The sequence below is a fragment of the Macrosteles quadrilineatus genome, unplaced genomic scaffold (assembly GCF_028750875.1).
Source record: "Macrosteles quadrilineatus isolate MER2022 unplaced genomic scaffold, UCM_ALF_1.0 Scaffold_8__2_contigs__length_117827958, whole genome shotgun sequence".
In the NCBI taxonomy this organism is placed as follows: Eukaryota; Metazoa; Arthropoda; class Insecta; order Hemiptera; family Cicadellidae; genus Macrosteles; species Macrosteles quadrilineatus.
Window position 1 is genome coordinate 57015836 of NW_026542601.1, and position 134074 is coordinate 57149909.

At 32.1% G+C, this 134074-nt stretch overlaps 3 protein-coding genes across 4 annotated transcripts; all 3 read right to left on the reverse strand.

Moving 5' to 3' along the window:
• Positions 1-2625: 2625 nt before the first annotated feature.
• LOC129000403 (adenylate cyclase type 3-like) lies at positions 2626-72446 on the reverse strand. The gene is made up of 7 exons (XM_054427367.1): positions 71757-72446; positions 20814-20963; positions 19071-19189; positions 18500-18611; positions 11383-11510; positions 4163-4321; positions 2626-2677 (listed from the first exon to the last, which is right to left on the reverse strand). Exons 1-7 carry the CDS (start codon positions 72249-72251, stop codon positions 2626-2628), a joined length of 1215 nt encoding a protein of 404 aa, XP_054283342.1. The 5' UTR covers positions 72252-72446.
• Positions 72447-78285: 5839 nt separating this feature from the next.
• On the reverse strand, positions 78286-96338 carry LOC129001434 (clavesin-2-like). 2 transcript variants are annotated; one of them, XM_054428693.1, is made up of 9 exons: positions 96263-96338; positions 91745-91891; positions 90067-90158; positions 89357-89507; positions 87736-87825; positions 85595-85791; positions 83195-83305; positions 82152-82296; positions 78286-78934 (listed from the first exon to the last, which is right to left on the reverse strand). In XM_054428693.1, exons 2-9 carry the CDS (start codon positions 91887-91889, stop codon positions 78867-78869), a joined length of 999 nt encoding a protein of 332 aa, XP_054284668.1. In that variant the 5' UTR covers positions 91890-91891; positions 96263-96338; the 3' UTR covers positions 78286-78866. The 2 variants fall into 2 exon arrangements, with proteins under 2 accessions (XP_054284668.1, XP_054284669.1); XM_054428694.1 differs by lacking the exon at positions 87736-87825.
• Positions 96339-98542: 2204 nt separating this feature from the next.
• Positions 98543-130459, reverse strand: LOC129001396 (clavesin-2-like). Its single transcript, XM_054428650.1, has 8 exons — positions 130359-130459; positions 113071-113235; positions 109443-109534; positions 109007-109157; positions 101710-101906; positions 101001-101111; positions 99448-99592; positions 98543-98662 (listed from the first exon to the last, which is right to left on the reverse strand). Exons 1-8 carry the CDS (start codon positions 130414-130416, stop codon positions 98625-98627), a joined length of 957 nt encoding a protein of 318 aa, XP_054284625.1. The 5' UTR covers positions 130417-130459; the 3' UTR covers positions 98543-98624.
• Positions 130460-134074: the final 3615 nt, after the last annotated feature.

The following is a 134074-nucleotide window of genomic DNA, read 5'->3' on the forward strand; positions in this document are numbered from 1 at the left end:
AAGAAAATCGTATAAAAAACAACCAATTTAATCGAGCTATATTTTAATAAAGTCAGCAACTGACTATGAGAAGTACCTTGATTAATATTATAATTTAAGAGCATAACAAAAAGTGAAACAATTCATGTACGTGAGAAAGCAATTTGAGATAAAAGAACAAAGAATAATTTAATATAAATACTATTAACTAAAATATATTTAGTTGTACATGTATTTTTTAAGGAAAGATTACAAAGAGATAGAAACCATCTGAACTATGCGTAAACTAAGATTTTTCAAATAATTACCTGTAGTAAATCAGGAATACTCCGTGTTTCAAGTAAAGCTGCGTTAGTTAACTCTAGAAGAAAAAAAAACACATTAAGCAATTAAGTATTAGAACCATTTTATATGTTTATTTTGAGAAGAACAAATCATATGTTAAGAAAATCGTATAAAAAACAACCAATTTAATCGAGCTATATTTTAATAAAGTCAGCAACTGACTATGAGAAGTACCTTGATTAATATTATAATTTAAGAGCGTAACAAAAAGTGAAACAATTCATGTACGTGAGAAAGCAATTTGAGATAAAAGAACAAAGAATAATTTAATATAAATACTATTAACTAAAATATATTTAGTTGTACATGTATTTTTTAAGGAAAGATTACAAAGAGATAGAAACCATCTGAACTATGCGTAAACTAAGATTTTTCAAATAATTACCTGTAGTAAATCAGGAATACTCCGTGTTTCAAGTAAAGCTGCGTTAGTTAACTCTAGAAGAAAAAAAAACACATTAAGCAATTAAGTATTAGAACCATTTTATATGTTTATTTTGAGAAGAACAAGTCATATGTTAAGAAAATCGTATAAAAAACAACCAATTTAATCGAGCTATATTTTAATAAAGTCGCCAACTGACTATGAGAAGTACCTTGATTAATATTATAATTTAAGAGCGTAACAAAAAGTGAGTCAATTCATGTACGTGAGAAAGCAATTTGAGATAAAAGAACAAAGAATAATTTAATATAAAAATTGTTAAGTAAAATATATAGTTTTCTATTATGATTATTAGAATGTGAAGAAATTTTTACGTATGTCAATAAAGCAATCCTCAATAAAAAACAAAGTATAATTTTAGGCAATCACATTTTACCTTTTATAATCCAAACAAGTTAATAATTAATGTATTAGAGTCATATTTAGATATCTCGTTTTGTGAAGAACAATTTATACGTTTATACATTGTTAGTTAAGGAAATCGGTAAACATTTTTTCAATCTTAAAAATGTTTAGTTATTCAGTTTAATCAGTCCATATTTTAACAAATACAAAAACAACAAAAGGTAATTAATATTATCATTAGGACTACAACAAAATATGAGGTGAACTTGAATAAACATACATTTATTTTGGCAAGGACAATGTACATTATAAGATATTTTTTTATCCTAAATCATTTATTTTTTATTATAATATAATGATTTGAGGTAAATGATATAGTTTTTTGTTTGTATATATCACAAGAAAGATTATTTGCGGTTTACATAACATCTGTTACAAAATGTGAGACATTAAATACGTATAGTGATTTAGCGATATTGGAATACCAATTTTCTTAAAAACATAAAACCATTGACTATACACAGAATAGACTTCCCAAGTAATGTAAAAATTTGAAGCAAAAAAGAAACGTAGTGCAATCTGTTAAGTGATAAATCAATCAGCTGTTTGCTATGTACTGCATTAGTTTTAATTAATAGTCAACAAAATACACTAGTAAACTCTAGTGAGATTGGCCTCAAATTTTTATATCACGTGAAAAGACTAAAAACTCACTGCCAATACCTAAACTATTTCTAATCGAAAGCCGTTTTATTCTGTAGAAAATTATTATAAAATAGGCGGTAAAAATGGTTGTAACGTATATTGTTGTATTCATACAGCAAAAGAATTTTTGAGTTAAGATAAGTGTTTTGTAAGTGCAGATTTACCGAAATATTTATTTATAGTCTTGTAAAGTTTTCATATAATTAGGATTATATTTGAAAGATAAGTTAGTTTCGTTTTTATACTATGAGAAAGGTTGTATTTAAATGATTAGACAAAATAGTGGTAGGATCTTTTATACAAATAGTTGAGCTAATTTAAGTAATGATTAAGGAATGAGCTTCTTATAAATAAATAGTAAAAGCTAATATATATTAGGATACTATATGTATATGACAAGAAAAATTAATTACCTGTATATTTAGGGAATATTCCACAAATCACAATGGGACGACGTGTATCACAAACTGGAAACACTTAAACTTAAAATACAACAGGGAAATATAATTAAAACTCTGGAAATTACAAAATGTGACAGGATAAAATTGCTTGACACAAAGCAGTACGCAATACGAATGAAGCGTGTCTAGTTTGCGCGACAAACAACAATCTTGAACACAATGCAGAAACAATAATAGGTTAACTTACCTCCTACATAGATAAAATAATCCATTAACAAAAAGCCGTAACACCGCTAAGCGTAATCAGTGACGCTAGAAAAAGTAAAGCAATAACAGTTAATCACATGTCGGTCCCCCGCGAGAACGAGTAGGCCTAGTTATTTATAGGCACACACATGCGAACACTCACATCTGTTGTCGTTCCGTGAGAATCATCTCTCGGAAGATTGAAACGTCTCTGTGCAAACATTTAGAATTTCTGTAAACACTATATAAGTGTTAACAGAGTAAACTACAGATCATTTGACTCTTAGCTACCGTCAGGAAAACATGTCTGCAAGAAATTCAGCTCCTATTCAAGACCCCAAAATATCTTCAACATCGAATATCTCAAATAATAATATTCAAGAACAAAACACTCAAGAACAAAACACTCAAGAACAAAACGCAGTAGACGTAACTATGTCACCGATACAGAACTCACAAGTATCTAGTACCTCGTACTTTCTCCGCCCAGAGTTCGAAGATTATATGAGACAGCTAGTTGATGGATAGTTAAATGGAACAATACATATTTTTACAATCCAGTACATGGTATATTTGAAACATTAAAGCTGAACATTTAAAAAAACACATTCAGACAACCTTGACCTAATAACAATACCAACCAATCCACAACATACATCGCCAGAGTCGCTGCGTAATTCACGCTGCTCCACAATCACAAAATACTTACCAATTACCTAATTATGACGTCACGGGATCACCCCCGTGTTTTATACTACTGATGATCATCAGTAAATATGTTTGATTTAAATATGTTTGATTGATACATCAGTAAATACGTTTGATTATATTACGAAGGTACGGTATTAAAAGTAATTAGAGTTTTAAGGATATTTAAAATTTATCATTTTATCAATCAATTTTTAAGTTTCACATGATTAAGGGATTTATTAGATTATAATATTTTTTTAGGATGAATGATCAGTATACATGATACCTATTCAATTAAAAGTCAATGAATCTTAACACCTGCAATAATAAAGTTCAGTAAGGGGGATTTCAAAAATAAGTAAGGGTTTAATAAAGACATTTGATCCATTGAGTAAATTTGTCTTTACACCACACCATGTTTAAGCTCACCAATTCACAAAACAGATATGCGTACCTTCTTATAAATCTGTACCAAAAACGATTCCACTGGGATTTGCTAGACTTGCTCGTAAGAACAGCCAAGGATGTAATTATTTATTTACTCTACCCACCCCTCGCCTCTGGATATTGAAATCCTAGTCGCCCGTCCCGTATACACGACCATCCGTGTTATTCTTGTGTCAATCATCTAGTCCTATTTGAAGTAGACGAATCACTCGCTTGATCGAGGTGATTACAATATAACAACCCGTTCCAATCAATAACCACTCTCGATACATAAGATTATTGGCAATCGAAGATATCAAGTACAAATAGCTCGTTTTCTTGGCCCAATCAGATTGTTGTGTAGTCTAGGATTTAAAAAAACCCCGCTTAAGTTCCGTAACCCATGACAAAAAGTACTTCAAACCTGCCTTGTGGCTTTTGTTGTTTCGTAAGTGTGGGGATTAGTTAGGACTTCGCTGATGGAAAGCTGTGGTATGAATAACACTCACATTAATCAGACTCATGATTGAATAGACTACATATGTTCTATCATGTGCAATAATCAATCTACAGTATTTACCCTGGGAGTCCACTACTCTCCATCTTGTTGGCTAGCTCGACATCCTTGGAGTATACGTCGAACTGCCACTGTCTCTGACCAAGCACGCCTGCTAGGACTGCCCCAGTGTGGATACCGACCCGCATGTCCACCGGGGAATTGGTCGTCTGCTGAACATACCTGCGCAGAGGAAAACGTAGTATAGATGGATGATTATTGTATACAATAGGATGGTTATACATTAACTACATTGTTTAACCGGCTAGCGCATTACTGGGGTAGCTAAGCAGGTAAAGCTATAAGATGGTGGCTGCTCCAATTTGCGTGGCTTTTCAGCTGTTCTTAGTAATTAGGATTTTAATAAATGGTCGTGGCCAAAGAATCTGATGGTCTTAGTCAATAATGAAGCCCCACAAGTCATCTAAGTCAATGTTCTTGATTAAATTTTCTAAACTATTACATACCTCGTCTTGCAGTTCAAATATAGTGTTTGAAGTCCACTACATATGTTTCGCCATATATGGCATTCTCAAGTAGTTACAGAAACATCTTATCCAATTTGGACTCGTCAACATGTTACTTCAAATACAAAAATATTTACATTATGACACCAAAATAAATAAACGAATAAAAAACATTTAAACCTGTAGGCCTACAACACATAACTTGACCAACGGCACTGACTGAGACAGACTATATTTGAACTGTAAGACGAGGTATGTAATAGTTTAGTCTATACTACGCAGTTCAGGGGCTAAAAAATTGAATTGAAATTTTCTGGCTTTAAACGCAACTCTAGGAGGCTTATTGTAATTATAATGATAGGGAGGGTTTTAACAGTTATTTTAGCTTTTAATATAGGTTTCCCTTTAAACTTCATAAAAACACGCGTCAAACAAAACTACTAGATTTATTTAATCACGTATACTTGCAATTATGTACAATTCATTCCAAACATTAATTGCTGGACATTTCATCGTCATCTTAAGTATCTTGTGATGTGTTTCAAGTGCTGATAAAGCGATATCGTTTTGATTGAAAATTTTTTGCATTTGCCCTTTCTTGCTTATATATTCTTTCAAGTGGAGATACCATTCTTGTATCTTTTTACGAAATTACTGTTTGTCCAAATAGGTTGTTCAAATCTTTACAGACAATTGGGTACGAACAGTTGGTTGGTAGTGGTAATGTTAGATTTTTATACCATTATGCACTATTTCGTGGTTAATATAAATTATTATTACACGGCACATTGATGATATGAGAAATTACCATATAAGCCTATGTTAAGCCTATCAAATATTTAACTTCCTAACAATGAAAGTTAATTTAATATTCCATTCGAAAAATAAAATGTAAAACATCAATAATTGTTATCACCCTCTAACAATTTAGTTTTTTAAGAAGCCTGAAACTTACAAAGGATAATAGAAAGATATTCTAGTTCCAATGCTGATGATACGTTTTTTCATAATATTCTCAAATCATTCTGATCTCATTTTATACGGCAAGCTCATAAACAGATAGGAATATTTCCATGGTCTTCAGGTACTATATTAAGGAATAACCATAAGTAAACAACATTTACAAAATAACGATAAATTATCCAATTCAAAATTTCCTATTGCAATATTCAGACATGCATAGTATGGACTAATTCACCAAACATAGAATGACACCATGTAAAACCAGCGATATAAGGAATTGCACAATACTGTACATGTTTGTTGTTTTAGAGTGCAGTGCGAGACAGTGTTCTACAGTGTAATGAGGCTAGAGTCCTTCTTTGAAGGCGTCCTAATCAGCAGAGGCAACATAGCTCCAGGGCTGCTTATGTAAGTGTTCTCTCTGTATTTTTACTCAATTTCACCCAAAAGTTCTGTTATATTATTGTTTGAAATAGTTTTTCAAACATCTAATACGAACATATTTCCATTGAAGTTGTGATTGTTTTATAAATAGTATAGATCAATACTCGTAGTATAATAATATCTAGGACAGGAGTGCGATCTATTATTTTATTTATGTGTTTTTAAATGTTATTGGCCGTGTCACTATCTAACGTAGACATTTCGTCTCAATATCTGATAGTTGAATGACTAAATGTCACCACAATCAAATGTAATAAAAGTGTAAAATAACTACATAAAATGGTAAAATAGTGATATTGCTAGTGTGATAAGTATGTGACATGAGTTAGTGTATGTTTTAGATGCTTTTAAAAAACCCCTTTTCCATCTGAGTCTTTTTTTCACTCAAAAATAATATGGTAAAAAGAACTTCGATGTTAACTCTGGTCTAGAAATACATAGGAAAGGATTCATTACACTTAAAAATCATGATGTTAGGATAATTTTGGTTAAATTAAGATTTTCAAAGCTTATATAAAAAAAGTATCAAAAGAGTATCAACGTGGAGTTGAGTTTAAGAATTGATGGTGACTCATTATAATACAAAAAAACGTTGATTAGTATGGTGTTTACTGTTGAGTGGAAATGTGAAAATGTGGGCAACAGCCAAGAAACTGTTTATTGGTACCCAAACCCATTTATCTGGCAATTCAATCAGAATATCTTTAAATTTGAACGAATGTTGTTTACGTCTTTTTTTAACCCTTAACGGAATATTACTACTTATTAACAAAGATCTGGTGAAATAAATAACGGGAATGTAAACCAGGCAATTAATTTAAGTTACACTCAATGTATACAGCTGTATAGCTCACAATGCACCACCATGATTTGTATGGCAAATAAGGAATTCAAATATTCCGATTGTCGATGTCGCTACGTTTTGAAGTAAACGAGACATTGTTAAGCGGTAAAGCATAAAAGGCTCTGACTGCAACCGGATCTTTGAATATCGTGTTTTATGTAGAAATTTCCATAAAATCACCTACGTCACCTTTGTCAATTAAAACGTACTTAATTTAAAGGTATAAATCATATAAAACCGTGTAATTTGTTACCCATTTAATATTTAAAACCATATTAAACAATATTTTTTCCAACGAAAAATTGTTTCGTAATAACATTATTATTACGGTTAGTTTATTTATCAAATTGAAAATACAATTAGGTTTAGCGAACCATAAACATTATGATACATTTTCTTACATTGCTCGCTGATTTAATTCACCCTAGCAACAGTCATCAATCATACATATTTCATGAAACTAATTAGTGTTAAATGATTTCACTCTATATATTTCTATTATTATAATTATTTAAGGATAATAAATTGAACTAACCAAATTAATAAAGAACACCATTGTTAAACTCAAGTTAGTTTATATAGTTTCAAACATTTTCTGAATTAAAGGAATCAACAAAGATTACTATATGAACCATTACAACATTGTTACATCTTACAACATTAGTTGTAAGAAAGATAGGAATATAATATAACCTTGTATGTTTATAATCAAGTGTATTACAATCTAAGTCTGTATAACTACTAAAAAAGAAACAAAATTCCAAAATTATTTAAAGTTTTAGGTTTAGTGTGGAATTTTATAAAAGCCCCTAAGCTGTTTGGATTACATAAAATAGCATAATCTGGAGTTACAAAATTAAAAATATATGCACTAAATATTATATAGCTAATGGATTTGAAAGTAATCTAGAAAGTATCGATGGAGTTATTATTGAATTGCTTTGGGGAGTCAATGTTAAGCATATACATTTTTTGGGTTTATAAAATAAACACCTCTAGTTTTGTCTTTTGGTGGAAACTTTTACATAAATATTACATTATCAAGTTAAAGATTCTGATGTTTTATCCCCTAAAACAGTTAGCTCATTTGAGTCACCGACGGAACATTTCCGCAAAACAATACTACAACACAATATTTATGTGTTACATAGTACTTATTCGTCCGTAATAAATTAAAAAAAGATTTGACGTACTAAACTTAAATGACACCTAATTGTAATATACCCCATATTGTATGAACTGATCAACTTGTAAAGGATGATAGAACAAAAAAATAATATAAAATCACAATTCCAGCACATTCTATGTGACAAGGTTATTTAATATATCCACATCATGTAGGAATATTCACGACACGTATACACGAGTTAAGACGAAAACTTTTTGGGTATACATGAGTGTGGTAGAAACTGTTGACTACAATAAATTTATAAACGTTATATCCCCATTGTAAAAATTGGCATCACCACATTTATTAAAATGAGTATTTTACCACCACTCAGTAGTTACATTTTTTGTAATCTTATTGAAAGAAACAAAGCTCAGGAAATTACACAGATGGCACCCGGAAATTAAGATTTCTGACTGTGCATGTTTCCCTATGTTTTATTACTGATGAAAAACTGAAGGACCTTCTTTCACTCCGTTAAAATACGTACACTTTTACTATGATTTAAATAGTCACTATTTAAATACATAACTTAGCTTATAATACAACAATTATCAAAAGACAGTAACTGAGTGAATTGTAGTTTTGGATGAAATTAACTAATTAAATGTTGTAATTGTTTGTTGGGTTTTACATCGGATGACTTAAGAATATTTTTGGAAAATTCAAATTTCACGATTATATTTAAACTTTAATGAGACAAACTTTCATTTTCTCTTGCTTAATTTATTAATGACATAGGTTGTAATGGTTTGAAACAGTATACTAAAGATGTTGGTGAGGGGTGCCATTAGAAGTGAGGCAGCAACAAGATTGGTAGGAAGCAATTCACTTCCCCTCTGACAACTAACATTATATCCTACAAATTGGACGCTGCTATTGGTCCATTCTGCTTTAAAACTGGTACTTGTTAGCTCTCATTGGTCAATCACTTTTGATTGACGTCACGACAAGCTAGCTTTCGTAACGAACAAAGTGTTTTTTTATTATTACTTGTGTAATTTAATACAACTTAACAAGTATTTTCAACATACATATTTATGTTGTGAAAATAATGCCTTGTCTAGAGTAAATAACAAAGTTCTAGGAAAGCTAAATGGTATAGTAAACTATTGAAAATAATATATTCATTACAAACGTAAAGCTAATGTCAATTTCTAATTGTTTGTGATTGTTAAGTTATTAACTTATCGCAACACGACAAAATAACATTTGGCGTGTCCAAAAAAAGATAACATGTTAAAAACCCTCCCCTAAAATGTTTGCCAGGTTCTAAAAAAAAAACGTTCGTGTTTTAAGCGTTGCACATTCGTTTTTTTCATAGGCGTTAAGTTTTTACTATTCAACAAAGAGATGAAATTTGTGGTTGAAAATGAACTAAAGTTGACTTTTACTTTTTATACGATGACAAACCGCACTTATTAAGTTTGCTGGTGTGTTTTTTTTCTTATTAACATTAAATGTGGGATGCTGTCATCTTCTTTTATCACTATTAAATTAACTAAGTTAAATAAAACTAATAAACTAAGTTAAATTGAAACCATGAAATTAATATGTACCGATATTACAGGTCCATTATGAAGTAAATAGGTTTTTCAGCACCCTTGGAAACCCACTTTAATGCTACCGGTACACAAGCATATAATATTTATCGACTATTAATCACAACTATATTCTATAACTTATTAAATTAGGGTCTATATTATACAGAGTAATTTACAAATAAATGCATCACATTCAAGAGCAATTCTCTGTTTGGTGAAAATAAATAATAAGATAAGTAACACTGCCCACTGTGTTGTATAATAACACATATTTCACATTAAAGAACACTGTTGTTATGAAGAAGCATGCTGCAATTTGGCACCGCTACTGCCCATTGTTTTGATATTGTAATGTACGTAGGTTTAGGTTCATACATATCATTTTATACTGTTAAATATTTTGTTGCAGATACTATTCCTACCACGAATCATTGCGTGACATAATGCTATCACATTTTCTGTTTATCAGTTAATGTAAACAACTGTTGCCAAACACCAAAGTGGCACGTCACTGAAAACAAATCTGGTTTTTACTAAATTGGTTTTACAACTGATGTTTGCACTGACCAGTGTGGTTTAAAATTACCCAAAATAGTACAATACCCAAATGTGACACAAATACAGAAATTAAAAAATCTAAACTACACACTCACTCAAAGAAAAATGATTTAGATTATTTTGAAAACCCATTGGGGTTCATGTAGCAAAAAGAACCCCAAATTTAGAGTTTTTTTGCTTAATACATTTATTTTATAATAGAAATAATTGCTCTTTGAGTAAGTGCGAGATTTCAAATGTTTCAAATTGTGTATTTGAGCAACATTTGGGTTGGTGACCCGAAAGATTTTCACACTAGCTTAAGACCACCCTGTAAACACCGATAAATAGCTTTTATTTGGATAATATAAATACTTAATACTGTACTTAAAATGAGTCCCTATATGAGATAACTATCATTACATGAATGCACATTGCTCCCCTCCTGGTTGTGTTTTAAATTTTAAAACCACAGTATTTTATATATGGTTATGTCCCTAAGACTTTCTTTAATGTAATCTCTCCTCCCATAATGTGTAACATAATATTTTTTTAAAGGTATATACATGTAAATAGGAAAGGGAAATACAATTTATATCACTATATATTGTACGACGGCCCTAAAGGGACATTCAGTTTCTTTTTGTTTTTAATTTATTTCGACTTTTATCTCGAAGTAAGTCGACTTTATTCTCGAATTACTTCGACTTTAATTACTCGACACACAAACTGAATTTCCCTTCAAGGCCGTCGTATATCGTCGTTTGTTATAACTTTACGGAAACTGCAACCACAACTATTAACTGTTTATATAGGGGTGCTTCTGTAGACATATTTTTAATCAAAATTGGCAGATAGAAAGTGTTTTTAGCACACATCATGGAATATGACATTGATGAACTGATTGAATAATATTTTAATTTATGCCTTCAACAGCCTGAAATACTTGCAATGCTTTAATTGAAGCATGACATTTGCATAAGTGAGTAGACACTTAAGACAATGACAGAAACAGAGAGAAGTTGTGTGTGTTGAAACTAGACTAGAAATAATATCGAAGTACTTCGAGAACAAAGTCGAACTACTTCGAGATAAAAATTCGAAGTAAATTTAAACAAAATGAATGTCCCTTCAGGGCCGTCGTACTATTTATAAACATCATGTTTCCAACACTTTCTTAATAAAAAAATTTAATGTCATTGCATATTAAATAATATAAAATGGTTTTTATTTTAAGTACGGACACATAAAAATATGATAAAGTTCTTATAACTCACTTGATGGCCTTCACCATAGACAACCCCATGTGAACGCTGAGCACCGCGTGGTCCGGGCGTTCCCTCGGGGCACCACTGATACAGTAGTAACAGTCACCCAGGATCTTGATCCTCAATTGGTTGTATCTCTGAAATAAAATTAATCTTGTGGTATAGTCAGGATTACTTTGTGTTTGAGTAAAAAAATACTGTACTACACTTCTAATAACCTTAGTAAAATCATACAAATCTTTATTAATCATCAAACAACATAGGCTACAATAGATTTAGTCTAAATGTGTCCGTATTTATTGTGACTCAAAACTAAGAAGAGGCCTGCTGCATTTATAATACTCATTATGCCAATTAAATACAATTTTAAAATTAGATGTGTAAAGCTATTTTACTATGGGACTGTATTTATTATGATTTACATCACACTAAAATGCTTTTTCTAAAACCTATTGTCCTAATTTGTTTAGAAATAAATTTTAAAAGTTATATTAGAAACAATCTATTTCCCTGATTTAAAACAAAAGCTTTTTATAAAAAAAAATATGAATGGGTGTTTCAATTATATAGAATTCATTTATCCCATATTAATGTTCTTGAAATACTTCAATAGGCCAATGTAACAAAAGTAGGATAACGCTTGCATATTTATGTTTTTGTTTTACTTAATTTTTTATTACAACTAATTAAGATGTATAAAAAGTTACATTTTGGGTATAATTTAAAATCAAAATATTACTCATCATCGACATATAATATATCAATCATTTGTAAAAGTAGTAATAAATCTAAGTTAGTGTAAGCAATAACTGTAATAAAAAAGAAATTAATTTTAGAAAATTTTAAAAACCTATGATTATTTCTTTTCATAAAAATTGAAGATACAATATGTTTTATTTTGTTTAAAACTAATAAAAATACAATCTACTTTCTTTTGATACTGGGAATCAACAATTCATTTAACAGAGATTAGCATTCTCTCGGTTAAGGGGATTCACCACTGAAAATAGGCAAAAATCATAAAAAATTAAAAAAATTTTTTTTTTCATTTCTTTGTACATTGGACCCTATTACATCCAAAAAGTATGATATAAGTCATGTCTGAATGTTATTTTCATTAAAAAATATATATTTTTTGTGTTATTGCACGTTCACGAATTTTTAAAGTTTAATGTATTACGGTATTACGTAATGTTTCAGCTTAGGTTTTATATATCATATGATTTTGTGTAATATATGCCTTTATTTACAAATAATCATAGCTATAAAAGCCTAAAATAAAATCACACCTTCATAAATTTACTTACTTTTATATTCTTTGTAATGCACAAAAAACCATATGACATCAACTGTGGAGTCAGATGATCAGCTGATCCTTAGTCCAGTTGTGCAATGTCAACAAACAACTGAACTGAATTTATTTTGTCTGATGTTTTGGTTTTTGTGTATTTGCTAGTGATAATTTTATAAGCTAAAATACTAAATATGGGTAGAGTGAAAAAAAGTAAAGTAAATACTGCAGTGCGAAACAAGAGAAACATTTTGAAAAGGTATGAAGTGAAGCCCATAGAATTAGTAAGTGTTGAAATGGACATAAGTGATGAAAGTGAGGTTATACTTCCAGAAACTGATATTTCTAGGCCTAGTACTTCTGAGTCAGGTAGGAATAAGCCTACTGGTGTTTTTGAACAACCAACGGGTTTCGCTCTTTACGAAAGCTACAACATCAAAGTGGATGTAGATGAAAATGCACCTAAATATGTGTTGGTAGATGGAAACAAGCTGACATCATTTTTACAAAACTTCAAATGTCCTCAATGTGTGGGTAACTTACAGGTAAACCAGTTGCCAGCTAAAGGCTATGCAAATTTTTTCAATGTAAAGTGCAGTGACTGTGAATACGAAGATACTCTCAACACGTCTACAACAACCAACAACTGTGATGAAAATTCGACTCGACAGTCGTTTGACGTAAACCGTAGAATGGTTCAAGGATTTTTAAGTATTGGTAAAGGACACAGGGGTATGGAAGCTTTCAGTATGATAATGAATATGAAAGCAATGAACAATTTTGCATACAACAAACACATCAAGCAGATACATGCCAAATACGATAGCGTAGCAAAGGAATCATTGGAGAAAGCTAGACAAGAGGTAAGAAAAGCCTATTCAGTAATAGATAATATATCTTTGGATGAACCAGAGCCCATAAACATTGCAGTCAGTTTCGATGGAAGTTGGCAGAAGCGGGGGTTTACCTCGAAAAACGGAGTGGGTTGCTGTATCGATGTAGTAACTGGCCTTGTAATCGACTACGAAGTCCTATCTAAATATTGTAGGCTTTGTGAACAGAAGAAAAAAGAGCTTGGTAATGACTCTATCCGTTTTAGGGACTGGTATGCCCATCACAAACCCAATTGTCAACAGAATTACCATGGATCTTCACCAGCAATGGAGACAGAGGCAGCTGCGCGAATTTGGATGCGCTCGGAGAACCACGGCTTCCGCTACACCACTATTGTATCTGATGGTGACTCTAAAACATTCAGCCACTTGACTAATATGAATATTTACAAAGATCATACAATTGAAAAGGTGGAATGTCTGAATCATGTGGCAAAGCGCCTTGGCACTGGTCTCAGAAACATTGTAAAAGACAACTCCGGCAAGGGCGAGCCTCTGGGTGGGAAGTCGTATGGTAGCTTGAAGGGAAGCACAATTGACAAATTAACTACCTACTATAGGAATGCCATTCAAGGCAATTTAGGTGATGTAAAAAAAATGAAAGCAGCAATTTTTGCTACTCTATCCCATTGCTCGTCAACCGATGAAAAACCTATGCATGGTAAATGCCCACAAGGATCAGAATCATGGTGTTTTTACAACAGGGCTATTGCTAAGGGTGAAACACCAGAGGCACACCAAGTAAAAATAAAAACACCTTTGACAGAAAGAGTTGTATCTAAGATCCTCCCCTTATACCAACGGCTCTCAAGCGATGCATTGCTCCAGAGGTGCATTTCAGGAAAAACGCAAAACGCGAATGAGGCACTCCATGGAGTAATTTGGACAAAATGTCCTAAGACTTCTTTCTCTTCTAAAACAAGACTGGGAATCGGTGTTAGTGAAGCCATATGCCAGTACAACACTGGATACAACCAAAGCATGCTTGATCTGCAGCGATCAGTTGGTATAAGTCCTGGAAGATCGACCGCAAGAATCGCGAAGAGTTTTGACAAAAAGAGGCTGAAACTGGCTCAAACCAGAAAGAAGATGAAATTTAGTGAGTACAGAAGAAAACTGAGACAGGCACAAATGGAAGAAGAACAGAGGAAGATACAAGAAGAGGGCCAAACTTATGGTGCAGGAGAATTTTAAAATGCCCATAACGGCGAGTGATTCAAACTTTCCGATGGATTAAATTTGGCTTAGGCCTAAGACTTATATATTTTTAAATGTTTCTCTGAAGTAGGCCTGTTTGATATTTACCTATTTTGTGAAACAATAAGATAATGTAACAATAAAATAAGTTTTTTCCTTATTTATCAGTTTATTTTAATTTATATCATTGATTACAGTACACCTTCTTATTCAAATGCGGTTTTCCGCAACATTGAAATTCCACGTTTTTCAAGACAAAATTTGATATATCTTGAGAGCCACTAAAGGTACATTGTTGAAATTTTTACTACTTATTCTAGACAATATTAGGCAAATATTTAGGTAGAATTAGGTATCTAAGGTAATTAGTTACTGAAAAATATTTTTTTTTGTTTAATAATTCTTTTTTCTCAAGAAAAATTATATTTAATGTGTCACAGCAAAAAAAGTATCCGAGATATTATTATGAATCTACCTAAATATTAAGTTTAGATAATTATCTTTAAAAAAACACCAAATTTATCAAAATCCATAAAGTGCTCTCTTCAGAATATCGATTTTTTAAAACCCTTACAAATTGACCGAAAAATCTCTATTTTATTTTTTTTTCCACCTATAATTTGAATTTAGAAGTAAACCACAATTTTTCTATTTTTTTTTACATTATACCCTACTAGAAAAAAAATAGTTTCACCACTTTCCTCATTAAATAAAAAAAATCACCCTTTTCAGTGGTGAATCCCCTTAAGCAAAGAGCCCAATGATTGCCCTGTTTCCATGGAAACGGTTTATTTTATACATGATTGACTTTTAATTGGCCGACTCCGCCTGGTTGATTGCTTACTGGCCTTGGGTTGGTGAGCTTCCTATCCTCGGAACATCCTATTTTTGTATTGTACTCCTAATGAAGATACAACCATCTCCATTTTTCTTATTTTAGAAAAATAAGATCGTATAGTAATACTCACTGTATATTTTCGTTTGGAAGATAAATCTTTAAAATTAATCTTTAAATCCTGATTGTGATATTTTTTTGCTTAGAAAACTTCCCATAAATGAGTGAGTAGCCTAAGTAATAAAAAAAATCGAAATCAACCTAATACTTCTTTACATAAGAATAATATGATGAGAATATGATAGAATATGATGAGTATGTAGCATGGGGATTTGTTTCACTGTTTCGGGATTTTCGCAATCTCGAAAGAAGCTATAATCTTTTTTGTAATGTACTTATAATAAGAGGTTTTGTACGTTGTATCGTTGTTCTTTTCATACGATTACTTGCATTAAATTATATATTAGGATTGGATTGATTAAATTGATTTTCCTCATGTAGTATAATGAGTATTGCATACAAACTCCCTCGTAAATGGTACTAACAATTACCTTTTTCTCAAAGAAACTGAGTTTTATTGCAAAAATGTATTTTGCAATGGTACAATATTTCGATAAAGTTCTTTTACACCAATAAATTAATTATTACAATATCTTTATACAACCAATTTCTATTTTCATCTTCCAATACAATACAACGATGTTTTAATGAAAATATAAACTACACAGTGTGAAACTACTCTCCGGTATAGCTGCATCGAGACAATAACTTTCAATATGAAATTCGACAACACACTGCTAACACCAGCTGTTGCAGTGATCCTCTATCTATACTGGTTTTATAAACGACGTCCCAAAGTGGTGCTTTTGAATGTGGAAGGGCGATGAATAAATCAGATGTATCCTCCAGAGTGGAGCATGCATCATTATTGGATAGGTTTCATATCACATCTACTCTGGGGTGTTCTGTGGTTAGGCCGACTGCATCACTGCGAGTATACATAATAACTAGCGATTTGTCTGCCAATGGATATCCAGCCTATTTATTGGTTCTGTGTTAATTACAATTGGACGGTAATTAAATACAAGTTGTGAAATCATTTAATGTGGACTAAGTAATTCTTTAAACACATGTGTAACTATAATAAAACTATAATAAGTTTAAACACAGCCTGACGATGGAAACATAGTTTCTGAAAGCGCGTGTGGATTAAAAGAATTTATTATATATTGGCCTTGTTGAACTTTTAAATTTAATTATACATTTCACATGTGTGACTGTCTACAAATGCTTATTACAGGGTGGGGCAGGGAAATATTCCTACTTTTAAGATGGTACTGTGAGTAGTGGGGGTGTGCTGGAGGAATGGGGTTAGGCTCAAATGAAGCTTTTGTTTTGGGAATTTCTAAAAATATCACTATCAGTAGTAGATATGGCTTGTTCGAGTGACCAATGTGCTTTTTCACTCGAGATGTATTTTTTTCAAAAATCTGTCTATTGTTGCTGTGCAGCTACCATTGGCTGTCGGGTTATCGGGTGGCCTGTCGCAAAGCTGTTACAATTTGGTGTGGGTGAATTACTTTCGTGTATGTGGTGGTGTATTTATTGCGAAGGATATTATTGGAACTCAAAGAACGGTCCGGAGTCCTGAAAACATTGACCTTGTCAGAAGATCGATTTTGAAGTCTCCTCAAAGTTCTCCTTGTAAGCATGCATCCGCGCTGGCGTTGTCTAATCGTACTGTGCCTCGTATTCTCCATGAGGACTTACACCTCCATCTATACAAGAGGGTAGTTGCTCATGAACTCACACAAAGGGACTGGCAACAACGAATGCAGGCATGTGAAATCTTAATTGCGGGACTACCTCATGCTGCTCGGGTTTTGTTTAGTAACGAGGCACACTTCCATTTTCCTGGAGCGGGTAAATAAGCAGAATGTGCTCTATTGGAGTGATGCTAAGCCTAGGATAGTTCAAGGGAAGACCCTAGATGCCTTGAAGGATGCAATTCACCTTGAATGTTGCCTCTTTCCACAACAAATGCTTCACAAAGTTATAATGAACTCCATAACCAGAATACAGTAATGCATTTAAGATTAGGGACACAACTTGCAGGATATGCTGTTTAAAACCAAGTAAAGTTATATTAAAATAAACTCCCAGATGTACCTTTTAATCTCAATAAAAATTTTGGCTCTAACATTTTTGGTTGTCTTTTAATTTACCTTTAAAATTAGGGATACTTCCCTGCCCCACCCTGTATATGTGATTTTGCACAAACTTGTAACAATTTGTGTACCTTAGCACTGATTATGTTTTGTGGCCTGTTGTGCGATTAAGTACTGATGTGTAATTTTAGGTAGCAATCGTCTTTTTATGGCCATTTGGTATGTAAGTAGTTGAGTAAATGTGTAAAATAATCAGTTTTATTAGGCAATGCGTGGAAGGAATTGTTTATTAAAGAGTATCTGTTTGGAAGCATATATTGTTAAATTCTAGTCAAATATTAAATATTATATAAATTGCTATATAATTGTCTCGACTAAATGGGTTTAATTAACACTGTAGTCCTAAACCCTATTCAGAATTTACCTACACAACCAGAACTAAAAGCAGCCAACACACAAGCCAGATGGAAAAATCAGAAAATAAAAAAATATATTAACAAGTTTAAATTTTTAGTTTGGTTTATTTTAATGCTACCTATTACTACAAGTAAATAGCCTGCTCTATAGTTGTGGAGTTCGTAAAGTGTTAGTAGAAGTTTTTGGTAAATATTCTATACAACTTGTTAAACACATTTGACGAATAAATATATACTCACACTTTGAATGTTTAACTGTTTGATTTCCGTTACGAAGCTAACAAATGTCAATTTAAGATAAATCATAGTAAATTTCAATATTTTACCTCAGAGAGTCTGTCAAATCTGGCAAACAGCTCGTTGAGTATCTTGACGAGTTCAGAGGCTGAGTATGTTGACGAGATGGCAGTAAATCCTACGATATCTGCGTAAAGTATACTGAAAAGTAGGAAAGGAAATTTCGTTATAACCCAACTATCATTATAGGTACTGTATATTATTGTTGAACAAACTTATTGATCGATTTGTGTAGTTAATTAATTCGATTCCCGTTCAACCAGGGGTGACAAAGCAAAACTATCATAATTTAGTTACTTCGATAATCCAGAACGTGTTGCCATCATAGTACAACATACTGTTTATATTTCTATGATTGTTATGTGTATATCTGTTTACCTACCTGAGCCTGAAATATTCTCCATTTCATAATTATTTATTCTAGCATATGGAATCAAGTTTGTAATTTAATTTTTTCATTTAACCTAAGAAAATAGTGTTAATGTTTTTAGGATTAATAAATCAAGAAACGCTTTTAAACGGGATTTAAATTTAATTTTAACATTAACTTTATATATTTTGTTTAAATTCATATAATTGTATAACACTTGTTAAGCCTACCTGACGTTTTCGTGTCTGCTCATGTAGATCTTCTTAAATTGAGAGTCGAGTGCCGAACCCAGATCTTGTCTCATTTTGACGGCGACGTGTTCAGGTAATACCGAGAGAAGTAGTCGTTCCTAGAAATGGAAAACATGGTCAAACTTAGGTAAAATCCGTAATTTACTGATTGTGTCACCCACCTGGTTAACAAAGGTTGTCAGTTGTTTCCTGAGGAATGTCGGTAGATTTTTACGGTTCAAAACTGGACCAAGCTGTACTTGAATTGGTAGATCTGGCTCAATGAAAAGTTCATTTTAATCAGTAACAAAGCATCAAAGGTATATCTTTCTTTCTCGTCAGATTTACTACTAGTTCCGCCATCCACAGGGTCACGGTGTTACCTACTAATGTGATTTAAACTCTAGTAACCAAGACAAAAGGCTCTACTCCTACATCCCTACTTAAGTACATAAATAAGTAGTGGAACTGATCAAGTTCGAAGTAAAATTGTTACGAACTATAAACCCATGTAAAGTCTTACATTTTAAAACGATGATGTGCTTGCTTTTTAGTGAAATATATTGTTTCCACGAATTGAAAACCTATTTCGATAAGTAATGTGTTCAGAGATGTTTTTTTCCATTCTTGTTTAGCACTTGGAATACATAGTCATTGGTATAAACAATATAAGTCACGAGTTTTATTATCTTAAAGTGTTATATTGATATTTTTCTTAATTTCAATTAAGGTGGTTAGTCAAATAATTTGAGTTGCTGATTTCAAAAAGGTTTATTAGTTTTAACAATTTGATTAATCAAAAAATAAATTTTAAGCAGAGGCAGAGATGACTTTGGTTATAAAACTCGTTTTCCTTTCAAGATATAGGCACGTGCGCATTATATAAAAATATTTTAAAAGTATTAACACATTTAAATATCCATTAGAATATCTTACACAAAGATCCCTATGGTTAATCAAGGTGACATACTTATCTTTTACGTTAAATCCAAACATACGATATTTGTTGTAATATTGTTAGAATTATGACTCATCAAAGTTGTTGTAAATATAACCAGTCAAAGGTTATATTTATGCATAAATATACTATTACAAGTACTTTGAAATATATACACACATTTCAGGAAGGCTCAATTGTCTGCTGTGAAATGTTTTCATTGGTTGGAAGATCAAGGGTCAAAAGGGGACGCAATGAACTTGATTGTGAATTATTGTCACTAGTTTCGTGTAACTTGAGCAGTTGGGACACTTAAGCTCTTGGCTGTTAGTTGATTAAAAGTGTCCCTGATAATTAAATTGCATTTTAATCACAAAACAGACCTAGTACTCCTCTGATTGTTGGTTTTATTTTTGATAGTATAAAAAATGCCCATACAAATCGTAAAAAAATAGTAAAGATTATCAAAACATTATTGATTATTTACTAGAATTCATTTGGCATAATCTTGAGAAGAGGCTGTGTTAATCCCTCGTCTATCAAAATAGGTACTCAATTAGGGTATAGATGTTCCTAAGAAAATTGAGACATTTTAAAAATTGATAACACCACAGTGTAAATTAGTGCAAAAAATGGAGGTATAAATACCCTATTGGCCGCAGATAGCATAAACGATAAACACTCAAAATCGTATCATTTGTGGTTCTTGACGAGAACAATTTAGTTCAAACCTTTCCTAGTTTTAGATGTATGTAATGTTTTTTACTAAGGGGTTTGATACAATGAACCCCTGGGAAGAGTGCTACCTGCTCTGCCGATTGTTCTTCTATCACAAGTTTCATCTCCAAACACTGCCGAGTCTCCAAGAAGGCAGTCCTCTGTTGCCGGTCCTCTATGTAGAAGGAGGTGAGCCCTAGAAGATTCGCAGTGACTAGAAGGAGAATGTTCGTAACAGTCTGAAACATAACAGACACTTATATAGATCTGACATTTCCAATGCAATCAATATCATAAAAAACAGTAACCCTCATATCCGAGACGTTTTCAAAACTGATGCTCCTGAGTGGGGTAGATTTTTCATATTTGAAATAAAACACAGACAGGATTCGAATATTTTATGTCCAATAGTAAGTTAGATTGTAAGAAGGAAGAATTAAATGCTCCCCATCTACAACTCAATTAACCTGGAAACGTTTTACAAGAACGTACATTGTATACAAAACTAATACAACATTAAGTGGGATTCTCAGAGTGATATGATTTGTAAAAAAGTTGCCAAGGGTACATTTATGATTAGAAAACTTAGACCTTTCGTTAGTATAGATGTGTTGAAATCCATTTATTTTGCTCACATTCAAAGTCATTTGTCTTATAGTATTGTTGTGTGGGGCCATTCTGGTAGTATTAAAAAGCTGAAACTGTTGCAAAAGAAAGCTGTTAGGGCAATATTCAATGTTGACAGTGAAACACATTGTAAGCCATTATTCAAGAAACTTGGAATTTTAACTGTCACTTCTCTGTACATTTTAGATTGTTTACTGTATGTTAAAAATAATATTAGAGATTTCCCTACAAATGATTCAGTTCATAACCATTTTACCAGACAAAACACTTTTCTCCGTCCAAACCAATGTAATTTTATGACCACAATTAATAACTTTAGTGAATTTGGCAAAAGGTTGTATAATATGTTACCTGCTCACATTAAATGTCTTGAAATACGACAATTTAAATTTACTATTAGAAAGATTTTGTGTGATTTATGTGTGTATAAGGTCAAAGAATTTGTAGAACATATTAAGTAGGTTAATGCATATACTGTGATGTAATTGTATGACGTTGCTATACATGTATTTTAGTGTTGATGGCAATAAATGGATTTGATTTGATTTGATTTGATTAATGCTAGGTCGTAGCCATTATCAAGGCATTTTAAAAGTGAAGGTTAGCCAATAACAGGTCTAACTGCAACAACATGTAAATATAAGCAAGATATAGTGATAAACACGTATTTCCAGAGACGTTTGAACCGATGCCGTCAACTGCGCGTGCTGTCACCAAATATCTCTGGATTAACTTGCAATTTGTGTCTCCGTTGTGTTTATTCCGTCACGAACTGTTATAGGTGTTCACTTTTACTCTACGTATGCTTATGTCTCATACAAATCCTGACAAAACGATCGAACCTGTTTTTATTTAAATAATATACTTAAGTGTGAACTTTATGTATCTGAAAATATCTACACAAAAACTAATAAGTGGCAAGATGGGTTTTTTATGGCTTGTGAATTTTTTAACATTCGAAATATACCCCGGATTAATGAATGGGTCCAGTAACTAATTATTGTTTTTGGTGTTCATAATGGTCTATTTATTCTACATACACAATACACATATCTCAAAATGTCATATAGGTACTCCTAATGTAGGTAAACTGCAGATTCGTGATAATCAATTTTGAATTCTTTTTTTTATCATATATGCAAAATGTCTTTTGGTAGCCTACATCAATGTTATTTTTTTAATGTATGTTTTTTTATGTAGTAACGCTAACGCATAAATATTCACATTGTATCGTCAACGGTGATTTGTTGTTATCATCGGGAAGAGATTCTTCTTATTTATGAATTCTTAAGACGTATAACAACACCATTTTACTAATGCTTCATGAGAAGGAGGAAAACAAATATAAATGTGCTCCCGTTTTTAAAAGAGGATTTTTTTTCTTTTTCTGTAACACATCTAATGTGCTTGAGGCACATTTTAGTGTTGAAAGGGTAATTTAAGTAATACAAACTTTAGTTTTCATTATTTTTTTACATAAATATGCATTCCCTATTTTTTTCTTTTTTTTCATTACTGGACGCTCTACAAAACGCATTAATATGTATGTACCAGATAACTGATCATACATATAAATATTTTCTTTAAAAAAATGTTTAGAAAGCTTCAAACTCTATCTAGAATATTGAATTATAAAAGAAACCTTCCTCTCAGATTGTCGGATACATTTACACACAATAAAACTTTTATTACAAATTTTTATAAGGCATTATATGTATCTTGGTGCAGGATAAAATAAGGAAAAGCTTGATTGTGTAAATAACAAGCAGCCAAACGCGGTGAAGAGTATTCACAACTTTATCGGAAGGAAAAATACAAGAGCTTTTAGTAGAGTAACCAATGTGATAAAAGCAGTTAGCAGTAGCCTTGGGCACTCCGTCGAGACCTTTGTCCATCATTATCATTCTCAACTGTTACCGACATGTGTAGGTACAGCTATTGTATATCCTCAGTAACCAATTTGAAGATTTCTTAGTCTTTATGTAAAACAAAAACTGAATCGTAGATGAGTTTACTATTTTCAATTTGTATATGCATTTTTCTTATAGATTTTGTGGTATTACAAACATTAGGATATATTTACAAACTCACGATGCAAATTTTGGTTCATAGAAAGGATTTTTTTGATTTAAAATACAAAAATAGTATTGAAAAATACACAAACAACTCAAATTACATCAATAAATGCACGTTTAAATTTAATTCTTGTGCATATGATACAAATTCATTAAAAAAACTACAATTTCAATATTACAGTAAAATAATAAAGTGTATGTAAAAATATTAATAAGTAATCCAGTTTAGCGGATAAACTTTTTAAAGATGACCAGAAAAACTTTATATTCAGAAGTGCAGAATATAAAACATGTTCCAAGCTAATACAAATTTGAAAACTTCAAGACTAAAAAGCTAGCAAGATAACAACTTTCATGATGATTGGAATTATACATAAGTAATTAATTTACACAAAAGTCTTACATTACAATCATGACAAACCAAAGACATGCATGATAATATAAATAGAGCTAACAATTAATGTCTAAAACGTCTATAACTAAAGTTATATTAAATTAACATTTCTTTATTGGTTTGTTGATCATCTTACAAAATACATAAGACTGATATCTAGGCTGTATTGGGTGGTAGGAGAAGGGAGTTTCCTTTTGTGAAATTATATTACGCCTAAGTGCAGAGAGTTGTAGTCCACCTGGCCTATCTCTCTCCTTTTCTCTCACTCCTTTTATCTTTCTCTCTTCCACCTTATCCGTTACATATTTAAGTTGAAGTAAGATGATTATTTAATGCCTTGATAAAAGAGATTAGGGTTTTTTTTTTCAAATAAAGGGGAATTATATTTTTGGGCTCAATTTTCATTGATCAAAATACGCGTAACCTGAACATTTAATAGTTGAACTCCGTACAATGCCAACTAATATATACCCCCGCCACAGCAAACCTGCCGTCTAAGCGAATTTCCATTTGGCTGAATTAATTTTCAATCCATCTATTTAAATAACATTAGGTTTAACGAGTACCTAGGTTTGCTGCTACAAGGAAACTAATAAAGTGTGTGTTTTAAGTAAAATAATTATTGCTTAGTAGAAAATGAATATATTTGCCAAGTTTGATCAAAAGATATCCATAAACAAGCAAACTACAACATTTTACAATATTCTCCATAAGAATAACATGGGAATTTTAAATTTACAATTTTTTTAGTTTTCTCCGTAACTAATAACTGTACAAACTCATTCAAGTCTATCCCGCCTTACACCTTCAAACCAAATTTCATCAAAATCAGATAAAAATTACTCAAGTTATCGTGTTCACGGACACATATATACATAAATCTATATATATATATATATATATATATATATACATATATAAAAATTTGAACGAATGGTGTTTTTGTCCTCTGGGGACATCAAAATGAAAAAGTAAATCGGTCCCGGGCCTAAGTCTTACCATGAGACCTACGGTAATAGCTACTTCCCTATAGGGAAATTCGCTAACAATGTCACATAGAAGGGTGATCGATTTAGACATGAAATCCTACAGGTTCTTGTCCATGGAACTCAAACATATACCGACTAATCCATTCCTTTACTCTCAATTTCATTATATGAGTGTTAAACACAGTTTAGAGAAGAAATTGATGTATAACCTGTTTTAGGGCACGCTGCTATCGTTTTTAATTATAGTAAACCTTTAAACTATTATAAAATCGAGGAGCTAAAAGTATTTCTCGTTTTACATTTTTAGCAGGGAATTTAAAAATTGTTTTTGGTCTTGTGTGTGAACAAATGTAAAAATTTGTGAGCCATGCCTGGTGGAGTAGTTGGACCTTAAGCCAATGCAGGGTCAATAAAGAAATCGTCAAAAATGTAAAAATAGAAATAAGTTGATTAATGAACAAGTACATTTTGATTCCAGTTGTACTTATAAAAATGTATTGGCCGGTGCTTCCGGTAGCCAATCAATAGGGTATATGTAGGGACGCCATTCAAGATTCTTGTTATTCGCCTATTGGGTCTGATGGTGATTGGAGTGTTCAATCGAAATCGACTACCACTTACCATCTATTTTGTATATTTACCGTCTTGTGAATAACAGTAATTTGAATCAAAAGAAAAATATTTCCTCGCCTAAAAAAGTACCACCATATTCAATCATAATACATTGTAACACTTAATACGTATATCCCCAATTTGACGAACCAACCCTTAACCTGTATACTGTGGAGTAAGTAAAAATTTAAATACACTCTTACTTTATTTACGTGTTATGTCAGAAAACATAACCTTTTTTAAGAATGTTTTTGGTCTGTATCCAACGTATTGACAGGGGTTTTGGGGTGGATTGGATTTAAACTAATTGAAAATATGACTTAAATGAGGCACTGAAAAATTGAATGACGTGCTTATCTGGAATTTTTTTTAAGAGGTTGTCGGCCTCTTTTAACCTTGCATTTGCCCGTCAACATAGACTACAGATCTGTGCGTGGAACGTATTCAGCAAAGCAAGGGGTGAGCCGGTACAGTACAAAGGTGAACTGTACTGATAAAAGTTAGTGGCAGTGACCGGGATCCGAACCCACTACACTACTGCCTTGGGCCCGAAGTCCGTGACGCTACCGACTGAGCCACCGACTCACCAAAAAAGTTTGATTTGAACAAATTGATTTGGAATTTAATACGTGTACATAATCGTCTAAAAACCCAAAGGAGCAGTTGAAAGCGAAATAACCAACTAATTGTCCTATTTGAAAAACTAAAAACGTTTTGACCTGATTCTATCTAAATCTTGCGACTAAAACTTAAACTACAAATTTAGAGACATCATGTATTGAACACACGTTTGAGCTATTGCCATGTACTGCGCGTGCTGTCACCAAATATTGCTGGATTAACTTGCAATTTGTGTCTCCGATCTGTTTATTCCGTCACGAACTGTTTTATTTGTCCACTTTCACTCTTCATGTAACATTATTTCCTTATTATTTTCTACGTACAACCCCATGATCTAGAATTGTTTGAATATTATCACACGATTACAATAAAATTGGGGTTCGACTTATTTAAATTATAAACTGAACTGGGTATATTTTGGGTTAAGAGTTATAAGCTTAGAATTTAGTAAAATTATATATTTGGCCTAGATACCCCTTCACAATATGATGAGCCAACCTAATTAGTATTGAGGGTTAATTTAAAACATGTTATATAATGTGCTCACTTGCTACACATATCTACAATTTAAATTTCAATCTTGAATGAATACGTGGTTACGTGAATGGCAGGTTGAAAAACTGATAACAACAAATTATACAAAATTGATTTGTCCAAGATGAAACATTTGCATCACACAACTAATCGATCGCTTTAGAACTTTAAAGCTGTTTAATTGCTTTGGTCCATGCCATATCGTTTGGTTTGGGCTACTATTCCTACTATCTATGATAACATGTAATTTAAATTAAAAATAAAGAAGACTCAATAACTGTTTTGTGAGACATTTATTTTTTTGGAAACTCAGATATAAGCTCAAAATCTTATTTTGCTATTTTGATTTTCGAGGTCAAGAACATATCTTGAAGTGACAAACAAAGTTGTGTGCTTTCTTTAGAAAGCTTTAAAAGTTTATTTTTTTTTCAATTTCACTGTGTTATGTTAGTCTTAATACTTGTAAAAGGCACTCTACAATGTACATGTAATATTCATTGCAGTTGGGAGGACGACTCCAAATTAAATTTTATACGTAACAATTTCTATTTAATTTACATGTTATATAAAACCAAGTCTCGAAAAACGATGGGTGAACAAACATGAGCACAATGTAAATAGTATTTCCGCTCTCTGCCTTGGGTACAGAGAACTGGGTTGTATCCAAGCAAACATTTGAATATGTGAACCTTTATAATGAAAAGCACACGAGGCAGTTATTCGAGTCAAAGATGGAAACTATCAGCCATGAAAAACATATTTCTATAACTTTACAACATATCAAATAACATTTGCTTTAAAATATACAGCAGTTAAATAATTAACTAAGAACTTTACAAGGTGTCAATTACAATCAGTTTTAATAGTTATTTTAACTACTAGAAATATTTATTGAAAGTTAAGTTAGTAGATTTTGTTTCAGTACTTAAAGTGAATATTGTAAGTAGCCAAGGCCATAGAGTTAATGCCAATTACTTTAGGAACATTTAATTATATAAACTACTAAGGGTTTAATAGCTAATAATTTTACGGTTAAAATATTTAAAAGTTTAACGTAAAAAACAAGAGGTTACTATTCAATTTATATATAACTATATTGATTTTGTCTATGTTACATATTTAATGTTCTAAAATAAAACAATCAACACAAAAATCAAGGTTATAGTTATAAATTGTAAGCTAACAGGCAACCATTACTTCTAAGACAAGTTAATGTAATTTTGAATTATGTTAATGAAATAATCATATAGTATCGTCGTGGGTTATATTTTAATGTTATTCCAGTGATTTTTGCCTTTACTGTAATTAAAGCGCTCAATATTATCATTCTAAAACTGCAGTAAAAGGTATTAAGCAAATATACGAGTATGTTTAATGACTTTTAATATAAATTTCATTTTTAGTGAATTTCCCATATAGGGAATAAGCTGTTAAGTAGTATCTGAGTGTATGTTTTAAAGTCCAAAAGATGTCTATTCTTAGGAAAAATTACAAAATTCATTCAGTATTACAAAATCATCTAAATCTTGAGGAAAATACTGAAAATTGTTAATTTCATTACTGAAACCAAGGTAGCCAAAATAATTATGGATTGGTATTAAATAATATTCCATCTTAAAATAGCCTCATTTTGTTTTTATCTCATTTAACTTAAAATGGGGTCTACCATTATAAAGTTATAATCGTGATTGTATGTGTTAAAACTCCACAATTTACTCGTAATATACGATCCTTCTTCATCTATATTTTTGAATCTGTATCGTTAATGTATATCTTACTTTCATAATTTATTATAAGATTTCCCAGGGATATGTGTAATCTCTAATGAGAATCATAATCAAAGATTGTATTAATTGCATTTGATTTATATTGAAGATGTTACATGAGTATTTTCAGAAATCTTAAAATAACTATCATATGTGAGCATTGTTGCATATATCGTTCTGAAAATATATACAAAAATAGGGTTTGTTTAGGAAATTTAAATTATATTGGATTTATTTTTGTATAAAACTAATTTGGATTCTTCCATCACTATGAACGTTGAGTATTTAGCTACATACTCAAAGTGTTATGAATAGAATAAAAATTCATTATCTAAGCGTTTAATTTATACAATTAAAGGTACTTGAGTATTAAACGGAGGCCACATTTTGTCAGCGCGCTGCGGCGGTTATGTTAGGTTGGGTTATAATAGAAAGTATAATTCGTCTGTTATCGTTCGATTCATAACGAAGCGAGGAAAGTTCTACACACATAATATTTACGATAACCCAACCTAACATAACCGCCGCAGCGCGCTGACAAAATGTGGCCTCCGTTTAATACTCAAGTACCCAATTAAAGTAGAGTTTTAAGTAAACTGACTAGCCCATAGTTAATATAAATTCCCTCAACGCCACAGAATGCTTGAAAACATTCCTTTTCCAATACTCTGAGCATTTATTGCAACACCTTTTACCAGCAAGCTACACAAGAATAGAAAAAGGTGAACTAGATTCTTTCTTGGGTAATAACAAGTGGTCAAACGCTTTTAAACTTTCGTGTTCACAATTTAAGATGAAAGCAAATACAAGAGCTTTTAGTAGAGTAACCAATGTGATAAAAGCAGTGGCTAGCCGCCTTGGGCATCCGTTGAGACCTTTGTCCATCCTTCCCATTCTCTTATTAGCGTGTGTAGCTACCGATATTATACTTTTCTAGTATTTATCTTTTCAGAAGATTGAATCATTAAAGTGACATAGTAACATAATTAATTGTTCATTATAGGCTAAGTGTTTAATATTGACAATTAGAGTAGATTTTTTGTAACTGGTTTGAATATTATATGGCTTTGATGATAAAGATAAACGACGGTAATGTTTAAAAGTTCAGTGAAAAAGAAAAATTTGTTAATACAAATTCGAAGTAAAATATGCTTTCAAATTAATGGTGCTAAAAGTCAATTAGGCCTCCTAGGTATCTCTTATTACTTACTTCGCAGTACTTCACCATTTTTTAAATGAATACTCTATTTTAGTATGTTTTAATGTAATAAGGATACCTCATACGAATAAAAACCCCCCTGACCAGCCTGCAATTTTTTTTATATTTTTAATGTTAAGTTTTAATTCTTAATAAATCAAAATCCTGCAAACGTAATTTACAAGGATATATTGGAAAAATAAAAAAATGCCCGTTGTGATAATTATTTTTTTTTTGTAGATCTACGGTTCCATAGGTTTCATTCACCCTTAAAAAATGATGGGATGAATGTAATACAGAAACTTCATATTTATAATATAATCTTTATCTTTCTGTAAAGGTGTGTGAATTAGCAGGAAACTAACTATAAAACTGAAATGAAAAAAAATAATTGAAAATTAATAGACTGGATTGTGCGAACGCAATAAAGAGACTTTATGGATTACACATGTGCTGTAATGGAGTGACCATGTTTCCAACTGCTCTCGACCATATCATCGGAAACTAAATTGATCGTTCAACTGTTAGGATGGACTTTGTACAATTTCATGCAAACTGATTGATCATATGGAGTATTCTTTTTATCACTTCACAAATTTGCAGAATGTTGTATGAAACAAACATTTTAGACGTGATTTTTACATTGGGATTTGTGACGACAGAAGTTTTCTTGCTCCTGACAGTTTAATATCCACCATTTATGCAAATAAATTGTAGAATGGCACTTTTTGACATTATTTTTTTTTATTAAGCACAGTAAATTGTATTAAAACAAAAATGTAACTAATAGAAAACAGTGAAACCGTTAAACTCCTAGAAACGTTATGACTTTGTTTGTTTACTGTGTTTGAAATAGTCGTAGTAATAAAAAAAGCTTTAAGAAGCCTGCGTTCTCTTCCACCAATAACACTTTGAAGCCAGTGATTTTGTAGAGTAAATCGTAAGCAAAATGTCAGTGAAAGTTAAAAATTGAACTAAAGTAATGTGACGAACACTTTGACTTTTTAAAAAGCATTTTGGTAAATAAAGGTTGCCATGGTAACTTAACATCAATAGACACTCGAGCCCTCGCCAACAAAAGACGTGCCGCTCTATTGGAAAGGGAAAATAATAACAACCTGCAGAACTTTAAAAGGTCTAGCTAAAATATAAGTAATATTCCCTACATGGTACATGTAGGGATATTACATATATTATTTTTTATAAACTCCATGCAATATTTGATACATTTGGTAGCTTAAATTAATTATTCCTGGTGATTTTGTTGGGGAAACGGTTAGTCACAATAGGGTATGAGGCATTAGCGTTTCATTATTTGTTCATCACAATTTGTACGTATCAAATAAAATTCGCACGGATCCATAACCGACACAAAGAGAAAGACTTTGTATAAGGGTCAATGTGCATTAGGGAAGCTACATTATTGAGGTAACTGATGGTAAACGTAAGTGTTTCTTTTTTAATACTTTTCACTCAGTGTGTTAGTTGCATATAACCACTTCGGAAATATGGAATGTAGTCACATTTAATATGAATCTCGATGGTAATAATGTGAAAGTATCTAATAAACTTCGATGTTAATTATGTAACAAAGTTTTACACAGTATCTTTAGTATCGGTACAACATTATTTTTAAAAAAAATTTAGATAATATGAATGGTTTAGTTTTGAAAATGTAATTAAACGTTTTCAACTCGCCTTAGAAGATACCGACTGTTGTTAAGCTTTACCAGGGGGTTTGAAGAGAGATAATACTTTTGAGACATTATATTACGCTTAAGTGCATAAAGTTGTAGTCTACCTGGCTCTCCTTCTCTTTTATCCTCGTTATTTAACTTGGGAAATCTATATTGGCTTATTAAGCGTATAATATTGTTGCAATCATAAAAAATTTGAATTTAAATTAATTCTTATGCATCGAAAACAAAAATTGTTCATGAGAAATTACTAACCATAGTGTCTCGTACGTTTAAGATATTTCAAGTTTGTTTAATTTATAAAGCTGTATGCCAATAATTAAGGTATTTTTACCCTTGTTTATTCTGTACATGTATACGTAACACGAATCACTGTAAGCGTTCCTGTATGCGATTACAACAGAGTTACGGAAGTCCTGGGGTGACATTGATTGTATGGCAGACAATTGTGACTTGATTAAAATCACTGCTGTGTCATCTGTCTATCCCTTTGGTGACTTGGATAGTTGGTAAAGCAGTTGTGCTATATGCGCATACTATTAGTAATTTTATAATTTATGATTTACTAAAAGGTATTTCGATTGGGCGTAAAAATTTTTAAATTATACAATAAAACTGGAGTGTGTTGAATATATTTTAAAACATTGCCTTAAGCAATTACTACAAAATAATTTATGTTATTATAAAACTATATTTTTATTCCAAAATAATTATTTATATAATATAGCATTTTGCGAATTTGATTGGTTACTAGATCGTATGTAAGAGTATATCAGTTATTCCGAAATAAATTATGGGTACTTTAGAATTAATAATAAACTGAATTAAAATGGTTTTAAACTGCCACTCAGTTTCGAGATGTTGTATGTTTGTAGAAATAGCATAAAACACAAGTTAAAAGAGATACTTCCAATCACACATGGAAATTGAAAGAACACAACCAACAATGTTTATACATGGCAAAGTAGACTGGGATTAAATGTTTTCCAATTGGAACTGGTGAGAAAAAGCCATCTGCGCTCGTATTGCTAAATACTCTTTATGAGGTCCTTAGCAGAATTCTTCAATCGCAATATAGTTGAAATATTTGAGATATTCTTTGATTACCCTCGTAACGTACATTTTCATTGGGCGAGACCCACAATTGCCGTCCTCGGTTTCGGGGTTTCAAGTGAGTTTTCCTTTATATGATTTTGTATGAATAACAAATTTACAAGATGAAGTATACGTTTTCACCCTCACATATTATTTAGGGATATGACAGTTAGTTTATATTATCGGAGCTTAGTACCATGGAAGGATACAATTGATGTCGAATTCCTACATAAGATAGGTCTCAATACCCTTGTCGAAAGTATGTCTAAATAGCCTTTTTCTAGTTTGTATTGAACTTTTTGTAATATATCATAATATATTATTTAGTTTTTCTTATGAACTTTTAAACGTTGTATACCTGTGATAAAATTAAAATAACACATTTATAATGTGTTTTTGTCTAAGCTGTTTTTAATTTTCGTAGTTTTTTTTGTTGTCTTGCTAGATAAATCGAATACGGATATAAAATAGATGCCCTCGTATCAATCATATTCCTTTAAAAAAGAAGTTCAAATTTATACTATTTTGTAGAATCTATTTACTTTTTTATATAGATTATAAAAAATATAAAGTCACTTCGCAATCTAACTAGTCCTCATATCCAACATTTTACAAGCAGCGTTAACCTTTTGCCATTAGTCTAAGGTTAATCGTACATGTTTATTTCAGGATATATTAACTCAATCCCAAATTATCTTATTGTCATTAATTACATTTGGAACTTTTTTGATGTGATAGACATTAAAAGTGTTTATATGAAATCTATTAAATTGTGTGTCTCATAAGTAATAACACCACGTTTACAGCACACTAATTAAACAAAAGTTGCCAAAAATACAAGGGACACTTTGGTTATGACAGCTAGTATTAACAACAGAACTTCTTTTTCGATTAAAATTGTAAATATTTAATACAGCACTTTTTTAAAGCAGTGTTGAAACAAAATGATGCCAACATTCGTTTTCAATACTGTCAACACATGATTTAAACATCGTGATGTTTACTTCGGTATAAATACTGCGGTATGAGATTTGGTAAGATATTATATATTTAAATAATTGATATTTGTATGTATGACACCAGTCCCCTTTCGGACAAAAATGCAATGGACGACATAAAAACAAAGTTTTTAGTTTATTTTACAAAGTAGACCAAAATTGTTGATGTATTTTTCATACTGTTAATTAAACTCAGGATTGTATATGTTCTACATCAGTAATTTATATGTTATTGCATATACTAAGTTATTTTTTCCGCTTTAAGTTTGCAACACATTTATAAGATAATAATGTATATAATAATAATGTACACTAAAAGCTTTAAATTAATGTCAATATGTTTGTTTTAAACCCTGGATTAAATTAAGTGACGTATTTATAGACACATTTGGAATATCTTATGGATTGTGCTTTAAAGTGAACTAATTTTGTTTTGCAAAACCATAGACCATATAAATCCAGGGCAACTATCTGGAAAGCAACTAAGATATGCAACTAGTGTGTTGCCGGGCCAGGGCCAAAGCTGGGATATCGATCGTGATGTCCTCTTTGACAATGACACAGAATTCCCCCGTTTTTGCCTCAGTTTTTCACAAAATCTAGGAATCTTTTAAACCTAATAGAATGTTTTTGTCATTACAACTGTTAAGCGTAATTATTTTTATGTATTTTATAAGAACACAGGGGAGTTTGAATAAGTTTTAGCTAAATTAGCTTTAAAGTGAAAATTTTGTAGCTCGGTATGAAACTGTACTTATTATGTATTCAAATGTATTTATTAAGTAGGTAAAATTATTCTGGTCCATTATTTTTACATATAAGATATTAAAATCAGAGTTTTAGTTCCCAAAGAATAATTTATGCATGAGTAATTTACGGAAGAATAATTATTCGTGGCTGTGATAATTTATGCATGTATTTGTCTATGTTCAACGCTATCATGCCTGGCTTAAGGCAATATTAATTTACAATAATTTAATAATTTGATACATATAACTATAACTGTTCGTTTAAGAGGTCCACTAATAAGGTTGAATCTCCACTAAGATTAAAACTAACAAATTTTCTTATGATTCTGATGTCAATTATCTCAAAAAAGGGGCCATAACATACGTAGCTGTCCAGTGAGGTAGGATACTATTGCCAATACTTCTTCAAGAACTTTTTTATTTTACAATTTAAAAGAAAATGAATTAAACTTTGTAACAAGTTACCTTTTACTATTTCAATTTTGTGATTATAAATCTTTCCTTCAGTTAAGATGAAATTTTCACATTGTATGCAACTTTAATAATAGATACAATATTATATTACCAATTGAGATGTGGACGTAAGATTTTGTTTCTTCGCCTGAAGTATAATATGAAACCAATAATTACTTTTTAATCACTTGACGTGTGTTGTTTAAACCTTAAAATTATATAATTGAAGAAAAAGTAATTATATGAACGAAAGTTCCAATTTGTTCTTCTAAAAATACCCATACTTATTCTTGTCACCACAGAAAACTACTAATGTAGCCAAATAAAAGAGTGTGTTTACTTAGTTCAAGAAGAAACATGGATTCTACTTGGACCAGATCCAAAGAGACAGCTGTTCGTTAATTTGGCATACTTTACTTTCTCATTTATTTTCTCTTGTAGCTTTTCAAGGCATGTGATTACGAACGTTGTAATTCACATGAGGCTAAAATGAAGCGCTAAATCCTATTTACACGTGGTAGTACTATTAGATTTCAAAACCTTTTGTGTAGAGCCGTTTAGGGTTCTATGTTTATTTTCTTAAATTATATAGATTGGTCACAGAAGTAGAGGTAATTGCTGTTGGAAGCATATTGATATAATGTTATTGAGTTTTTAAAAAATTGTAAAATTCTATTTGTTTGTTTATCAACTTATACTAATGTGCAGGGTTTCAGGGGAGTACAGGGTTTCTTAAAAATATCTCCACGAGTCTTCATACAACCAATTTATTGCAGGTACTCAACACTGATATACCAGATCATGAGCCATACTATTCTCAAACAGTTTGGTAAGCAATTGTATACAAATATACACCGATAATATTTTTCTATTTTTTACCTTTGCTCAAAACCAGTTATGCACAGGTCTGGTTCCCCACTATTTGCACGGATTAAGATTGCAAAGTATACATGCATATTGGCAGTAGCTGAACCAGTGTATTGTTTGATTTCGAACATATATATTTTAAATTTATTTGTTCTGACTAGTTTAAGAATATTATTTGTCCGATACATGTTGCTCGAATTCGACATAATCAACATTTCCTGTAAATATTTTATCTCATTTCATAAGCTGATATTGCCTTTTTTTAGTGTTTTCTACAAATATTTCCTGGCTTATAGCAGCATAAGGTTGGCCATATTTATCTTCGTTATTTTTAATGTAGCCTCCATGGTACTACCATTGTCACCTGCAATATGTTTACAAATTTATTTTTTTGTAATAGCTATAAAATTTGTAATCATTACCTAGGGGACTTCCTGCATAACCTGTATGTCACAATTTTATTTGTTCAATCGGTGTTCTTTTGGTTAGTTGCTGTAATAACACTAATTATATTTGACTATGAAAATGCAGAGTAAAAGGTCTGATGTTGTTCTGGTGGGGTTTTGTTTCCCTTAACTGTGAATAATAATTAAATCATTCAATGAAAATGTTGGTAAGGTTTCTTAGATATAGTCATATTCTTATAAAAATCACTTGACTTTTATGGAAACATAGATTAAATGTCCTTGACGTACCAGATTTATTTAGCCTTAAGAGGGTTTTCATCTGCAATTATCGCAAAGTTAAGTCCATGTGTCCTAATAAAAGTTGTAGCATATCGGCTAACATCCTCGTTCATCGTTTGTAGGAATCTTCATCTTGTAGGAGTTCTTCATTATATAGGCTAATAACGATAATACATTCTTAAAAACATTATCTCTATTTCTTCTACTTCGTGGTGTTCTAAGACTTTTTATGTTTCCATACAGATGCAAATCGGTTCTTTTAATGATTGCCAGGAAATACAGTACTGTGCCAATTCAGTGTTCTTATTTGGTTAAATATATCAAATTACCCAGGCATTCTCAGTTTTTCTATTGTAATATGTTCTCAAACCCAAATTCAAAGAGTAAATAATTAATTTCAACCAAGTCAGTAAAATTTTATTTTTGTAGGATGCATTTCATTGAATCGCTACTTAAATATTAACAGCAATTAAATCATCCAGTTGATCATAATGTAAACAAATATTTTCTTAATAAGGATAACATAGGAACTTTAAAAGCCACTGGGGCAGAGCCCAAGAGACTTTTTCAAAAATGTAAGGCCAGTTTGCAAATCTACGTGACACGCTCTTTCCAACTAGACGTCAATGGTCACAATCGAGATATGGTAGAGGAGTTCAAAAGACAAATTTTGTGTTGGCGTATTAATTATATAGATAAGAGTTTCCCCATTGTATAGCAGTTAAGTTTTCCATTTTGAGTGCTTGCTCTCATAATTTTTTGTTGTTGTACCAGAGTACAGCAACAAAGTAATCCTTTTTCTAATATCATGGTGTTACCCTTTATCTAGTGTCAAAGTACGACCCCTGTGTCTAGTACCAAAGTACTCATCCTTCATCTAATACTTAAGTACTTTTCTCAGACAAGTGTTAAGCTGTACGAAAGTACTCCTCTTTTCGCTGATTACTAAAACATTTAACATAGATTGTGTAGGTTTTTTTTAAACGATCATATAAAATTATTCCCCTCTTAACTTTATATCAAGTATACTAAATTACCTTGAATCTTCTAGAAGTAAAAGCATAACATAGGGATGAAATCCGCTCACAATCTAAAGAGAATATTAAAGCAAATTTCCTAGTTCGTCTCGCTACAGTGATCAAAGGATTGTATCATCGTTTAGCTCACATTAAACCATTGACCTGGAAGCCATCTGAATTGAAACTCTTTATGCTACAATGTTAACGTGGGTAGAAATATTAAGATCCATTACCTGTTAGATGAGTGCCAGTATTCAATTTGTCTATGAATTATTGAATTCGAACAATTTCACAAACATTGAATGTTAAGCGTGTTAAAATCAGTTCTCTATCTGATTCACTATTCTATTTCATTAATTATTCAAACATAAAAATAATTAACAGGCAATGAGTACTTTAGAAAAAGCTTCTGTTTGAATAAGACTTCTTATTGTGATACTCGCAAAGAATGTCAAATGCCTTCTTTGTACAATGTCTTGTTATTTTTTTTTTTTTAGGAGGCTAAATTAAAAATATATTGTCAGTATTAGTTTTCTTTTCTCTTGGCAAGGTATAACCAATGAGGAATGTGGTAGACCAACGTTCAAGCAAAACACAATTATTTACAAAATAGATGATAAACATATTATGGACGATTTGGAATGTACAATGTTTTTAGAGAGTTGTGAAATTTTGATAACAAACAACAACAAAAATACCAGTATAAAAATCTAAGTATTATGTTTCTTTTAAATTACTAATATTATGTTAAAACTGTACAGTATGCCTGGTATATTTCAATCGAGCGACATCATCATTGTCCCAGTTTAAGACGAGTGCACAATTTTTTGGCTGCAAGCCACTTGGGAACAATGGTCAATTTGTTCCCAAGACAACTTTGTCTGCATTACTATCTGAGCTTGCTTTAAACAGATTGCTTTTATTTTACGTGGCTATGAACTTAAAACATCTATGTTAAGGGAAGATTGTATTACTGTTTAGTTAATGTTGTTTGCGTGTTGTATTAATGTTTTGTTTGTGTTCTTAGGTAATGTTGACGAGGTTATGGATCGTTAACACTCAACTATTCGGAGCTCACTGACCTTTCCGTGTAATCAAAACAGTCTGTGGCCGTCAGTTCATACCTGTGTTTAAACTTTACCTATATATATATATATATATATATATATATATATATATATGTTAATATCGAAAAACCCTGTAATGTGTGAGATAAATGTGCAAAGGAATTCTTGGAATTTATTTGTTATTCTTTCTATTCAATTACAACACATTTTCATATCATTTCCACATAAGCATATTACACAGCCTTCTTCACGGAGCTAGAAATACAACTAGAGGCATAACTGGCATAGCAACTACGGTTTTAATCCAAATAAATACCCTTAAGATGGTCATTATTGGGCCACCGTATAAAAAATACATTATGATTTTATAGGGTTTTAATTCATAATTCGTGAACATCTATATATTAAATAGATAATAATTCTCAACCTAAAGCTGTGCAACGCTGGACTCACATTTTGGACGATTCATTTAATTTTAAGGTCAATATTCTATGTAATATAAAAGTGACTCGTAGAACGTTTAGAACCTTTGGTTTTTAAGGGGAAATGAAACTCGACACCATTCGAAACGGGACTGATAAGAATTAAATCAAATGGGACTCAAAATTAAAATAATAGAAGGGTAATAAGTAAGGGTTTGAGGGACGTGTTGGTCTGGAGGGGGGGGGGGTAGCAAGATCAATCGTCGCACCGATATATAGCTTTGATATGCATCAGTTTATAACTCTGTCACACGTAGTATTCAAAAACACAGCACTTAACACGTTTAAATAACCCGATTTTTAAGTTGTATGACTTAAAGGAATTATGTATTGAAATGTATGGTTGTTATCATTTATTTATGGTCCCTGTTGCGTTTAATATTACTATTTAATAATCAACAATACAAATTTAAACCTCTCCTGTTGTCCTAATCAACCCCTCTTTTACCTATAATTAATTCCTAAAAATGTATTATTTATAGGTTAAATATATTTTTATAAGTTTCAAATCCTGTTGCGACATGATAGGCAAAATACTATAAAATGTATACACATCCTATCTGTTAAGGACTATAAAAAAGTTAAATACACGTGTTTAACATCAACGTTCTAACTCACCGTGTTATAATTACCGATCTAACTCAACATTATAAAATTACTATATTGAAAAATATTTAGGTATGAGTAGATAGCAGATACGTTTTGGGTAGTGACTGTAAAATTAAGAAGCCCGTTTTCTAGTCTCAAATTTCAATAGTACGTTAGACTATAGTTTTAAAATCAAAAAAGTTATTTTTTCGTATGCCTTTTAGTGAAGGGATGGTTTCAAATGTACAATGAAAGCTCTCAGCTTGGAATGAAAGTCCCGGATCCAAGGATATTACAAGTCTATAGAACAAGAGTAATTTAAACTTAAGGAACTGAAAAGCTGTTAATATGTAAAAAATAAGTCGATCAACCTATGAACTCATACATGTTGTGAAAGTCACTCCAATATCTCACATTACGATAATACATACATCAAAAGAAGAACATAAAAATAGATTATACCACCTAGTTAGTTAAATTATAGCCCAGAGTTTAGAGTTTACAAAATATATAAATATTGAATGAAATCTAACATTCAGTAAAATTACATTCCCTGCCAGCTTATAAGATATGTTCAATAAGATTTTTTTTATTATATCCTGAGGGAACTGAATATAACTTATATGCTTGAAAATACCCAAATAGAGAATACAAAACCTATTCTAACATGAATAATAAATTTTGTAAACGCCATTGCATAGGGATCACCTCCACCTAAATTCCTCTGAACAATCAAACCTTACATGAATTACTCTGCACATACAAGGATAACTGAACAGACCGGTGCTACTGTGATGGTATAACAATCGAGTTATACTCTGTGTGGCCAGTAGCATTGTAATTATATTATGACGTCAAGTACCCTCAGGTGTGGCTTTACACAAACAGTTAAACCTATATGTAGCTGTAACTTTGTTATGGAATTTGACATAACCATTTCTTTTGTGGTGTATTTTAAATTCATATCCGTGTAGACGTTTCATTTTATTTGTGTGGTTGTTTTACTCGTGTTATTCAAAAGAGTGAGAGCCTAGATATTCAAGTCTTTTAAAGCTGTTTGTAAATCAGTTTTTATCACTAAAACTACAGAATTGTATACATTGATTGTCCATTATTGAAGTATCGTCACTAAGGAGTTATCCACCAGTATATTTTACTAAATTCTTTATCATTCTACAAGTAAATATTTCAAATATTTAAAATATCAGCATTTGAAAATACGAAGGAATGTCAAGCATTTGCACCATTCCTTCCTCTTCCATGGATCAAACAATAGAATTATAACGTGGTATATTTTAAAACCGGGGGACTTGTGGAAAGCGTGAGGTTCTTACGTCTTAAATTTCCAAATACGGTGTACGCTAATTTTAGCGACTATTTTGCTGAAACAATGAGTTGTTTCGAACGACAAGATAACCATTATGTCTCAATAAAACGTTGGGTTTCGAATACAATTTTGCTGAAGAAACTACAGCCTGGGTCCATGATAACGAAGTAATAGCAGTAGCGGTCTAACTCTAGATAACCAGTTGACTATTGTGTTATGGAGAAAAAATAATTTCCCATTCTCCATGCTGTATACCACTGAGCAATTCCTAAATGATTTTTAACTGTACAGTTTTCAAGCTGTTTGTTTATTACATATATACTAGTGGTCGTCCTGTGGTCGAAACTCGACCAAAAATAATTAATGTACATACTTCTCTATTTTCTCACCACACTGTAAATAAAACATGTGATTGGGATTTCTTCCATTTGTTTTGATTTTCTGTTTACATTTTGTTGTTATTTCGTCACCATCATGGCAACCCAGTTAGTCCATGTTAATTTTTTGAAGTTTTCAAATTCGTTTTTCGTGCTTATTTTTTAGCCTATTTTAATTTATAAAGGGATTCTGCACATCTACAGGCAAATATATTTCTAACAGTATGCGTAGATTTCCCCAGCGATGCACACGAGCTGAGAAAAAAGGTTTTAAAGAAACATGCTTGCCTATTAATATATAGATAGATTCCAAATATTCATTTTTGAAACGGGCTATGGTAGTAAAATGTTTTCAATTGGGTACGCTTGTTTATGATAGGAATATTTCAAACAACCGAAAATGTATTTATTTAATACATTTGTTATCATTTATTTTATTTATAAAATCCCTGTAATACGAACCTACAGAATGGCTTAAAACCCACAAAAAATGTTTAATTTCTAAACTTATTTAGTAGTTACTCCCCCTATTATATAGTATATAGAGAAAAAATGTTTTCGTCAGAACTTTTACTTATTAAAACCGCAAGCTATAAAAATCGTTTGTCCGTTTGGATGAAAATTACACATGATTATGTTAAGCGAGAAAATATCCCAGATTAGAAATGTTTTTCTCATTACGTTCTTTAAAGGTGTGCCATTTTTCTTTTACTTTTATATACTATGTTCATACTCCACTTACTAGACAAAGTATAATACAAATTAAATTGTATAAACTACCTGTTATCACGACAGATCACCAATAATGGTTTACCTGAAACACAAATAAAAGGTTGTTTTAATTTGAAATTTGCTAGGTTGTACTATCACAACATCAAAATTAGTATTTGTTTTCAACTTTACGTCGATGATGCTTTGTTATCAGTGCAGTCGTCAAAATAGTTATATATTTTTAGGAAGGAACTTTTTGTAAGAAACTGTACAAAACCATAATCTTAAAGAAAATTCCTTTTTAATAATTTTTAAATCACAGAAACTATTGGTTTCACACTATTTAACTAGGAAATGCTTGTGAGCAAATACCCTGCGGTTTAAACATTCAGGCTAGCAAACATATCCAAACACATCGGACTCTCCACGCTCATTGAAAGGCAAGCACTATGATGGTTTCAATAAAAATGTTATACAAAACGGTGTATTTAATTGATAAAGAGCATCAATCTCTGTAGAGTGTTTAACTGCTTTGGCACGGCTTTTGAAATACGCTACTTATTACCTTTAGTTGTCAGTCAACTTATTTAAACCAATGTTGCAATTCATAACAAGTTTCAATTATGGCGAGTAAGTAGCACCACGTATTTCAATCCCAAGACAGTAATGTCGTGGGTTCGGATCTTGGTAACTGTCACTACTTTTCATCAGTACAGTTCACACTTGTACTGTACCAGCTTCCCTCACTTTGCTGGACACGATCCACGCAGAGGCCTCTGAGGCGGACGGGGAAATGCAAGGTTAGAGACCGCTAAAAAATTGGGGCTTTATGCCCAAATGAGAGTATAAGATGCATGTTAGGTTAGAATAGAATAGTCGTTCCATTTTATGTAGATGGTATATATGTTTATTACAAATACAACACTTTTTACAAATTGCGAGTTTTAAATAACTGAGTAGAAAGTAGTAGAGTAAATTAAGGTAGTGTTGCAGGTGGATAATGAATTTTGAGAGTAAAATAAGACAGCATGTTATAACATGCTAAAAAAAAATGGCACTCACGGCAGTTTAAAAATTAAATCCAGACGTGGATAGAAACGCGTAGAGTAAAGCAATAAACGGAGAGTTGTGTGACCTGTTAACGCTGAGGTCTGGACAAGGGCCAAACACAAACAATACAAAGTGTTGTCGTTTGTAGCCCAGCTTCGGCTTACTGAGGTGGAGTAGGCCACAGCTCCACTCATTGACTAAAGGTTCAACTCTGCACTGTATACCTAAATGGTTGAAACTGTTTTGGTCTGCTTCCCGTTTTCGACAATGGCTTTTTGCTAATCCACTTAGAAACACTACTTAGATTAAACGGATTTGTTCAATGGTTGTTACCTACTTCAGATAAGTGAGTTTGCTTAGTATAGTAGATCTGCTCAAAACTAAATCTAAGTTATATATTTATTCAGGTTTGTAAAAGTTATACCATTTTGTTGCTTAGCACAATCCTATCAGTATTTTAAAATTGGCGGTTAAACAAATGTGAAACTTAAAAAATATAAAAAGTTCATAGATCAAACCATTTCTAATGTTTTAGGAGGATACGTTTTCGATTTTATTTATACTTTATATTTTCGAGATTTGCGAAATATTTATAGAATTTTTGCTATATTAACTATCTTTGACGTGTCAAGGAAAGCCTATAAAATGTTGAACACCTTTCGTGTTTATTATACTGTACTAAAGTATATAACTTGTTTAAATTCTTTGATCAAAATGTAACGTTGATAGTCGTTAGTTTGAAATAAGACAGGATATATTGGAAACTTTCTAGCTTGTGTAGTTGTGTGTTCAATTAATTTGTTTATTTTCTCTATCAAAGTGGAGTTAAGGTAAGCTTTTTATCACGCTCTTTCTACTATTTTCACTTCTAGCACTCATAGATTTCTGTGTTGTAGGTATTGTCTTAGCAGATTAATCAATACCTTTTAAACACTTCTTTTAGGCTATTAATGATGTTTGCAACGGTTCATTTTAATCTATTCGTCCTTTTCAGATTGAGTTGAAACCCCTTGGGAAACAAAAGCAAAGAAAGAAGGTGAGTTTAAAAACGTGTGGCTAACTAAACTCCTTCATCTTAAATGTAGCACAAGGCTCTCTGACCTTTGCCCTTTATATCACCTCAAGTGGTGTTCTGAGCCATCAAACACAGATCAAGTTCAGAACGCTCATCTTCAGATGTTGAATAGTTAATGACAAGAACCGTTGATTATTAAAATCCACAATTATGTCGTAGCATGTAAAATCGTGCATGTGATAAATAATAGACCTACTTCGTTGGATAGGTATTGGACCTATCCAAACAATTTCGTATCGTCTTGCCTTGGTAAATTGGGTTAAAATGAATTAAGGAAATATAGCTAAATATGATCTAGAATCAATAGCTAAAATCCTTAGAGACCACTTATCAAGGACACCTAAAGGCAGTTTTGAACCATCGAAGTGCTTCAAGCTTTTCTTAGTATCGAATCGAGAACCTTCGCTTTTGAGGCTAGTTAGAATAATGAACCAATAGAGTAGGTAGTTCGTGTTTTTCTTATTTTTAGAACCACTAATTATCCAATGAGCTTATAAACCAATGGTTTGAGTTATAACTTTAAAATTGTTAACTACTCGTTGCTATTATCGTAGACCAAGTAGGTAGCTAATTCCAGAGATTGTGCAGTTATTACAAAAGTTTGAGCTACGTAATAATGTATTGGTCCAATTTCAATATTTAATACACAGTTCAATGTTCCTAACTAAAGTCAAAACTAATAACCAATGTTTCCTAAAATGGCTGGAAATAAATTAACCCACATTGTACGATATACCCATTTGTAGGTATACCACTTGCTTATAAATAAATAATAAATAAATAAAATAAAAATGCCTTTATTTAGCAAGCGTTCCTCAGTACATACTGTTTTACAGGATAACTCTTGTCAATTTAATTACTAATACTAAATAAAACTAATAACAAAAAGTACATAATCTATTTACAAAATTTGAGGTCCATTCTATACATTTCTTTTAGCTTAGCTGGAACACCCAGCAATTTAAGATCACAGGGGAGGTCATTATACAACTTTGGCCCAAAGTATGAAAAGCCTCTCCTGCCAATCTCCAGTCTCACTCTCGGGAAGTGAAACAGCTTTTCCTGTCGGGTATTGCACCGAGACACCCGATCGCGGGAGACCAGTCTTTCCATCAGGTAAGCTGGTTCTTTTTTGACCAGTACCCGATGAACCAGAGTGCAGGTTTTCATCCTGCATACGGCTGCTGAGGGCAAAAGACCGGCAGTTTTTTTTCAAATTCAGATATATGATCGCGTTCCCGCAGACCATATATAAATCTTACTGCGGTGTTCTGAAGTTTTTGAATCCTTTCCATGCCCTCATTTGTGATGCTGTTGCCATATGCAGGAAAACAGTAGTAGAGCACTGACAAGACAATTGATTGAATCAGCTGAATCTTGGCTGACTCAGGTAGGATGGTTCGGCATTTGTACAGACCCCGCAATCTACCCAACGCCAGCTGGGAAACATGGGTGATATGATCAGAGAAGGTAAGACCACTGTCCAGTATTACGCCCAAAGTTCTGGCAGTGTGGCTCACCTTCAACTCCACGTCATCAAGTTTTACCTGCACGTCTCCATCAATGATCAATTGAACATAGTTGGGCGGAGCAATATGAAGAACAGTGCATTTCTCTCGGTTTAACTTGAGACCATGCTTTATGGACCACTCACTGACATTCGCCAAATCCAAGTTCATTCTCGCAACAGCTTGGTCAATTGAGTTGACATCATAGGATAAATGCATCTGACAGTCATCTGCATAGGCGTGCACATTGCAGAAGTGCACGCAATTGGATATGTCTGCAGTGTACAGGGTGAATAAAATGGGACCCAGACAGCTCCCCTGCGGCACTCCCCGGACTTTGTCAAGGGGAAGTGAAACATCAGCTCCCACTCTAGTCACCTGTTCTCTTTTTTCCAAGTACGACTGCATCCAAGCAATTGCATTATCCATAAAACCAAGATGTCCCAATTTAGCAAGAAGTAAACTGTGGCTTATAGAGTCAAACGCCTGTGAATAGTCAAGCATCACAACAGAGCTACACCTGCCCCGGTCCCTCGCCTCAAACAAGTCTGCAAACATATTCACTAATGCAGTGCAGGTACTGTGGTTTCTTCTAAACCCTGACTGTAATTTTGGAAGGATTTGTTCTTTTTCTAAATGTTCTAGAATTTGTTTTATTGCTAATTTTTCCAGTACTTTTGATATCGCAGGCAAGACTGATATAGGTCTAAGCTCACTGAAGTCAGTAGGATTAGATTTTTTTGGCAATGGGTGGACTATACTAGTTTTCCATGCCTGAGGAAATTTGCCTGATCCTAATGATTCATTCATCAAGTGAGTTAAGGCACCAATTGCGTAAGGACAAACTGCTTTAATCATTAAAATACTCAAGTCGTCAACTCCAACTGCTCTAGAGGTTATTTCATTTATTGCCGTTTTAACATCCTTCTCTGAGACTTTTTTAAAGTTAAATAAATTAGTTATTCCTTTCTTCCTTTCTTTGTTATAAGAACCAATTAAGCATGAGTCTGCATCAAAGAAACATCCCATTTTAACAAAGTAATCATTCATGTCATCAACTTTAAAAGTATTTGGGAGTTGTGTGTTACAGTTTTTTCCAATTAGATCACTCTGTTTTAAACATTTCCAAAATTTTCTCGAATCTTTACAGTCTGCAAGGTTATCAGTAAAATATTTCTTTTTTGCCTTCCATATTACACCATTTAGTCTATTCCTAATTTTCTTGAACTCCGTCCAATCCTTATCTTGTCTAGTTTTCTTATACTTAGTTCTAAGTTTATTTTTTAATTTCGTTAACATGATCACTTCCACATTTCTCCAAGGTGATTTCCTCTTCGTAACTCGTTTTGTTACTAGAGGTGCTAATGCGTCATAAATGTCTTTCACATTGCTTGTAATAAATTCATTTATACAATCTACTCCAGTCATGTCTTTTACTTTTTCCCACTGTACACTTGCCAGTCTGGTAATAGCATCATTAACGTTAAAGTGTTTAAAATCTCTATAAGTAATTAATTTCGCTGAACTTTTTTCTTGTTTGCATTTTAATTTACAGTAAATTAACTTATGGTCGGTGATTTTCTTTTTCCTATAATCTAAAATACTTGACGCATCAATTACGCCACACATACCCAGTTGAGTAGATTTATTAGTGATAATGTGATCAATTAGTGTGGCTGACTTGGAAGTGACTCTTGTGGGTTCAGTTATATGTTGAACAGTGTCATATATTTTCAGCAGACGACGGAAATGTTTTGCTTCATAACAGGAAGTTGATAGTAAATCAATGTTTGTATCACCTAAACATATGACGGAGTCAATTTCAGCTGCAATGTCTACAAACAATGCCCGAAACAAGGAACCAAGACAAGTATAGCTAATTTGCGGTGGTCTGTACACAATGGCTACGGCGAGTTTAGCACCTTTTGTTTGATGGACCACCGAGATAAATTCTATGCCTGGATTGCCAGCTTATACCACCAAAGGTTATGAAAATCTGCTGTTCATTTGACTTTGACACTATTAAATTAACATTTTAGATTAGAGAAAAAGAGTTAGGTCTTTGATGTGTCGACGAAAATATTACTGCATTTACAAGTGTAATAGATTTTCTTTTACCCTAACACAGATGTTTAAATGTCACTAATAAACAGGGGGTTTTGCATTTGTTGCTAGTTCCAACGAATTTAATAATACTAATACAAATTTATTTAAAGATTGATAGATATTGATAGATCATCAGAGTACGTAAACTTCTTACTTTTAATTACCTCTTAATTCCCTACCTTGAACACAAACATGGAATAAATCTTACTAAGTAAAGTCATTAAACAATGAAAACATCAAAACAAGATTATCACTAAGCGAGAGCCTCGACCAAATAGCACACAAAGGCGGTTTAGTGTTTAAAAGTTAATTAAAACCTAAGGTAAAGTCAATGGCTTAAGCTTTGCATCCTAACTAACATAATTGAAAACCTTTCTAACGTTTCAGGCTCTTTCACAAAAACTCGAAATAATATTTATTTACAGTCATTAAGACATTTAATCAAAAATCTATGATTACAATTCATTATAATACGATGTATTATGTTGCTTTTAATCAGATTTCCAATTATTTTCAGGAAAAAGAAGATTTCTAAATGCATTCATAATATTAATAATAATAATAATATCCATGCTACATATCATAATTTACTCCATAAATAAAATAAATAACTATCAGTACTTCTGATATTCTAGGTACTTGAGCTATGTTGTGTAACAAGGTAAGTTAAACAGGTATTAGTTATAAGTTTAGTAATAAGGTAAGTATAAGTTTAAAATACAATTGTATAGTATACAGTTTTGATAAATTACTAGAATAGTGAAAGTTTTATCTTATTACATTATGCACATTGCAATCGTACGTAGTGTAAACCACACATATTAATACTGTTATGTATGCAATATAATACAAAATATACATACATATGAATTGCATTTGGCATTACTTAAAACTTAAACTTAATTATCACACTGTTAAAAGTCGTTTTAACACTTTCAAAAGCTGTTAACTCAGTCATGCAGTAATTATTGCAAACATTATGTTAGCTTGGGTTAATTATGGCCCATTATCACCGGAAATGTTGCCAAAATGGGCCACGTTTATTTGAATAACTCTGTTAATGGACTTAACGAGTTCTGGCGTCCTTACAGCCCTTTAGATCATAAACACCTTCATCGTATTGAACACGTGTTATTCCTTCATACTTGTATATTAATGTACGTAGTTACATTGCCAGACCGTTGAGTTCATAGTATGAAAAGTAGAAAACTACATATTTTCATGTGTTAACCTTTAATTTCAGAAAATTATTTTTGAAGCTGTTTATTTTTTTATGTATGAGGTCATTTCAACAAATTAGATGAAATACATGACGGATAAATACATATAAAATAATTTCTTGATCACCATTGGACGTATTTTTTAAATTTAAAGAGAAACAAAAATGCGTTTAATAACACTTAAAAAATATATTAACACTTATACGGTTTACTCACAAGACGGTAAATATACATAAAAGATGGTAAGTGGTGATCGATTTCGATTGGACAATCCAATCATCATCAGACCCAATAGACGCATGACCTATTGGTTGGTCATAAAATGTTTAATTAATATGAACGGGTCCCTGTGTCTTTTAATTTTTAGTAACACTTTTTTAAATTGTGGCCAACTTTCAACTTTTTATAACTTACCAAGAAAATAATTTGCGTACTGTCACAAAACAGTTAACGTATATCTTATAAGAAGTTTTTTTATTAAAAATAAATTTTTTAATATAAACTACTCTTTATTTAACATTATTAATTTTGAATCTCATTGAATTGATTTATATGAACAATTCATAACGAATTACTGTCTAATTCAAAAACCTTTTATTATACAAGCGAAATTGTCAATTATTCATTTGTTATTTCGTTGTGTAATTGATAAACTTGTTTAGGGGTTTTACTACTAACTGTACTAACTGTAACTGTAAAATTGTATATTATTTATTGTGTCACTAAGTGTCTTTAGCAGTTTTATTTTTAAGGCAACAGTCTTAAAGATATTAATACTTAAGGATATGTTTAAGGATATTAGTACTTCCCTAATATTTAATAGGATTAACACGAATGTCAACTAGTTGTGGAAAACCGATCCTTCAACAAACAGCCTAATATTTTATTTATAAGTGGATCCTTGTTTAAATGTATATCTTGGAAAAATGTATTACTACTTTTAATTAACAACCATTACACTCATTGCAACTAAACTTCCATATTTTTTTAGAAATAATTCATACATTTCTTACCTTAAAACAAAGTTACACATAACAGCTTTATAATTTCTAGTGGAGAAGATAAGTCTGTTACCGGATAAAGTGTAAACACAGTTTGTTAATTATAAGCGGCGGCCTGTTCAAACATGTATACTGCCTCGCCGGCTTTTATCGTCCATTGATGTACAACAGCAGCCCCTGTTAACGTTATTCATTTTACAACTTAATGGAGCTTGTGGTGGCAGTTGATTGTCTACATTTACTTTTCGGACGATAAATCTTCTTGTTTGTATATAAAATATTTACTTCTTGAACAGTTAACCCAAAAATGTCAGATAGTGGATATTAACACATTAATTACCAACCGCCACACTCCTCTGTATCTAAGGGGTTAGTAGATAACGTTTTAATACTAGAGAGAATTTATTTTCACATGTTTTATAAACAGCTGTTGGCTAAACGTGGTTCTCTAATGTTAAGGTGGTTGATGGGGGGTTTATTAGGGTTTTTGAGATGTTTATTGGATTAAGTTACTGAGAGAACTTAATAAGTAGTGGTTTTTTTGTTTTTTTTATAATAGTGGGCTATTAAATTATTACAAATGATAATGTTATCGAGGATAGAAAAATGCGGGGTGTTACGTGCATTTTTAGGGAGGTTATTATTACTCAGCAATCGGTGACTTTTGATAGCAAGGTTTTTTTATAAGTATTATCTGGAGCTTTTTGATATTAATTCTACATGTGTTTGGTTGGATTGAAAGCGTTGTATTTTCTATTCATCAAACAACTAAATGTGATCATACATTTATTAGTTACAGCTATTTAAATATTTATTTTTGTGGTTATATTATAAAAAACCACTAATTTTACTTGTTTTTTTGTAATCCTAAAAAGTGTTAAATGTTTACTATTTAGTATATATGTACAAATAGCTGAACATATTTTATGATCAATAAAAAGATCATTCAAAAGATACTAAGCGGAAAGAGGTATGAGTTTTCATTAGGTTTTCCATTAGTAGCGAGCTTTTAATGACAACACAGCACGAGGATATGCCTGTACTGCCTCCTCAAGATTGGTAAGAGTCTCTTTCCGTTCATTCCGGAACAATTTTTAGTGTGGCTACTGTACAATGAAAGTATTAGTTATTATGAAAACCATATCACACGCCAAAATATAATTTACTGTTCATATCACAATATTACGTGATTGTAATATCTTCAAATTCATAAGCTTAGTAATATCATTAATAGCAATTTAAGTGGATTGAAAAGTATATGAAGAAATGCTTAGTTTGCAGAAGTTTTTATTAATCAATGTTTAATAATATTTCAATTGAATGTAGCTTTCTTAGCTATCTATGGTTTGATTAAACAGCATTACTATTATAACAGCATTTTATTAAAATAAAATAATAATGTGAGAGTTTTTCCAGCATGCAAAACCCGTACTTTTATTATTATATAAATTTAAAGCTTTATAGTATATAAATAGGAAACTTATCACACATTTGCTAACTATTCATACCTTTGCAAAACATAAATGAGAACTCTTATATGATCTAATTTTAGTGTAGCTCTTCCAGTTACTTCTTTTTTAGTTTGGAATAAAACTATAAAGTAGCCTTAGTGGCATCATAAACTTGTTCAAAAGTCTAAAACTATTTAAAATAACTTTTTTACGTAAAATATAACTAATGCTGCTACGGCTTTACGAAGGTTTCAATTAGTTTGAATATTTCTGACAACAGAATTGTATTAACTACAAAAACGGACCTACTTTACTTACTAATAAAGCTACAAATACTCGTAGTTTAATGTATTGTTTGTATTATTTTACACTTTATCAAAAAAGGAACTTTTGTTTAAATTTCTTCAAACTTGTTTACTGCGCTTTCTATACGAACTGTTTATAAAGTAAATTCTAGCTTTTAACTGAAATTAAATTATGAAGGGTTGTTTCGTAACTTAACATTTTTTAAATTATCATCATTATATGTTAACGTTATATTGATTAAACCCCATAAACCAAATCACACCTACAAACATTATTTTGGAAATCACATTAATTTTCTCTTGTGATTTGTAGGAAGGTTTTGTAAGCCTTCTCTTTGTCATTTCAAATGCATAAAGTTTTCGACAACAATACAGAACAGCTGTAGACTGTTCTGCCAAGTGGTATTGTATTAGCATCGATGACCAAACAAGGCCAGCTGTAAGGCATATCGACCACTAAGGCAGTCCCATTTGTAAACACTCCGAAGCATCAATTCACTTCCTTATCCGTCGTAAGATGAGAATTATCCTCGTCTCGTACTTTGTTACGAGTAGATTTTATTGATAGCCGTTTTGGTACATAAATATTGTATAATACAACAATGCTTAACTGATACATATGATTTGACGTTTAGCATATGATAAATTGTATTATTGGACGATGTACAGTGTTAGTAAGGTTGAGTGTAAACATAAACCAACTAGTGTTAGACTCTTTACTGATTTGTGCGCAATCCCTAAAGGATTTTGTTTTTCATTTCAACCATTTTGATCTATAAAATATTTTAATATCCATAGGCCTTTTTTCTTTACCTACACTAATTTTCTGCAATAATAGCTTGCCATTGATGCGATTATTGATTTTGTATTTTGTTTTGTTCACACCCTTAACATCAAATACGTTTTTCGAAGGCTGACGGTCCGAATCCTAGTCTTGATAGTATTTAACGTCGTTACCTTTTGTTGAGTAGCATAGATGTTAACACTACAAATATTTATAAATATGTTAAACAATTTCATATTCGATATTAAACTTATAGTTCATGTTTAAAATTGAATAACATTTTTTCTTACTTTATTATGAGTCCTATGGATAAAATTAAAATTATACTGGACGTACTATATTAATTTCCTTTAATAAAACATGCATCACACATAGTTGTTAAACTTCAAATTTAAATACTGTAATACATTAAAAAAATATATATTTTGCTCATACAATATGTTAGTAACTCAATACATTGTGACAGGTTAAACCATTTAAAGAAGTGTAAAATATGAAACTTTCATTAGGATTTTACGTTATGTTATTCTCAAACTGAAAAAAATCCTGAGCAAATTAGTAAAATGGGCTCTTTTAATTTGGGAAAAAGCTTTTAGATCAATGGTCAAAGAAACAAGAGAGAGGAAAAATAATGCGGACAGTCCCAAACCAGCTGACGATCGTCTGCCCGAATAACAATCATCAGGCTGTAACTACACCCCCTCCCCCCCCCCTCCAACACTACTATCCTCGGTCCAACGTTGTTTTACTATATGAAATTTTGTTGAATTACTCTCAACCAATTTTATCACTTAAGATATGTTCTCCCAAATTATCAACCAAAATATATTAATAATAACACAAAATGCAGATTCGAAAGTACTAATAATTTTTGAAATAATTATTCTTGTTTTTCACACCTACACTTACTTATTTCTAAATGCGTCAACTAATATTCCGAATTGCCAATTACGATAAGGACGACACCATTGACTATACACACGAAACATACCGTTTTCTAACCCAAATACGATACATGTGGTAAGAAGGAGAGTAGTTTCGTGTATTGTCATTGAGTTGTATGGCTTTAATCCTCACTAGTCTCAGCTGTTTTTTCAGCCAGGAACATCAATGATTAAGGACTTCCAGTTTTGGGCCATAAAAAGCTACTGACTCTATAATTATAAAATGGACATCCTGACTGTTAGAATAATTCGGAAGTCTATCTCTAAAACAAATTAAACCTAAATAATTCTCATATCCATAAAAAATTTAAGTTCTCACTAACATTTACGATAATCTTTTTATTATTATTATTGGTTTAAAATAATATTATTGTTAGAAACAAATTTCATTTGAAATATTTCTACGTAATTCAAAGTAAACGTGTGTTATATTGAGACACCAGAATATTGTTATCGAATAAATAAACAAGTGTAGTAATAAAGAGTCATAATTAAAACAGCAGTGTTAGTAAAATCGGCTCAAAACATACGAGTAAATTTTATTTGACTAATAATTAGTAATAAAGTTTACATAGAGGTAGAATATGGCAAATATTTTTATTACAAAATAACAAGGTTGATTAAAGATGTAAGTGGCAAATATCAATACTGAGTTTTGACAATATTCGTTAGGAAGAGATTAATTAATGTGATAACTTAATAAAATATAATAAATAAATAAATAAATAAATAAATAAAATAAAATAAAATGTGATTTTTGGTTGTCAACATGTTAGCAATTATTTAAGAATATATTTTTTCACGTAAAACTTAAAAATGCATCAAAATCAACTAAATGACAAATCATATATTTAAAAGATAAGTTATTTTAATTCACTTCCTCGGTTTATAAACTACCATCACACGATATGCCAATATTTGACATCTAATAAAATAGTTTATCTATTATTATCTAATAAATTAGTTTAGTATGATAACCATTAGCAGTGTATTTACATCTACCTTTAGTATACCTATGAATATTCTAACACAAAAGCGTTACTGTAACGTTTTACTGCAAGATTGTAAATAAATATTTTCATAAGGTCAACCATACGTATCACCTTTGAATAGTCTAGTTCTGACCTTCAGTAATTTAAAACTACGTAAATACATCCGTGGTGTTTCCCTGTAATTCTTTGATTACAGTTTATAAAATCAGCTGTAACCTGTTGAAAGATAAGCTACCATTGCAGATAACACATAACACTAACATCCCACATATCGATTTGTTATAACCATTAAGTACTATGCTGCTCTGATATTTTATTATAATGTTTGTAATTAGCCATTGTAAATAAAATATTTTTTCTTTGAATCTTCATTACGATTGCTAATTACTTCGTAATGGACATAATATTTTTGCATTACCTGCCTACACAGTATAACAATCTTACATATTTAAGTCTCTGATCAAATTATTGTAAAAAAAAACTGGCATTTCCATATGTTTCAAAACAACAAAAAATGGTGTTATCAAATTTAATTTGGTTTATGTGATGTATTTTATACCAAGCAAATCCCCATTTTAGACAACAATTAATTACATTAAATCATCACAATAGGTAGAGTACGGTAATTATACCAAAGGTACCGAAACTCAAAACAATTATAGTCTCTCATCTTATATCGTACGCATGACTTTTAGTGAAATATGGTTAAGTTATCTCATATCTAACATACTGTAAACCCTGCTGTTTCAACTTATATTCTAACAAAGGCATAACTCTAAAAGTACAAGAAATAAAACCTATTATCAAATGACGAACCATTTATATAACACTTATTCATAACCGAGATTAAATACTAGAGTGCAACCAGAACCAATATAATCTCTCTAAAATCCTGAACAAAGAGCTTGATCTATTTCTATCTCGGTTTGAATTTTACCTTAATGCAAATTAAATCAAATAAATCTCAATGCTGGTTTGTTTAAACAGAGTTTTGCCCTTATAACAAACTAAAGTAACCTGTTTTTATATACTTTTTTAGATATATTGTATGTTAAAACTTTTCTATTGGACATGTATCATCGAAACCTGTTGTATAATATACTAAGTAAGTGAACCACAAGAATTAAAATGCTATCTAAAAAAATATTCCTTGAAGCAGTATTACATTTCATATATCAATGAAAACTTCCAGCATGCAAGAAGGAAGGGGACTAAGAGAATCTTTAGGAAATGAGATGGTAATTTCACCATAACAGAAGCATTCTCTTCTTTGTAATAGGATTATGTTAATGAAAATGCTCTTTTATTCTCAATAAAGGCATACTTAAAGTTCTCTGTCTAATTTGTTTGCAAATAAGAACATTGTTTGATATGATTGGATTTCGATTTATTTCTTCAAGTGTTGTAAATATTTTACTCGGAACGAGCTATTTTTGAAGTAACATTTTATTTTTGTTCATGATGGATCATTATACAGATGCACTAGTAATATTATATTAATATTATATTATACCATTAATATTATATTAATATTATATTATACCATTAATATTATAATATATTATATTATATAATATATTATGTATAATATAATATATATTATAATAGTAATATTATATTTATACCATTGTAATTATTACACTTATATAATGATCCTGTGAATGTTACGTTCCTTTTTTACAATACCTATTCGATAACTATATCAATATATGTATATTACTACTTTTTTCTCAAATTATTTCTATGCAGTGTAAAATTCAATTTTCAAAATGCATTGATTTTCTAATCTTATCCATTGTATTGTTTTATTATCAGATCTTTCTACAAGGTATACCGTAGGCGGCACGGAAATACACAGACCCGGGGCCGGTTCACCTTTTCGTTTTGACGTCCTCAGAGATCAAAAACTCTATTCTTTCTAATTTTTATATATGTATGTACATATTTTTGTAACAAAATATTATCTGTTTGTTTTGAGGGATTTTTGGTTAAATGGTAAATCAAGTTATGTGGGGTGTAGTAACATGATATAAATATATGATGTTCCAATTGGTTTTTGACAGTTTGCATGTTAAATTTTCATGTACAATTTTAAAGATTTTATACAACCTTAAAATAAACTTTTTCACCAAACATTAATTCTTTGCTAATTTGATTTATTATTAGGTATGAAGAAAACTTTATTTGAATATTTCCGTTCTTTATTAAGTAATCTAAAGGTACATAGCTATTAGTTATCTGTTAATTATTCGTAAATTAATTATTCTTTGTTTTTCAGAATATTGAATTTATACTCGTATGTTCTTTTGAGTCGTAAGAGATGGTCTCTAATCTATGGTATTACATCATCGTCACTACAACGAAAAGTCAGTATATTGCAGTACTATGACACACCACGGATTGTATTAGGGTATGTCTTATTAATTTCCAAGATATTATCATAAACCCGGTTAGGACATACTTCTACGTTTACTTTTCTAAAAATACTTTGTATAACGAATGTCGGCGTGAAAGCGTAGGTGGCTATAAATGAGTCAATGTTTTGTCTGATCTTTCAACGTGGCACACAATGAGGTGGACAAACGGACATAAATAATAGGGTTTTATTTAAATACAAGGCCGCTGTTGGAACAGGTCCAAGCGGGATTCTGTTGCTGTCTTCGTTCAAACGTTGATTTAATAGCATATCAGGTCAGTAGGTTTACAAGTTACAGGATCCTCGAACTTTTTTTGTTTTAATCTAAGGATTAAATTCGCCTAAGTTTTATTTTAAAGTTATAATCTTGTACCAACCGTTTAATGCAAGTTGATTATTCATTACGTGATTGACATAAGCGTTATCTTCAATCGTTCATGAATTAATTGGTACTTGGCTAGTCCAGTGTACAAGACTTATCTTCTAGATGCTCGGGATCAGATCTGACAAATCACTAATAATCTTCGGCTATCTAACGATTTTGTAAATTGGTGATTCCTATCCGGCTAGAAAATTATTAATTTCATAATAACTACAATTCATACATGTTATTATTCAAGGAGCAATGATTTTTTAGTTATTTGTTTGTGTACGATGTGTTTTCGATAGGGTAAATATCTTTCGTCTATAACAAACTATGCTTAAGGTAATTAACAAATGAAGATGCATATAAAGTTGGTGAAAGCCGGTGAAAGCTGCTAAACATCGATTTTATGGTCAATCAGGTAATTGATTGTTAAATAACGCAACAGCTGATTTGACGAACGATCAGATGTGATTAATGAAGGGAGTGGTCAGACGGCTCGTATGATTACTAACTATTACTTCATTTTGTATCAAGAGGTAAAATTCAAAAGTGTTGAACTTAACGTTTCTCCTGGAAAAATGCAAAATAATCTAAAACTATTTTATAATTTAAAGAGTGATTTACTTTATTTTTTAAATTATTGTAATCATTATGTTTAGTAATTACGAATTTTACACTCGTAACTTTTGTATTAATGTTTTAGTAATTGTCTCCTGTATGATATGAACATTGAACATTGTTAACAAATTGCCATTAGGTTGTATACAATTTTATTTAAAGTAGTATGAACATAGTTTGGACATTGAGAAGACAACATACCATCACCTCGTTTACTACCAAATAATTTCTAAAGGCTTAACATTTTCAATTATTTTCCTCAATTATTCATTAAACGCAACATGTGTTTTATTACAAATGCCCTTCATTAAAACTAGTTCGAACTTGTTTAAGATATATTTTGGGGGGAATACATAGATGGATAATGGTTTTGATTTATTTATGCTTGCCACACAATGAACACACTCATTGTCCGTTGTCAATCAAATAATGCATTACTAATTTTGTTTGTCGTATTGATTTGTCGATTTCACAACACCCTTTCAGCTGGCATTAAAACAGCAGTTTAAAACAATGTATTGTTAAGACGTAAAAACGATGGCCATTGATTTTTTTTATTTTAAACATGTTTGAAAAAGGATGGTTTTTACAAACATGTGTTTAAAGGATGAGAAGTATCTACTGAATGAGGGTGACTTAGTCCAAATACCTCTCTCTCTCTCAGTGTTCGCTTCGTCCTCATACAGTAGGATTATCAAAGTAAAATAAATAGCACTAGAGATATACCGCAATATTTCATTCCAACCTTAAATCGTTGAACAGAGATTAAAATATGTTACTTAAATCTAAAGTAAGTATTACTGGCTAGGTAAATAGGAATCGTCAGGTTTTATTGTTCATGATTTTTCGTGAAAGATTTCATAATTTGTTAAACTTTACAATGAGTTCAGAAATTAAATATTTTTTCATTACATTTATTCTTAGATAATCCAGCTCATGAAAACATATTATTTTTAAAATTTATTGTATAGGCTATGCAGTTTATTTACAATTTCAAATGTCATATATATATTTAAGTATATAAATGTGTTTGCGTGAAAATAAGTATTCCGTCCTCATAAAAAGTTAAAGCCACAACATGGAATTTTATATTTAAACATATGAAAATTGTTTAAAGTTATTTAAATATTGGGAAGACGTTATAAACTTAAAACATGCATTAATAACTACTCTTAGTACATAAATGTAACACTTGCTAACAGTAGGAAGACCTAGTTAAAATTGTTTTACAAATAAAAATAACCTAGACAATCCTTAAAATATTTAACAGAGTTATATATATATATAACTAAAAATGCTTTTAATACGTAATTTAGTTTAACCTGGCCACAAAGTTTGAAGAACTCAACTATAGTGAGGTGATTGTCCTCAACGTTAACCCAAGACTTCCTTGAGTTGATTGTCTTGATGTCGAAGGGATTACCCAACGTTAAGCTTTACATTAGAGAATCGTATTCCTAGTAGACTTTGTTTGACTGAAATATAGACTAGGGTCTATATAATTTTGAAAAAAGTTGGTAACCATTTAAAACTAAAGAGTCTTTATCGCATTATAATCTGATGGTGCTATAAATTTCCAGCTCGAGCTTTAATCTACTATACTGATGCAATACAAAATTGTCATAGCAAACAGAGAAACTAAAAAAAATTCTTTAGAAAATTTATAATTATATATATTGAGCGATACATAATATATTATGTTTACGTACGATCGTTTATAAAAGTAGCCGTTTCAGTTTAGTTCTTAGAATTGATAATATTCAATTATCAATTCTAAGACATTGTTGTCTTACTTAACAACACGGATAACGGGCCAATTGAGGTTCAAGGATTGAGGGAAAAAAAGAAAATTTGTAAAGCTTCGAACGTCAACTAATCAGCTGTTTACACCTATTTAATTGTTGAGTGGTGCAATTAGTGTTTGGTGTAACGGTTCGTTGCATCACTGTCAGTGGCACTGAGAAGTTATAAACGAAAACATAACCTCTCTTAGAAGTTATGAGTATAGTGATTGTTAGTAACTAAAAGGCTGTCATAGGTAAAGTTATGTACGGAACCCGCGTAAATAGTCCTAACAACACTCGTAGCAGTTATAAAGGACTCGCCAAGGCTCGTACCTACTAACTAACCTCTTGTAACCTCCTGCAACAATTCTTTCTTCTCATAATCATATGTTAAAATATATATTTGTACTTAATAGTAGTTTATAGGTAGTTAGCATATGATTATGAGAACAAACAATTGTTGCAGGAAGGAAACTATAACAAATAACTCATCTAATTTCGAAATGTGTGAAAATATCTAGTTCTGGTCAAAACTGTGTTCTTTATTAATTTGATTAATTCCCATTGTAGGTTTTGCAAGCACGGGATGTTTTCCTGCTAATACAACAAATCTTTAAGATGATTCGTATATTGAAAATCAAATTCAATTGGTAGTTAAAATATTTACTTTGGGTAGTGACCAATACTCAACTACTATTTAAAACTACGTAGTCAACTTAATTATAAGGAACTTGAAGCGAATCAACACTACACACTTGATTTTTAAACATACTTAATTCTCCAAAGTGTTCAAAATAGCGTCTAAAACTCATCAAACAAACCAAATTATTCTCCTTTATCAGTGTAAATGGTATTTAAAACTTCTACCAGTTTTGAAGGTCGTCCATTCATCTTCTGAGAACCACCTCCAAGTTACGTATGATTCTCACATAAATTTACAGCGAAATTAACATACAACTTTAACTGCATCCAGCTGGTCAGGTGTGAATGGGCCATTAACAGTCGCCCACCCGCCATTGTGTTATAGGGACCGTTACTGTGTATAATATTGGCATTTGTTGACGTCACTCTGTACATATGATTTTGGATAATCTTTGGATGATTCCAATATATTAATCCTTAGATATACCGTTTCAGGTGAAACAGAATTTCTTGTATTCCTGTGTGTAAATAGCCATATAATGTTGTAAATGTTTTCAGCCAAAACAGTTTGTTTTTTACAGATATGCAAACAACATTTGTTCATAAACTAGGTAGGGTTTGTGCCACCGGGTGGTGAAAATGTTTGCAATAGTCAAGTCTGGTGCCAAGGTGATTTGGAAAACACTCAAATATCACCTTTTAATGTTAAACAAATTTTGTGGAATTGTAAATACATTTAAAATTTACATAGTTGTTTGTCAAGCCTATTATCTAGACTCATTGATTCAAAAATTCTGCCTTGCAAGTCTGCATTCAAATGCCGTTGATCACCATTGCCATTCAGTTGTGTAATGTTGCCTCAATTCGGTGGTTTAGGACCTATCTAATGCTATAGGCCCACATATTTGTGAAACAACAAAGGATGGGTCTCTGACTATATGAAAGCCTTCATTGCATCGCAGAACTACATGTAACAACAACCTTTTTTTAATTGTTAATCCTTCTTTCCAGATATTTCATATACATTTTAGCTACATTGCAATGTATGTCTTTCAAATCAAAGAATAAAAACAATTTAAAGTTAACTAATATATTGTTTGCTATAAAAGGTTTTTTATAGAAATGAAAGCTTGGCAAAAACTATCTTTTAGCGGTATTTACCTTTCAACCAATTCTAAATTAGGATTAGATAGTAATAAAAACAATGAGGATAGATTCCTTATCAACGGTTCAAAATCAATTTTAAGCTTGTTTCGTTGTAAACGTTTTTTATATAGCTTTACCTCATGATTCCAGAATGCTAACAATTTAACCAATGATCCAAACGTAATGGTTTTCATTTCCGAACATTCCATTGATCTAAATTCGTTCGTGTTTAAATGAAGACATAAACGTGATGGGTTTGTTTTGATCACGAGTCAACACATTGGCGGACGATCATTCAATGTTTGTTTGCAAATAAATCAATAAAAACTGCCTCGGTGGAGCTTACCCCATGACTGACTTGATTTAATCAAATAGAATAGGATTGAATATATTTTTAAATAATATAAAAAAATAATCTATCGTACTGCTTTTACAGAAATCATCTTTAGTAAAATAAAATATCTCCGACTTTGGCATGACAAAACTACTACTACTACCTCAAAACTACGTCAATTGTAATGGACGCTACAGAAACTTGTTTGGCTGTTAACAAAAATGAAAACAATATTTACATAGAGACTTGTCCTATATATCAATAGATAAGCATGTTTCTTGAAACGCTTTTAGTGAATTTCCCCTATAGGGAATAAGCTATTTTTCTCATCTCGTGTGCATTACAGGGAAAATCTACGCATACCGATAGAAATATATTTGCCTGTAGATGTGCAGAATCCCTTTATAAGTTTGAATATAAAAAAAGCACAAAAAATCTGTTTAAATTGGAAAAAAAATTACATTGGCATTATGGGTTGCTTCTTTGGGGTGACGAAATAACAACGAAATATAAACAAAAAATGAAAACAAATTGAAGGAATCCCAATCACATGTTTTATTTACAGCGTAGGATGAATATAGATAAGTATGCACAATACATATTTTTGGTCAAGTTTTCAACCACAGGGTGACCCCTAAAATTAGATAAAAAGCATTATTATATCCATACAGTAGACTAGTAAAACATAATTGCTCTGTGAGTTTACAAAAGATAAACAGATTTCAATAGTAACATGAAAAAGGGTGAGAAGAGGATAAATAGAATAATTAAAAGAATTAATTGTAAACCAAATAAGCACTAACGAATCACTAAGGTAAGGCTTCAGTTTATCCTAGCAAACATATAACTTTGTAGAATATTTTCCTGTCTCCAGCACAATCTGATATGACTGCACCTGTACACCAGCTGTCCGAAAGCGCGCGCCGTCACCCGCCAAATCTGTTTATATCTCTCATTAGTCGCGTTATGTTGGCAATGATACAAGAAGATAGTGATCAAAACGCGTGTATAAGCCGCCTACTCAGAAGTGAAGAAACTATTTGCGTGAAAAAGAGTATAAATATTTGGAATCGTTGGTTCTTTAAAACATGGAGGAATATCTTAGCTTTTCAGTCCCTCTTAACAAAGCCCACTGTCATGTTAAGTGGTTCATCAACATACAAATCTTTTTGGAACTAAGCTTATAATATATTAAAACATATTAAATATTCTATTTGTGAAAATACACCCTATTTGATTTAGCAATGATTTCTACGTCAATTCGACACACTATAGCAAATAAATGTGTATGATGTTCATATTGTTTAGATCTTATGCTATCATACTTCATGGATAATGTACATGAGCATTTTTAAGTTTGGGTAACTTCAAAGCCATTTCATCTGAAATGGCATCCAATCAGAAATCTGATCGGCAGAAATCCCAACATTTGATCGACTCAACCTTTACACTTCATTTTTCTTCAACAACATTTTCACAGCTACAATACAAATATGTTCTTTTGATACTATTTTTCTTACCCCTGTATAACATTACTCTCAATAAAAATACCAAAGTAAAACGAATTCATGTAAATATTAATCAAATACAGTACATCGAAAACAAATTATATTGAGATGAAATACAAAAACATTAAGTTTATTTGGTATGATGTTAATTACAAAAACCAGCACATGCCATAAATTACAATTAGAATGGCAATGTCCTCTTAACGCGAATTGTCAAAAATGGTTTTAAACTGTTGTTAACTTAAGTTAAACTACTGTTGAAAATTATGTATTTAAACTTGAATCAACAATTCAGCCTGATGATGAACTGATTATGCAAAGCTCCCGTTCATTAAAAGGTGATTAACTATCGTTATTGGCGAAGTTAAACACGGTTGGAATGTATTTCCACCGTCTTTGGTAATTAAACTTATTGTTTTTGACACTCCATAAAAACTAGAGTATAATGTATTATACTCCATGGAATCGTATAATGTATTTATTGTTAAGTATACAGGGTGTTTCAGAATTAATGTCGGATATTTTAGGGTATTATTCCTGGGTAAGAAACATATCCAAATATCATATTTAAACAGTCCGGAAGTCTTTATTTACTCAAACAGCCGCCATTTTGTTTTTTTCCTTTAATATTTTTTTAAAGAGAATGGTAAAACATACGGACTTGAAACTTTGCACAAACATTTCTGACTACTAGGCAAAGCTACAAAAAAATTATGAACATTTTCCAAAACTATAAAACAAAATGGCGACCATTTAAAGTTTTGTTTCTTAATGAACTCGAAAACCGTTGATTTTACGAAAATTTTACAAGAATAACTTTTTTTAGGTAATTTTATTAAAAATCGATTGACACCTTAAGTTTTACAATTGAACGTATATTAACTGAGATATTGCAGTTTTAGTGATACGTGACCACTGGAGGTTAGTTGTAGAGCATGCCATGCGGCTAAAGTCTGCCACAACAATGCATGGCTCCGCATGCTCTACAACTCACCTCCAGTGGTCACGTATCACTAAAACTGCAATATCTCTGTTAATATACGTTCAATTGTAAAACTTAAGGTGTCAATCGATTTGTAATAAAATTACCTAAAAAAAGTTATACGAAATGCGTTTTTGATATCTCCATCTGTATCTCTTACATTTTTAGATACAGAAATATTATCAGTTTATGTTTCCTTTTCTAATCTTAGCCATTCTACCATTTTTTATCAAACCATGCCTACTGCACACATAGATATATAAACACAATCGATACCTGCACATGGCAAACCAAAAATGAATACCCCCGCCGCAGCAAACCTGCTGACTAAGCGAATTTCCATTTGACTGATTGGATTTACACTGAAATGTCTACTTAAAAATATAACATTTATTCCCGATTTAAATAGAATTAGTTTAACAAGTACTTAGGTTTGCTGCATCAGGGAGGGTAAAACTGTTTTTTTTTTTTTTTTTTTTGTAAAATGTTAATAGTTAGTAAGAAATAAAAACATTTTCCAAATTTGATCAAAATATGTTCATAAACAAGCAAACTACAACAGTTTACTCATTCTCCATAAGAATAACATGGGAATTTTAAATTTACAATTTTTTTGAATTTTCTCCGTAACCATTAGGCGCATAATAACGCTTCAATATACTAAATTATTTGTTTTTTGAAGCTCTACAAAATGGTTTAGCCAAATATTTTACCAAATTTCATCAAAATCGGATCATTTTTGCTCGAGTTATCGTGCTGACGGACACACACACATATATATATATATATATATATATATATATATATATATGAATTTGAACGGATGGTGTTTTTGGCCTCTAGGGACCTCAAAACGAAAAAAAAATCGGTCCCGCGTCCAGGTCTTACCATGAGTACTACAGTAATAGCTTATTCCCTATGGGAAATTCGCTAAAATGGATATTTATTGTTTACAATTTAAGTATTTATAACAAAATGTGTCTAATTAAATCATGTAGCACTATTTTGTTATAAAACAGAAACATGGTACTTATAAATAGTTAACTACAAAGCAAAATCAAAGCATGACATCTAAATGGTGCTGGTAACATGAATAAATTAGGTACTTAAAATTGAACAGCATTTACACTTGTAATTTACAATTAGAAGATGAAACTTTACTATCGTAGTTGCTAGAATGTGTCAAATGTAGTCATTCCATGTTGTACATGTTTCAAGCTTAAGACAGCTTTTTTTAGCAGCATGTTATCTATCTATTTATTAATAGGCAAGCATGTTTCTTTAAAACCTTTTTTCTCAGCTCGCGTGCATCGCAGGGAAAATCTACGCATACTGTTGGAAAGATATTTTCCTGTAGATGTGCAGAATGCATTTAAAAATTAAAATAGGCTAACAAATAAGCACAAAAAATTAATTTAAAAACTTCAAAAAATTAACATGGACCATATGGGTTGCCGTGATGGTGACGAAATAACAACAAAATGTAAACAGAAAATCAAAACAAATTGAAGAAATTCCAATCACATGCTTAATTTACAGTGTGGGGAGAAAATAGAGAAGTCTGTACATTAATTATTTTTGGTCGAGTTTCGACCACAGGACGACCACTAGTTTATTTTAAATATGCGAATTTTACAGAACATGAGCTGTCATAAGCTTGAAAAATATACAGCATGAAATAACTATACAGTATTTGACTCCTGGCAACTACGTAAGTAGATTTTTGTCTCATGCAAATGGATATAGAAACAATTTTCGTATGAGATACGGTATTTCAATTTTCCTATGTTATTGCACTTCTTTTATTTTGACCTAAGAATTTCTGTTATAAAACGTCCTGATACCTCAGCAACGCCAACAATGTAGGACAACTCTGGTATTGACGTCACAGAAAACTCTCGTATTACGTAAACTACTTTCATCGTTCCAATCAGAATAATACTATTGTATTACGCACAAAACAAGCTCACTTTTCTACTTTTCTTTAATGCTTTTTAAATCATAAAACTTAAAAATACATTGCAATTAAAATAATTTTCATTCATACGTCCTTTGACAATTAATGTAACTCAACTATTTACTTAACACTTCAACCAGAGCTATTAAGCTGACAATAAATATTTTTAGTAGGTATAGATATTACGCATGGAATACATCAAACTAATATGCAGACGGTGCGAGTGAGCTTTTCCGTACAAAACTATTTTTATGTAGCCTAATTAGCCAAGGGATTTTTTGTGCTTATTTTTTGGTGGTCGACTGAACTTTTTCACATCATGTTTTTGAGCTTTTTAAGACACAGAGAGTGTTTGTAGAATTTTTACATGCGCTTATTTCAATGACTTACAACAAACCGTTTATGTCCAATTTTGGTCCTTGATTTTCGGTTCGTACGGTCAACTTTTTTACCGAAACACTTGGGATTATGCAGCAACGTAGTACTTCTCTTTTTAGCAGAAGATACTTTTGTTTCAAGATAAAACGTAATATTACATCGGTAGTTCCAAAAGATAAAGACCAATACAAGGTAAAATAATTACCGAACTTACCAATCCTTGCGATGTTTAAAAGATGAAGCTAAAAACTAATTTAGTTTTTTCAAACGCGTCAACAGTATATTCCAAAACAATTAGATTCCCAGTCCGGTTTTGATATCAAAGCAGCAGTGTAACAATTACAACAGCAGAAGTAGGCCAGTCGTATTTCTTACGGCTTAATGAACTTTCCGTATTTGACCAAAACCGGTCACCTTCCACCGCGTTGGTCATAAGGAACGAAGAAACTTGAACTGAAACGGCAAAACACTTTCATAATGTCTACAAACAGCAATATATGCTTTGGAGAACCATTCTGAAGAGTTAAGGTTGCCTAAGAATATTTATGATTTATTAGAAATGCACGGTGGAATACTGAAGCAAAAAGTATTTGGTAGATTAATATAGGCTTGTTAACCTTGTCTCGTATTTTCATTGTGTGATCGTTTGTGACATGTTTGTTGCATTATTTTAGTATCATAGACTGTTGGTAAACATTTACTCGCCCAATTTGAGTCCGGCAGTTATATTGAAAGAACACAATTCAGCTACAAACATTCAACACCTTTAACACCGTGTAGGCCTACCACACACGATGAATTTTTGCACTTAGTCATCTGATGATGCTACAATAGTGCATCCAGTATCGTGATTGATTACGTAAAGGAAATTTGAGACGATGCATATTAGTCATATTGTACAGTTCAGGGGCTATAGTAGATTTTACTGGTTGATATTGGTTTTGTTAGTGAGTGTAGTGTGTCTATGGAACATATTATTGGGGGGTTGATGAGGTTTAATCACTTTTCAGGTTTATATCATAAATGTTAATGTACAATTAATTATTATGTACATGAATGACTTGTAGTCAGTAAACTGTCAAAAGATTAGGAAAAGATTAACTTGAAAAACGTGAACTATGTTTTACAATACCCTGCAAAATTAAACAAATGCTTGCCTGTAACAACATAGATGAGACACTTACCAAACAATGTAATGCAATTCCTCAAATTGCTCATTCACTAATTTAGACTCAGAATAGTTTTACGATTATATTAAATTATTTGTTTTTTAAGATTTTCTTAATATTTATGAATATTTTTGTTTTCCAACAAATACGTAAGTCACTGATAGCGACTGAGCCTACGCACAGGCTTCCAGCCCATGTAGGCTTATTTCCTTAATGTATATGTCAACATAGCTTCTCTGAGACCTTACATCCTTTGTTGTTATTATTAAGTTTACATGTATTTTTATATTTAATTATTTTTATCTATGCAATAGCAATCTGTTTCACTGGAAGTTATGTTATAATTTGTATTCTGCAATATTTTTGGAAATAAAGTATATTTTGATTTGATTTTTGATTTGAATGAAATATGAGAAACCATTCAGAAAATGAGTAAAATATAATTAATTTTTCAAAATCGAAAAAGTTAAAAAACACATTTAGTTTCTGTTTGTTTATTTTATGAACCCCGAATAGCTGAAAAAAATTACCTGTTGCGTTATAAAACTTTTAAAGTTAGTACCTTGTGGTTGCAAATAAACCCAATAAAATGTGATGTTTTTGAGTAGCAATCACGAAAAAAGGGTTTTGAAGGATTTTTTATATTGTAATTGTATACAAATTTATCTATGTTTTCATAAGAGCCTAGTCGAAACCCTGGACTTTTTACTATCTAACATAGTAAGTTTTATCTATGCTACTATCAACCATTTGTTAGATAGCAGTACTGCAGTACCTATTAATTTATAACCCTGTAACAAGTGGCATCTGGATTTGGAATTGACTCCTCTTGTAATCAAACCAGATAAATTCATATTTTAATGCGAGGACAAAATTTTAATAGCGACATAACTAAAATGTAGCAAGCCTGTAATAAAATAATAAAAACATGTATCATTCCTCAGAATAATTTAGTAAACTGTTACCTAAACACCTTCACCAAAATAATACAGACACTCAAAATAATCCATAACAAACATTAGGTTCAAAATTAATCTATCATTTTAATAAAATCCATTATTTTGACAGTCATGAGAAAATGCAATTAGGTGAAGAAGAATTTGGAGCGGGGTGTTGAAATGGGGCATTTGGCTTGTTGGCGCGTAAACTAGCAAATGCCGACAGCTGAAGATGGAAGACCTTCATATCACTTGCCTCACCTGCTGCAAGGAGAACGCAACATTCTTGCGTAACGCTTATCACCGCAGACAAGTCAAGGTCATGACCTTCTGATAACGCGCACCTCAACTGATAACCTGCAGGTTGACTTAGACATATGAGAAGTCATTGTCAACGTTGGCGACAATTACTCTACTTCGTTAGTTCTGTTTATCTTCAGTTTGTTGAAAAGCTGTAAACAGCATAATTAAGAGGTTCTACGCCAATTTGTCAACCTTCATGGGCATTTGGATGTGAGAAGTCGAGGTGTTTAAGTTATAAAATAACCTTTGACGATTGAAAACTGTGGAAGCTAAAAATGTATCGTGAAAGCTGTTAATTTGGCATTCCTCAATAATGCTCTGAAAATTAAAAAAAAAATGGCTATCTCTTTCTACGGTGGATACTAGTTTCCTCTATTCGGGATGTTCGGAAGAGCATTAAAATCAATAATCTTTAAAAAGATAATTTTTTTATTTTTAGTTCAAGTTGGTTCAGTGGAACTAAACAATTTTAAAAACTTTACAAGATATGGATCATCCTTTTATATCATTAAAATTTTTCCAATCAAAATTTAAATTTATTTCAAAATAAAGTAGATTCCTACGACTTGGTTGTAATGTACAAAGTTTGATTTGTAATATGATTCTTCTCCAATTCCTTGATATTCTAGAAATACGTAATAATTTAAATAAGGTCATTCGGAAAAAGTAAACACTTTTTTCAATGTTTCCTAACCAGCACATTAGTGAATAAACAACATTATATTTACATACTAATATATGTTGATTCGGAATTCATTTAAAACTAATTCGTTTGACATTTATAGATGAAGTCATTTTATATCTATGATTGATTTTGGTAGTGAATTAAGAAAATTAGAAAAGATGCTTTGTGTGCGTTTGTTTTAATCTGCCATACACTCCCAGAGCAGACACATCGGAGTTTAATTGAACTTTGATGAAAGCTAAATATGATTTGTTTGTTTTTTTCTTTGTAATGAGTAAATTAAATTCTAAAAGTATGCTGAAAGTTCTAAAATTTAGTATTGAACTAAAGTATCATTGTTTGTTTAGCTAGTTAAATAGCCTAGCCAAATCAGCTCTGCTTAATAGTTTAGAGAAATTGTTTGTTTACATACTGATGTAGTCCTACTTCATAATTTAGGGTTAAGGACACAGAGAATCACAAATTTGTGCTTAAGCTTGCTATTATTGTGCAGAATTTGAATTGCTCTCTTTTTTACTTAAAAAGCACTTTACACACAAATATAATTCCCACTGTCTGCTTGGCCACTTTTGTTCCAAGAGATATTTTTAAGTGAATTAGTTATAATAATTACCTAACAAAAATTTAAGGTTTTATAATGGAATAAACTCAATATTTACAAAAGTGAATATTGAAAGTGAACAGAAATGAAAAATGTGTAAATTCAATTTGTTAATAGACAACTTCTTACTATTTATATAGAAATTGTCAACATAAGTAAATCGTAGACAAAGGACTTAAACTAATACAAAATATGATGAATACTATAATAATTCAGATAGGTAACAATACATTTCTATCAAGAACGGGTTTATTAAAGGCATATTTTCATTTCCTAATTCGAACATTACCTATATTTTAGGTTATCTTCATGAAATCCTTGTTTGTCATAATATTTTCTTAATTTCGAAAGTTGCTGGTTTATTTATTATTCTGTATTACATACAATCCATTTATGTCAATGCTACCAATATGATCCATGAATATGATTTATGGTAACAATCAATCCATAAACTGATGCTGCAAGGTTAATTCTACGAACACAAGAGACATCGTATGTTCACATCGTTACGAGGCTTTTCTAATTGGATCCCCAGTTTATGTGGCTGACCAATTAATTAGGTTCAGTATTTATGTGGTCCCCGTTTGTCTGTTCTTAATGGAGTGGATTGTAAATCGATTAAATGTATTAGATATGTTTATTTCATTAACTAATTAACTAAAGAGTGAAAATTTCATCACTTTGTATTGACGAAATACACAAGTTCTCCTGCTTTTTGTGGTTTTAATTGAATTATGTTATATTTATATGTTAAACGACATTGACTATATTTATTTTATTTTAAAGGGACGAAACAAACTCTGTTCTTATCACTACCTTACGTCAGAATTTTGTTAGATAGCTTCACTGATTGATAATTCAGTGCCAATAATGGACTTGGATCCAAAATTGACACCTCTTTGGATCGGAGCAGTAAACTTAAGATTTTAAGGCAAGCAATATTGCAACTTGATAGCGGTTTTTAGGTGAGTTTAGGATGTAATAACTGTTCTTGGATTATTTTCGTTCTCAAGGAATCTAAAACCCTAATAATCAACTCTACGTAGTTAAATTTATTACAGTAATATATATTTTCCAAACTTTAATTGCTGACTGTTGAACTTTGGACCAGACCACCAAGACCCAGCTAGAACCACCGAAACAGCTGATCGGAAGTGGAACACATCGATCACCTGGTTTATTTACGAGTCCTGTACCTCGTCGGCGGGAAAGTCATTAGATTCTGTTAAGCCAATTAGTTCACTGTTGGTCGAAGGCAAAAATCGCGGGAATAAGCATTGACATCTTTGTCATTCTAATTGAATGTTTCAGCAAACCAAGATGGATGGAGTTGTAATGCAACCCTTAAATGGCGTCTACCTTAAAAGGTAATTGAGGTTTTCAATTTTAATTGAGTGAAAAAATTGCCATTTCTTCTCTTTTAGTGAGTTTGGTAGTCCAATATTTTAACTCGTATTTTGCAATTCTTAACTTTCGTCAAGATATTTAAAGAAGCTAAGCTATAGGTGAAAGGTTTACTATGCCTTCAGTTTATTCCATTTAAATTATTGAACAGTGAACACACTAAATGCATGCCCCCTGTTTTTGATAAGAGCAAGATCTCATCATACGGTATCATGTGGTCCTTTATAGACTTATCTTCTGGTACTCCACTCAACTTTGGAATAATTCTGTTTGGAGTTTCACTTTTAGTTATTTGTTATTTTTAAGTTAATAGAGTTATAGAAACTTAAAGTCAATCACGAGTTGTATTAAGTCTTAATTTGAGAAAATACGTATTGATATTCAAGCAAGCAGCATTCTAGTTCATAGTAGACCAAGTATAAATGGGCATACCTGATGTATCAGGTGGATGTCCGACCGTAATGCCAATCCCTCCACTGCCACCAGGTATGAAGAGCAAGTGCCAAGAGACAGCATCACACAATAGCGAAGCCTCAGGGGCAACGAGACGAACAGGAGGTAATCCAACAAGAGCACCCATCCTAGACTGGTGCGTCCGGTAACCTCGTTCTTCTGCAGGAACAGATGCACAAGGATCTGGAGATTGGCGAGGTGCCAGGCTAGGTGGGGGAGAGCCGACCACAGCCGGGACAACGACCAGCGACACCACGCGAGGAGTCCGACGTTGAGCAGCAGGAAGACGAGAGTGACACCTCGCGAGGCGAGGTCCTGACTCTGCGGCACGACCAGCCAGTAGGCGTCGTAGAGGATCGCGGCCAACAGGAAGCACTGGAGCGCGGGTCGTTTCTGCTTCACGCTATAGGACTGGTACAGGTGCTCGAGCGAGGGGTCCGCGAAGCCGGAGCCGGAGACGTCGGCCCGCTCCATCCCGCTACTGAGACAGACCTGGCGACTGGTCGATAGCGTAGCGCCAGCGCACAGGGAACTGAGCGTCCCACCCGCGCCCGCTACACTCACATCACTCACTACTGACTGACTTACTCTCTACAGTACACACTGTAGTGAGGATCCCACCCGCGCCCTCCACACTCACATCACTCACTACTGACTGACTTATTCTTGAAACACTGTAGTGCGAGTGTCCCTACCGCACCCGCCACACTCACATCACTCACTACTGACTGACATACTCTCTACACACTGTAGTGAGGGTCCCTACCACGCCTTCTACACGCACAACACTCACTACTGACTGACTTACTTTTTACACACTGTAGAGAGCGTCCCTACCGCACCCGCCACACTCACATCGCTCACTACTGACTGACTTACTTACTCTCTACACACTGTTGTGAGGGTCCCTACCACGCCTTCTAAACGCACAACACTCACTACTGACTGACTTACTTTTTACACACTGTAGAGAGCGTCCCTACCGCGCCCGTCACAATCATGTCACTCACTACTGACTGACTTACTCTATACGCACTGTAGTGAAGGTCCCACCCACGCCCCCTACACTGACATCCCTCACTGACTTACTCTCTACACACTGTAGTGGGCGTCCCTACCGCACCCACCAAACTCACATCACTCACTACCGACTGACGTACTATCTACACGCTGTAGTGAGCGTCCTACCCAAGCCCACCACACTCACGTCACTCACTACTGTCTGACGTACTCTCTACACGCTGTAGTGAGCGTCCTACCCAAGCCCACCACATTCACGTCACTCACTACTGACTGACTTACCTTTTACACACTTTAGTGAGCGAATCTCCCGCGCCCTCGACCCTCGTACATCATTAAATGACTTAGTCTCTACATCTTGAACATTCTACAAAACACCTCATACGCTAACTGATTACTCACTGTAGTGAGCATCCCACTTGCCCTTTACACACCATACTGAGCGTATTACTTCTTGAACATTCTACACAGCACCTCATTGACCTAATGATTACTCACTGTACTGAGCATCCTAGTGTCTTAATTCCTACACATTGTACCAAGCACTCAATTGTCTTACCAATTACTTGCCTTACTGAGCATCCTACTGTCTTACTTCCTACACATTGTACCAAGCACTCAATTGTCTTACCAATTACTTGCCTTACTGAGCATCCTACTGTCTTACTTCCTAAACATTGTACCAAGCACTCAATTGTCTTACCAATTACTTGCCTTACTGAGCATCCTACTGTCTTACTTCCTACACATTGTACCAAGCACTCAATTGTCTTACCAATTACTTGCCTTACTGAGCATCCTACTGTCTTACTTCCTAAACATTGTACCAAGCGTCTCATTGAATTACTGATTACTCACTGTCCTAAGCGTCCCACTTCCCCTTTATACACCGAACTGAGCTAATTGTTCGTTGAGATAAAATTAGGTTGATTTTGAAATTCACGTTTTTTTTTTATTTATACAAACGGTTAGGTAGAACTCCGAACCACTGTGTCTCGGCATAATTGCTTAGGCGATAGTATAACCCATTAGAAAGGTTTTACCCTAAAATCACTAAATCAGCAGCACCCACGTCCTACAATAAGTTTATTCATAATCAATTTAGAATATCAACAAATAAACGTAAACTCAAACCAATATAAAAGACACAATAAAAAAGGCTAATGTCACTTGAAGAAACAACTAAATTTAATAATTAAATGTGAAGGCTTGAACAATTGAGAATGTCACAAATGTTGAATTTGGAAAACACGTAAATAGTTATTTAAAATATATAAATATTAAAGAAACTACCTGAAGTAGTTTTTTTTAGACAAAGATCAAGATTGGTGGTTTACGTCGATAAAACATTAAGACAACATAGAATTGTATACATGCAATAGCTACAGTGTGAAAAATAAGGGGTGAACTTTCCCAGTATTTATACCCCGTCACTTCACAAAACGATCCAGTAGAAAATTGAGTTAGCCGGGTGATGAGAATTTGTTACGCGAGAATTTCATCTTGTTTTTACGTTATGCAAAATCCGTGTAAGCCTAATCCTCTGGGTGCCGTATATAGTTAAAAGGTAAGTAATACAATTAGCCTATTAATTACTAGCCTATTATTTTCGTATAATTTTTTTTTTATATTTGATTTTGTAACTATTTTAGGACACGTCCTTGATAAATATTCTTAAATATTCTTAGTAACGTTTTGTGCATAGTTCAATATTTTTTATTTGTCATTTTAAATTTGTGGTATTTTCAATTGCTGTAATGTTTGACAATGAGATGTAATTTTTTACACAATGAATCATGGAGTTTAATTGTTTATTGTATTTTTGCATGGTACCTATTTATTTTTATGAATACTGTAATATGTCTTTTCATTTCATTGAATTATAGAACTGTTAAAACCAACTGTTCATAAACTTATCTTAAAATAATAAAGGTAGAAGTGAAATTTTGACAGGCCTTTTTATTATGGTGACAAAGTTATCCTCCAGAGTTTGCTGTTTACTGGGTCAAGTAGTAAAACTAATTTTTCCTTAAATCAATGTCACTTGAAATAGCGACGTTGACGGAAATTGAGTTATCTTCGTTCGAGCTCAAATCTGTGCTTGCTCTCGGAGCACCAAGCACCATCTCTTGAATATCTCGACGAAACTTTTCTTTTAGTATAATTTCATATTACCTTATTTATTTTATTCTTTTGACTAAGTTATTTGACAAAATTTTAGATTTGCTTCTTATAGTTTGCAACTGTTAAGAATGGTTTATTGTCCTTAATTCCTTTTAATATCCTGTTTCTGTTATGATATTAGGAGTAATTTAGGAACTTTTAAATTGTTTTATTTTTTATTTTTTAAATAGTAGTATGTTGTGGAATTTACATTTTAAATAGAATCTACAAAATTCAACCCCCGAATTTAGTTTAATATTTCATATTTTAAAGCCTTTGAAACCATGTCCCCGATGTTATCAAGAGGACAATGCATACTTCTTGATACCAGGTAAACATGAGATGAATTTTATATAGGACGAATTTAAATGGAATTCAAAATAATCTTCATGGATTATTGTTGAATTATACTAGGCAAACCCAAGAAAATGATATGCTTTTAATGTATCTTTTTCATCTAACAGCCTGATTGTGCCAGTCAATGGTGCGCTGTACATACGTGTAAAACGTGTAGCCAAGAAAAGTATGCAGGCAATCAATCTTTTGAAGCATCTTTTCAATGTTAATTATTATTTCCCTACATACAAACCTCAACATTTGAATTTTATTTACAATATTAACACTTTGAGTTACACATCAAAACTCTAACCAAACTTTTCTATTAAAAAAAGAAAACTTACAACAAAGTACATGATTTTGTATATTTTTTTTTATTAAGTTGGTTTATTTTATTCATTCTTTTCTTATGTACTATTGTTAACAACAAGTTATTAGTGTAGCTTTATGTATTTTACTTGATGAGTAAAGTTAGTGTTGACTGTATTATCCTAATTTAAGTCTCTTTGGCTGAAAAATGAAAATGAGTGTGCACATACACTGCTAGGGTACAATATTTATTCAAACACATTTAGGTTGCAGTTTTTTGTTGTTGATTCCTAAATTGGAGAAGGGTTTAGAACAATAACTCTAACAAAACTGGTGAAATTTGAATTATATTATTTTAGCGCAGCTTTTAAGGCTAACAATATTTTTAATGGGGTAATTTTTTCTCATAACAAATAATCCAACCTAATAAATTATCTCAGGATTGCTTTCTGTCGATGAATTTGTTTCTTTTAAATATGGTAATACTAAAACTTAGGTAAACTGATATTCAATAAGATTAAGTGCCAAATAATTCGATTAGAATACAGGTTGCTTCAATCAGAGTTCTTTTACGTTAACTAATTAACAAAAATAAAATGAAAATAAATAAAATATAGAAAGATTAATAAGGCTTGTAAAAAAACACTAAATTGGCTTTAATTTTGTCTCCTACATGTGAAAAGACTGAATTTTGAAGATCCAACCTATATACTGACATTATTTTTAACAAATTATCAAATCAAATTTTGAATAGTGTTTAAGTGTATATGTTACTTTTACGGATAATTTTTATAGTAAGTCTCCTGTCACTATATGGTATATTTGATTTCATACTGTAAACTTGTACAGCATTGTGAATGTGTTTAAAACATGTTACAATCACCCATTGGGTCTGACAATGACTCATGTGACAAGTTTTTTTACTATAACCTTATATTATACTGAACAAAGTATAGTACCCATTTACTGTTTATATTTCAGGCCATCTTCAAATCAAGCCTATATAATTTGTTATTACAGACGGCTTTATCAACTACACGATAAGTAAATACTATATACTAAAGATTTATGCCACTAACAAAGATTTAAAATACTAATTTTATGTGTACTTTGCTTTGGTTAAAGCGTAGCAAATATCCTAATTCAATTAAGTATATTTGTACATACGTCTGTTGGTAACGCATTGATGTCTTTATTTCTAGGTGTTTCAAGGAAAATACAAGAGCACATTTGTCAATTAAAATGTCAATCGGAGTAAAGCGTGCAATGGTGAGGTTGTCCGAATGACATTTAATTGCGAAGCATTTGTTTTGGCTTGAAACTGTTAGGTATTGTATTTGCGGAGGTTTATGTGTAATCCTATAATTGTTTTGCCTATATATCTGGAAAAATGCAAACGCAATATGCAAACCAAGTGCTGTACTGAATATAAGACGGTTTCAACTTACAATATCCCCGTCCGTAACACAGCTAGTTATATTATACATTTTGTTAACTCGATTGACATCAATTCAGAGTAAAACAATTAAATGCACACAATATATTGAATATTGTGATGACGAAATGTTTTAATATAACTCTAAATATCAAAGGGTTTGGTCAATAAAATGAGAGGCTTCATATTTTTAGACACATTTATTCAACTTGTATAACAGTATTATAATAAACTTACTTAATACATAAACTTAACATAAAATACAACACAATTAGCCTAAACATTTAAACTTAAAATATAATATAGACTAATCCAACACATTTAAACGTTCGATTCATCTAAACACTTTTTATACAATCATATTTTATAAAAAATATTGTGCGTATAAAATGATACTATTACTAAATTGTAATACTTTATACAAAAACATCCATATAAACTAAGTTGAACACTTGGAAAACTCCTGTACAGTAGTAACAGTAATGAATAAAATTACATCTTTCTTGTACAGTTTTCTTTTCTTGTTTACTTAAGTGATAATTAACATATTAACATAAAAATGTAATAAAGTTGCTTATAGTTAAAGAGTTTTTAGCTTTTTCCACGCCATTAAAATTATAGTTGAGTTTGTATTTATGAAGGGTGTATTTATTTAAATGATGCTTTGGTGTTTTTATGTTTTATTTTAGTACGTATTACTTTGATTGAATCACAGTACACTTGGGCATTTAAAGTAATTGTTTTATTGATTTCTGATTACTATTTAAATGGTAATTGTTATTTATTGCGATTACTCCATTCCTCATACCTAACACATAAGTCAGTAACTTTCTATATTTTCCAGCAAACTTTGGTTGTTTTTTGAGAACCCTGAGAGATTTATATGCATAAATAAATATTAAAAGGGAAATTTATAAAATATTTCCAAATCAAGTTTGTAAAGCATCATGTTTTTATTATTAGCTGGAAACCCCTAAAACAGCTACACATTAAGTATTTTGTAAAAGTCTACCACATAGTTTTAAGCATAAAACTTAGTTTAGTTATTTTTCTTTACGTTTATCATAATTAAACTTGAAATTGTTTACAAGGAATTTTTTTTATAATCAAAAATAAATTATTTTAGCTATAAATTTCAAAATTTAATTTTCAACTATTGTATTGAAAAAATTAGATTGAAATCATAATAACTTACTAACAAATTGTTTTATCTCAGATAAAAATAAAAGTAGGTAAATTAATTACGGTATGTTTGAAAATTATAACACATATAAATATATGTTCTTAAAACCAATGAATTCACAATCTATTTACGTAATTTATTTTCCAACAAAGAATTTACTTATGTACTTCAGCTCATATATAACGGATGTAAAACAATTAAATTAAATAAAAATATATATTAAAACAAGCAAGTTTACAAACTAAATGATTTATTAGCATAGGCAAACACTTTGTAATATTGCAATCCTACTGAACCCTATGTACATTAAGCCTAAGCCAAGCAAGTGTATAATTGACATAACCTATAAAGCGTGCGAATTCGTTGGCAAGTAACAATGTGAGACTCGGCATCAATATAACAGTTATTTACATAAGATAGACTACCCCCGTTGCGGGAATGGACAGATTATATATTTTAGTCATAGCAACAACACCTAAAAGATAAATCACATAACAACAGTAAAGTCTGCAAGCCTTCAGACTCTTGCGAATATAGATTCTGGTGGGATCTTTGTATACTTATACACTCAGTTGGATCTGCAGGTTTGCTAACTTATATGGGTTTCAGTACAATCTGCAGCCTTGTAGATCCTCAAACATTACTAGAGTAGGTCAATCTCTTCTTTGTCGTTTATTTCATCTTGATGCTTGTACCCGAACGTTTCCAGTTCTAAAAACAATATTTTTATTCTTAGTAATACAAAATTTCATTCATACGTAGTTTTTACCAATTTTATTTCTTTTAGGTTTACAAATCATCATTTGTTGTTTTGAGAACAGATTTAGACTAACCTGCATACCTTTTAAAGTCACGATTTGGTGAAATCAGTAAGTTACCTTAAGTAAGTACCTTTAGTAAGTTATCTTAATCAATACTTTATATTCTGCTTACATTTCAAACCAATCATTTAAATACGCTATCCGTTTTCATATTTTTTTTTTACACAATCTAAGACACAATATTGCCTTATTGCACAATTATTGCCTTTTTATACGTTATGGCAACTCCTACTTCTAACTTGAACTCATAAAAAACGACGTTGTAAATATTGAGCTAAAAAGGCATCATACACTTTTAAAACTACAACTACCTGTTTTCTGCTAGGCTAATGATTAAACATAAGCATTATAATGAATAACGGTTACTGTTTTTACAATAATTTGTAATTTTGACTCACATTTCACTGTGCTTTTTAAAAACACCAAGATGAATTTTTAGATAAAACGATTAACACAAAAATGTAATTCTTGTAAAATTTTCAAGTTTCCATTTAATGTTGATGCTGATGAAATATTGAAATACATTACTTATAAGGGCTCTAAATTAATTTTCGGGGAAATTTAGCTTCGAAAGTTAGCAGTGGCACAACTGAGTATGGAGACACACAGAAGGACCTCTCAGTAATAACACCAGGCTCAGAGAGGTGCTCCAGTAGAGTAGAGAGGGAGGAACAGAGTAGAAAAGGTCTTAAACAAGAATGTGTATGGCCTAAAATACCTGTTTGAAAACTACTTGAGAGTACCATGAGTAAATTTTTATATCTAAAGCTTCTTAAGGACGTTTCAAAGCCAAATATTTAAAACATACATTTTTGAAGTCGTCACAAGTCTTCAGCTTGTGTTATTGATAAATTTAGGCAGGTAAACACAAATTAGGCAAGTGGCTTTGGATATGTACGACCAAACACTTTTTAGCGCAAATAAACTGTATTAGCAATGTTACAGGTACCCCGTTAGCTTGTCAACAACCTTGATCATGGCTAAGCATTAAAGAGTAATAATTTTGATATTAACAAAAGGTTCACAAAGGTTGCAATAGCTTATGAACCGTGATTTTTACAACAATGGTGTATACTTTTGTACCTTTTGTCAAAGGTAAAGGTAGGTAGTAGTTAAAACTACTACAACATACTGACTTTAAATCGAAATCGGTCGAGCGTTTTTAAATACGATTTTTCCGTTTTTTTGTGTGTGGGGAGAATTACCAATAAGATTAAAAATTAAAAGGAATGTCCGAAAACTTTGACGAAAACAATACTTTCTCCATACACAGTACTAAGTATAGAGGGAGAAAGAAATAATAGTTGTATATATTCAACAATATTAAAATGTATTGGAAAAATACGTTTATAAATATTTTGTAAGCCATTAATGTTGGAAAATATGTATTCAATCGTCAAATAGAATAAAATTAATAAGGACTTTTAAATACTTCCCTAAAATTATACTGTATATTTTCATACATTTTTAAAGTTTTTTTTAGTATTGCAGTTAGTAAATGCATACACCAGACTCATCGGGATGATAATCCACAATGTAATTACTTACGAAAGTAAGTAATAATTGACGGTAAGTATAGTACATAACCATAGTTTATGTAATTACTGTGTAATTACTTAAATATTATTCGTGTAGAAGTAATATTTATTTCGTTCTATATTAGGACCATAGACAACTTAAATTGGGGTTTGATCCACCAGAAACGTAGCACCATGTACTCAAAAAGGAGTTATCTGTTTTGTGAACTTTTAACTATGGGTATTTTATTCGGTTAAGGTCATGTTTAAACCTAGAAGATGTTCTCTTGGAACTCATCCGTTGTTATCAGGATGCAGGAAAACTCTTAACAAGTGAGCAAAGTTTGTCTAGAGCCAAAGTGTCCTCCTAACTTCCCTTCAACTTTGCTCAACTCCTGTTGTTCTACTTATTGAAATATTTCAACTCTAAAGCTATCTTCACCCAAGCGTGTGGCTAATTGAATTAAGATTCTTTACTTATTTGGTGTTTCAGAAAGTATAAATAATATAGCATATCGTATATAAATCAAGCGTTTTGCTATCCTACTAATATTATAAATGAGAAAGTTTGGATGTATGGATGTATACAGTTTGTGACAAATAAACGCGAAAAATACTGGTCGGATTGGGCTGAAATTTCGTATGATGATAGCTCACATTCCCGATTAACATATAGCATTCTTATCTCAAAAGTCCTATCGGGTTCCGCCCCAGTGGCTCTGGAGTTTCCCATGTTAACCTTATGAGTAATCATATTTAAAAGAATAAAAGAATTTTGTCAGCTGTTTCAACTACACAAGTTGGTTCTATGATATTGATGAATAGCATTAAAAAGTTACAAGGTTTATCAACAGGGTGCAGTACTATTATTTTTTTCATTAATGACAACATCTATCCTATAAAGGCCATAAAGGTTAAATTATGTTTTTAAAAGGCTTATGTGTAACTATTTTATCAACAGATGTAAATATCAAAATGTTTCTATTTCGTGATCTCTTCCCGTTGCAAAGCACGGGTACAACAGCTAGTAGTTTAATACTACACCATTGTGATTAGTGAAACGTCAAATGTATCCAGAATACACACTAATCTTCATCCATTGCATGACGATTGATAGTATATATAGCGTGCCAGATTTTCTTTATAATTCTGATTATAATTATTTTTTTAATTCTATATAACACATTTTTTTTAATAGTACAGTAACAATTTTAATGGAGAATAAGTTTACTTTCTAGTGTGACCAGCCACCGAAGAAAATCACATTTTTCTCCCGTATATTAAGACTTCCCAGCTACAAAAGGAGGCTGAAGTTAACCTAAATTTACGCATCCTCCACTAAACCACATTCCTACAAACCCTCTAGAGATTCATTAATCGGTAACCTGTTAACATCTTTCCAATGTTTAGGTATCAACCATGCACTGAAATTTTAATAATGGCCTTTAACAACCCTACCTCAAACAATACTAATACTCTAATTATTTTCCAATTCAGTATGTCCCTGAAGCTTATTTTCTAATCCTATCATCAAAAGTAGCATGAGGCCAAAGACTGGGTTTTATGCATAAACTCCTTAACGATTCCTACCCATGAACTCCTGCTCCAACTCCAGAAGCTGTTGTCTCCAGCGAGTGTTATCGAACTCGCTCTGCAGACCACCGTACTCCACGGGAAGGATAGCCTGATCTACATATGAATGTAAAGAACTCAAGTCCTTCCCGTGCAGGTATATCTGGAATGAAATGAAAAAGTTACTTTCGTCACTAACAAAGATAATTTGAGTGCGCATATATTTTCCTTGATGCAAGGAAGAATATTAACTATTTCATACTGTCCTTGAAGTATAGTTTAAGGTATTTCGGGAGTGTTTTAAGCTGCAAATTGTTTCAGATAGCTAGCAAATTGAGTTAGAAACTCGTGCATCGTGCGTCTTCGTTGAAGTATAATTAGCAGGGGTATCTAAAACTTCCCATGTTACTTTAATGCTATACCATCAAAGATGAAGAATGTGGGACCTTAATACCTTAATACCTTTAAGTATTGTTGGTTGGTATCCCTACAATGTTTCTGATTACATTACATCAACAGTTCTTTTCTTAAAATATAGTTGGCAAGTACACCTGCCAACAACTTCCTGGAATACCTGGAATATACCAGGCTACCTTATTACGTCACCAAAGTTTAAACCCCTTTTAATAATATTCCAAATACTTTCAACACTAGTAGAGGCAAAGAAAATAATCTAAATTTCAGTAATATAATGTTAATCCATAAAGCATATACTTTAGACGGCAGTACATATGAATAAGTAGGGAGGTTTTTTTTTTGTGGGAGGAGGTAAAAATTCATTTACGCAAACTGAGATGATCAATTGTCTCTCAATAGTGCCAGACTCCCGCGGGCTCAATGACGTCGGACTACCAGTTAAAAAAACCCTCATCTCCTAGGGAGTGAAAAGGTTGAAACTAAAAAATAGGTATCTTACATTCACTAGAATTTTGAATAATTAGTTCAAACATGCTCTGGACTACATTCTACATTCTATGCATGAAAGTAAAGTTTACTTATACATATTTAGCCATTACACCTCTAAATTATTTATTGCAATAAATCTTGCTTTGTGAGCTTACCCTTTGTCTTATTTTCTCTTTCAGAAATGGTCTGAGAACTGCGAACACTGCGTCGAAGTAGAACGGTTGGTTGATTACGTGAAAGCCTTTAAAGCGGAGAGGGAACGTCTCCTACAAAACAATTTGATGTGGTTAAGGTACGGATTTCTTCAAATATTAAGAGTGTTCAGGTATAGAGGTACAATTATTATTCACCTTGGTAGAACACATTCTATTGGTACAAAAAAAATGAACAAAATCACTTTTCCATTGTGAATTACCGATTAGTAACCCACGTGTGTTTTCTTTCGAAATAAATTTCTCAATTTTGCATAGGTAGATTGCAGGTGGTGTTTTTCAACAGATTAAGAATTATACCCAAATAAAATATCAGTATATGGACTTGTGATAGTCCCAGCTTTACAATGATATGTAAGATGAGCCATTACGATTAAAATGAATCTTACACACAAATATTGTATCATTAAAATGTACAGATATGCATTTAATGTTAACCTTAAACAACTGTTTCTTCTTAAGTTTCTAAATATACATACATTTTCAAATTGTAATGTTGAAATTACTTTGATCACATTGCCAAATGTCTGTTTTAACTCTATAACAATTAATTATTACCCATATGATGATAGATAATGACATATGAACATTATACTGTCCATGCAATCATACATTTAAGCAGACGTTTTCAGTCAAATTGATAGCCAGTATAACAACGAAGATACCCGAAACAAAGACACTAAGTAATTAGACAATAACCACAGTCGAGATGATTCATTTGCGACAACCCCCATGGGGCCCCAATCCGAGCATTGTAGCTTATTGCTTATCTTCTTGGGGCTTGTCCTATTTTATTGCGACAGACAATTGGAAAAGCTTACCTCTGTAATATCCTAAGGATTTGTTCTGCCACTTGGGAATTCGACCGTTATTTGAAGCATTGTATATAAATTATGAGAAATTTAAATTATTACCTACATAGGCTATAATAATACACAATATTTACCAAACGGTTGTCCTATACTTAACAGTTTCTGGTCACATTAAAGATATAATTTTTTCACAATGCTTAATTTAGTATACATTTCTCAATTGTTGTTTAAATTTGGAATTTCAAATAAATGTATTATTATTTCTAATTGTAATCTTGTTCCAAACTTCATCCCCAGATAACTTTGTGTACCACTTTATTAACCCACTTATGCCTTTGTAAAAACTAATTAATATAATACTTTAGAAGCAGCTAAACGTGTTTACTTTTGAGCTTTGTTTTTACCGTGATTCCTTTGTTAAAATTATAGAATTTTTAATTTTTCAAAACAAAGTGTATACAAAAATTTGTTATCAGTTAACGTCATATGAAAATCTAATGCCTATATTAAGTTTCATAATGTAGGTATGATTAAAACCCTATCATATACGTGAAAGGAACAATATTAATTTGAAACAACTACTTTTAATAATTAATTATTGAAATCTTTCTGTATAATTGGATATCTGTGCAGCTACATTGATTTAAATAGAAAATCCTATCCTGTAGTGATTATTATAATCGAGTGTATCACTTAACCTCAGGGACTACAGGTACTGCAAATTTAATTAATTGCATTTTGATGTTGGTCACCAGATGTGGCTCCCTTCTATCGACCAGATTGCTCTTTTTGTTCCTTTGAGTATCACGGTTTGATTTAAAACTAGATCGTTCCTCTGAAATTAATGCCAGTTGTAATATTACTATCTATTTATAAATTACTTTTGCGTTTATTAATACATTAGTTACATGCTTTGCTGCGAGAAATGAGCCAAAAGTTACAAAAATAATATTTAACAGCAGCCTGTTGATTATTTTTTATATAAAACTGGCCACAACTTAATAAGAATGGACAGTCTACTTTACAGTAAGGCCTAATAATTTTACACACAGTAACCTAACCATTTATTAAGCCCTCTGTTTTGTCGGTGTAGTAGTAAAACAAACAATATACCTAATTGAGCAATACATTTTTCATGTTTTAGCTATTTTATTTAAACTTATGTTGTGTGTTTTAACAGCATTGGCATGTTTCCATGTGTTTTTGTATGGACACGATCCAAGTCTTGTCTTGTTACTTTCTAGCATTGATCTTTACTTAGATCTCATCAATAATTGATTTAACAATGACAAATATTACCAGAATACACCCATTCACTCAAAATATTCTAAGGCGAAAGCTAAAACCACTTGTTTACCCAGAAGTAATTTAATATTGTCAACTACCCTTGTAATTTCATTTCCAAAACCTTGTTCGTACTCTGCTGTGGGTTAAATTGTTTTCAATGTTGAGTGCGTTTGAATACGATTAGTGTTTTACACATTTTAAGGGAAATGAACCATGGACATAACTTACTGTTTTAACGATTTACCTGGATGACTTCAACAGTGCGTCGGGCGTAGTAAGGCGACAGGAACTTGGCGTGCTGCTGAAGACCGAACCCCGTCATGTCCACGATGACAGTGATGCCCCCAACCTGGGTCTCCGGCTCTCTGACCACGTGTTCTAGCGCCAACACGTTCGTGCTGAACACGTCCTCTACCGTGACCAGGGACGTGTCGACCTTGGCTGCAACCAAACATCACAACGTGTCAGTCTGGAGTCAGGGATGGTTTCGTGAAATATTTCAGGGATTTTCTATTATCCTAAAAAGGTATGTTGAAGATGTGACCAAGGGAGCCTGGCCTTTGTGTTATGGGAATGGACGGAAATAGTATGAAGAGTGTATTATGAATCTGTTTTGGATGGGGTGATATCGTGGACATGATGGAAAATGGATTTGTTTGTGCAGAAGGTAAAAGTTGACGTACATAATGGGTTGAATAGCTTCATTCCTGGTTATAGAGTCAACCATAGCTAAAATAAGATATTGTGTATTACTGCCCATCCAATCAGAGCTACCAACAGTCACTACTTCTAATGTACATCCCAAAACATATATACTTAAAAAAAAGCTACCTGCGCAAACATTACTTAGCTTATATATTTGTACGGAAAATCTCCTGTCCTTAAAAAAAAAGATTTCAGACTTATCATGATACCGTACTTACTTCATAAGTACTTCACATTGGGCAGAGGACCCTGAAGCGAAATAAGCCATTAACAAAATTTACAATTGAAATTTTTTACAAGTAATTGTACTCAATTTTACATACAAGTTAATAACCAATACATATTGTTCCACAATTTTGATTCGTAACATATCAATAAACAATTCTATCAAATTTTAAGTTGTAGCATACTAAGTCAATTTGAATGTAAACTGTGTGTGTTTTTTAATGTTTCGATAAAGACCACTCAATACTTGTTTTCTGAAGATTCACATCAAAACGTTGTACGTTAGTAGCATGCACGTAATAGTACGAGTGGATTCAAGAATATGCACGAACAGACCTATACATTGGCAAGGTTCACAATCAATTTTAGTTCTTAAGTTCAGTCGGCTCATTGTGTTTATGTTCGTGTGAAACAGAAAGGGTGACGACGAAGAAACCAGGTCTATCATATAACGTTTTTAAAAGTAGTAGAGATGTGCATTTGGTTATATTGTTTTATATACAGACTGTCCCAAAAGTCCCGGACCGGTTTAATATTTTCTAAACGACACCAGATAAATCAATAAGATTTGGTACACCAACACCACACCTAAAAATCAACTTTTTTAAGGAAATATCAATTTTCTGTCACATCATGGGGACGTCCCGCATGGAGTCAGAAGGAAATCTTAAATAGAAGCCTAGGTTGACATGTACATCAAATTAAAGGTATTTACTAGCAGAATATAATGCCACAAATTTGAACTCAAACGGACAACCGAGCCAAGAATGACAGTGGTTCAAAGATTAATTTAATTTGCATTGCTATTATACGCTTACTCCTCAGGGGGCACAAGCCCTAGGAATCGAAAGAAAACTTTTAACGTAAGCATAGGTCGATATGCACATCAAATTAAAGGTCTTCTCTAGTAGATTACAATGCCGTAAATTCAAGCTCAAAAGAACGCCTGAGTAAAAAATGGCAGTCGTTCAAAGATTCAAAATGGCTGATTTAAGAAATCTTTGAACGGCTGTCATTTTTTACTCAGTTATCCGTTTGAGATCAAATTTGCGGCATTATATTCTGCTAGTAAAGTTCTTTAATTTGATGTACATGTCAACCTATGCTTCTATTTAAGATTTCCTTCTGACTCCTTGCTGGACGTCCCCATGATATGACAGAAAATTGATATTTCCTTAAAAAAGTTGATTTTTAGGTGTGGTGTTGGTGTACCAAATCTTATTGATTTATCTGTTGTCGTTTAGAAAATATTAAACCGGTCCGGGACTTTAGGGGCAGTCTGTATATTGATTGAGTTCTTTTCCTTAATTCCACCTTCTAATCTACTGTGCAGCCCTTAACTAAATGTTTTCATATGTATCATATATCAAACAACCATCTTTTCTATATCTATCAACCAGCAAAACATTGCATGAGCTACTGCCCTATTAAGCACTACGTACAAGTGAGCTTTACCTTCATCGTATGTTTCTGTTGGTGGCTGTTGATATGTCAAAGGCTGAGCTTTTTTGGCAGCAGCAAGAGTAGTGAATTTTTTAAACTGTCCTAGATAAAATGAATAAGTAAGTACCCAATCTCATGATGTGTTCTATTAATTGTTATTTTAAGGCCTTTTGTTATGCCCGTTATGTAATTTGACTCATTTGTTATGCATGTGAAGTCAATACGTGTAACGATATTCATTAAAATGTGTGTATTTTATATTAATTTAATTGTTAGTTTATGGAATGATTTTAGTTTTTACATCCTTTTAATTATTAATTTATATTACTGTTTCACATATGATATACTATATTTTTTTACAGAAAATGCGTAATATTAATATTTTCTACCTGAATGCAAAAAATACATATTTGTTCCTATTGTATAAAGAGTTACGTTATATTAAAACCTTTTAAATATTAAAATTTTAACAAATTAATTATTTAAAACTTAGTTAATTAATTAATTAATTAAAACTTTCTACATTTAATTTAATTTCATGTGGCAATATTATAACTACTGTCGAATAGTAATTAAAAAACTAATGGTGATTTTGTTTATAGCCCTATGTTATCTGACTTGAATATCTCACTATCACAAAACACATTGTCACATTTAAATTGTATTACATTAAAAAAATAATAATTAATCAACAATTCATTACTGTGAATAAACTCAAGTCAGGCATATTATATATTTTTATGTCTTTCTTTATGTGGTTTAGAGGGAAAAATTATATTTTAGAAGCTGATACATGCAAGTTCTATTTACAAATTACTATAAAATATACTAATGCAATACAATTTTCGACCAGCTCTGTACTAATTCAATCAAAACAAACTAATTAATGAATAATCTCTTTTTCACTGGAAGAAAGTAAATCTGCAATGACGTGTTTTCCATTTAATATGGACTTGGAGTAAATGAGTCGTATAATCCATAGATATTAACATCGTGCAGAACGTAGAAATGAATTTGTTAAGTAAAATAGTTTTCTTATCTCTTTACTTTTGATTTGCTTTTACAAGGAAGACGAGAAACAGAAAAAACCTGTATTAGTATGAAAACATTGGCTAAAAATCAATAATGTTTTATGAATGTGTGTACCTTTAATATTATTTAATTTTTGGTGACTTCGGGTTTCTTGTATATAATCATTCATTACAACATTCATTACTTGTATCATTCATTACAAATTCTGATTTGCTTACAATTAATTTTGGTGTTGTTAATAAAATCGTTATTCCATACGTAAGTTACTTTAAAATTCGATTTAAAAATATTGACACCCATTGTTACAGAAATTATATAAGAATATGGCACACTTACATTTTCATTACATATAATATAGGCTATATGACATGATAATATGGATGGTAAGAAGTAAAACTCATAACTATTTAACAATAAATTTATACATACATTATTAGTTAAACCATTACTATGTTTGTAGCATATTTTATAATTATTCAAATGAACCAAATCATCATAAGTTTCAACTAAGCTACTCTTTGTTCATTCACAAATAATTTCCACAAAATATTATTTTGAAATAAAACTAAATGCTATTAGTAGGTAGATAGCCAGACCATACCGACTCTAAAGATGTAGACTCTACTGCCGTTGTGATCTCTGTCGTCCAGGACACACTGAGCATTCATCTCCAGGATGTGAAGTCTTTCTGATGGACGAGGGATCCTGAACAGCTCAGGACTTTCCTCCTTCATACGGTAGTACCTCTGTAACTATCCAAACACATCAATGTTCTCTATGACTCTTGGTATACTGTATTTACAACTAGTTAAAATTATATTATTTTTATGTTAGTATTAAAAAGAAACAGTTCTGCTTGGACTGTTTGTTGGTGGTAAAAGCAACACTAAAATGGCAAAGAGTCAAGAACAAACAAGTATCAATGAACAAAAGTTTTATAAATGAAATATTTAAGGTCAGGTATATACATAGTTTACATTTTACTATGTATCATTCTTACTATACTTAACAGTGTTTCTTTTCTAAAACTTGTGTCCACAAGCAAAGGAAATTGCTACCAAGCACTACAGAACTATAAATAGTTTTACCAAATAATACGTTTTGGACTTATCTACCATACGATACCGTATAATTAATAATTAAACCATATAACTTAATATAATACCATATAATACCATAAGTACCATAATACCTTAACTTGGTTTTATAATACAGTACCATATAACTTTATTTTTTATTGTTATCTTGTTAAAGCGTTAACTCAAAGTACAAAGTAAAAACATAATGTACTTACCAATATAAAATACTTACCATTGTAAATGCTTTAGATATATTGAACTTTCGAGCTCTGAGAAATCTAAGCAGAAAGGCATCGTCAGTGCAGGCGTGCAGTTCAGTGTCATCTAGAAAATAAATAAACCTTTACTAAAATACTAATTCAATTCATATAGTTTAGTTATAATAATTTAACATGTCAAATCACAATTGATTTCTTTAACGTATTTTTTATAAATACTTTTTTTCACGTCATACTTAGTTTGTTTTACTCATATGTAGATAAAAGTCTCCCGATATATATGAATGTTCAATAAGTCAATAATTGGCCCAGCACATGACATAAAAAAACACCAAAAAGAACATAAAAATTAAACGTTTGCATAAAGTAAGCTCATTTACTAATTTTGATAATGTTACGGCATGTTGAAGTTTCTAATTTTATTTGTTAAGCCAATTCGATATTTGTGAACCACCATTCAGTGTAACCCTGTTTTAAAGTACCTGTTGTAGGAGTTCCTTAAGTAAGTATTGACATAGATAAAACATACTCCCCCAAGGTATTGATTGTATTTTTGGGATATAATGTTCGTGAATTTGAGTAATTACAGTTATGGTGTGACTGTTTTGAAATTTATTATTCGTTTTTTTCCTACTGTAGATACATTTCCTATTTTATTCTTTAACTTCGATCTTGTTGGGATATACAGTTGAAGATTAAAATTTGCAATAAAACGTGATCCGAGTGACAGACAGCTGGATATTTTTACACTTTATAAAAGATTCACTCGTTCGTGGTATGTAGTATGTGTGACCTCACTACGGACTCATAATCCATCAAGATTGGTAAACATGACCACAGTTTGACGTTTACGCCGCCGTTGACGTTTTGACTGATGACAAAGCTAATGGCAAACAACTTGCGTATCAATGGCAGTGAATGACAGTTGCACAGCTGCCAACCATTAGTTGATTGGGGGAAAATAACCTTAGAATAGTAATTATACATTTTAATTAACACATTAGTCCTTAAATATGCGTGTACAAAATAGGTACATTCAGCTCTCTTAACAGTAGACACCTAGTCTGCTTGACACCTAGTCAGGATGCGTGGTTACGCTATATACACAACCGATTAAAGATAAGAAGTTAGTATGTTCAATCTAACGTGTAAAATCGTCTTGCTTATGGGATTTTCATGTTTTGCATATTTCAATGTACGTCAACGAACTTAAACATCAGCAGGCCCACGTCCGAGGAGCATGAAGTTTATGAATTGTTAATAGTAGTCATAGACATATTTGCATTATACGAAACAATACAACGTGTTGCACAGATGTTGTCATGCAGTTAAACAGTAAGAGCTAAATACAGTTTATCTAAAACAATCAAAGAATGAAATAAAAACTACTATTTTTCTTAGGGCTATTTTCTTAGGAGGCTGCTCCATACAAAAAGGTATTCTAGGTGGGAAGATGTAGCCTAGCCTACACAGCCTTTGAGGCTGTTTAGTTCCTTTTTATTTTTTTGTATAATAAATGTAAAAAATACAACAGGTTGAGGAAAATACTTTCAAAACACATAGGCCTATTTTCCATTTCAAAAATAACGCCAAACCTACTTTACAGCATTTAGAGCTCGTTCAATTGTTTGGTGTAATTTGTTAAAATGAACAAGGAATGCGTTCTGCAAATGGTTGTATGATTGACATTACCTGCAATTCTGAGCTTGAGCTCGTGTAGAGCTTCTACCGCAGCTTCTGGTATCTCGTTGAGCTCGACGAAAGCTCGCTGGGCCCACTCCCCTGGCAGTACAGGGAGTGTAACTCCAGGAGCCGCTACTGCAATGTACTCTGGCATATCTGTATTCAAACAAATATAAATGTATCTAAACAGCTGATACTATATACAAACATAAAACATCATCAGCTGTTCCCGAAAAACTATTAACGGATTTAGCAAATTTCTTCTATATGGAAGAAGCAATTTTTTCTGTCGTAGGCTTCTAGTTTCGCTGGCGAATGGCCGGATTTAACGGGTATCCATCTTAGGCCTCATCCGGTTATGATATGTGGTTCCTGACCGGTTACAATGGGGTATTTTGACGGCTGCTAAATGTTTGCCTCGTAATCGGGTGAATTTCACAATGCCTGTTTTACCGTTTGGTTACAATATAAAACTACAAGGAATACTTCATAAATATTTTTGTGTGTTTTTTTTACTCAACCAGTTTCAATAAGTCAATATAACAAAAAAATCATAAAAACAATCAATGACTTCATGCACGATAGCATTACATTAACTAAATATTTCTTAAAATAAGATAAATACCTCTTGGTCACCTTAGTGTTGATTTTACCAGCACATGAACCATTCGAGTGAATATAACACAAAATACTAATATGACAAACATCTTATTAGCTCAAAAAAAGTGAAGGGGTTCCAAAAAAGAGTTTTGCTAGAATTATAGACACTATTCTATGATTTTCTTACATATAAATCTTTGTTTGGAAGTTCCATGAAACAGGGAAAGCTGAAATGAGGATTTACGTTGTTTCCTGCTTCAATATTGATGAAACGTAACGAGAATTTAAGGTAATGAGCATTTCGACAAACGAGTTGGCAGTCATTTGCAGAGGACTTGTTTGTCAATTTAGAATATGAATCCTAATAAATCAGATATTTATGTAGAATACTCAACTAATTGCCTGTCATTACTGTTTATTAAGTTTTCATTTCAATGTGTTCCATTCTAATATTCGTTTTTCCATGCGTTTTTTTTTATATTTAATTGTAGGCCTATTCAATATTTTCATTGCCCTATTTGGTGAAGTGGTTTCACATACAATGTTAATTCACGACAGTACTCCCTTAAAAATGTCAAATGATTTATTTTCTATTTAAATAACATAATGTGTTATGACTACCTCGGTTTGCTGCTACAGGGAAGGCATTAACGTATATTTATAGCAAAAAATAGTAGATTAGTATGAGATAAATAAGTTCGCCATATTTTATCAAAATATATCTACTGTATAACCAAGTAAACTACAACACATCATGTTTCCCCATAAGAATTAAAATACCATTATTTCCAGGTTTTCCCCATTTTCTACTTAACTATTAGATGTACAGTAATTCTTTAGCATACTACATCATAAGGTTTTTACAGCTATATAAAATAAGAGAGAAATTGCAAAAATTTTTTTTAGGGGTGAACATTATTAGTAATTCCTTTTTTATCTCACCTAGAATCTTTTCATAAAATCCTCCATTTTTTGTAATTTAGGCTATAAATATTAAAATGACCACCATTTTGAAAAATAAATTTTGGAGGTTATATATTTTTTAAATAGATTATTATTATTTGATAAACCAAGGGATAGTATTAATTTTAATTGCCGTCGTAATATATAAAGTACTTAAATATATAAAGCTTTTAATTATGAATGTGTATATTATATTACTATTTTTTATTAAAAAAACAACAACTTTTCATTCCAAGCATTTTTAATTTACAAATAAATTAAATGAAAGTTTCTAATGACTTTGATGCGACTGCATTTATAGTTTGGAACGAATTTACCGGAGTCCATTAAAAAGGAGAACTTTGTTCAGTAACACAAAACTTGTAATAGTCTTTGTGTTTTTCTTATGTCTGAGACGTGGTTTTTATCAGAGAAATTAAGAATAAATCAAACATAGTATTGCGAAATTGATAAATCAAATAGCGGAGATAAAAATTACAGAAAAATCTTAGTACGTGGTTAGTTGTTTGTAGACAAGAAAACTCTTCACGGCTGTTTAATGAAAATTTATACATTTGTACATATTTAGGCATTCCTTTATGTTTGAAAAACTGGTAATTAGTTTAATTTATTAAATAACTAAATAACTTATTAAAACTAATTAAATAACTTACTTTCGACATTTTAGACACCTATTAAATTTTCAATTGAAATTGATACTTATGTTAACTACCTCCAAAAACATTCACACCTTATATTTATTATGACAACTCAGTACACCATTAAAGTACTGTATCATATAAATGCATGAAAGCACTATAAAAAAATGTTAATGGATGTCAAGTTTAATAAAAGGCAGGGAAGCTAGGAATTGAACTATTCAGAACAATATTGTACACACAGCAACTTCCCTTGGGTCTTACTTATCATGCCAACAAATTCTGTGAAGCTCTGATTGTGTACCGTTTAAACACACAGGGGTGACTAATTTTTCACCCCTACTTTGCAAATACATAACATTATAGTGCTGAATAAAAAATATTTTATTTGAAAAGATTTTTCAAATTAATCTTAGAGCTGTAATTTTATCGTGATAAATTTACAGACGGTTTTGCTACAACAAATTCGTTTTTAAAGGTTAAAATAGTGTTTTACCTATTTGTAAATACTGTTTGGAATCTGGTATCGAATAGCTTTTGGCCCAAAATAACTTTTCAATTTGTATTCGTATCCATTGTTTCCAGGAATCATTTTGACCCTCTGATTGGTAACCAAACTGTTTCCATCCTTGTGTTTTCAAGATACGAGTTTTTTCCAGTACCTTATCGAACTAGACGGACCATACCAATCACATTTTACCAGGGTTGGTTGAATGACATTTAATTGGGACTAGAGACCCTTACTGAACGGGTCAGTTAATTGTTAGAGACTAGTTAACTACTCCTGATGGATCTTGTTGAGGCGTTTTTAAGAACGACACTTTAAATTCACTTTAATTTCTACATCACATTGTTTTATGCATACCCTTTTAAAAAGGAATGCCTTGTAGTTTTTAACAAAACAGATATTTTTAAAACGTCAAAAGGAACTTATAACTTTGTTTTAGTTTATGAGTAATGTAAAAGTACAGTTCCATTATTTTATTGGTTATCTTAGTTATCTGAATAATATAGAACTTGAGAAGATTGACATTAATTTCAATCAAACAGAATTAATATATTACGATTTATGTAACAAAAGGTATAAAGTAATCCGGAGATCACGCATATAAATGCATTGTGGCAATTTATAAAAATAACCAAGTTAAGTTTCAGCGTGAAATGAAGATGTATTTAACGTTAGCCTTCAAACTAATATTTTTAAGGCTCAAGAAAAAAATTTAATTGGTGTGTCAGTATTGAATAATTAATAGACCTATAATTAGGCCTATTTATCGCGATTCCCTTTTTTTATAAAAACATGTTTTTAAATATATTTTTACTTGTATTTTGTGCTTAAGATATATATTCAACACCCTGATATTTTATTAGTATACACCTATATTATGTGATAATTACAGTAATTGAAGAAATTATTTTTAGCTCAATATTGTATAACTACTAAACATATTATTACATTAACCATTCTTGTAATCCTAACTTGCTCCTCTTAAACGTATCATCCCTTACACAAACAGGCTAATAGGATCACTGGTAATATTGATTCACAAGTGACCCAGATATTCGGCAAACATAACCTTAAATACTCAACATGGCTGACATTTTACTACCTCCTGCAGTTTTATAATTGTATTCCTTCTTTAGAGCTGAGGTAATATAGTCGAATGTTACATTTTATGATATTAAACGAAAACTAATTTAATATATTTAAGATTTTTAATACACGCCCTATTAAGATTGTATTTAAGTTACAGTGCTACGATAGGGTACAATTTTGGTTGAAAATTTGACTAGTTTATTTTAAAATTTCATTATTTAAAAGTTACTTTGCTTCACTAACTTTAAGTCGTCAAAACGTTAATTCATTACAGTGAACCCATCGGGGTTGTTCATATTAATAAAACAAATTGTCTCCATCCTAACTTGATTGACGCTATAAAAGATAAAACAACAACAGTTCATTTACCTAGTTTAAAATTATTTCAATGCATTATTAAAACTTTAAACAAGAATTTTTTACATCGTTTTGAAATAAAAATCTAAAATGACCCTAGAAATGTTTAAACGTTATACATACTTGTTGCTGCTGTACAAATATAATGTCATAAAACTCTGCTACTTTATCCTAAGGTTTTGGTTAACTATAACATGTTTATTCAAATTTTAAATATTTTAAAATGTAATCAAATACATGTTTAATGTAGTAACTAACCTAATATACAATATTTTTTCAACGCCAGAATAAAACTCTCAGTATTTAGGGATTTATCTTTACTGCACAGGCAAAACTACTGCTTGTTTTAAACTTTTTAAAATATGTGGTTACCTAATTATGTCAAATCCATTGTATAAACAGGTGTCAAATACACGATGTTCTGCAGTCAATCGACTTTAGAACACTGAAGGCGCCATATTAGACTGGCTTGGTTGGATCAATAGACTCGGTGCTGCCAACTGTCGAAAGTTAGGAGAACTATGACGAAATTCTAGTATAAAGAGAATGTTGTTCTGTATTATTTTATCGTATTTACCAATAATGAAAAATGGATGTTATGATATATGATGTAAATGTATATGATTCTTATAATAGTGTACTGTATACACGTTTGGTGAAGGAAACAAAGCTTTAATTTAACTTAAAAGATATAACCCACTGAATTCATTGCGAATAGAGCCTAAGAACATTATATTCGAATTTCAATAATGTTATATCCATCCAAAATATGGACTAATGATAAGATTAAATGTCTTTCTGAACATAAGGAGAATAAGGAGTAATGATATATAATTTATTATTAATTTTTGTCTTCAGCTATTTTAATATTAATATTTATAATACGTGAAGCCGTTTTTTTTAACTACTCCAATTTCAGCGTTTGAGGTGTCAAAAACGTCGTCTCTATTTTTTGTAGTTTTGCAATAAGGTTTTTTAATTTTAAAATATTTACCTTTAATGGTGTGAGGTGCTCTCAACGGTCGATTTTTCGTACTATTCTTCTTGCCATCATAACGGCAAGGCTACGTTGCCAGCTCCACAAAGAATAAAATATCAATTGTATTGACTGGAATTCACCAACAGCCAAGACATTTCAAGTCAAAAACAAGAAGCTGCAACGACTCATTTGCTATTGTAAGTATTAGTGGCAATATTTGACCAAACACAAAAGAAGAACCTTATGAGGATGTATTAAACAGTCAAGCTCGTCACAGAATTGAAATAACACCTAACAGTCGCTATAGTCAAGTTTATTTTATGATTCAGAAGAGGAATGTAATTTAAATCAACATCTTTCTGGGTGTGGTAGTCTACATAGTTTTAAAATCCACGACTCCTTTTCCATCAAATTGGACCGTTAATAACCTCTAACATTGAACAAAGTATGCCCAACTTTATATATACGACGTCAACACAGTTTTTACTCACAGTATGGGTCAAAGATTCGTGAAATGCGACCAACTGCTGATGCGTGATTTACATGTAGGCTACTAAGTGACTATCTTTATTCCATACAACAAATGTAATGAAAAAAACGACGAATATAGGAATATACTTGAGCAAATTATCTAAATATCATAAATAGCTGCTTATTAGGTTATCAGCATTGCCCAGTTCGTATTCTATTTATTTTTCAAATGAAACTCGAATTAATATAAAACATTCATTTGGTTAAAATAATATATCGGTTTGATTAACATAAAATAGTTTATAAACAACCCCTAAATAAAATACAAAGATAAACAGTATTTGTTAATTATTATTTCTTTTATTGCTGACAATATTCCCGTGGTGGAGCACGGGCGGTTAACTAGTAATATATTATATGACCAACCTACGAACTGCAATAACATTGCAATAACTTGAATTAAATGATAAAGCCTCCTCTATAAGGATTAAAACACTGTGTGTGAAGTTTTATTAGTATCTGCTATGCAAAACGAAACAGGAGTTTACTCGATTATTTGTGGTAATTTAGAAGATATGACATTGGATCATAATAACAAAGTAGCTCGTACTACAATCAATAATCAATTATGTACCATTAGTGTGTTTCTTCCGGCTTAAAGGCGTTATTTTTTAGTTTCGGTCTACGTTTTCCGCTGGTAAGATGTATAATTATGAGATATAGTTACGAACTTACGACTTTGTATTGCAGTCGTAAATATTAGTCGTAACTAATATTTATTCACAATATTGTGTGTTGCACTTATTCGGCTTGCAGGAATGGCTGTTGCAAGTAAATTGAGTATTTACATCTTTTATGAGCTAAATAACTCACAGAAATCTTTCACATTGTTATGTGCTAGTAGAAATAGTTACTTATTATGTATAGAAAAACCTAAAAGTTATTATTGAAAACATTTTTAAAAAAATGATTTTTTCTTTACTGATGGTAAAATAAAAACAATTAATGATATGTGCAAATATAACAGTAAATAAAAAATGAGTAAGATATATATGGGTATTGTATTGTACATACGATGGGTGATCTGTAGGCTGGTTGGCCACCCTATATAATATTAAACTCATATCATAAAAAAATTATCGTGTTGCTAGAAGTGGACTAATTCAAAACATTTTATATTGGACATAAAAAATAGGCATAAGTAAAATATATAATATATTTACAAATAACGTAATAATATAAACATATAAAAGTCGTAGGTTTCTTCTCTTTTAAAACGAATGTCTAGTTGACTTCGCTTTTATATCCATACTGCTTCCATTCTGAAAAAATAAAAAAGGAGATTATTATTTTAAACAGTCTATGTAATTTTAGTACGAAAATTAAATTACTTTTCATATTAAGGTTTTTAATATTTGTCCAAAATATCTGTTACCACTATCTTACCATTTATTGCTCGACAATCAAACAATGTTATCCATGATAAACAGTAACTTAATATAAACTTTTGAAACTTCCATGTTATTTTTATCACTTTTTATAGAACTTGATCGAATTAATGATAAATAAAATAACTTTATAACACTATAACTACGAGACAACTATAAATGCGTATTATATGTTTTAACTTTGTGATATGAAACATCCCAAACAGGCTAGTAATAATTAATAGGTCACTTGAGTTTAATTTAAGTGTACTTAAACCCTTAAAACTGAGGGTTGACTACAATTTTCGGCTCTGTATCAAGTTTAGAGAGCTTAGCGATTTAAATACTATGCAATACTGTAACGTGACCAAGTGAAGTGTTTCCCGTTACACGACCACTAGTTTCAAACATAGGTAAATTTTCTAGCTTAAACAACACACATTTTCTATAATCTTCATATTTGGCCAGATTTATATTTTGTGCTATCGTGTGCGTATATTGGTGCTAGTTAATGCGTATTCATGACTTTAAAAACACAGGGATGAAAAGAATGTGTTAAATAACTTGGTGTTCGGCTTAAAAATGAACCTTTATGTTCAAAACAAGGGTCGCTTGATAAAAATAATAGTAATACAATATTATAGGTATTTCAACCTTCTATTTCTCAATAGTTAACCTACCTTTAAACTTGTGTTCGTTCATCCTAACGTAGGTCCTAGTTGCTCTGTTGTTAAATGTCGGTCGGGAACCACCCCACTCTACAGGTAAGTAGACGGGGTCTATGTGCTTGTGGAGCGACTGCATGTCTCTACCGTGTAGAAATATCTAGGAAGAGAATAGGTAATAAGACAGTAGAACAATAGTTGCAATACGACTTAAGTTTAGATAGTTATATACCAGAGTCATCCATTGTGTTAAAAATTGTTTTTTTTATATTTTTGCTATAATATACACAATACGAGCTATTATGTATTATCAAAGAGTAAAGTAGATATATTATGTATGTTTTCACTTCATCTTCCTGCCTCTAGATTGTATAGCTTTGGTATATACACAGGGTGACCCGTAAGTAAAAAGCTTAACTCCGGGAAATTGCTTTATGGGTCAAAATGAAAAGAACATCAAATTTGAATCTTTTTCCGTAATCACCTCGTTCACCAGAATGGCCCTTATTTGCGATCTTGTATTTTTTATAAAAAATTTGTTAATCCTTAGATTGTTTAACCGATCTTTATAAAACGTGGTATGTAGATTAAAACAAGCTTGGTCCAACGGAAGATTTCTAAATGGAGGCTATTTTAATTATTAGAATATAAATTACTAAAAACCGCTGCTTTCATGAAACAATTTCAAGGCCAAAACTTTTATTTAACATTGCAAATGTCCTATCAAACGAAACCAAGTTGAAAAAGATTTAATAAGAGGAATAATTAAAATAAATTTCACAATATTTAGCTGTAAAATGAGGTAGATAAGGGTAAGCTCAGGTCGCACCTCATTTCGCCTTACAATATAATCTAAAATTAATTATACATAATTTGATTGCATTATTTGAATGGCTCTAATTTGTGTTCTGGTCTTTATTTATTCAAGGAGTATGTAATTTAGTCCACAAGATATAACTTTTCCTCTATAATGCTAATTAGAGGATCGGTCCAAGGGCTTTAAAATTTCGAAAATAATAATTGGACTCTATGACAATGAAAAGAATAACTACAATGTTCATTTTGCTTCGTTAATATGTTTTAATTGATTTTTAATTTCACATTGTTGCACATCTAATTAAAATAAAGGAAACATCAAGTTTAATTCTACTTGTTCTATCGTTTAACTATTGTTCAAGGATGTACTCTAAGAGTTTTCAAAGTACTAAGGTGGTGATTTTGAAGGCACATAATGATTGGACACTATGACCACGGAAAAATAACTATTGAGTGTTAACTTACTTTCTTTACATGTATAAATACTTTTTCACATTGCCACAGAGCTAAATCGGATTATTTTTTTTTTTACTAAATTTCGAATTAAATTATTTAGGAACAATTTACCTTAAACATTCACAGTAAGATGATAACTTTATTCCAACTTTTTAAATTTACAATTAACAAGTGTACCTTAGTAGCTAAAACTATTATTAATTAAGTTTTAACTTATAAGTAACATTATTTTTATTCATATGACTGAACTTTTGAATGATTTGTATATAAATGTTTTTATTGTTCCAAACACTCACCCTCTTTCTGAGCTTCTTCTTTAAGAAAGGCCTAAATACAGCGTATATCGCATTGAAGTAGAAGGGTTGGTTGATGACGTGGACTGCCTTCACTCTCAGCGGGATTTTGTCCTGTTGAAACCAAGAATATTTTTTACTATATCTTTGATACAGTATATCGGATTTGAAGCTGACCTAGCTTTAAATATATTTTAAAACAATAATATGCTATAGTACAGTACGATAAATAGTTGGTAACTAATTATTATTTCAGAAATTCTGTTGAAATAAAAACATTATCTGGGTATCTAAAATTAAATAAGGGCTGCTAATAACAATGCATTTTTATAATTGTAAATTGTAATATTCTATAGGGTCTTATTGAAAGGGAATGACTTTAAAACATTCTATACAACTTTAAAAATTGAATCTTAAAATCCAAAAGTAGCCTAAATAAAAACAAATTAATATGAACTTGATTTTTCGTGTAGGTTTTATTCGGTGTGTCATCTAAATGGATGTAGACTAGAATATTTGGTAGAATAAATTGTGGACCTAGAAAAAATCCACTGTAAATGCGTTATACACTTTAAATTACTATTTCTTAATTACTTGTGATGTGATATTTTCTCCTTGATGGTGAGTACCATTCTAAAACTGTTCATAACTCTAATAATCCAGTTAGCCATTACTACTCGGACATACAGTTCTGTATTGTGATATTATTCACCTGTATGATATTAGTGAGGTGCCACGCTAGCGAGGGTGAGATGAGCCTAGCCTGTTGCATGATGGTGAGCTCAGCCAAGTCTATGATGACTATGGTCCCCATCACCTGGAGGGTGGGGTCCTCCATCATGATCTCGAAGATGGTCGTCCCCATGCGGAACGACTCATCCAGTGGCGACTTGTCCAGGTCTATTTTGGCTGCGGAAAAGAGAGTGGATTAAAAACTGTATTTTGTTGGGTTTCGTTTATGAAATACAAAATGGCGTGAAAATGCAATTTACATTGGATATAGAAAGTAGACTTTTGTATCATTAGGCCTATAAAATGGCTGCTTTATACACGTTTTATTTTGGTGACGTTTGAGAGTGCTGATGTTGACTAAATTTCGCTATTTTTTCTCTCTTTTTAGGGTAGATTTTATGATTATTACTTAACCTTTTGGTTATAATTCCAGACGACATACTATCAGTCTTGCTGTATTCTACCCTCAACCCCCGTCCCCCCCATTATATAGTAGTTTATGTATTAGTAGATTATGTAGTTGATTTTCCGTATAATGAAGACCGATCTTACCAATCTTATTAGGAAGAAGTTTATGGTTAAAGAAGTATTTTTGTATAAAGTAAAGTAAGTAAAGTAAATAATGACATAGATAACAATAACTCAGAACTAACTCCTAATAAACCTGCGAGGTTTTCAAACAAAATATTCATTCTTCATTTGTTATGGAAGAACTTAAGTATTCCAAATAAATATCTAAAATATGAACTAATATGAAATTAGATTAGATTTGACTGGCCCTTTTGTATACTTTGGTACTGTATTTATTTATTTGTGTGTAAAATTTAAATGACAGGGTTAGATCATGAACCATAATTTAGATGCTCGATAACTATTTTTTTTTAGTTAATGTTAAAATTGGCCATTTGTCGAACTTGTACTTATAAAGGGAATTGATCATAAACATTGTTCAAATTCTATTAGATTATCTCCACATGTTATGTTTTCCGTTTTTCATCCTTAACACTTGTAAATTTGAAAACGAACTACTAAATACTTTTTGGAACCAGTTTGCTAAAATTATATCTACAAAATTCACGTAATCCATGGATAGTGAAGATTAGCTTATACACACATTCCCCACACCCAGCAACACAGCTACGTCTTGACTCTTGACTGGTACAAGCTACACAGGTCGACCACCTTGACCTATAAACCACCAGAAGTGACGGGACTGAGCTCTTCCTGCAATCCATGCATGGTTCGAGTCACTGTGACAAAGTATGCACCACTCTTGGGTGGATAACTTTATATTTGAATATGTAATAGTTGAATAGTTCACGTCGGTCAAAATCAAACTTAGACCACATTCAGGACCTATGTCATAATTCCCAATTTCATAACCATAAAATGTGCATTACTTTTCCGTTACAAACTTTTAGCATAAACCCCCACATCTAATTTGATCAGCGAACAAACATGAGAATTTAATATTATTCTTAGTGCAACTTATTACTTAAAGAAAAAGTTTATCTTTTCTGTATAGAAAAATATTAAAAAACCTCGTTCTCATAAGTAAAACTTAAACTCTGTCTTTCTAATTAAAACAAGTAGGATTTCTTATCACGAAAAAAATATGAATAGCATCATTAATACATCATGAAAACAAATTTGTTAGCTTACATCATAATGTGATTATTTAGTCCGAAAATACTTAAGACGTTTCAGTTGTATATATTTTTGAGTCGATTAATGGTCTCATTAGTATTTTGTTTTAGTAGTCAAAGTGTAATTTACTTGTCTTGTAGAAATTGTGTATACATACATTTTTAATATTATTAAGTACAGTACTGATTTAATTATGTAGTTGATAGTATTTTTAAACGAAAAAATCTTTTGTGTATACCTGCTTAGTTATCAAGCAAACATTTTTTTTATATTTAACTAACATAAGAATTCTATCAACCCCTCTATGTCACTAGCCTTTCTAATGTTTTAAGGTTTTCTTCATATTTTCGTAAAAGTGAATAAATTGTAATATTGTATTATGGTTGAATAATTGTAAATTGTATTGTAGGGACAAAAGGTTTTATAACATTATTATTGAAAACTGCGGTAGTTTAAAGATCAATATTTAGTTTCAAATCAATTAACTATACCACGCTAAAGCCGGATTTTTTCCATAACAAAAAACGTTTACTATAAATTAGTATCATCCCAGCATTTTTACAGCTATTGTTTTAAAATAATTATGAAGTACATTAAAAATACTTTACAGCAACGCTAGGCCTACAGGAGACACTAAATTGAAATTTACAGCGCTATGCACTTTTCAAAAGCCTCTGGTCAAAAAACAAAGTCTTAATTTTAGTTCAAAGACAAATGTGTTATATATCTTTCAATGAAATATATTCAAATTATGTTGTGAACATTAAAAGTTGCATAATTATTTGTAATGCATAAGAGAAAGTTCAAATACAACATAGCACAGATTCATCATCCAACGCGTTTTAGAACAAAGATAATGTTCTGTTTTCGTCGTATAATTCGACCTACTCGTTAATTTACATACAAACGTCGCGTCGTTGAGCACTTCCTTGTCCTAATTTACTGAGAGGCTTCTAGATGTTTAATTAAAACTATTTTAAAGCGTTCACTTAAATCAAACTGACGACGGCCCCTTCTGAGGGTCTCAGCAGAATCAGTATAAATTATAAACAAATATTGGTTATTATTATGATAAATTATAAACCATTGATGGTTTTTTGACGAATTAAAGCAAACTAGAAAGAGACCGGAAGAGAGGTACAACAAAAAATTAATGCTGTAACCGGTTCTTTCTAATCGTTTCAAATCCCCGCGTTTACGGATCTTTGTGCTAGTCTGTTTCCTGCTCTAATATTGGCCTTCGCTACATCAACCGAGGAACCGGTTTAAAAATGATGTAAAAAAGTTCCCACTACCTACGTCAATGAGTTTAGGTTTTAATCGTATTGTTTGTGGATCACGTGTAATTAGTTCAACCAGTTCAATCGTCCTCCATAGTTTTTATGAACATTTTTTGTTCCTTCTTCTCACTTATCCAGTGGATGAAATCGTATCAACATGTACAAAATCTGGATCTAGATTTTCACAGATATGTGCAGATTGGTATTCAAACTAATCTTGGACGTTTTATTTTACAATCTTAAACATAAGTTATTTATAAGATTTATATCAATCGGTTTGTGTTGTTTCACACAAGTATCTACAGTATCTTAACCCAAAGCTGTAAATTATAAGTATAATAACTTTTTATCTTAAACTAGCTGGCCCAACTGACGTCGTCCTATCCTAATGTCAAAATTTTAATTCAATTTTATGTACATTGATTTACTATGTAATCCATCACAAAAGTTCAAACTGACTCTTATCACCATAAACCAAAGATTAACTTAAGAAGTTAACGTTCACCAATTCGGAAATTGAGCGAGGGTCAAAGATGCATTTTCGATCAACCCCCATGACAAGGATTAAAAGTAATGTTCAAAATCAATCTCAACTCTGAAATAATTGGTTTTGTTTTATAGCATTACATTTAAAACTTGGTTTTTATGAAAACTGATCGAATACCTGAATATCTTAAACGAAATTTTGGCCTGTTTACTCTTGTCATGTAAGGGAAGACTATAGTAACACAAAACAATAAATTTTTACAAACAAAAATGTGTTCATCTCTGAATACGGATGTATCAATCAAAAGCGAGATTGGAGCTATATTCATACTCAACCTTATAATATTCAAGTAATTTCAAAACGGAAGACAATTCTCCCAGTAATAAATTTAATTACCACACTCGCTCCGGTGGTCGAGGTAGCTCTGGTGAGATGCACTTTCTAGTTTATCTGGGAGTTTCTGTAGCCTACTGTGCAAATAGAGGAAATCTAAATGTTTTCTTTCACCAATAAGTCAATCGGACAATCGTTGAGGTATGCAATATCAACATGTATATTTCCTAACATAGCTTTTGTACTGTTAAACAAAATTTGAAAATTAATTTAATATTTTGGTCGAAATCTTGTGAACCATATGCATACTATCAAGATTATTTTATAAATGGACGTCATGTCTTGTTATCCCTTTAAAGAATCGATGATTTACAAGTAATTATACCCTGATGTTAATTTAAATTCCTTTAAGATGAAATGGAATATTTTTCAAGGTTTGGATCCATTAAATACACAATTTTCGCTAACTCTATTCTTTAAGTATCCATAATAGATATGTATACAATGAAATTAAAACATAATAAACACATAAATGCATAAAAAATATTATATAATTATAGTATTAAGTATTTATGTGATGTAGTTTTTGTTCAATATACAAGCATAACTAATTCAAAGCGTTTACAAACTGGTTTAGCTACTGGCTATTTTATTTTTATAGCGAAAGCATCAATTATAATCTTTAAATTGGTTAAAACCTTTTTTGTCCTAGGACACTAGTCACTAGCCCAGGATTTGTTCACATTAGAACAGGCTTTACCTTTGAGGTTGCGGTATTATCACTTAGATAAAATCCATTGATGATTTGGGAGGCGTTGAACCAAGAGTCCCTCAAAGCCCCCCCCCCCCTCACAAAGTCCCTCGCTCCCCAATCGGTGTAAAAACATTAAAAATAAATCATCAAATCTATATAACTAAACGTTAAATTATTCCTTCCTATTGATTACGTACATTTCAACTTGATCATTTATGAATGCTTAAGGATATTTTCAATCATCACATGACAACAATACAATTATTGTTATTACTATTGCCCATCGGACAACCCAACATTGCTAGTTCCAGAAAACGATTACTTTCTTTCTCCAAAGACAATCAGCCGTTGGTCATTTTCTCAGCTGTTATTGTTATTGTTGTCATAACCAGTGTTATGTGTCTAATTGACGTTATCGTGGAAAATATCACAGTTACTTTCCCTGCTGGCCTTTGTCCACTGACCAGCGGCTTACAACAGTCATGATTGGGGACCAAGCATGTTGAAGTGTTAGTGTTTCAAGAAACATTATTTCACTGGACGTTTGTGGTTGTAGCAGATCAAACTTATGGGTTTTTTACATTAATAGTTCAAGAGTGCTTTTGTCATTTTATTCGCCATTATTATATTCTAATCCTCATTTTAATTCGTTGCAGAATATATATGTAAACAGACCTACCACGTATTCCGAACGAATAGGTTTTTAAGTGAAGTTATTACAGTATCTGAATATCTAATCAAGATATTTTACACATTTTTAACGTGATAAATGTCAAAACTTATTCCTTTGTTGCTCAATAAAATATTACAATTTTGGAAGTTAATTTGTTAGCCATTATTTTAGTATTACAGTACACACTATTACCATTATTCCTCAGTTTATAAAGTTATCTGGGTACTAAGGTATACTAAGTCAAATTTTGCCTCAAAAGTAACAGTCTGTCATACATTATTGAGAATAATTTAGTGATAAGCTTAACTAATGAAAACTAGTTACGAATGTTTAATCCTATATTACATACTTTTATCATTTATTTGTTAGAATTTTCTTCAAAATTAAGGTGATATTAATGTGGATATCAGTTGGTATATGAGTATAACTCTCTATAACAACCGATTGATAAATTTATGTTCTTGCAAAAAAACTTTATAGAGATTCATAAGACACATTTCGTACTATGAAAACATCTAACTAGAGTAAAAAAATTGAATTAGATGAAGTGTGCTAAAATTATATGCCTACCATGTCCGTAAACAGCATCAAAATAATTGATAATGACTTAGTTTTTAATTCATAACAACGATATCCTAAACTTAACTTGTTTTGAAGAGAGAAGTTATTTGAAACCATCCTATAAAGAAAGATAATTTTTCAGCGTACTTAAATTATACCTTGTCCATGAACAATGTAAACTAATTGAACTCAAGCATCATAAATCAACTATACAACTTCAGGAATTCAATGAAAATAGTCAGTACAAAGCTGGTAAAGCCCTGATCGTCCCTATAATGTCCTTTTTATGGTCCAATCATACGACAAGCCTATTCCCTTCATGCCCAACGCTTTGTGTTTAAGGACAATGGGTGTTTTACACTTGCCGTAACTCGTACAATAATACCCACAAGTAGGTCGAATATTTAATAAGATTGAGGTATATTCTTAAGGGGTTTCCCGACTCCAAATATCCAGATTTATTGAGATGTTTTGCTTAAGGGGGTTTGGTCAAATGTTGATTTTTTTTAATCAATCGAAGATGATCCCTGGTAAATGTTTCGTCCTGATAGACCAGCAATGGCAGTTTTGAGGTATATTCCTATCAGGTTTGTGTAATAATATATTTCACTATTAGTCTTGAAAGTGGCCCATTTAAGGGCAAGATAGTGGTTTACAACTAACTATTGAGCCGCTGGATGAATCGGTTGTGGTGAGTCGGTTGTGATAAGTCGGTTGTGATAAGTCGGTTGTGATAAGTCGATTGTGATGAGTCGGTTGTGATGAGTTGGTTGTGGTGAGTCGGTTGTGGTGAGTAGTAAACAATATTCATCACGATGCAAAAAGTCACATGAATTGTCTTGTATTTAAATGGTAAAATATTATTCCATACTATTGTAATTATTTTTAAAGTAGTCATAGCAGAAGGCTGCAATTAATTTAAAAGTTAATGACCTCATTATAATTCTGTAATACTATAGAAATACATGCATTAGTGATCCTGTTGAGCTAAACAAAAACTTCAATTGTTTAGGAAAAGTTTGTTTGGGGAATACAAAAGTTTGCTTTAACAAAGAAAAATTATGTTTGGGACCGGCGAATTCGTACATTTTGCCCGATGGGAAATATACGATTTTAGGATAACTCAGCTGTAAGGAAATGAGCTATTTTTTACAGAGTGGTGTAAAGTGTTTTATCAAACTGTTTTATTCAACTATTTATAAACCAACTAAAGCGCTCTGGTATCTATCCAATGAGGGAAGCGAACCTGTAAATATGGATATAATTTTGAAATCAGTTGGTTGACATCAGCACATCCAAAAGTTACTAGAAGAATCAAAACTAAGAATATATTATATAATCGGATGATTAGTCTATCAGGTACATCTTGAGTCAATGATAAGAGCTGTAGCAAGGTCAATATCTAAAGCGGAAACAGTGAGATTACTTATCTGTATTATCAATAACATTTCTGTAACTGAAACATTCTGTGGAGTAATGTCTTTTCTCCATGTAGCATAGATATTCTGTTTTCCCCACTCTAGAATTTTCAAACAAACTCACCAGGTATTAGGCCACACATTTTTCTGCCCAGGCGGTCCTCCCCTGGTATACTGGCGAAGTGGCCCAAGTCATACACAACGCTGCACTCTGACGGGACACAGTAGGAGTAGTAGTCTGGGTACTTGGCTTTGAAGTCGTAATACTGCTTTACCTTTGACACAAAATTATAGGTTATCAGTGATAAATTTGTGTAACTACACTAGTTATAGCATATATGTAGTTCTGTGTTAACTACGTTAGTAAACATAAAATTATGTTATTGGTCTAGCTTTTGGAGGAGGTTGTTTTTCAACATTAACATAGGAAAGGGTTTCCCGACTTGGAGATGTTTTAAAGTTTTGGATAGCCTCTGTAGCTCTAGATCACAACATTATTATTGGATTAAAACCTTAGTGACTGGCGGAGATAAAATATATTTATTTACAGCTTTACTTACACACTGAAACGCTTTTTCCACATTGTGTTTTCTTCCTCGCAGGAATGCCGAAAGGAATATGTCGTCCATTCTGGCATGTAGGCCTTCCACACCTAGAAAATGTAAAATGTGTATTAAATATATACTGTTATACTATACAATTTGTCAACCACTGTTTATGTGATAAATGTGGACATACATAATCCATGTTTGATAGTGCACCGGATTCAGAAACTGGTGGAAAATGTGAGCAAATAGTTATTTATTTTGTAAGTTCTTATACCACCAACTACTTCAAACATAGAATTTATCAAATTTCGTTTTATCCTACTGCTTCTATCGCGAATAAATTAAATTAGATTGCAAATAAGATTGACTATATGATATTCACAATAAATTTCACCAGTGCATAAATTGTGTTGCACAAAATTATAAGTCCATAAGGATTTAATTTAGAAAAGACCACGGGATAATTACGGTTACGGTACGATACGGTCCTGCGTTCATAATCCCATCGTTCGCATATTTATGTGAAAGGCAGATTGATATGAAAATATTTTAAAGATATAAAGAGCAAAGAAAACTTGTATGATTAATAGTGATTGAAATATTTTGATTGTTTAAGCATCAGATTCTATGATCATTTAAGTTTAACTTGATGGAAAATCTGTTAAATTTACAAAGGTAAACATGTTTTTCACCAAACGTAATCATTATTGTTTCGGTTTTCTCGCAAAGTAAACATTAGCAGGTTTAGTGTCGATGTTAAAAAAATAACATCCTGTACACTCCTATACCATAAATAACTTTAAAATATCGTATCAAACTTCGAGAAATATGTTACAAATATAACATTTTGTGGGTTCATAGTTATAGTTATACACAAAAACTTTAAAAACTGTTGGACAAATATTCATAAGCTTTACACAAATTTGCCTAACCCCACTTGGTAAGTTTGCAATGAAGCAAATTTGGGTCTGAAAACATACATCCAACAAAGACAAATTCCTTCTTAAAAAGTACAATTGAAACAATTAACTCTACTTTACAAGTGCTCGCACAAACAAAAGAGGTCAAGCGAATCAATGAAGCGGGCGAATCTGCAGATTTGTTACAACGAAATGCATCGAGGCCTTGAGGGTATCTTTGAATAAAACATCAGATAGTAATGGAGAGTTGGTGACAAAGCTGAGGATTATCATAATGTACATGTAATTACTGACAAAAGATGACACAGAATAATCACAGGCCTACGTCAATGTTGTCTACTAGTGAGTGGTTAATGAACACGTGTTTTTGAACACCGAGGCTATGCATTTTTCAAGAAAAACATTGGACCTTTTGTGTTATTTCACTACTACTCAGTTCACTATCACTAATTAGTATATTAGGTTAGGTTAGGACTATGTTTACGGACCTTTTCCGTTAACATAGTCCTAACCTAATATACTAATTAGTGGTAGAGAATTAATGGAAAAGGTCCAAACTGTTAAGATCATCTTATTTTTTTCTGCTTGGTAATTATCATTAAGCATCAAATTGAAAAATGACAACTCAATGCTGCTGCGATTGTAAATAACAACTTGAAATTTGGTTTAATTGGTTTAAAACAATTCGTGGTCATTATTGTATCTGAGGTAAGGTATAATTTCCGTTCAGTCCAATAAATTCTTGCTAGATAATTTCGATCCGACTGTATTCATTGAACATGTTTGAATTTATGATCGCTGCGAAACCATTCTGGTTAGATTTAAATCAGGCTAGCTTTGTTTCTAAGCTCTTTGATTATCATTAAGAATAATTGGGCAGGCCCTACGTTAAAATCCCGTCCTCATCCCGTCTTACACCTTCAAATCAAATTGCATTAAAATCAAACAAAAATTACTCAAGTTATCGCGTTCACGGTCATATATATATGTATATTTGAACAAATAGTGTTTTTGGCCCCTGGCCTGACAAAATCAATATGCAAAATTAAATTGGTCCCAGGCTCCAGTCTTACCATGAGACCTATAGTAATAGCTTCTTCCCTATAGGGAAATTCACTAAAACTTTTGCTAAACTTGTGACAGCTAGCCTGACCATACTACTGGACCGAATTACACGCGGGGTATACCAATAGAAATATATTTTCCAGTAGATGTGCAGAATCCCTTTATGAATTAAAACAAGTTCAAAAACAAAGACAACAAATTAATTTAAAATTAAAAAAAATTACATGGGCCTTATGGGTTGCCATGCTGGTGACGAAACAACAACAAAATATAATCAGAAAATTAAAACAAATAGAATAAATTCCAATCACATGTTTTATTTACAACGTAGTGTGAAAATAGAGAAGTTTGCACAATACATACTTTTTGGTCAAGTTCTCGACCACGGGGCGAGCTCTATAGTTAATTAAGTAATTAGTTTCCTTGAATACAACTTTTTTAGTGGTAACAGTTTGTTATGTTAAGTATGAGACTTAAGTTTTGACTTTGACACCCACAAAAAACTTTAAACTGAAAGACCAATAATTATCAGATTTTACAATCAATTATTCTCCTAAACAGATTAAAGAATATGTTTATCTCTGTTTGTTTCATTTTCCATCGTGCATAGGTTTTTACGTTATATTTTAATCATAATGTTTCTGCTTATAAAACTTTCTTAATAAAACATTGTAGGCCTATACAGTGTGTAAATTAAGTATTGAAACAAATCTGTATTTTTAAAACCGAAATAGATAGAAATATTCTGTTTGTGACAATAATTCTTAACAAAGGTTCCGCAATTTTTACATCTAAAATATTTTTTACCCCCCTAACATGGTAGGGGGTAAGGGTTGAATCTTTTTTTTCAAATAGCAACCCCTATTGAGTGACCTCTCATTTTGAAGGGTTTGTCAAAAGAAACACAATGACGCAAATCCGAGGTGAATATCTCACCCCTAGCCAAAATGGTAGGTATTCCAAAATTTGATTTACTGTATAGGAAAAAGCACCAATTTCACAAATAATGGAAAGAAATCTGTATTTTAAAAACCGAGATAGATAGAAATATTCTGTTTGTGGCAAGAATTGTTAACAAAGGTTCCGCAGTTTTTACATCAAAAATATTTTTCAACCCCCCTAACTGGGTAGGGGGAAGGGGGTGACTTATTTTTTTCAAATGTCAACCCCTATTGAGTGACCCCTCATTTTGAAGTGTTTGTTAAAAGAAAAACAATGACGCAAACCCGAGGTAGATATCTCACCCCTAGCCTAAATGGTGGGTATTCCAAAATTTAATATTTGTAAAAAAGCACCCATTTTGGAATATCCACCATTTTGGCTAGGGGTGAGATATTCAACTCGGATTTGCATCATTGTATTTCTTTTGACAAACCCATCAAAATGAGGGGTCACTCAATAGGGGTTGCTATTTGAAAAAATTAAGTCACCCATTACACCCTACCCTGTTAGGGGGGTAAAAAATATTTTTGATGAAAAAAATTGCGGAACCTTTGTTAACAATTATTGCCACGAACAGAATATTTCTATCTATTTCGGTTTTAAAAATACAGATTTGTTTCAATACATAATTTACACCCTGTATATCATAAAGTTTTATATCATAGTATAGTACCTATCAATGCATCTATTATTTAACAAAAGTACAAACCAACCTTCCACTAATATTCTAAGTTTCCTAATATTTTCTGCAAGAGCTTCCGGTGTTTCGTGCAGTTCTTTCTCGGCAACTTTTCTAAATTCGTTCTTGATGTTGGAGGGATCTGGGCTTGGTCTGACGATGCCATCTATGTCTGCTTGCAATTCTGTTAAGTTGTAATCTGGAACAAAACACATTCATCAGCTCTAGGCCTTGATGAAAACAATAACAGCTCATTAATATCGCTAACCTTTTAAAACGCCATTAGATAAGAACTAAAGACCAGCTATATGTTCCACAAGCTTACAATAGCTCAAGTTAACATAATACAAAGTTTGATATAATTATTTATAAGAATAAGAAAAGACGGAAAATAATGAAACTTTGATGAAAAGCATTCAAAAGCCAGAAACCGGAGTAGGTTAAAATAATAAAAACCCAATATTTCGTACGGTGGTAAAGAAACAATTACCTTGTTTTTTTTACTTATACTCTTAAACACTCACCAATCCGACAAAAATTATGTTAGACAGCTTATGTACGTTTAAATACTATTTTTAATGTTTCATAAGCACCTTAAACAGTTTTTTTTTTTTTTTTTTTCATAACGTCGTATATGACTGTTAACGTTGTTGTAAATGCACTTATATGCTTAATGCAATAAGGATTTATTCTATAACCTTTGTTTCGCCAGTAAAACTAAACAGATTTTCACGATTGAGGTATAATAATTTCACAGCGGATCCTGTGGAAGGGCGAATGGCAGTTAAGAAGGCAGTTCTGTTTAGGGCTTCGCCCCTCTAGCCTTTGACTCATTTCTAGAGGACGCTTTCAAAGACCAAAGCTGCTGACCAACTCACGTATAACAGTTTTAAATCTGAATTAGTTGTAATTTTAAATTCATCAACCGATTACCTTCCGTTTAACTTTTAAAATTAGTCATGTTTTAAACAAGATACAAAAAGGGTTCTCCAAGAATCATACAATTTAACTTCGTTTAATGCTTTACCATAGTACATTTCTGTACGCTAAGATTATTCACCACCTATCTTATGCAAATACAAAAATAATTATGCCACAGTACTATGTAGGTGAGTCAGCCTGTAAGATTATTGCATATTCTCATCATCAGTCCTTCTCAGATCAAACTGTTAATATTAGGTTTTGTAAGTGAGCTACTTCACTTGCAAGTGGTTCGGTAATTTTAACCACTTGGCTTCACATTATACTATCTACTCTTAAGCTCTTTACAATTAACTGTTTACCAGTTGGTTTGTTTGTAAATAGAAATGTCTCGAGGTTACATTGTGTCCAGCCACCAAGGTCAAGTAAGGATGAAGCCTCCAGTAAGGAAAGATTCTCAAGGTCGATACAACGGTCCTGGACAACAACCGGAGGCTGGGTTGAGGATGGCAAGGTATTTGAGACAAACTGACGTATAACTACAACGAATCTTTCTACTAAGTATAAGCTTTCAAACAACTGGTCCCACATTTTTCCAAATAACAAACTAGATACATTATTGTCCAACTCCGCCCGGAGCCACATCTAATCTCTACGCTACCCATCAATCTTTATCTTGTACTTGTTGTGCTCTCGGATGAGATTTGTAGTGTTAAGTATAAAATATTCTATATACAGTATATAAGGGTTGGACAGTCGGTTTTGACAGATTTGTGACCACCGCATTGAGTTGGGATAAGCCCGTTTGTAAACACGATGACTACTAGAAACAAAACCATACGAATCTCCTAAACAATCATTTACATAATCATATTCTATTAGTTTAAAGTAGCACGTTTAAACAAACAAACGTTATTCAACAATCGATATAAAACACTTGACTTACTACGTTCTCAATTGCAACGTTTTTTTTTTTGTGTTGAATTCTAAATAATAGTCCAGTTTGTTGGATTAAATAAAACTTGTTTATAAAGTTTTTGTTACAGATTCAAAGCATTACCTTTTTTAAGCATTTTCTTGACCTTACCTCTTTCTGTGCTTCTTAACCCGTATCGTTTTGACGAATCGCGTGCATAGGGGTACACAAAAGTAACACAAATCTCTATCTAACGGGGCAAAACAACGAGCGTGCAATGCCCTCGTAGAACCAAGAGGAACGTGTCAAATTTAAATTTCAGATCCGGTAGAGAAGGTAGTGTGGGACAATGGGGAATGGGTGACTTGCGATTTACCCTCAAATGAATCATTCAGTAACAAATTAAGAAGAAGAACAAGGACGAGTATCATTTACCTGATTAAGACAATCTGAGAACTCATCTGCATCTTGATTGTTGACTTTTCTGATACGACTACAACTTAGATTAATTTTGACTGGAGGGAGGGAATTCCCCGATGCGGATAAAACTATATCCTCGCCTAAGAGGCTATATAGGATCAGAATCCGATATAACTTGGATCAGTATGAATGTAACCAATGAAACATGGAACTTCATCCTCAAACTAGGCCGGCCACACCGTACTTGTGTACCATGCTATTAAATAATAAATAAATTAATTAATGCTATTAAATAGATTGATACTCGTACTATTCTAAAGACAACACTTTTAATTTTTATTTAATTTGTCTAGGGAAGATGTACGCAACTGCATTGTATAATTTTGTACCACAGCTACATTATCTCAGACTTGTTTACATTGATTATGACCTTCGACACTTTCCATTAGGCCTATAGACGTAATTGTGACTCAAATAGTTTCGGTTCTGCATTTGTGAATCATTCTTACAGAATAGCTAAATCATCTTGCTTAAGTTGCTAACACTGTATTTACTTCATTATTGTCAGGACCACATAAGTTTGCAGTTGAGGGAGGAGCCTATTTACCATATGGTTTTGAATGAACCAATGAGAACGGTGCGGTGTTGCCAAATCTAATAATACCAGCTGATTTGAAAATATTGCTTTTATATTTTAATTAGTGTTGTCAATGGGTGATGTGGCAACGTCGCGCTAGCCTTGTCTTGTAATTGGCTGCCACCAACTGCAAACTTACGTGGTCCCGACAATAATTTAAACTACTTCTACTACAGTAGTTAAGCATAAGCTCTTGCTGATAAATATTTCTCATTCTCACAGAGCTACGAAACCCTCAAAAGCTTTTCTTAAGATTAGTATTTTCTCGTAATTATTTTCTGTTAGAATGTTACTGGGTTGTTTAGGATATTCATTCAAGTCTGTCTACATTTTTCAAATTTACTCTGCTAGACAAATTGGAGGGGATTTTTACATTAACCCCCTGAAAATTGCCCCTGAAAAACCGATCAAACAGACCAAAGTAAAGACCTATTTAAAAATCCAACTTGATCCTTGTAGGTTTTTAAAACACAACATTTCTATGAGAGGGTTTTTATAAATGTACTACTAATTTATTGAAACTCATTTTTTTATGCAAGGGTGCCTCCATACACAAAATTTATGATTTCGTTTTAAATAATATGTGAAATTGACATTTAAAATTCCAAGTCTTTGGATTCATCAACCTTTATAAAAATACTGTCTTATAAAACTCAAAGTGCTGAAGTGGCTCCTCCAACCCAAGATCACGATCAAACGTTTTGCAAGATACCGCGATGAGTGAGACAGTGCGTCAGAGAGTGAGTAAATGGAAACTGGATTGTGTAACAATAGATATTTATTTATATACAATGAGTAATATAGGACAATATTTATATCGAAGAGTTGGGTCAAATTATCATTGATGATATCATTAGTCAACAACAACCAACTGCTGTCACTTTTCAAACATAGAGATCGAGGTTTAAAATTAATGAAATTAAAAAAATCTCATGTAAATTAACAAAGGAAAAATAACGATTGTTTCACTAATCTTAAATCGTATTTTAACCTTGTGCAAATTTTGAGATTTTTTATTGTTTCCTTGCCTGCGTCAAAAATTGAAAATGAACTTGGTCGAGCATGTTGTGACCAAATTTATACATATTTATAGTATAGTTAGTAAATGATTTACTAAGTGATTCCTTCGATTTTAATATGGGGATGTTTCACAAGTTAATGTTTTCCAATATTACTATCATTATGAAAGTCAAGTGGTTTTAGAGTTTCTTATGACGCGTTATTTGTCTAATGAAAATGAAAGTACGTCATTAATTCTTTGGATTTACATATTTTACTTTTTAACAGTTAGCTTACACCACTTTCTACCACAATGCCTTTTATTTCCGGTATTATAATGAAATTCTTCTCATTATCCTACTAACTTTTATTAAAATCGTTTGTTCTGCGTACAAAAAATACTCTAATGACTAACTCTGGAAAATATATTGCAGTTACAAACAATAACGACACTAGTACTGATCCTTGTATTACTCCATGTTTAACTATTTTACTACTTTAAATGTCATAAATATCAATGAAATCGGATTCGTTTCCTTCCCAAAAATCTTATATCCAAATAGAAAAACGATAACAAGGGAAAAACAAATTACCGCAACTTTATTAAGACTGCCAGACGTATAAATTGCAAAGGAAAGGTCATGTTTTGCAGGGTTTTATTTCTTTCTTTCTTTATCCTTTTGTTCGTTCTATCAGGCTGCAGTCATGAATCCTAGGTCATGTTTGCCAGATTCATGTTCTATCGTTACTTTAGACCTACTGTATGCCTACTTATCTTGACAATATCCAGCACGACTCTATCTATACTCGGGGACAACAGACAAACCACGAATGTACTTCGGAAGAGACATTGCACAGATAAAGCACGGTTGCATCGCCGTGACTAAAGGAACACAAAGCAGTAGAAACGGCGAAATCGGCGTCACGGTTTAACGGGTGACAGTGACTAGAGACTAGACAATAACAGCTCCTATGGAGCGTAACTGTGAATAGAGATTTGTTAAGTAAACGTATTATGTAGTACGATTAGATTTGAGTTTGTGATGGGGTTAATTCTTTTCAGAAAGTACCAATATTCATTGAGTAAAACAATGGCTGAATCCTGAACTCTTAACAAACTGTCTTTTATCTTAATAGGTGAATTTTATAAAAAACCTCCTATGATTATAGAGTTAAGATTGGGAGAATTTGATAAATAATTTTAGAGCTATAATTTGTATACCCCACATTGCATTCAGAGATCACTAAAACCACTATATTCAAAATGGCATTGTTAGCTCAGGACTAAGATGCAATTCGGTTAGGTTGAGTTAGAAAATCATATCATGTCCCCGTATCCGGCTTCCGACACGACGACGTGATGCAATTTTACGGTCCTTGATCTTGATCCGAAAATGTGTCACTTACGCTATAAGAAGGTTTGCTACCTAGTCCACTGTCCTATACCCGACCAGGATTCATACCCTTAAAACACCCTGAATGCCACTGACGCAAATGTATACAGAATTAGCTAAAATAACTTTCACAAAATTGACTGATCTAAAAATCAGCCTAACTAGTGTTAAAAAGGCTACATGAAGCAGGAAGACAGCTTAGATTTGTGTATTCATGAGATTAGCTGTAAGGCCGGTGACCTTTTATCAACACTGGGTTATCACACCACTACCAAAGCATTTGTTTATCTAGGCTGTTTAAAACATCATCGTTTGACCGTCTCAAAATTAAACTTCGCTCTGTTGTGCAAACTGTTGCAAAAATTGATCTGATTACCAACCCGATAATGTGAGATATTTTTCTTATACGCGTGTTAGCTAAAAAACATATTTCTGATAAAGACGATATCGTTAAATGTATGACAGCGAGTCTTTAGTTTCAGTTTTCCTTCTAACAGCGGTGTCAACATTCACTTGTGCTAAATATCGAGAGCTTTTCAAAATTAGGTTATAGTAAAATATGTTATGTGGTTCTCTTTCTTGATCAATAATTAAAAGTTTTGATAGGAATCTTTTAAACTTGATTTACGAAATTAGTTTTTAATTTGATTACTTGACTTTTTATGTTTGTACGGTAGTTAAAATAAAATAGGCTTTTCAAGTAAATTACATTCATATAATCGCGATACAGACCTTTTTTGGAAACCGTTAAGGTGCATTTATTACACCATCAAATTAAATTAATTATAATAAACTTTTTATAGTGTTAACGTACTGCAATTTTTATAAAAAATTGACATGTATTTCATAAATTGTTATTGCTACGCACCTTCACGAATGATTCTAAATAGATATACTACGCTTAAATGTAATATGAGTATTTGACGTTTTATAATTCCTGAAGCAACTCAACATTTCATAGATTTTGTTTGAGAATTTGTTTACATTACTCTTTGAAAAATGCTATGCATTCACTGTAGGAGGTCATGTTTGTGCTTGGATATATAATGCATTCCAGCTTAATATAAAGGTTATCTCTATTCATATCATAAAGAAAAAAGTGTTATACAGACATAGGTTGAGGGTTCCCATGCTTCTCTTTGGCATATTAGTCTATTTTTAACCTTTCTCCTTACATGGTTACATGGTTTGTGAGTTTGTGTGGACGTAAAATATTTCTTTTAATAAACACGTAGCCTCCCTTTACGAATGACGTAGCAAAAATATAATAATTACTTCTGTAATTAATTAAGTATTCAATCATTTGTGACTGCGAATCATTCATTTATAGAACTCTGTGTAAATGGAATGGATGAGATGAAATATGATGTGCTTGAATAATGATGTGTGATGTACAATATGATCAATTATGTGAGTGTAGTATGGAGCGGTATGTCTAGTTGATTATTGCTATGACAAGCTGGTTCCGAAACTCGTAATTTATGATCACTTAGGAACAAAATACCTCATTTAACCTTTAACATCGTTCTCGCACCTACACCCTCCAAACTTACAACAATCTACGTATAATCTGGCATTTCAAACTAAGATACTTAACAGGTGAACTATAGATAAATGCATTGCCTCTAGGTTATGAGGCCAGCGCAACAGCACATGTCCAGCGCTGGTATAACGGCACTATACCATTATACCACTGTCTCTACCACTACCACTATGGTATGTGACCGGTTACAGGTCAACTGACGCAAGACATTGCATCCTACACCTTTCCCAACCGTAACTGTTGACCAAACACTTCATCAGGATGCGACTAAAATTACGTACGGCTTTATTAAAAAGTAATTATTCATGTTTGCGGTTGCAAGAGTCCATTAGGTTATAAAGTGTCTACGAACTCTTCTACTCTTATACTTCATTCATTCATCCTCTGCTATTCCCTTTTTTCCCTTTCTATTTCGTTTTCGGAGCGACACTTATAATAAATCTTTTGGGGTCATTAAATTTGTTGAATATATTCATTAATATGCTGTATTCATATTCATCGTGTGTACTTTAACGGTTATTATCTAAGCTTACTGTTGGGGAATATGAATAACCTTGAATTCAGTTTTCTTAGACAATGTTTTGGAGTCCCGGCTTCGACAACAGGCGTCTTAAGAAATGTTGAATAGTTTCGACTATTTGCCTTCGAAAGGGCGGGTTGATTCTAAAAAGCTTTGTATATACATTTAAATTACCTTAGATATTGGTAAGATTTACGAGACGATATTACAATATTCAATTTAATGTATTTTAAACGAATATAATATATACCGGAAATATAATAAATAATAAATTAATAATATTAATAATAATAATTATTAATAAATCGAATATAATAAATTTGTATTGGACACAACAAGTGTTTTGAATAGCTATTAATATTTCTATCGGGCCTGTTTCATTCGGTCTACTTAAGTTAAATTAAACAAGAATAGTTACAGATTGCTAATGCAATACAAGCCCAAAAGATTATTAACATTGTTTAGGGTTGATGCAGACCCTCCAAAGTTACAAAATCAAAAACCTAGCTTCGTGTGTGTGATAAATTGTAAGCATTTTTATTTTGACCTCACATCGAAACTAATAATACAATTTTAACGCTTGAATAATATTTGTCAAGTTTATAGTTAGAAAAACAACAAAGTTATCGTGGTGTTCAAAGTCATCGACGCGTAATTAAATTTAATCAGCTACAAAATAATCAACAGGTTATGAACGCTTGACTTGGTCAAGACAATGTTGAAAGTCAAGGACAACAAGTACAGTGTTGTATGTGTTTAGTGATATGTTTGGACAACATCTAGGAGAGATTCAACCCTCGCACATTGAGTGCACATCAAATATTTGAAGTGACTTGCACCTCCCAAGGTTTGTGTGTTGTCTGAGGTGATGCTCAGTGTTAGTTATACACCATGTATCAGGCTGAGGTGATGTAAAACCTTTTAATCGATACAGATTTGTTTATATTTCAACTGAATCTTTGTATTTAAATCATTGTTGTTTATTTGTTTGGAGGGTTACATTTAAAGACGCGGTGAATTTAAATTTAAACGCTTTTTCTTTCTCACGATATCATAAGGTTAGACGTAAAATATAAAGAATTTTAGCAAATTAACGTGGAAGAAATAAGTTTTCACAATACCAGGTTCTTGAAACAGTTAAGATTTCCTCTTATATTACTTGTCTGTAAGAAAAAAGTATATTTACAACTAAAAGCATCCATCAAGACCACATCGTTAACAAAAAAATGTATTTTAGTGTGCGTAACGCCAGTTGTATGGTTCTTTTGTGGACGGTCTAAATTCTTTGTTTTGCAAACGATATCCCTGATTGCAATTAACAATCAACTAAATCACCGTGGCTAGCTACAAGAAAGTCCTGAGTAGGCCTACACTGTCTATCTCGGCGAATACGACTTAATTTTCGTCATTACACAATAGACAAACAACTTTCACACTATTACGTGGAATTTATCGAATCATAAATAGAGCTCTTCTCCATTTAACGCATTGCTTATCGATTAATCTTCGACAAAGACCAAGCAAAGTCTCCCAGACTTTACTCAAGGGGGGCCTCTTGTTTGGGATTATTTGTTGAACGTTTTTACAATAATATGAAGTTGTAACACTCCTGGGAACTCTAGAACTCTCCTTGCGCGCAAAATTCTTTGTTTCAATCTATGCATACGATAAACAAACAAATCTACGCAGAGCGACCAAGAAAATAAAACTTTCCTACAGTCGCTTAGCAAAGTAATTATTTTAAATATGCTTTATAGTAACTGTAGGAAAAATATAATGTGTAACGAGAGTGCAAACTGCCTTTGCCCAATAGTTGCACTTAAAACGTACAAAAAGTAATGGGTCTTTTTCAGAAGATGGCTGTCACTTTTTAAACTATGGAATAACCACAGTTAAGGTTAGGTGAGGTTGGTTTATGGCTTTACTCACAAGTTTTTATTTTTTATTTACTAAACCTAAATAATCACAAAAACTCAAAAATCCCCTTATATATATCTTAAAGTGTGGTTTTATCACGGTTTAAATAGTGGAGGCCCTCTTCTGAAAAAGGCCCACAGTAATCCCTGTTGTATATCTCTTACTTCTTAAGTATAATATAAGCTCGAAGCTAATATTATTGGAGAAAGATGCCTAATACCTTGTAGCCGTTGGGTATTTTGGTCCCAGTTGGGAAAGGGTTCATCGACGTCCGAGGAAGGTAAGGAGGTCGCGTGGATCAAGGACTCACGGAGTTGCGGTAACATGGAGAGTTGCGGTCAAACAACCAATGACCGCACAACTACTGGAGTGGGCGTGGTAAGGTTTCTTAGACACTTGAAATTAGATAGTATTAACAAGTTGTTTGAAAGAGACGAATGCAGATCACTGAGGTAATTTGAAATGTAATGCAGCATTCAAAACCACCTGTCATTCGTTTGACCCTGAAAGTTTCGGTAGTATTTTAATTTTTTCACATTGAAACTATTTGTTCTTGGCCATAGGTATTTTTATGTGTTAACGGCCTTTTAAAATCTCGCATTTTCTCGTCTAAATGAACGTGAAAGGTATGTGAAGTAGACTGTATTAAGCAATGAAAGGGGTGACTCAGTAAAATAAATGAATTATTTGTACTGGTGCATTTAGGTGGTAATCCCGGATTCCGGACCGTGAACGAGAATCCATTTTTGTTTTTTTGATCTGCACTACTTTCCATCACACCACCTACCAACTTTCAAACTTTCAACAAATTATTTAAGTGTTTAATCAACAACTAACTGTACTTAAATAATTTTACTTATTTGCTCTCCAATAGTTTTTTTTTTTATGACGAAATATTTATAATTACCTTAAACCATAAAAATGAATAAAATTGGTTCGTTAAATCAATATTTCACTCTATAAACTCGGTATATTTTGTTCATTTTTCTACTTGTATAAACATGTAGGGGTTCAACGAACTGAGGGGAATTCCACGCTGAATAAGGCTTCAAATGCAGTATGGTGGTGTTTGGCTTCTACGTGCACGAGATGACAATGTAAACAGAGAATGTTTAAACGTACATCATAAAGTTTAAATTGCTAACTAGCTATATGATATATTTTTCCAGAAGACCCGGCAATGTGATGATGAATTAAAGTGCAGAAAATTTAACTTCACACTACTCCCTACACGGAAATTGTCTTTGAGTCAATGTTGATGATAAACTGCATCAATTTCGCTTTTTTTGTTTCCTGGATACAAAGTAAGTTACAACTGAATCAAATTCACAGTTTTCTGAATGTGTCTAAATATTGAAGGCTTAATAGCTTGACTTCGTCATCAAAACTCGGCCATACACTACTATGTTTTAAGTTCGATAATTCTATACCACACTTGATATTCGCACATCATTCTGAATGCGAGCCATGGGAGTGTTCATGCGAAAGTAGGCCTTCTGTCCTCTTGTACCTTTATGTTTTGTTAGTTCAAGGACCATACACAATGACATGGCAGGGGTCTAGGCTCAATCGTCTATAAGATAATTATACAAGAAATGTTTCAAGGTCAATAAAGGTAAGATTTTGCAGTGAAAACCTACAACATGCCAGGTTGGGAGTTTAGGGTTTTAAATGAGTATCCATACGAATTTGTAATTTTAATGTTTATTAATGTTTCATTTTTTTATGGGGTATTATATTTAAATTTTGTTTATGTTTGTGATGACATTACATTATGAATATTTTAACTATTACTGTTACTAATCCTATGCCTCATAAATTATATCAATATTTAGATAGAAAGCAATGCAGTTAAACTACGAGACTTGAGAATGATGTACTAAATTGTAGTATATAAATACAAGTATTTCGTGATTATTAAGAACCGATTACATTGTAGACAACGGCACACTAAGTTTCCGCCTCAAAAACGCAAAGTCACTGATCTGTAATTATTTCTTAAGCGAGATGAGAAATTACGTAGAAACGGTACAAACCGTGGTTGAGGTAATACACCCACCACAACTGTTAATTTTGCTGAAATTAGACGCAAGACTTATTCCATGAATCAGGAATGAAACACGAAAGGTCATCTTTTTCTTCGTCATGGAGACAATTCATTATACAAAAGTTTTAAATACGGTCCACTGTCCTTAGTAATAAAATATATACTAAAACTAAAGTTTAAAATAATCAATTCATAATCATCAAACAAGATGATACCTAATCAGAACCAACATGATGAATTAATTAGTACAGTATACATACGAGCTTTTAGGTAGTTTAGTGGGACTTAGGAATTAATACAATGTTTGCTCTTGAGGTGCACTGTTTTTTTCCTATCTCACCCTGACACTTTCCATTTCCGTAGATTATGGGGACTAAAAGAAAACGATACTATATTGAATATGTGCTTAATAGTAGCCTATACATATTATTTAAGCCATGGGTCCTGTTTCTTTATAATTTTCATATTAAAATGCGTTAAAACTTCAATTGTTTATTTGAAACGTCTTTACACGTCTTGAAGTGTTTGTGGGGATATTATTTTAAAAATATATTAGAACCTTACTCATCTTACAATTTGCAACGAAATTTAAAAGCAATAATTTATTTAGCCTATATAACCAATTTTGAAATGGTTGATCCAATAGTTATATGCATTAGGAGGTAAAAAATACCTGATATTTTTTTCTAGATATGAAGTTACTCTTTGATTATTTATTTGTTGTGTCAAATTAGGAACAGGTGTGTACTAATTCACCGATTGTTGTGTCAAATTAGGAACAGGTGTGTACTAATTCACCGATTCGTTACTCATTAGTTCAAAAGCTATGTTCTGGCGATCCAAGTAGTTGCAACTGCAACTAGTTTTGATTTCTTGCTACACAGATAAAATGTCCGTAATTTCTTCCATTACAATTTTTGACCAAAATTGTATTCCTAAAACGCACATGATAGTTGACACCGTACATTTTCCCGCCAGTTATGCAACCTGGCGCCTATTGGAGGGAACTGGTGCATGTCGAACAGCTGATCGAACGTGTGGCGAACTTTGATCGGAACTATCGAGGTTACGCTTCCTATGACCTAACAAAGGTGCTTAAAGAAGTAGGCGGTTGGCCAACTAGGAAAAGTCCTGGCTGCGTATATAATGGAATATCCTTGAAGCGTTATCCTATTAATTGAAAGTTTTTGAACGCCTAACGCATAACGGTTTGGATAAATTTAAACTTCTCAAATGCTCTAATTCAATCAAGTTATAAAAGAAAGGGTTTCCCGTACAATCATATCTTTATTTCATAGATAGGTACCTACATTTAATTTTGGGGCGGGCTCTAAACAACCCAATCAAGACATTATCGCAAAGCTAAAATCTATTGGTGATAAGTGAGATTTGAGCTAGTACTAAACTAGTACTGTCACTGTAATCACTATTTTTAGATAGCCTAATTGGGCCTATTCCATACCCCCCCCCCCCAAACCCCCCGCAATGTCCCACCAATGGCCTACCCTACTGTTCAGATAAAGCGCCGCCACTGGCCTTAATATGGAGGTGCAGGTACCGAAGTGCATCTTACAAACCGTAGACTCATTAAAACCGATGGTTAATCATTAATTTGGATGTGGGCTTAAGGAACAAATTTATACCGTAACTTTTTCCTTTCTTTTCATGTAACTTATTCAAGTATCGACACTTGTTTAACCCCATAGTATACTCAGTCTATTCTTGAATATATTTCCTGTAGTGACGTCACTGGCTATAAAGTGTTACACTTGGTAGGAAATCGCACCTTCACGTTGGTCGGACGGTTGTCGGAAATCTCGTCTGTATTTAGTTACCTTGTATCTTCTTTTGTAGGCTTCATTTCACGAAGAGTTAAAAAAAAACAATTACGTTTGATAACTAACAGTTTGCTAAACATGCAACCTGAGTTGCTTGTGGTAATTGGATATTTAATTTGATAAACGAGTGTGAGTCAGAGCCTTGTTGGGCTGCAAGGAAGTAAGTTAGGGCAACAACAACAATATTAGTATACAAAAAAAAATTTTCTTATCAAATTAAAAACTTCAAATGTTTGAAATTATTATCTTAATTCCAAAAGATATCTTGTTTTTTTCCGCTCTTCGTAAATAATGGTATATTGTCTGTGATGCTATACTGTATTTGTCCATTTGCGCTTTGGCGGTAAGCAGCCACTGATTACAATGTGTTTTGCTCCAAAAGTCATCTAGAAAGCACTTTTGGCTTACTTGAATTGTTTTGAAAAATGTCACATCACCCTCGGGGTGACTGAAGTACATACTCGTAAGAGCTCACATTAAAGAAATGCAATCAAATGATAAGTTTGTAAATTACAGTAATTTTTTTACCACTGTAACATTTTTATCAAATTTGAACAATTTTAGTAAAATTTTATGAAGCCATGCGCAAATTACGCATTTCAATTGACTTAAAATCTTGTTTGCAATGCAAAACGAAAAATACAACGCCCTTTTACCCTTACAGAATTACTTTTTTCGTTTCTTTTTCAGTAAGTTCAAGAATAAAGCTACTAATTTTCAACAAATAGAATTTGTTTGGGGTTAAATTTGTTGGTGGTTTATGGTGTAGATCTACGCCATAAAAGGGTTTGACCTAAGGAAAGAAAATGTCCTTTTTCGTAACCATTCACTGATGTGAAATATCATACGCCATATAATGACACCTCAATAGTAAAAATCGCGTAGGACGGATCAAAAAGTAATGTTTTAGTTGAAACTCTTATTGTACGAGTAGGTATTAAGTTAACAGATAGATGGATTGGTTTGAAAAGATTTTACAAAATGTATCATCTAATTATATCATTGCGATGATTAAACTCTATGGGTATGTTAATCTGAATGAGTGTAGAATGGAGTGTAAAATAACAATGATCCAGAACATCTGAGTCAAGTATCGAATCACCAAGAAGCTTATTCGGAACACTTTTGAGGATTTTAAGACGTCAAGCCGTTCTAAATTGAGAATTTTGGATTTTCGGGAAAATTAGATGAGTTGTAAATAGTAAAACTAATAGAAACCTGATTTATCAGCTCTTTTCCGTATTTAAAAACAGCATGTTTAACCTTACTATCTATCAGTTTTACTAAGCCAATATTATTACTACATGCCAAGTTTTACAGTAATTAAAGAAACACTGTTCCAGAGATAGCTCTCACTATGGTTCACACTTTTACCTAGGTAATGCTAGTCTAGCTAGCATTGTAATTGTTTTTTTTTTATAAATTGGAGTTTTGTAAGTGTACATGTTTGAAACTACTCACTTCACTTCTGTTCTTCATTCTCATTGTAATTCTTGTAGTTGTTTTGTTTCTTGATAACTTATGTTTCTAATATCTTCTTTGTGTTTGTACAGTAGATTATAAAAGTTGAATTTTGATTATATATTGATTGGGCCTTGACAGTAATGTATACAAATAATAAAACTGTTGTATATACTAAAACAAAGAAAATTGCAAGCTAATTTATCAAGATTTTTTTTTTACTTTAAAATATATTCTATAACACAGTAACTACGAGTATACAACATGCGGTAACATACAGTTAGTTATGCAATGGTGTGTAGCCTACGGCAACAGCAATGTTATCGGTAAAGTGATTCCTGTAAACATAACGCCCCGATGTTAACAAGTTGATAAGCAAAATTACCGACCTTGTGAAGTGCATATTAAATACTTAAGTTCAATATGTTTTAACTGATAAAACTCTCGCTACTGCAACTGAATCAGCTGTTACTGATACGGTGTCAAGTTCATGAGCTATTGTCACTAACATGGAAGTAAAACTAATAATGCCTACTCCATTGTAAAAATCATTGTTAAAAATGCTATTAAATGAACCGGTGTGAAAAGAATGTGCCTAAAAGTCAATTCTAATTCATTTCCATTTTTGCATGTTGTCAAATTGTCGTCGACAGGCTATGGCAACAGTAGGCTACTATTTATTTGATGGTAACAACCATTTACAATAACAGTGTAAAAAACAGTACCCACAACATTTAAGGGACAGGGAAGTAGGATACATTACAATGTATAGCGGTAACCATTGTAACGTGTATACACTACAATACATACTCAACGACATAGCACACAGATTAGTTAAGATTTAATGTCAACCCACCACTACCAGGGTGTTTATTTTCAGATGGAGGGGTGAAGGATGATGTTTGAATAAGTGTGATATTTTTGATGTTATTTTAAAAGGGAGAATAATTTATTAGAACCCTAATGGTAAGGGACGGCTGGGTCTGGTTTTAAAACATAAAAATATTACAACAGACTTATCCCGGTATCGAGCCGGCGGCGACCCCCGCATTTATATTTGGGGTCGCAACACATTGCAAACCGTATGCACTACTTTAAGTTTTTTACTTTACTTAAATAGGGAATAAATCTGACATGTTTAAGGAAATATTTTAGTAAAAATCCAAAATGGAAAAAAACAAAAATAATTAATCTATGGTTTTACTCAAGACAACACGGGAAACGGACCAATGAGGTTCAAGGATTGATAGAGAAGAAGTAAAATTGTAATTATTTGAACTTCAACTAAATCAGCTGTTCACGCCAATTTAATTGTTGAGTGGTGCAATTAGTGTTTGGTACAATGTTTTGTTGTATCACTGTCAGTGGCAATGAGAGGTTATACTCGAAAACATATCCTCTCTTAGAAGTTATGAGGATTGATTTTTAGTAATTAAAACACTGTCGTAGGTAAAGTAGTGTACGCAACTCGCGTAAATAGTGTTACCGAAACTCGTAGAAGTTTTCAAGGCACTCATTAAGACTCGTACCTTAAATTGTTTACCGTGACGTTAAAACTAGCTTTACGCAATCGTTGTGTAAACTATTATTATAAAAAATGTGTTTGAACAGGCTATTTCCTATTTCTATCATTTTTCCTAATCAATTTTCAAAAGTTAAAAGCGGAATCACCAAACCACTTGGCTAAGCTGCTGGAACCTTCGAAACCACTTAATTAGAAAAAACCAGCAAATTAGCAAACCAGCAAATTAGAACAAAAACCCGTTACATCTGCTTTGAGCGGAACTAGATAAGTGCCTACACCGTTTTGACTCTTGATATCAATTTCGTCCCTTGCGGAAGCTCATCGGTCATTTCCGGTTCAGCTCTATAATATTGTAAACTAACAATTAATAGTCTCAATTAAATGTATTAACATATAATTATCAAACCAAAATTATCATCTGTAAAAAATATGAATATGAAATAGAATATCAATCATCTAGAAAACAAGTTAAACGATCTTTGCGATAGTTTTGTTTTTACTTAGGTATCTATTAGTAGTTAATATCATACACTAAATCCTTGTAATTCAACAATAGTAGCATTGACTATTGGATACTGAAGATATCCAATATTGATAGTGTTGTATTGATAGTCAAAGATAGTAGTATAGCGCAAGTTTTTTAACTTTTGGATACATTATTTTTTAAGAACATACTGAACACATTATTAACTATACCCATTTTGATATTTACATCGTTGGTTTAGTATCATGAAAAAATGTTTTATAATAATATTTTTTCTAAAATATTAGTTTTAAGGTTTAAGAGACTTGTTGATAGTCATTAAAACGCGTCCGATTATTCATTATGTTATTTTTAATGTTTATTCACTATAACAATTTGTTTTTTATGAGCTGTTTAACTCTGATAGTTTTTGCATGTAGGGATTATACATTCTTTTTACATACGGTAGGGATTATCATCGTTTTACATAGGGATTATACATCTTCTCGAAGCACTTAAATAATGTATAACCAATAGTGCAGATTTATTTCATTTTTTAATTTTGTATATAAATTATAAAAACAACCTATCGTAATCAAAAAATTCTAAAAACCAAACACTGGCAACTAAACGGGACTCGCTGTTAATGAATATCCAATTTAGCCTTACAATTTCTTTTGAAGCCATGATTACTGTTAATAGTACATATTAAGCTGTTTACCTTCTATTCGCAGTGCGGCGACGTCTGCTATAAGCGTGAGCTGAGAGTTGGTCGCCATGGCAACTGTACCGTGACCACTACACTACTGGAGTGGAGAGGCGGGCAACTCAACAGCTGACTGCGATACAGCTGTTGCTGTTACACAGCGCATGCGCAAGCCTTGGCACTGACCCTGCGCGTTACACCAGGGTCAACCACTACACTTGACGTTCTGTCGATTGCCGATGAAATGTGTTTGTCTCACATCGGCTGGATTAAACCATAGACAAAAAGAATTAAAATACCCCCGCCGCAGCAAACCTGCCGACTAAGCGAATTTCCATTTGTCTGAATTGATTTTCAGATAAATATATTTTAATAACATTAGGTTTAACGAGTACCTAGGTTTGCTGCTACAAGGAAACTAATAAAGTGTGTTTTTGAGTAAAATATTGATAGCTTAGTACAAAATAAATAAATTTGCCAAGTTTGATCAAAATATATCCATAAACAAGCAAACAACAACATTTGACAATATTCTCCATAAGAATAACATGGGAATTTTAAATTTACAATTTTTTTAATTTTCTCCGTTACTAATAATTGAACAAAAATACTTTTATATACTAAATTATTTGTTTTTTTAAGCTCTTTAAAAAGGTCTAAAGAGAAATCGGGAAATTTTGTGTTTTGAGGGTCAAAAGTGAGAAAAACCAATTTTTACCCCATAAAACCCCCCGTAAAGCCCCGTTCCCATGGTCCGATCGTGCTGGTTCGCGAACTCATTCAAGTTTATCCCGCTTTACACCTTTAAACCAAATTTCATCAAAATCGGACAAAAATTACTCAAGTTATCGCGTTCACGGACGTATATATATATATATATATATATATATATATATATATATATATAAGTCTATATATATATACACATATAAAAATTTGAACGAATGGTGTTTTTGGCCTCTGGGGACATCAAAATGAAAAAGTAAATCGGTCCCGGGTCTAGGTCTTACCGTGCCACCTACGGTAATAGCTACTTCCCTATAGGGAAATTCGCTAAAAATGAAAAGGAAAAAAATATATTATAGGCTTAGTAACATTTTATCAACACTCTTTTTATTACTAAAATGCAAGTAGAAAAATTATTATACGTATGTGCAAGATCAACTGAGACGCCGGAGTATATGAATATATATAGTAACTGCGACTGGCGCTACTTACAGTCACATCAGCTACAAAAGTAGCACCGGTTACAAAATTACAGTAGTGCCGGTCAAAATTCAGTAGTGCCGCTCGCTTGTTATTTGACCGGCACTACGTCATGATGAAAAATTAAACAAGATAACCCAAAATGCCAGGATCACAAAATTAGTGTTTACAAACTAGCTGCCAGCTAAAGAGCTCACCCTGAGGCAGATGGCACGAGGCATTCGCAGCGAGCAGCCTCGCACTGTGGATACCGACCTTTAAATTACGAACCCTGCGACCGGCGCTACTTAACAGTATGGAGACCAAGTTTTCAACTGTTTTATATAAGTTTACAGTTTACGCAACTAAAGTTTATTGTTTAACATCATATTAGGACAAACAGAATTTTGAGTGGATTAAGACTGCCGCTATATTATATATTTATTATAATCCTACTAATATTAATTATATTAAATATTATAAATGAGAAAGTTTGGATGTATGGATGTATGGATGTATGGATGTATGGATGTATGTTTGTGACAAGTGAACGCGAAAAATACTGGTCGGATTGGGCTGAAATTTGGCATGATGATAGCTCACATTCCCGATTAACATATAGGCATATTCTTATTTCAAAAATCCTTTCGGGATCCGCCCCAGTGGCTCTGGAGTTTTCCATGTTAACCTTATGAGAAATGGAATTATTGAATCTTAACAGCTGTTTCAATTAAACAAGTTGGTTCTGTTCTATGATGTTCAATAGCATTAAAGTTACAAGGATTACCAACAGGGTGCAGCACTATTATTTCTTTTACGTTTATGACAACAGCTAATTTGCAACCAAAAGGTGAGTGAGCGTAGCGAACGAACTTCAACTTGGAGGCGAGTTAGCGTAGCGAACGAGCTAACCTGAAGGCAAGTGAGCGCAGCGAACGAGCTCCAACCTAAAGGTGAGTGAGCGTAGCGAACGAGCTACAACCTAAAGGTGAGTGAGCGTAGCGAACAAACTTCAACCAGGGCGTTATTGAGCCATGCGAACGAGATAATCTTGAAAATTAAGAAGTTAAACGGGGCAAACCCGCGGGTTACAGCTAGTTATACACTCCTTTTATCTATGGTTATACATATATAACAAATTATTTTACTCAAAATAAGATACTCAGTTACAGTAAACAGTGTATTCTGCCTTGTTTTCCATTAAAAAGAAATAGTTTAAAACAGATTCAATTCATTTCTCAAACAAGGACTGTGATTGTACCAAAAAAGATTTTTCACCTTTAAAGCCTAATACAGTAAAGCTGGTCCAGTTTTGAACGGGTAAAAGGTTACACCTATACTGAAAGTGGACAAATAGCTACCCAAAATATTGTCAGTAAGTGGTATCTTACAGAGATCCTGAGCATTTTGCTTCGGTGCATGTGCTCGTACAATCAAGATCCTGGACAGTGGACACTTATCTGACCTGGAGAAACCGGCCAATTGTCAATAGACTTATTTTGTCAGATCTGTGATATACATTGTGATCTTTATAGCTTGGTTGAATATTAATGACTAATTGTAAAATGTAGCTTGTAATAATTATAATTTTTAATAAACTTAGTTGTAGTTAGAGCTTATTATGTCTTATTTTGGGGGGAGTGATATTAATAGCTTATTCCCTATATGGGAAACTCGCTAAAAAGAACCAGGGGCCGAGGGCTTGCTATGAGAGTGCAACATATATCACTCTCATATTTAATTTTATTCGATTCAGTATATGAACGCTATTGTTTAACTCAGGAAGGCAGTATTTAACAGCAGCAGAAAGTACTTTGAACGAAGCAAGAGTGTACAGAACTTGGCTATAGCCTCGTTCACACGGTGCGAGTTTACAAGCTACTCGCCAGCGTGTAAGAAACCGGTGAGTTGGCGAGTGTGCTAGTATTCGTTCTCACGGAGCTTGTCCACTTGTCAACTCGCAGACGTGGTAGAAAGACGCCGGTGATTTGGCGAGTGCGCTTTTAGCCGTTCACACGATGCTTTTTCCACTCGCTCAGTAGCTAGCTTGAACCAAATCCTCCAACGTCTTTGAATAACATGCGCACAAGCACAAGCAACTGTGTTCACACTGGGCTACTTTACACGCCTACTCGCTCAAAAGCTGGCGAGTAAAGTAGCGGCAGCGTCAACTTTTTCCAGAGCTTTTTTTACAAGTTTTTTTTTTTACGCTTTTGAGCGAGTACGTTGTTCACACTGAGCTATTTTACTAGCTGCGAGTAAAAAATCCGGCTTGTAGCTTGTAAATTCGCCCCGTGTGAACGGGGCTTAAGTAGAATTTAAACCCAGGTTATCCAAGTAACTCTAGAACGAACGAGATCATTCCTAGGATGACTCCAAGATCTTAAGCAAACACTCTGGTGTGAATAGGCATATATTCTGCACTTATTTTATAAATCCAATACAATGTTATATCAGTTGTTGTGTAATGACTGAGCATGGTGTCATGGAAATTCAAATTGTGCAGACTATAGCCTATTCTTCAGGGTAAACTAAGATAGCAATCA

What these genes read in the sequence shown, in the direction of transcription:
- LOC129000403 (XM_054427367.1), bottom strand. Translation starts at nt 72,251, where the DNA reads ATGGAGCGGGCCGACGTCTCCGGCTCCGGCTTCGCGGACCCCTCGCTC. An exon ending in TCTATGGTGAAGGCCATCAA is followed by an intron (nt 4,322 to 11,382) that starts GTGAGTTATAAG and finishes TCCTCTGCGCAG; the next exon opens with GTATGTTCAGCAGACGACCA. An exon ending in GAGAGTAGTGGACTCCCAGG is followed by an intron (nt 2,678 to 4,162) that starts GTAAATACTGTA and finishes ATGTTTGCACAG; the next exon opens with AGACGTTTCAATCTTCCGAG.
- LOC129001434 (XM_054428693.1), bottom strand. Translation starts at nt 91,889, where the DNA reads ATGCCAGAGTACATTGCAGTAGCGGCTCCTGGAGTTACACTCCCTGTA. An exon ending in AGTCTACATCTTTAGAGTCG is followed by an intron (nt 87,826 to 89,356) that starts GTATGGTCTGGC and finishes CATTTTATCTAG; the next exon opens with GACAGTTTAAAAAATTCACT. An exon ending in AAGAGAAAATAAGACAAAGG is followed by an intron (nt 82,297 to 83,194) that starts GTAAGCTCACAA and finishes ATTTCATTCCAG; the next exon opens with ATATACCTGCACGGGAAGGA.
- LOC129001396 (XM_054428650.1), bottom strand. Translation starts at nt 130,416, where the DNA reads ATGGCGACCAACTCTCAGCTCACGCTTATAGCAGACGTCGCCGCACTG. An exon ending in TGGAAAAAGCGTTTCAGTGT is followed by an intron (nt 109,158 to 109,442) that starts GTAAGTAAAGCT and finishes TTTGTGTCAAAG; the next exon opens with GTAAAGCAGTATTACGACTT. An exon ending in ACCTCACTAATATCATACAG is followed by an intron (nt 101,112 to 101,709) that starts GTGAATAATATC and finishes TGGTTTCAACAG; the next exon opens with GACAAAATCCCGCTGAGAGT.